The sequence below is a fragment of the Hetaerina americana genome, unplaced genomic scaffold, assembly GCF_022747635.1.
Source record: "Hetaerina americana unplaced genomic scaffold, ioHetAmer1.1.p SCAF_11, whole genome shotgun sequence".
Lineage (NCBI taxonomy): Eukaryota > Metazoa > Arthropoda > Insecta > Odonata > Calopterygidae > Hetaerina > Hetaerina americana.
This window is the reverse complement of record NW_027286181.1, coordinates 8,226,106-8,370,284: the sequence shown is the minus strand read 5'-3', so window position 1 is coordinate 8,370,284 and position 144,179 is coordinate 8,226,106. Positions and strand designations below refer to the sequence as shown.

General features: G+C 39.1%; 1 protein-coding gene across 1 annotated transcript; it reads right to left on the bottom strand.

The window, feature by feature from the left end:
- Positions 1–24,193: 24,193 nt before the first annotated feature.
- On the bottom strand, positions 24,194–70,415 carry LOC139700787 (cuticle protein 6-like). Its single transcript, XM_071599209.1, has 4 exons — positions 70,248–70,415; positions 30,466–30,646; positions 27,112–27,244; positions 24,194–24,496 (listed from the first exon to the last, which is right to left on the bottom strand). Exons 1-4 carry the CDS (start codon positions 70,278–70,280, stop codon positions 24,391–24,393), a joined length of 453 nt encoding a protein of 150 aa, XP_071455310.1. The 5' UTR covers positions 70,281–70,415; the 3' UTR covers positions 24,194–24,390.
- Positions 70,416–144,179: the final 73,764 nt, after the last annotated feature.

Sequence of the window (144,179 nt, the reverse complement as noted above, 5' to 3'; positions counted from 1 at the left end):
CATTTTTTGACGAGTTTTTGTCAATTTGAAGCTATGTCTATCCAACCGATCTAGATCATTCTCTAATTGAACCCTTCTTGTTAGTACTTGACCTCTTTTCTCCTCACCCCACCCATCCTCTTTATCTGATGCATTTAAAACGCCTGCGGCTATGTGACAATTCACCGGGTGACTATGAGGAGAAGTATTCTTGTGTGAAGTATTACAGAGATGGATTTGAAATATTTACGGTAGAGTATGAAGTGAAGTTTGCAAGAGTGAAATAAATATATTAGGTACGGGCCCTCACTAACCGATGTTGACAAGGATATGGATCCCGTACTGGCGAGGTGTGCTATTCACTATGCGTGACTAAACTAAGGAGATTTTCAGTCTTATTATAATAGCTCAGTCCCACATCAATTTTTGGCACAACGTTTTCTTTTCTTTCGACCAGTCTCGTGCGGTATTTTCGTTACTCCCCGAACATTTCAAATTCTTGGATTTTCCCAAAAACGTATTGGTTCCGCTGAGAATACGTTGTAAGTATTAATTATATTTTGCATGGTGCTTACCTGCATCCATCAACCAAGTGTTCGCTGCCCTCTCCAGTTGTTTTTCCCCAGTGGAAATGTACCTCGGAAAATATATAGTCGTCTGTCAAACCAGATCCTGTAATCCTGGGCGTTTCCTTTCTGCTCCAGTTTCCACTCAGGGCAACTGAAGAAAAAATCGTAGAAATTGAAGTAAATGTAGCAAGGATATATTTATGAAGATGAAATTTCTGACACTTTTTCGTGCTCAAGTTAGCTCATCTTGATCTCTGATGGAAATCAGGAGTTCACCAGATGAACGTTTTTTCTGGGTATTGTGAGTTTGGAGTCAGACTATCTTAAAAAGAATGTTTTAGTAGTAAGATCTGGTGCTTTCCTGACCCGGTGGAAGACCAGAGAAAACTTCATCAAGTGTTTTAGTAAGTATCCGTTCTTTAAGTGCGTTAGGTGGTTGGTATTTCCGGATGTTTAGCTTGAATCCGCGCATGGTGGGACACCCTGAACCGCGCCCTCAGATCCTACGATACGTTCTCTCTTGCTCGGATGCCACACGGGCGAGAGAAAATGAAAAACGAAACCCTGCAAGTCACCGATTGGGTGTGTGGCAGGAGGTGATTTCACATCAGCTATTGAGACTCAAAAATGAGGATTCCTTAACCTTTTCTTTAAAGCAGAGATGGGAGGATTATTATATGTGATTTTGCATGCATGGATTATTATTATGTGCATGCGAGTTTGCTTATTATTACTTGTTTTTTTTAATCGTTTTAGGTCAGCTTTGAATAAGGATACAGACTGAACACCGATGAACGAAAAAATTCCTTTTACTCTTATCACAAAACAAAATAAAAATCCGTGAGTACATAATACCCTCAATTCACCGCTAGAGTAAATGGCAGGGAATGAATACAAAAAAGACTACTCTTGGCACAAAACAACTTACCCCCACCTAGCGCGGTCGGAGGACGTTTTTCTATTCCATTACCGTCCTCGAGAAAAATTACATCTTAAAATGAGAGAGGTTATATTCGGGAGAGATAAATTTATTTACATCAACCTTAATGTCTTAATCTCTCGTATTTCAAAGAATGGAATATATTTAATTAGAAATTTAACCTTCATTCCGTGAGTGATCAGTCCTAACAACCTTTAGCATATCAAACTTCCCCTACTATGCACACTATCTAATTCAGCAAAAAATTCAATTTTATGAGGATTCAATATACTAGCAGTATATTCTAAATGGAGCCTAACTAGCGGAAGAAAACACGCCTGTTTAACTTAGTCACATTTCCCCAAAACTCTTCTAATAAGTCCTTCGTGGCATCCGACTCCACAATAAGCCCCTTTTCCAGTTTAGAATACTTCTTTCCTCCCTTCACTCCGTCCAATATCCCCATTATACTCCTGCCCCTTCCTTGCTTGCCTAACATTCTCCCCTCTATCACAGTCTTCAACATCCAACTTCGAATCAAAATACTCTGTATCCATATTTTCTGCCTCCTTTTGATTGCCCCAACAATCCTTACTCCTCTCCGCATAGCACTTCCTCGTTTGTTTTCCTTTCTGTCATGTTTCAACACCATACAAAACCACTCTCCATTTAAAACTTTGAACGAACCTTTCCTTAACATCCCGAATCAATATCCATGCCATCAATTTTCTCCTCTTAGTGAAAACTTCTTTATCTAACGCAATTCTTCTTCTCATGTCTCTGCTACTCCAAGTATTTTATTTTAAACACTTCGGAGGTAGGTTAATTGTTCAACTTCCCATAGTTTTGAACCACTTATTTTGATATTTACCTTATCATCCGTGAATATAACTTTTTTACATAATGCCCCACCGAGTTTTGGGCCTATGTCAAGTCCTTCCCATTCTAATTTTCCCAAAAACGTCCTTTAAAAGTTGAGAAAAATGGAGTAGATATTGTAATCTAAGGTTCCCCATCTAGATTAAAATCTCTTTCCATGTCTAAACATGCTTCCTTAATGTATCTGCTTTAATATAATGACTAAATGATGAAATTTATCCACTAAATGTTGATTTATTACACGATCTATTTCGATATATTACATCATCTTCAGAGTAACCCGAAGATCTTGTATGATTACCATGCGGTCATTATTTTTGTTTCGGATTTCAGCATTTATAGCTTTTCTTTGTATTCCTTCACTGTCTTTTGACTCTGCATAGTTTTTAAAAGATTTTTTAGTCTTGCTTGGTGATACTGCTTTCACCTTGCTGTGCAGATCACCCATATCACGCTTTCTTTGTTAACTTTCCATATGCTTTCACTGCGACTTCAATCAATCTTCTTTTACTCTATTTATTTCTCAATTCATTTCATTATTCAACTCTTTGCACTTTATTTTAACGATCCCTCTGTTTCCCTCTTCCATTTCCTTTTCTCGCCTATCTTGCAAATAATTTCGCACACTATCCAGGATTTCCTTGTCTCTTTTCTACTTTTTCTTCCGTTTGCGACTTTCGTTATCCATATTTAATTAGCTACAACCTTTCTTCTATAGGACCCAGTTAGTTCCATGTCCTCACACATTATTTTCTATACCACAGAAAGAGCGGGTTTACTCGACTGCCTGTACACACCTTTCTTTTACAAAATATTGTCTATCTGTATACATATTTGCATGGAACCCTGCAAGTCACCGATTGGGTGTGTGGCAGGAAGTGATTTCACACCAGCTATGGAGCATCAAAAATGAGGCTTTCTTAACTTTTTCTTTGAAGCAGAGATGGGAGGATTGTTATTTGTGATTGTGCATGCATGGATTATTATTATTTGCATGCGAGTTTGTTTATTATTACTTGTAATTATCGTTTTGGGTCGGCTTTGAACAAGGATAAAGACTGAACACCGACACATGAAAAAAATTCTTAATCCGTGCGTAAATAATGCTCTCATGTTACCGCTAGGGTGTATGCCAGGGAATGACAACAAAATATACTACTTTTGACCCAAACAGTTTAACCCCATCTAGCATGGTTGGAAAACGTTAATCTGATCCCTTATCGCTCTTGAGAAAAATTACACCACAAATTAAAAAGGTTATGTGCGGAAGAGATTTATTTACATGAGCCTTAATCTCTTATTCTCTCGAATTTTAAAGAAGGAAAGGGATTTCATTTGAAATGCAACCTTCACTCCGTGAGTAATTTATCCTAACAACATTTAACATATATATCTCCCCTGAGAGGCACACTATCTAATTCATCAAAAAATCCATTGTTAAGAGGATTCCATATGCTATCAGCATATTCTAAATGGAGCCTAACTAGCCTTTTAACTACGTCACATTTCCCCAAAAGTCTTCTAATAAGTCGTTCCTGGCATCCGACTACACAATGAGCCCCTTTTCCAGTTTAGAATACTTCTTTCCTCCCTTCACTCCGTCCAATATCCCCATTATACTCCTGCCCCTTCCTTGTTTGCCTAACATTCTCCCCTCTATCACAGTCTTCAACATCCAACTACGAATCAAAATACTCTGTATCCATATTTTCTGCCTCCTTTTGATTGCCCCAACAATCCTTACTCCTCTCCGCATAGCACTTCCTCGTTTGTTTTCCTTTCTGTCATGTTTCAACACCATACAAAACCACTCTCCATTTAAAACTTTGAACGAACCTTTCCTTAACATCCCGAATCAATATCCATGCCATCAATTTTCTCCTCTTAGTGAAAACTTCTTTATCTAACGCAATTCTTCTTCTAATGTCTCTGCTACTCCAAGTATTTTATTTTAAACACTTCGGAGGTAGGTTAATTGTTCAACTTCCCATAGTTTTGAACCACTTATTTTGATATTTACCTTATCATCCGTGAATATAACTTTTTTATATAATGCCCCACCGAGTTTTGGGCCTATGTCAAGTCCTTCCCATTCTAATTTTCCCAAAAACGTCCTTTAAAAGTTGAGAAAAATGGAGTAGATATTGTAATCTAAGGTTCCCCATCTACATTAAAATCTCTTTCCATGTCTAAACATGCTTCCTTAATGTATCTGCTTTAATATAATGACTAAATGATGAAATTTAGTCATTAAATTTATATAATCATATAGTCATTATATACTCTCCTCTATCCTCTTCAACATCCAACTACCAATCAAATGCTCTGCAATTATCTCTTCTGCCTCCTTTTGATTGCCCCAACAATCCTTTCTCCTTTCCACATAGCACTTCTTCGTTTGTTTTCCTTTCTTTCATGTTTATATACTCTCCATTTAAAAGTTTTAACGAGCATTTTCTTAACATCCCTACTCAATAAAACCTGTCATCAATTTCCTCCTCCTGATGAAAGCTTCTTTGCCTTACGCAATTCTTCTTCTTATTTCCCTACTAATGCGAATATTTTTTTAAAACTTCGGAGGTGGGTTAATTGTTCCACTTGCCCTAGTTTTGAACATCTTATTTTGATATTTACCTCATTTTTCCACTTTTTTAAAAACCACTCTTCACCAACTTTCTTTTTGTCTATATTGACTCGACGTGAGGCTTGAAACTGATTTACTAGATGGTTAAAGCTTGATCCTCCGTGATTATACCTATTTTTGTACAATGCCCCACCGGCTTTCGCGCCCACCTCAAGTCCTTTCCATCCTTATTTTTTCTGTAGTACCATTATAAGTTGAATACCATTACCATACAGCCATTATTTTTGATTCGGATTCCACCATTCATAGTTTTGTCTTTGTATTCCTCCACTGTCTTTTCCCTCTGTATAGTCTTTTAAAGATTTTTTAGTCTTACGCCGTGATACTGCTTTCACCTTGCTGTACAGATCACCTATTTCCCGCTTTCTTTGTTAACTTTCTATATCCTCGCACTGCGACTTCAATCACGCTTCTTTAACTTCATTCATTTCTCAATTCAATTCATTATTCAACTCTTTGCACTTTATTTTAACGATCCCTTTGTTTCCCTCTTCCATTTCCTTCTCTCGCCTCTCTTGCAAATAATTTCGCACTATATCCATGTTTTCCTTGTCCCTTTCCTATTTTTCTTCCGTTTGCATCTTTCGTTATCCATTTTTAATTTGTTATAATTTTTCTTCTAAAGGTCCCAGCTCTCTGTTCTCACAAACAATTTTCCATGCCACAGGCTGCTGATACCTCTTTCTTGCCGCCCTGGTTAATGCTTCTACATTCCATTTCCCAATAGTTTTCCCTGTTTTATCTTTTTAACGTAAAATCTACATCGATACCATCACTTTCTTGCCGTTACTTTCCAATCAATCATTACCATAAAATACGACCCTCCAATAACACCCGCAATTTTGTCCTCTAGCCGATCGCACTCCGTCGACTTCTTCTTCCCATCTCTACTTGATGGAATGTATATTGGAATTATGACCAAGTTCGTCGGTTCCGCTTTTACTTCTACTTTAAATATTCCATCAATCGCTTGCAGATTGTTTACCATGCTTCTTCCTGCCTTTTTTCATTATTATTATAACCACTCAATGGTTTTCGTCTCCTCCGCAGTATGAGTATACTACTCTATAATTGGTGATGGACAAAATTACTAATTCAACAATTAGTGACCCCCAGCAAAACACAACATCCCACTCTACATCAGGTCCCTCTTCATCTCATATATATATATATATATATATATATATATATATATATATATATATATATATACACATTTACATCAATACCCTGCAAGCCACCAAAAAGGTGTGTGGCAGGGGGTGCAGCACCAGGAGGAAAGGGTAAGGGATGAGGGGATTAGGGTTTTTCAAATGGATGGGGAAAGGTAAGGGGAACCTGCAAAAAAAAAAAAAATATATATATATATATATATATAAAATATAAATATAAGCGTTATATATATACATATATATATATATATATATACATGCATAATATTTGGACGGCACAATGGAACACAAATAAAATAGTAACACTTAAGAGTCTTACTTGAAGAAGGCCTTGGAGAAGGCCGAAAGCTTAAACATTTTACAATGTGAGTGTCCTTTTAAGTGTTACTATTTTATTTGTGTTCTATTGTGACGTCAAAATACTATACTGCTCGTGTGTGTGTTTCCATATAATCTATATATATATATATATATATATATATATATATATATATATATATATATATATATATATATATATATGCATGCAACTATATGTATTAGTGTGTGTATGCATAAGTTTAAATTATAATCATTTTCTAATGTAGGGTATAGGAGCTTCCTATAAATACTTACGTGTATGACGCTTATTTTCAACAGACATCGAATTAGGGCGGACGTCGAAATTCTTAAACGTCAACTCGGCTGCATCACCAAAGATTTCCTCTACCTTATCCATTTCAATGTTTATTGGCGACTGTCTCTTGCCACCGCAGTTTGGGAATTTTTTAGGCCACGTCTTAGGCCCTGGAATAGAGGTTTGTAAATTAATTGGGATTTGATACACACGATGTAACATTTAGATTACACTATAATGAGAGATGTCAAAAATATCAAATCGAAACTCATGAGATTTCAACATACAAAAAATACGTAAATATTTTTTACATGCACTCATTTGTTTATTCAAAATATTTTTTTCTGGCAGTGGTTCCTTAAGAATAGTTCCTTTAATCTTTGGTGATCGGTTTCTTCGTCTTTTCATAATGTTACCTTTATGTAATGTACACATTTCGAGTCGAAGGTATAAGAAATAAATAAACGAGTCTTCGTTAAATGAAGAACATAATTTATTTTACTACTGTTCTTAATTTTGGTACTATTAGTTTCAGTTCTTAGGCGGCTTCATCAGGTTATGAACAAAAAAAAGAGACGTTTCAGGCGTGATATGGTGGAATATCATGATTAATTAAAAATAGCAATTTTCCACAAAAATAAAATTTAATGCGACCGGTTTCAATGTTACTACATCATCATCAGGTCTGATGATGATGTAGTAACATTGAAACCGGTCGCATTAAATTTTATTTTTGTGGAAAATTGCTATTTTTAATTAAAGGTTATGAACAGTTGGAAAATACACTGTTTTCTTCATTTTACGAACATAAACTCCCACAAAGTTGAGCAAGAAACCGTCGAATAAATAACCGAGTTTTCGTTTAAACTACATATATTGCTTTAGAAATTAATTACTTATTAAGATATTTACCATTCTCCTTTCCAAATCCAAAACTAAGATCCTCGGCTGAATTTGATTCTGAGTAAGAGGAAGATGAATCTGTGAGCAAAATAATCAAGATAAATTAGGTTGTTAGAGATTTAGTCTAATTTCTGCTGTTAACTTAGTGTAAATAATTGTTATTCTATAAGCATTTACACGACTTGGAAATGTCCTCGGTTATTTCAGGTGCATATTAATAAACATCTGTGCAGATCTTTTAAGCTGGGTTGGTGGTTTGAGAAAGTATTTGATTTGGCGAAAGGCGGGAGAAAATATACTCATCGAGGTGGTGTTTTGACAGCCAATTAATTATTGGTAATACTTTCATGAGGTTTCCTTGAAGGAGTCCTCAAACTATTGGAACGAGTAGGATATTTACTGTTGAAATAATATTTTGCGTCGTTTCGGTTGATTAAGAAAATTAGGAACCTGGCACATTATCCTCAAATCTGACGGTTTACTTTATTTTAAGGTACCTCTTCTCCCACGGATTATTCGTATGGCGAAAGTTGAAGTTGGAATTTTTAGTAAAACATTCATTTTAGTACACTAATGTCAAGGATGGCAATGTTTATGGGGTTTGTTATCGTGTACATAAATTAACCATAGGGATATGCATTGCTAAAACATCATAAAACACATATCGTTCCTGGGATGTTTGAATAGAATCATTCTGTTCGCGTGAAGGCGAGAGGTCAGTAGCTTGGTTGTTAGGAATAAGCGTGAACACGTGCATAGTAATTAAAAACTTACGGAAAAAGTCAATACAGTAAAAACTATAGCCAAGATCACGGAGTTTAAATTAATCGATGAGCGATTTTACACATTAAATATCAATATCAATAAAATATAAATAATTTATATCAGATTTGCATCAGCTCACGGGACGCAATGTATCATTCGACCACCGAATCCCAGAAAGTGCGAAAAAATCAATCAGGCGTGGTCGCAACTTGCTTAAGTACGACTTTCCTACCAAGTAGAAGACCTAATCACCTGAAGAGTGTGACCGGCGCTCCCTCTCATGGGCAGGGTGTTCCTCTGCCCGCTGCACAACGTCGAAGGCCAGGGCCCCTAGGGTGGCGAAGGTCACCGCCAAGGCGACCGCCCTTGGCAGGAGGATCATGTCGGCTATCGCTCAAGTGTCGGCGGCTGTCGCTCGTGCCTTCTGCGGGTGTGCGTGCCTACGTGGTCCCTTCCTCTTGAACGTTTGGCCGTGGCGATGATGCCGCACTCGTGTATATATATATATATATATATATATATGTGCATGCAATTATGTCCTGAGCTTTCGATTAAGTGAATTGATATGGGGGTAGGACAGCTTTTCGAGACTGGCTTCGCCCCACGACCAGTAAGTAGATTACCTAAGTAAGAAACGTACAACTCCCACCCACCTCCTCACTTCAATGTACTTATTGGAAAGTGGTTACTCCACCTTCTGACTAGGCCCGCGCTCCAAGTATGTGGTGGTTTCTCGGGTGGAGGCTGATTATGAGCTGTGTGAAACCGACTTTCAAACTGGTAATACCATAAGACCAATCTGGAATGAAAAGGAATTAGAGACTGCGAATAACTACTTCTATTGCCTGCTTAACATCGTCGTTTTCTGCTTTTCTTGTTTACACAGGAACCATCCAATTGACCTGGGCATTGTTAAATTTTGGAAAATTGATATTTTCTTTGTTGTTATTCCATGGCGTGACTTTTCAATTTGTGGTCAGTTGAAAGCCTATCTGTAATAGAGGTGATAATGTATCTACGTACAAATTCAATTTTGGTTCGAACCGCTATATGTGTTGAGTCAGTTGACAATACTTGGCGCAAAAATATACTATATATAAAAAAAGTTGTATGCATAATAAAAATATTGTACCAATGCAAATTCATGTATCAATCCCATTCATTGTAGGTCCGCATAGAAAGTTTCGGGAACAGTTTTTTCCTACCGTGACTGTACGTCACAGCGCGCTCGCATCGTACAGGTTGGGTGGTTGGGGGTCTGACCTTCAACACGCGCCAATCGCCTGCGAGCGTTCGTTTAGGCCGGATCGTATATTTAGCGGAATTCTGTCGAGTGTCTCCGTGCAAGCGCAAAATGCAGCGAACGATCGACCAGCGGTATGCCGTATAATTGGTTGTTGCACCGAGGAAATCGGCTACGGAGACATTGAACATGATTCACCAAGTGTTCAAGGATGAAGGCATGTTACAAACTGTTGTTTTTAAGTGGCACAAGCTCTTCAAAGGTAACCGAGAGAGTGTGGAGGACGAGCCCCGCGCCGGATGGCCGTCGACTTTGAGAGCCGATGGCAACGTACAACGTATGTGTGAAGTGCTGAGTTCAGACCATCAGATAAAGTGTGCACATGGTCAATGATCATATTGGCATTAATACGATGATAGTTCACACAATTATCACTGAAAATTAAGAGATCCTAAAGATCTGCAGATTCGAGTGTCTGTTTGCGAAGAGCATCCGCAAATCGTCGAAGATATACGGTCTCAACCCCCTTACAGTCCCGACTTGACGTCATCGGACTATTTCCTATTCCCAAAAGTGAAATCCTCCCTCAAAAGACACCACCATGGAACCCAAAGTACCGTCAAAGAAGCTTGCACATACTACTGCCTTATCCTCCAGAATCCGCCCAACAGGTAGCGTTTGAGTAGCGGAAAAGCCGCTGGCAAAAGTGTTTCGACGCTCAAGGGATGTGCTTTGAAGAATTTTTAGGCATAGTAGCAATATCTGAAATAAATTTATTTTTCCGATACTTTTCTATAGAAGCCTTGTATATATTTAGGAGTAGTATTTGTGTTAAATACCTCATGGTGTAAAAAAATATGTTCTGCTTTAACGTAAAATAAGTTGGAGGAAACATTTATTCGAATTTAAAATGTATGTGCTTTCCTAGCATTCTAAATATACAGGTATTATTATCTTTCTCAAGCACAAAATTTCGACGGTTTTCGGGTTCACCATGATGGGTGAATCGCAAGCTGTTAGTTTTTTCTGTTCAAATCATTGAAAAATTAACTGTGGCCAGCACCAGTCTGAGTTGCTTTTTACCTGAGCTCAATAGAAATGCCATGTTTTTAGCTTATTTATTGAAATCTAATATAATGGAGTAGAACAATTTGCTAATAAATACTAAGCCTAATAAATGTTCCGGGCCCGATGAAATATCCGCTCCTATTTTTAAAATCTAGCTTCGAGCAATCAGAAATCAGATTCAAGAAGTCGTTGGTAGATCACAAGGTTCCCAGAGATTGGAAAACGGCTGACGTGGTAACAGAATTTAAAAACGGAGGCAAGGAGGAACCGAACAATTACAGACCTATTTCCCTCACATCCATTTCGTGTAAGGTTATGGAATATATAGTTGCTAGTTCGATTATGAGACATCTCGATAATCACGAGTTATTAATGAAAAATTAGCACGGTTTCCGAAAAGGTAGATCCTGTGAGACACAACTGGCGCTTTTTGCTCATGATATTCTTATTTCGGGAGAGAGTTATGTTCCAGTAGACTCAATTTTTCTAGATTTTAATGAAGCCTTCGACAAAGTACCTCATGGTAAACTACTCGCTAAGATAGAAGCATATGGTATAGATAAAAATATCCAGGGTTGAATTGAAGACTTTTTTTATGGTCGGATTCAGGGAAGTAATAGATGGAGTTAGCTCAAATGCAGTAGAAGTTACTTCAGGTGTTCCCCAGGGAAGTGTTACCGGACCTCTTTTATTCCTACTTTACGTTAATGACTTTGACTCCGTCGTCACTAGTGAGATACGTTTATTTTCCGACGAGGCGGTGGTTTACCGTGATATCCGTGACCCTTAGGACAGAGAAGCTTTGTCAGATGACCTTAATCCTATACAACACCTGTGCGAGACTTGGAAATTAGAACTAGGCTGGAAAAAATGCGTAGTGTTGGATTTTTGGAAATAGAGGAATTCCCTCCCGGACGCCTACTGCACCGGAAAAACCAAAATCGAATCTGTAGACTTCATTAAATATCTAGACGTTAACCTCAATCGGGACCTCTCCTAGGGGAACACATACAGGGACTATGTTATGCCTTATTTAGAATATACTGCTAGTATAATCCTCAGTTGGATTGATTGCCGAAATTGATCGCGTATAGTTGCTAGATCTGTGAAACGTTGAGATAAACTTAGTTTCGTATCCAAAATATTAAAGCAGTTAGGTCGGGAATCACTCGCCGAGCGAACGTTAAATTACAGATTAAATCTCTTGCATAATTTGGAAGGACGTCACTTTAGCAGTGATGTTGAAAATATCCCAATTAACCCCATCGTACTACGATAGGAGAGAAAAAAACAATAAAATTAGAGGGATTAAATGTAGAACAGATTGATGTAAGCAGTTGTAAATTTTTGCGCGGACGATAAGGGATCAGAATTACATGGTACGACCGCCCATATTCGGGTTTTAATTAGTCTGATATGTATTCATCCCGTGTCACACACCCTAGCGTTAGGTTGCAGGGTACAAAAAAACTAAAGATAACAATTGGGTGTCTCTATAACTGAAGCCATTTTCACCTCGAGATATTCGTTTCACACAGTGTTCAGTGAAATTTCATTAACTCCAAGTATCGTGCTTTTTGAATTATATTTTGACTCTATTGTATATTCAACAGCCATGTTGAAATAGACTGTGTTAAATAGGAATTAAATTTAATCAGCAGAGATAAGAAATTGAATGCACCCGTCAAAGGTAAATAAAAGATAACACATCACAAAGAACTTCGTGAATTCAAGACTTCAGGATGAAGTGTTCATCAAAGATGAAACATTAGGTTCAAGGAAACTAAGGGAGCGGCGAAGTTTCATTTAAAGATTCCCCCGTCGTCTCTCATAAGTGCCATAAGTGAGGGCGTGACCTTTCTGGATGTAGCCATTATGGTCCGTCTGGAGCCAGAAGGTACCCCTTCGAGTAAATCGGGTTTCACGTTGCAGTAGTCATCGAATCAAGGGTAGTAGTTATCAGTTTGAAAATGAGCATGAGGCCAGTGGTATCTAAGAAAATTTCAGTTACTACAATGAGCCTTAGTAAAATCCACCTAAGGGTTGGATAATACCAGTCATTAAAACTCTAACAATTTTAAAGTCTGTTATTATGGAAGAGTTAAACCACATCACACCTTAATCTGTAATGTATGTTATAAGGCTTGGATGTTTTTTATTATTAAATGCGTACCTGTCAATTGTTTTGTTTGGCGAACTTACAATAAGTTAAATAATCCGTCACTACGAGCATCGACACCGGAATTGGTCTCAAATGCCGCCATCCTACAGGACAAGTATCATCCTAATGAACGAATTAATAAGACAGAGAGTAATATAAAAATGTATCAATATTATGAAGTCCGCAAAAACTCGCAGCCGGTGATATGTTGACGCAACAACTGATAACTAAATGGCCAATTGCAGACGGAAGTCGGGCTGGTAAAGTGAGTTTTTTTATGAGCACGTGAACTGTGGGGCATTTTGTGTGTTACTGACTATCAACCCTTGGTTTAGTCTGGTGGGATAAAGTCCCAAACGAGTAATTACCGAAAACATTTTCGAAAAGCAGATGGACATAGCAACCGCTTGAAAAATGAATTGATCATTTCGAGAACTCCTATTGTGCATGTGTTAACTAGTTTATCACTTGTTTTGTTTGCTCTTTTCTCTCATTTCATCGAAGCATGACAGTTTCTTCCCATCCTCACATGCTGAATAGATTGAAAAAAAATATAAGTACATCAAGCAATCCAATGATCGGTTTGGTAGGTTATTGTATGCCCAACTGCTTGTGAATTTCACACATCAGGGTGAGTTCCTTGTTCCTGGATTCGAAAAATCACATCACTTGGACGGGGCTGAAAAGGAATGCACGCGTGCTTGTAGAGCGCGAACATAAACAAATAGCAAAGTTAAGCAACTAGTAAATTAAAGTACAATTCTTAAGTTTCAAAATCATGTATTTATTTTTCAACATAGTCACCGTTAAGGCTAACACATCTCTCCCAATGGGTAACAAGTTCTTTCATTCCGTCACTGAAACACTCTTCCGACTTTTCTCGAATCCAGGACTTCACAGCTGCCTTCGCTTCATCGTCCGAGGTGTTATGACTACCCTTGTGATGTTTCTGTAGTTGACGAAAAAAATCGGGGGAATAAGGAGGGTGTGGAATCGGTCCAAATTTCAAGTTTCGCAGAGCCTCCCGAGTTGAGTGCGAGGTGTGTGGACGAGCGTTGTCATGTTGCAAGATTATTGGCGCCAGGCTGACTTTAGCACGAAAAACTTCTTCCTTTGATATTCAAATATGGTATACGATACTCTTTTGAGCGATTTGCCGGTAATTTTTATCCGAATCTTCGAAGAGTTTGCGATTTTTACGACGATGAACCTCAGTAAGAGTCACTTTTTCAGCAGTTTAAAATTCGATAACTGCACGCTGTTAATCTCGCATCTATGTAATACCAGAACAGGTCTCCATACTTCCGCTCCTCGAAATACATTAGGTGAATGAAACGATCTCAAACCTGCGCATGCATTTCAATGCAACAATTTCAGAGTGTAAAAATCATTCGCCTTGACTGGGATTCGAACCCAGATCCCTCAATATCCGGTCGAGTGCTTTAGCCACTTAAGCTACCGAGGCGTCCTCTTAAACTCTGAAATTTTGGGGCTTTTAAAGGAACAAGATGTTGTGACGAAATACCGTACATACAATGTCACAGGCATTCGTAGTCGTGCGCAAGGCGCCACAGTCCACGAGGTTAAAGCCAACTTTAAACACTTATGGTGTTTTCACTTTGACAAATTCCAAAGAAACGCATGTTGAGGGGAAATGTTACTTCCACATGCCACAAGGAGTGATTCTGAAGGACATTTTGTTTTTGTTCCATACGCATAGTATGTGAATTAGTTTTCAGCCTAGCCTCATAACTTGGGTGGAGCTAAGGGTATTCGGAGAGACTTGACCGGGAATCGATCCCGGGCCCTTCGGTCAGTAGTCCAAAGCTCTACCGCTGTACTACCGCGACCCGCTGGATAGGCTTACCTAGTTTTATTTCGTAAGCAATAATGAAACTCTCTCTTGTTTAATCTCATTGCTAGACGAGCTTAAGCTAGGGTCACTACATGTACATTCATTACTGCGGTAGAATAATTTGTCTGTTTTTTCCGTACTAGGCGCAGTTTTATACGAAAAGAAGATGGAAACTTTGAAAACGAATTTGCCAGCCTACTATGCATGGGGGGGTGGTGGAAATTAATGGGATAATATTTCTCGGTGTTTCGCTGAGGAATTATTTTCCATCCAGCAACGGTATTCGTCATTGTCTGGTGTGTAATTTCCCTGAGTCTGTGCTTATTGCACATATGTTTCACTCCACTACGCCATGTGTACATTGAATTTTATATGCAATGATGTGAAACATTGGTATATTTTTTTCAGTGTCATTTAAATACTCTTGTTCAATTCCATTTTGGAAAAGATACTGGTCTATTTAGATCATTTGTAATCAATCAAGTGTGTATAAATTTTATTGTTAAGAAAAATATCATTTACCCATCTACACTTGTAATACGAAATCTAGCAAAGTAGTGTAAAAAATAACTCTATGAGAAATATGTTATCGGCAGTGTTCCTCCAAGTGGACAGTAGATTTCGTCTTGCCGTGAAACGTCGAGAAAGTATTGCCCGGTTAATTTATTTCCCTTTGCACTTTCGGTTATCGAAAGTGGGGCTGTGGCGCTATCATAAAGCTGCAAAAGTATTTTTAAAGGAAAAAAGTTACTTTGTCGCTGGCTGTTTTTGAAAGAACGGGTTGCCGAAAGATAAAGCTTCTGGTATAGTTCTGGTGAAATTGGCTGAAGGAATAGGTGTGAAATGCACATTGGGTGCCTTGGTGAAGGGCTGGAAGGGAGACCAGGGGGTGGATTTGGTGGAAGGAGTAGGGCAGATGGCTTTCAAGCGAGAGGGCAGCGATTCATCGTAAGCGCTTTTAACAAAACGGTCTACATCACGTTGAACCTCCTCAACTTCCCGAATGAGGCGTTTTTCAGTCGGATCCCATACAATGCATGTTTATTTCAAATGAGGTCATATAAGATCGTGGTAACAACCTTCCTTGATCTTGCAGTCACTTCTGCCAACTCTGGGTCTAATAAATCCCAATTTTTCATTTGCTTTCCCGCAGACTTTACGTTTGTGGGTCAGTCCCCTAAGATAAGTCCTTAGTGATTGAAACACCCAGGAATTTTACCGTATCATCTACTTCTCGGTCAACTCCAGCTAACTTGTAAACAAATCCCGTTGTATCAAAAAGAAATTTACCACCGAACATTTAATAAGGTTTAAAGGCATTCCACATTCGAACAACATTTAATAATGCAGTCTGGATCCCGTTCTTGAATTAATCCATCCTCATCCCCAGATTTCTCCCGATGAATTACCGTGTCATCCGCGAATATTCTAACCTAACTTTTCACTTCGCGGTTCAAATCGTTGACAAAAATAAATAAAAGCTCACGGGTATTAACGTTCCCTTAGAACAAAGAATCTATTATTTAAACCAGTTTTTATGAATGAAACATTAAAAAAATGTGTAGACTCCCTTATTATGGATTGATTTCACTTAAGATAGCCAACCTCTTCCCTAGGGAAGAATTTCGGATAGCTTTTTGCAATGTGAGCATCCTAAAATCATTCATGAATACTACGAAAGACAAAGTGGAACGACAAAATTAAAGTGGCATTTATAAGTCAACTTGTAAGGAGTGTAGTGCCATCTACATCAGTCAAACGGGGAGATCATTAAAAACACGAGCGAAGGAACGTAAACGGTGTTTTCGGAAATGTGACCTCGTGCAATCTCCCATCGCCAAGCATCTGTGGCGAGAAATTTTGGATTGTAAATCACTCACTCACTCAATCACTTATCGTACTTAGCAGTGTAACTAAAATATCAGAGTAGCAAGGCTGAGAATTACTCACGGAGCGAAGTTTAAATTACAGATTAAATCTCATGCATAAATTGGAAGGGTGAAACTTCCTAGCAATTATGTTAAAATTTTATTATTACCCCATACTACTGCTACGGTAGGAGATATCATGCATATAAAATAGGAGAGATTAGGGTTGAAGAGATATATTTAAGATGTCGTATTTTCCACTTACGTTAAGGGATCAGAATAACATTGTCCCACCGCGGTAGGGGTAAAATTATTCTGGTTAAAATTAGTCGGGTGTGTATTCACCACCCTTCCACACACCTTACCGATGGATTGCAGGGTACTAAAAATAAAATAAAAAATGAGAGAATTAAAGTATTTCTGACATGACGAGAAGAATTGCGTTAGTCAAATAAATATAGTATACCCCGGGAGGCGGAAATCAATCACGGGGACGTTGAGTAAAGGTGTTAAGAAACGGCTTTTTTATTTTATTATTCTAACCAGGAATTATACCCAACCCTTCTTCAAGGATGTGTTGATTTTCAATTGACTTTTCACTTCACTCCCACAAAAGTCTAGCTCATGCCAAGAATCATAAGAACGACGTAGATTTTACTGAAACAAACGGATCTGAAATTATGTAGTTAAATGTATTCACAGGTCTCGTATGTTATTCGTATTCAAACATATTAGTAATTGACGAGACGTATCAATGGATTGTAAAATTTGAGAAATAAATCCCAAAATTAACAGATTCAAGGACATCTTCCCACAGTTAATATGAGATACTTATTGTTGGTTTGTAAGCGGCAAGAATGTCACTTGCGTCCCGCAACGTCTAGGGAACAAATATTTTCACCGGTAATGTATAGATTATCAACTGACCACATACGTTTTTTAGGCAAGTGGCTTCCTACATGACCGAGTAGTACTTAACAATACCTACATTTGTACATGTTAGAATACTTTCTAACCGTTCTTCGTCTTGCTGTCAAGCTCCTCCCTTCGTCCCTCTCCACGAGGTGACGCCTCATACTCACTCCATGACCGTAACTAGTGTGCACTTGAGGACTATATCGGAGTGATCTCTCCCTTTGATGAACACCGTTCACGTCCTTTTCTAGGATTTTAAGTGGATTTTTTCCTTTCCGCCACCCCTCTTAACACCCTCCGTAGAATTCGGGGAATTTGTATCGATATAGATTTTGCTATAGAACTCCCTGATCCGATAAGGGTAGGTCAAGGGGTCGCCGATTCCCAGGGAACACAGACTGATGACATAACTCCGAAGATTCATCTGTTCTGCTATGTTTTCTGCTCTCATCTTCAATATTGATTTGATTTAACAAAAAGAAACACCAAAAATCCTACTATCTGTCGGAACGGGATTTATAGCCCAGATGACGCCTTTAACTAACTCCTAATTTTCCGCTTGCGGTCACCTCCCTAGTGGCGACAATTGCAAAAAACGAGATATACCGGAAATATCGGATTTTGCGAATCGTTGGTCACCCGTATTAAACTTAATACAATGCATGTGTACTATTTTCATGTCAATTGAAAATTGTTATGCGGTTTTCCAAAAGAAAGTCTGAGCTATAAGTCAAAATATGAGCGCAAAAACTAGAGCAGGAGGAACAGATTACGTATATTGGAAGTGTTTCGGAATAAAATGGCCTTAGTAGAAGGGAAATAAGGGGAAGAATATACAGAAGCTTTCCGAGCAATAGGAAGTTTACGTTAAATATTAAAATATGAGGGCCAAAAAAAGAACATGTGGAGCAATTTGCGTATATTTTCTTAAGGTAATCTCCCGGTTAAGGTAGGTTTTTGGATGGACACAACTACCAAACAAATATTTTATTACTCCTAACAAAACACAGAATCCATCATCCTACTCTATATCAGGTCCCTCTTCATCTCTGAGTACTTTCTTCCTCCCTTCATCCCGTCCAACATCCCTATCCTGTTCCTTCCCTTTCCTCTTTTGCCCAACATTCTACCCTCTATCACAGTCTTCAACATCCCACTGTCGATCAACACCCCCTTCATCCACTTTTCCTGCCTCCATAGGATTGCTCCCAACAAACCCCTCTCTTCGCCCACCATACCAAGTACTTCCTCATTTGTTTTCTTCTCTGTCCATTTCACCCACTCCATTCTTCTCCACACCCACATTTCAAAAGCCTCCAATCTACGTCTATCCTCCTGCTTTAATGACCACGTTTCCGCACCGTACATAGCTACGCTCCATATCAAAGTTTTTACGAGTCTTCTCTTAACATCCTTACTCAACGTCCACGTCATTAACTCCCTCCTCCTTGTGAAAGCCTCTTTGCCTAGCGCAATTCTTCTCCTTATGTCCCTACTACTTTGACCATTTTGGTCCAAAACACTACCGAGATACGTAAACTGTTCTACCTGCTCTAGTTTTTGCCCTCCTATTTTAATGTTAAGCTTGGCCTTTTTCTTTCTAGAAAATCGCATAACCTTTGTTTTATTAATATTGATTCTCATCCCATACCTGTCGCACTGAATTTCCAATTCACTCAGCAATGCTTGCAGCCCCTTGGCTGACTGACAAACTAAAGCTTGGTCATCAGCAAACCTAACTGATTTTACGAATTCCCCGCCCACTTTCATTCCTACCTCCAGTTCTTCCCATGCCTCTTTGATCATTTCCTCTGCATACAGGTTGAACAGCAACGGTGATAATGGGCAACCCTTCCTTACACCCCTTCCTAACACTGCCCATCCTGATTCCCCGTTTCCCACTCGTACCTGAGCAGTCTGAGACATGTACAGGTTGCGGATTAGCCTCCTTTCCCTCCAATCTATTCCTATTTTCTGCAGAATACTCATTAGTTTTTCCCAATTCACTCTATCAAACGCTTTTTCGAAATCTACGAGACAGGCAAATACCTCCTGGTTGTGTTCTATATTCCTCTGGATTAATAATCTCATTACTGCAATGGCATCACGCGTACCTCTCCCCTTCCTAAACCCAAACTGATCATCCCCTAAGTAATTATTTGCCCTACTCTCTATCCTTTTGTTTATGATCCTGAGAACAACTTTAGCTGCGTGGGATATCAAACTAATTGTCCTATAGTCCTCACATGACGTGGCCTTTACCTTTTTCGGAATAGGAACTAAAACTGATTTCAAAAGTCTTCCGGCCAGATTCCCTCTTCATAAATACTACGGATCAGCCCATATAGCCTCTTCCTCCCACATTTTCCTAAGTATTTTAAAAGTTCCACGGGAATGTTATCTACCCCCACGGCCTCATTTAGTTTCATCTCCCTTAATGCCCTTTCTATCTCATTGTCTAGTATGCCTGGACCTAAGCTATCTTCCTCTACGTCATTTTCTTTTTCAATATCTAACTTTGTTGGTCGAAGTTCTTTACTATACAGTTCTTCTATATACTCATTCCATTTTTGTTGGATCTTTCCTATGTCAATTTTTGCCTTACCCGCCTCATTTCTAACTGTTAGCATAGCTCTTCCTTTCTTACTTCCCGATAACGATTTAACTTTGCTGTACAGCGCACCGATTTCACCCTTCCTCTGGAGACTCTCCATATCCTCGCACTGCGTCTTCCACCATGCTTCTTTTGCTTTATTTGTTGCCCGCCTCAATTTATTGTTCAATTCTTTGTACTTCATTTTGCCTAATTCTGTATTTATATTCTTCCATTTTCGCCGCTCATCCATCTTTGTAATCATCTCATCCGTGATCCATGGTTTCCTAGTCCTTTTAGCGTTAACGGTTCCAATAGTGTATTTTGCGGCTTTAGACAACCCTTTCTTGAAACTTTCCCATTTTTCTTTGATAGTACTTAGCTCTTTACCGTCCTCCATGATTTCCTCTACCGCCTGTTTGTATTCCTTCCTTTTTAACCCATTTAATGCTTCTGTATTCCATTTTCTAACTCGCCGCCCCCGCCTTATCTTTTTGAAACGTACGCTACATTTCATAACAACTAAATTGTGATCTGAGTCCGCATCCGCTCCCGGGAAGCTGTGGGAATTTATCACACTGTTCCTAAATCTGTGTCTAACCAGGATATAATCTAGCTGATACCTTCCTGAGTCACCTGGCATTTTCCATGTATACCTGCGTCTTTTGTGGTGTCTAAACCAAGTATTGGTGATGACTAACCCCTGTCTCCTGCAGAACTCAACTGCTTTCTCCCCGCGGTCATTCCTCGTGCCTAAACCGTAGTCCCCTACCTCATCACCATCTCGTCCTTCGCCTACCGTCGCATTCCAATCCCCCATCACTATCAAATATTTCCCTGCAGGAACACACGCGATCATGTCCTCTAACTGATCGTATATCCTATCGACCTCTTCTTCCTTATGGTTGCTCAGTGGCATGTATACCTGAATAATAACTAAGTTCGTCGGTTCTGCTATTATCTCTACTAGTAGTTTTCTATCCGTTACCTGCTCTATGTTGACTACGCTTCTTCCTACCTCTTCATTTAATACTATGGCAACCCCTCGTTGGCTCTCGTCCCCACCGCTGTATATTATTCTATACTTATCACTCCAGTAATCCCCGCTATCTTTCCATCTCACCTCGCATAGACCTAAAATATCTATATTTCCCCGTTCCATCTCTCGCTTAACATTCTCCAATTTCCCTGTCCTCATCATTGTCCTAACATTCCACGTTCCTATTCTAACTAATGTGGTCTTCTTCTCCTGCGTCTTCTGTCCTGCTGCTGCTGGTTTTCCCTTGCAAGGGTTTCGTGGGATGACGACCGCGGGAGCCTTGCCTCCCCCGCTGCCGGGCACGACACACGGCCGATTGGGCCGAGCCCCGTGTTGCTAGGACTCAAAATATCTCTATCGTCCATCATTTTTTTCTTGGGAGTGATAATTGAGGTGGTTTCCCGTTGCCTTCCTCAATAGTGTTTTTAACGTGACACCATTACTTACTGGCCGCCTCACTGGGGTCAGACGCCATTGCAGCCGCCTCACTGAGGAACAGACGCTGCGTGGACTACCTTTCGTCTGGCTCCTAACCTTCGACCTATCTGGCATGGGTGACCCTACCAGGAGCAATTTTTTATTACTCCCGCCAGCACAGCTCTAGGGGTCATCGGAACGCACAAGCCCTTCCACCACGTCAAGGTTGTAGTCCAGGGAGGGTTTGCGTATATATGGAAGTATTTTAGACGAAGATTGGATAGGTCTTTTCATTCATGATACACTTAGATCGGGAGAAAACAACACACAAGTGGATGCGGTACTCCTTTACTTCAAGAAAGCCGTCGATGAAATCCCACACAGTATACGTATTGTAACACAAACTATAATGTTGTGCTATCAATGAGTAAAAAAACAAATTAGATTAGAGGCTTGTTGTAAAATCGAAAACACATATTATTCATCGATGGGCTGTGCTCAACAGGAATAACTTTGGGCGTCCCCCAGGGAAGTATAATAGGGCCACCAATTCTTAATCAACATTAATGACTTAAGCGCACACGTTAGTAGCAATCTCAGATTATTTACTGATGGCTTGGTGGTATACAGGGAATTAAGGAACAAACTAGGCTACAAGCTACTCTCTCTAGGCTTAGACACAATCTCGGATTGGTGAAAGGAATGGGGATTAATGCTTAATATAAACAAATACGCAGTATTGACATTTTTGAACAAAGGAAGTGGCGAACAGGACATGTGCTAAAAAAAAGAGGGTTCAGAGATAACTACGGCCAATGAAATTGAATATTTGGGGATAGTTCTAACATCATGCCTTTCATGGGGATTACATATCAGGACAATATGAGGATCCACTTTAAAGAAACTCGGCTTCATTAAACGGATGGTGCTGAAATGTAATGAGAAAGTTAAAGAGAGGTGTTATTTTGCTCTAGTTAGACCTCATTTGGAATATGCGGCGAGTATTTGGGAGAAAATTTGGCGAAAAGAATAAGATAAAGTCCAGAAAAATCTGCCAGATTTGTTAAAAATTGTTGTAACAAGTTAGAACCCAAGTGTGACAGGATCCCTTTAAGGATTTAGGGTGGGAGACACTTGAGATACGAAGAGAACAAGCGAGACTTCCACCATGAGCCCTGAGCTCCAACCACTTCTTGATGATTTGGAGAATAACTACAGCTGAGAGTGAAATCAGAGTAATCATTCTGTAGCTTTCACATGTTGCTTCCTTTCCCATTTTTGGAATAGGAACTAAAACTGTTCTGACTAAGTCTTCCGGCCAAATTCCTCCATCATGAATTCTACACATTAGTCCATTAAAACCCATCCATTATTTCCAAACCCATAAATAGTTCTGCTGTGGAATATCGCTGACCCTCACTACCTTATTTGATTTCATTTCCCTGAATGCCCCTTCTATCTCATCATTGAGTAAGCCAGGACCTATGCTGTCTTCATCTACATCTATGTCTAGTCTCTCTGGTCTATTTTTTTTACAATACAGTTCCTCTATGTTCCTTCCACCACTCTTGGATCTTTTCTGATTCCACTATTATTTACCTGCCAAGGAAGCCTTGTCTTACCCACTGCTGGGCATGACATATGGCCACTGGGCCATATATCATGCCAAGCTAATTAGGCTTAGTGTGTTAGGATTGTGTTGAGGACAGGCAAATTAGGAAATATAAAGCAAGAGGTGGAGGGGAAATATAAATATTTGATTGCTGTGCTAGGGGAGGATTACTGGAAAATTATTAATAGAAATGGAAGGTGCAAGAGGATGGGTTTGATTAAATGCAGAATATATTCATAAGTTATCTGAAATCAGCACCATTTTCATTATGAGTAAGGGCCAACTCATCAGTTAATAATTTTTTGTATATTATCCGTGAAATTATAATTCTGCTGTTATTCATTTTCAATGTGTGAATTGTCTCAGGGCAAATCATTCATACAGACTTGGTGTCTAGTCTAAGCGAATGACTTCTGCACTGTGATATCTCTTGTGAATGTATACTCATTGGGAAATGGTATTATAGTGAGCAGAGTTAGATAATGACTAGAGAACCCAAGTTTGTTTCCCAGTGGCTTTGAGCACCTTTAGCTCCACCCTGTGTGATCTGATTGGGAAGCCATAGGGGGTATAGGAAAAGGAACTGCCCCCACTTCCCTGGATGTGTGAGTTTCTAGGTTTTGTGCTTGAGACTGTTATAGATACTCTAGCCAATCAATCCAGCCTGCCATTTACTATTGCAGTTTATTGTGTACACATCAGTGAGTGATTCAACTTAAGTTTCAATACCGTGGCATTTCTCTAAGCTCTTAGAGGCACATGGTTGACTTTCTTAGAACTAAAATTCCTACTAATATTTTGGATTGGGCTAATTCTGAAATCCCCTCAGATCTCCATAATCATGCATCCATACTAAGCTTCCTGAGCTACCTTCAGACCAATCCACTGCATTACCTTCATATTCATTTGTGTGGGAGTGATAGAGAAATCAAAATATTTTATGAGATCGCAATATAAACATTTTATATTTTTTGCAGTGATTTCATGCAGATTTGACTTCATTGTTAGAAAATTGTTGAGGTAACTCCTTCAATTTTGACTGATATTTCATATTTCGTGTTCATTTTTGGTTCACTATTCTGTCCAATGCACTTTTCATTGATGCATTCACACACTTTTGTTTATTTTTGATGGCACAATTACATTTCTTCATCTTGAGCAAGGATTCTGGTATTATTTCAATCCGGCAGCATATATGTGCTTCAGAAGTGGTGTAGGAATTGGTCCAATGAAGGATGGAAGGCTTGGCCTGACTGGAAAATGTGAAATCAGGTTAGACCTGCGAAGTAAAAAGAAGAGCTCAGTTAAAGTCCAAATTACACTGGTTAGAAATAGCATTTGCATAGCTGTAAGTACCAAACATCAAGGAGAGACAAAAAGTGTTAGAGCCAGTATGAGTGACAACCAGATATTCAGTTTTTTTGCTTAGTGGATATGATGAATGCGGAAACAATGATGGCCATAGATTTGATCATGAGTCTTGTCAACTGTTGGGCTAAGCCCCCTGGGCTTTGTAACAGCCCCTGCAGCAAGAGAGGCAAGGTATTTTTTAGGACTATGCAAATTGAGATGCCAAGAATTTTGAGGTGGAGAGATTCACGGGAGTCATGGTGTAATCATGATGAACACTTGGTTGAAAGATGTAGATAAACATAAAATAATGACCAGAGATTCAGGGATTCATATCAAATAGACTACACTATAGCTAGGCACAAATTTGAGAGAGAGTGCAAAATCAATTAACGCAGTTTCTCAGGAGCAGATGTATGTCGATGTTGTTCATAATTTAGTACTATGTGTAATGGTGTGTAACATCGGATTAAGACAGATAAAACAGGGAATATGGTTGAAGACGCTGAATATAGAATGCCAATCTGTAATGAAAGGGAAGGAATACCATTAGGCTGCAAATTTATCTTATCGGCAGGTTTATCTTTTTGAACTGCATACCACACTTTATCAATACTAAATTATAATCTCAATCAGCATCAGCTCTCAGGAAACTGTGAATTAATCTTTTTTTTTATAAAATAAGTACATATAAAAAAATATCTCCCATATTAATGGGTGAATAATTATTTCTCATTGAACGTATGATGACTTTTTCAATACATTAGCAGGGGGTGAACTTGGATTTGAATACATGAATCCAATTTTCTTTATTGTAATATCTATCAACATTCGCTTTTATTTTTTTATAAACTGGTTGAAGCAACAATCAGCTGCTATCTAAATTTCTTTTCTCTGTATCTTTTTATCATAAAGTTTACCAGGTATTAACGAAAATGGTCATCATTGTGGGAGCTATTTCTGATTTATTTTCAAAGTCTTGCTTTTTAAATCAATTTTTTCAAATCTTTAAGAAACTGACACAAATTCTGAATCACAAAACTGAAATTTCTGGTCCAAAGACAGAAGAAGCTGATTAATTTTTTGAATTATTTTTAGAGCAGACAACTGTCACTAGACACAAAAATACAGGGATACTGAGAGAACAAGGGGGAGGAGTTCAGGAGTTGATATTTTTATATGAGAGAAAAGAAAATCGTATTTAATCAAACTTTAAAACTTTTTTTTGCTTATTTGATCTATTTCATCTTTTTGAGCCTATTCTAACTAACTTCGGTTGGATGGTCTTCCCACTAAGTTAAAATTAGATATGAATATCAAAATTAATGTGCACATTTAAGATCCAATGAAAAACTGTTTTGGTTATTTTCTCCTTCAGTAGCAAATATTGTTGGCTCAAGTAGAAGTGGGTGAATATGTATTAAAATCAAATAACTGCCGCTTTAGGTTTAGTATTCTTTCCATGCATCAATGTAATTATCATTGACGAGAGGATGAACAAAGAGACATTGATATTGTAAATATCTGAGAAAATTCAAGAGTTTCAAGTTTCTAAGTCTCATAATATAAGTTTCAAAACAGAGCAAGACTTTTATTTGGAAAAAGTGAGTAAGATGCTGGTTTCATTTAAATAGATTCAAACAAAATTTAAATTGGTGCATCAAGCCTTAAGTTAAATCTATTTTGAGTTTTAATGTAGTGGCAAAAGTAAAATAAGCCAGAATATTATCAAATGAATACTGAAATGTTTACCTTAATGTAAAAGCACCTTCACTGAAAATAGTGTTATTGCTTTTGATATATCAATATTTAGAATTTCATGAAACAAAGAATAAACATGGATGACAGGAGCATTAGGGAAAAAAAGATTAAAACAATACAATTAAGGCAATAAAATGGATAAACAGAGTAAATAAAAAGAGTTAAATCAGAATGGATTAACAGGGATGGACAATGATTTACAACGTTAATGGAGGAAATTTAATGATTAAGGAAGAGGAAACTGAATGAACATATTCTGAGTCATGAGAGCTAACTGAAGGAAACATAGAGGGGGAAAATTACGGAGGGAGGCCAGGATAAATTAAAAGAAGGGGAGAATGCCAGTGAAGGGCAGAATAATTTGAAGAGCAGGCAGAAACCAATCCTTTGACTGATTATCCTTGATGATGATAGGCAACGAATAGTGCTATTAGTTGTTTCAAGGGAGTAGGCACATAGGTGCTACTTCTGAAACAACTGCATATATCTATCCAAAGATTAATATGATGGAATAAGACATTGAGAGCAGAGATGACTTTTAAGTGAGTCTGGCAAACTACCTTTAGAGCAGAAGTGCCAGTCACTTTTTTACTATGCACTACCTCTGTATTTCCAGATAGATCTGATACACAAAAGTAAATGTGCATCTAAGGTTAAGATGTGGCATCACAGACACCATGCATAGAATGAAACTGGTCTCTATTCTGAAAGTGAACTAGGCACCGTTTTTTCACAAGCTGCATTTTCATATAGGATTGTTATAATTTGTAAAAGAAAGCTTACCTGTAGCCATTTTCATCAGCTTCATACTCAATTACTCGTAAGACACCAGATGGATCAACAAATCCATACTTTCCCTTAACTCTTCCTTTTGAATCTCTCTTCTCTTCTCTATACGACTGATGATAGCTCCCTCCTGGTTAAATTAGGCAATGTTATCATATAATTAATTTTCATCATTCTCATTTCTTTATTGAGAAAAAATAGTACTTGTAATAAAATTTAGACTGATTTCTGAGAAGTATTATGAATATGGTATATATTCTTCCTAACATTTCTGAATCACGTAAAATGGTTGAAAGGTTATTTGTAAAATATTTTTCAATTTCAAAAAAGTTAATCTAAAACAATTAATTTTTTGTTAAAAGGATGAGCAGATTTTAAAATTCTCTCATTTGCTTTTGTGAAAATAACTGCTAAGCTAAATTATACCATATTCCTTTTTGCTCTTCCCATGGTATTTGCCTGCCCTGATTTAAGGAGCATGACATTGGTCAATTATTGAGTTTTCGTAATCAAAGTACATTACATGTTGGTTGGTTATTTCAATATGATACCTATGATACTGTCAGTCTTCAAAATAAGCATGTTATTAAAATATTTGGGACAATTTTTGGTGATTAATCATTCAGGTGAAGTTATTGGTCAAATATTAGTCCAAAAATGGTTATTTTTGCAAGCATAAAAGTTTGCGCAATGATTATTTGATCATAAATTACAGTACTTAATAATATAGGGGATGATGGGCACACAGCTCTATTATTATTTGTGAATGGTCACCTAAGTGGGCATGATTATTTCACCTTGATATATTTACAAATTACAATTTTATCCAAAATGTATATTTTAGGTATTATAATAATTTGTCATTAAATATTATGAGTAAAATTTACATTTTTCATGTATAAAGAAAAATTCTATGATGCCTAAGTACAATTTGTGAAACATACAATTTATTGCTAACATAAGATTTTTGCCAAGTTTTATATCATTTGTTGTTTCGATGCAACAGTTTCAGAGTGTAAAAATCATTTGCCTTGACTGGGATTCGAACCCAGATCCCTCAATATCTGGTCGAGTGCTTTAGCCACTTAAGTTACCGAGGCGTCCTCTTAAACTCTGAAATTTTTGGGGCTTTTAAAGGAACAAGATGTTGTGACGAAATACCGTACATACAATGTCACAGGCATTCGTAGTCGTGCGCAAGGCGCCACAGTCCACGAGGTTAAAGCCAACTTTAAACACTTATGGTGTTTTCACTTTGACAAATTCCAAAGAAACTGCGGGAGATGCCGCAACAGTAACTTTTAACGGAGTCATCCACTAATGTGCATTTCAATGCAATTCAATGCAATGCATTGAAATGCACATTAGCGGATGACTCCGTTAAAAGTTACTGTTGCGGCATCTCCCGCAGTTTCTTTGGAATTTATCATTTGTTGTATTCTACTGATGAGCTGGTCAATATAAATAGTTGAATATTCAGGTATTAACTGATGAGCTTGGGTTTGATTCCTGATAACTTTTGATACCCTATGCATTAGTACAAGTTTTCCACCACAATATCAGTCTCAGAAATCATAGGCAGAACAGGGAAAGGATGCGACTCCCTAACTGATAGTTAACTCAACCTAAAGTTGTTTTTTTTTACTTTGTTGTTTATTACCTGGTCAAAGGTAGGTTTTATATTATGCTTTCATATCCATGGAAGTCTACGATACACTGACCGTTTAAGGAAATTTAATGTACCTCTTAAGAACTTGAGGCATGTTTTAGCATTACTCAATGTAATAAGTAATCACGCTGACCTCAACTATGCTCCATCCCAACATACCTTAAACCTCCCTTCATGCCACCTTATGCAACCCTTTCATTCTTCTGCCTTGCTTTTCCCCCTTTTTCCCCTTTATCACACTCTTTAAGAGTGTCGTCAATCTCCAGACAATTTCCATATTTTCTTTTACTTTCTCCAAAAAATCTTCTCTCTTCTAGCCAGGGGCATCTGTGACTATAAAACTCTGTTAGTAGACTCATAGGTGCTATTTCTGAAACTTCTTTTAGGAGATTTGTCATTCTCTCCACTCAAACAAACGCACCTAAACCAAAACCACTTTTATTGTATGTGTAATATTCTACATACTTTTTCAAATAAATGGAAAAAAAATTTAATGATGGAAAACTGTATCTACTAGTATTTTACAAGCATAATAGTCACATTATAAGTTAAAGCCCCATAACAATAGCGATTATTACTGAGTTACATTGATTTAAAGTGTGATACATTATAAATATTACAATTCAACCCACTTCTCCTCAACAAAAGGAATTTTTACCAAATTTCCTTTAATTATAAAGTTTGACTCCATAATTCCTTACACATATTTCTTTAGCTAAGGTAAGATTTTTTTAGTGTATTTACCATTACTCACTTTCATAAATGTATTCCTATTCCTGGGTCCAAAATATCCTTGGCAATCTTGCATTCCTTTATTTACAATTTATTACTGGCCTAATACCTTTTCCATGAGAGTTATCATTATTATTCTGCCAATTTTCCTATACCTCTAATTGCTTAATATATATTTTTAATGTCATATCCCTGAGAGTGTGTGCAAATTTTCCCATTCCAACTTCTAACACCTAATTTGGTTTCTGTAGTGCACATTTTTACAATCTCTGTGGTTTTTCCATCTCCTAAAACCTTTCATTCTACCACATTCCTTTTGCTTAATGAAACTCTTACTGCAATTCATCATTAATTCTTCTCTCTCATTCCATGATCAGATTTTTAGATTTCCTAGTACTGTCTACTTCCTAATCATACCTCTGGTAATCCCTGCCTTCTCGAAATTTTCTCGTTTACCCTTTTTATTATTTCTTTTACAACTATCATTGTCTACTAGTGAAGATCTTCCCATCATTTAACTAGTGTCCCCTTTGTTCTCACTTGGAGTATTATATGCTGAATCCAGGTTTTCTTCTTTTTTTGATCCAGTATATTCCCGTCAATCCTTTCATTTCCACTCTACTTCCATGGCATCTTTTTTTAATTTCTCTAAAAAATATTTCTTATTTGAAGCAATGCAATATGAGGACTTGGTACTGAAGATGAGAGAAGAACATTTTCCCATGTGAGACTTTGCTTGATAACCTTAAGAGGTATTCAACAAAAAAACTTCCATAACATATGGGATAAATATTTTTTTATTGTAAACATTTGACTGATAATTTAGATAGAGTTAAAATTATTGTGATATATAAAATTGAATTAATACTAACTTCATCATATTTTAAGTTTATCAACAATTATTTTTTAATTTCATAGTTCTTATTTCAATTAAGATTAGTTGTTTTCACCTGTATCATATCCGAAGTGATATGTGCCATCGTGAGCATTCCTCACTGCAAAGTGAGCCTCTGATGATGCAGGAATGGGAACTGGAGAGAGATATTTGTTTCTTGTCTTCTGCACTTGGACTTCAGCAGAAAGCACTCTTATCCAGATCAGTCCTATCAGGCACAATACTGGTAGAGACATCTGTTCAAGAGAAATAAATGGAAGAGATTAATGATGATTGATTAAACAGAAAAGAAACAAAACTTCGAATGCAAAAAAATAGTATGTACAAACACACCCTTCCCATGGACTATAACATTGATGCGATGGAAGGACTTGTGCATTCTGATCACACCTAGAGCTGTACTGATGGGAGAAATGATTTTTTCAAGTCGTGGAAAAGCCGCTGACAAAAGTGCATCGAACGCCGACGAACGTTGTTTTGCATTACACGCTACGGATACCGAGTTTTAACTCAAGTTTTACATCAACAAGTGCCGAGGTCATTCCTTAACCCCAAAGCAGTGACAATGTAAAAGCACGCCGTTTGAGTATGGGATTCTGTCACTTTCGTGATGGTTACTCGCCGTGAGTTAATCGTACCCAATTCGTACTCGCGATTTAATTAATTAGGAATTTTATTCCAAAGAATCGTCATCTCTTTCCACTCTCGGTATTCAGAGCTTTAGGGGCAAGACACAAACATACCACAAAATAAATATTTGCGAGAAAATGGCAGACACATTTGTTATATGGGAATTATACAAAAGACTAGGAGGGGAAAGGGGGGTGCGACTGAGAGACGCATTTTTCAAACCAAAAGAGCATGTGAAGGGCGACTCAGAAACGTCTTGAGATCTTGGGGCGCACGAAAAATCAGGGGGTCTCCCTCTGGCGACGGGAGAAGAAAGGGAGAAGCCTTCGCCCACGACGAGAGGAAATAAGGCAACGAAAGGGTCGTTCAGTGCTTCAAATCCTTATCTCGGAGTCATTGTGTACGTCTGAGACTCAGGTCCATTATTTCCCGCTGGAAAGAAAGGGTTTGGCACCAGGAGATAAATGATCCTGATGCCATTCTGTTTTGACGCACCTGTTCTCAGGCTTGATCCTTGACTCCTTGAGCAAGAAAATATGAATTCTGGTGACTGGACGGTTTTTAGATATGACAGGGAACGGCGAACAACTTCAAGCGTATGGCTACAGAGACCATACTTTCTTCAGTCGTGCTTTCTGGATCAAGGACGTTCCTTGGTGGTTGATTTTTTCATCTGTTTTCTATCTGCCGTCCTTTTCGTGTAAAACACAAGTTCAGTCATGTTCAGTAAAATATTTGACGATTATTTTTTATTAAAAAATTGTTAATTAACCCTTTTTTTAAGAAAACTCGAACTCCAAAATTTAAAAATATCGAAAACGAGGGAAATGAGGAATTTCTCTGTGACGCAGTGTAAGAAAATTTACACCGGATAAAATGTTTAAAATATTTTCTTCCTAAAATGGAGAAACAACCTCAAAATATAATAATAATATATTATATAAATACCCAGGGGATACCTAAATAATAATTATATAAATACGGGGTACCCTGAAAAACTACAGAACAGTAAAATCCTCAAACCGTCAACCCAATACACTCCTCTCCCCAAACCAAACCGCCCAAAATGCCCAAATTTTATCACCACTTTCTTCCATGGAACACACAAAATTAAACATTTAATCAATGACCTCTTCCCAATTATTAATAACACTCAGTCCACTTCACTTTTATTCCCACATTGTCCCTCTGTTTCGTTTAAACGCCCGTCGAACTCGCGAGACATCTTCAAGCACCAACCATCAAAACCAACTGCGAGCACCACCGTCTCTCCCCGGCCCCTATCCGCACATGCAACCGCCCACGCTGCAAATGCTGCCATCTTCTAAGACCCTCCCCCTCACTTAGCACTAACTCCCAACCGGTCGCCACCTGCACCTCAAAACATATTATACATCGCCTCTCCTGTAACTTCTGCCCTGCGTTCTACGTGGGCGAATGCACGACCACACTTTCCCTCCGCATGAATAACCACCTATATTCCACCAAATCTCCCACCTTCCTTAATTATCCCATCCCTACTCACACTGCTTCCCACAACCAATCTTTTGATGACTACTTCTCCGTTTCAGATTGAAACCCTTCCCAAATCTGCTAGTATAATAGAGGTGAGAACCCGCGAGATGGCGCATATCTGGGTGACCCAGTCATTTAAACCGTCCGGGCTGAACCAAGCCCACAGAATGCATCATATGGCTGCCAACATATCCCCTCCCCCCCTTGTTAATTTCCTATTGGTCCCTTACCTCTCCTTCCCTCACCTCTTCCCTCACCTCTCCGCTCTTCCCCGAGAACGCCATTCTGATGACGACGGCCGTGCCGTCGAAACGTCAAAACAACATATGCGAGTGTCCTTTCTTTGTTTCTATGGTTTAAAAATCTACAAGTGTGTTTTTATATATTTGTGCGTCGCCGAAGAGAAGATATATTTTTTTTAAGGTAATCTACCGGTTAAGGTAGGTTTTTGGATGGACACAACTACCAAACAAACATTTTATTATTCCTAACAAAAAAAAAATCCATCATCCTACTCTATATCAGGTCCCTCTTCATCTCTGGGTACTTTCTTCCTCCCTTCATCCCGTCCAACATCCCTATCCTGTTCCTTCCCTTTCCTCTTTTGCCCAACATTCTCCCCTCTATCACAGTCTTCAACATCCCACTGCCGGTCAACACCCCCTTCATCCACTTTTCCTGCCTCCATAGGATTTCACCCAACAAACCCCTCTCTTCGCCCACCATGCCAAGTACTTCCTCGTTTGTTTTCTTCTCTGTCCATTTCACTTTCTCCACTCTTCTCCACACCCACATTTCAAAAGCCTCCAGTCTACGTCTATCCTCCTGCTTCAATGACCACGTTTCCGCGCCGTACATAGCTACGCTCCAAATTAAAGTTTTTACGAATTTTTTCTTAACATCCTTACTCAACGTCCCCGTCATTAACTCCCTCCTCCTTGTGAAAGCCTCTTTGCCTAGCGCAATTCTTCGCCTTACGTCCCTACTACTTTGACCGTGTTGGTCCAAAACACTACCGAGATACGTAAACTGTTCCACCTGCTCTAGTTTTTGCCCTCCTATTTTAATGTTAAGCTTAGCCTTTTTATTTCTAGAAAATCGCATAACCTTTGTTTTATTAATGTTGATTCTCATCCCATACCTGTCGCACTGAATTTCCAATTCACTCAGCAATGCTTGCAGCCCCTTGGCTGACTGACAAACTAAAGCTTGGTCATCAGCAAACCTGACTGAATTTACGAATTCCCCGCCCACCTTCATTCCTACCTCCAGTTCTTCCCATGCCTCTTTGATCATTTCCTTGGCATACAGGTTGAACAGCAACGGCGATAATGGGCAACCCTGCCTTACACCTCTTCCTAACACTGCCCATCCGGACCCCCCGTTTCCCAACCGCACCTGAGCAGTCTGAGACATGTACAGGTTGCGGATTAGCCTCCTTTCCCTCCAATCTATTCCTATTTTCTGCAATATACTCATTAGTTTTTCCCAATTCACTCTATCAAACGCTTTTTCGAAATCTACGAAACAGGTAAATACCACCTGGCTGTGTTCTATATTCCTCTCGATTAATAATCTCATTACTGCAATGGCATCACGCGTACCTCTCCCCTTCCTAAACCCAAACTGATCATCCCCTAAGTAATCATTTGCCCTACTCTCTATCCGTTTGTTTATGATCCTGAGAACAACTTTAGCTGCGTGAGATATCAAACTTATTGTCCTATAGTCCTCACATGACGTGGCCTTTACCTTTTTCGGAATAGGAACTAAAACTGATTTCAAAAGTCTTCCGGCCAGATTCCCTCCTCATAAATACTACGTATCAGCCCATATAGCCTCTTCCTCCCACACTTTCCTAAGCATTTTAAAAGTTCCACGGGAATGTTATCTACCCCCACGGCCTTATTTAGTTTCATCTCCCTTAATGCCCTTTCTATCTCATTGTCTAGTATGCCTGGACCTAAGCTGTCTTCCTCTACGTCATTTTCTTTTTCAATGTCTAACTTTGTTGGTCTAAGCTCCTTACTATACAGTTCTTCTATATACTCCTTCCATCTCTCTTGGATCTTTCCTGTGTCAACTATTACCTTACCCGCCTTATCTCTAACTGTTAGCATAGCTCTTCCTTTCTTACTTCCCGATAACGATTTAACTTTGCTGTACAGCGCACCGACTTCACCCTTCCTCTGGAGACTCTCCATATCCTCGCACTGCGTCTTCCACCATGCTTCTTTTGCTTTATTTGTTGCCCGCCTCAATTTATTGTTCAATTCTTTGTACTTCATTTTGCCTAATTCTGTATTTATATTATTCCATTTTCGCCGCTCATCCATCTTTGTAATCATCTCATCCGTGATCCATGGTTTCCTAGTCCTTTTAGCGTTAACGGTTCCAATAGTGTCTTTTGCGGCTTTAGACAACCCGTTTTTGAAACTTTCCCATTTTTCTTTGATAGTACTTAGCTCTTTACCGTCCTCCATGATTTCCTCTACCGCCTCTTTGTATTCCTTCCTTTTCAAACCATTTAATGCTTCTACATTCCATTTTCTAACTCGCCGCCCCTGCCTTATCTTTTTGAAACGGACTCTACATTTCATAACAACTAAATTGTGGTCTGAGTCCGCATCCGCTCCCGGGAAGCTGTGCGAATTTATTACACTGTTCCTAAACCTGTGTCTAACCAGGATATAATCTAGCTGATACCTTCCTGAGTCACCTGGCATTTTCCATTTATACCTGCGTCTTTTGTGGTGTCTAAACCAAGTATTGGTGATGACTAGCCCCTGTCTCCTGCAGAACTCAACTGCTTTCTCCCCGCGGTCATTCTTCGTGCCTAAACCGTAGTTCCCGACCTCGTCACCATCTCTTCCTTCGCCTACCGTCGCATTCCAATCCCCCATCACTATCAAATGTTTCCCTGCAGGAACACACGCGATCATGTCCTCTAACTGGTCGTATATCCTATCGACCTCTTCTTCCTTATGGTTGCTCGGTGTCATGTATACCTGAAAAATAACTAAGTTCATCGGTTCTGCTATTATCTCTACTAGTAGTATTCTACCCGTTACCTGTTCTATGTTGACTACGCTTCTTCCTACCTCTTCATTTAATACTATGGCTACCCCTCGTTAGCTCTCGTCCCCGCCGCTGTATATTATTCTAAACTTATCACTCCAGTAATCCCCGCTATCTCTCCATCTCACCTCGCATAGACCTAAAATATCAATATTTCCCCTTTCCATCTCTCGCTTAACATTCTCCAATTTCCCTGTCCTCATCATTGTCCTAACATTCCACGTTCCTATTCTAACTAATGTGGTCTTCTTCTCCTGCGTCTTCTGTCCTTCTGCTGCTGGTTTTCCCTTGCAAGGGTTTTGTTGGATGACGACGGCGGAAGCCTTGCCTCCCCCGCTGCCGGGCACGACACAAGGCCGATTGGGCCGAGCCCCGTGGTTTCCAGGACTCAAAATATCTGTATAGTCCATCATATTTTTCTTGGGAATGATAATTGAGGTGGTTTCCCGTTGCCTTCCTCAATAGTGTTTTTAACGTGACACCATCACTTACTGGCCGCCCCACTGGGATCAAACGCCATTGCAGCCGCCTCACTGAGGAACAGACGCGGCGTGGACTACCTTTCGTCTGGCTCCTAACCTTCGACCTATCTGGCATGGGTGACCCTACCAGGAGCAATTTTTATTACTCCCGCCAGCACAGCTCTAGGGGTCATCGGAACGCACAAGCCCTTCCACCACGTCAAGGTTGTAGTCCGGGAAGGGAGAAGATATATATACATATATATATATTTATATATATATATATATATATATGTATACATATATATATATATGCGTGTATATATATATATATATATATATATATATATATATATATATATATATATATGTATACATATATATATGCGTATATATATATATATATATATATATATATATATATATAATTAATGGGTCGTGGTATTCCAGTGGGTAGAGCTTTGGACTGCTGACCGGAGGGTCCCGGGTTCGATTCCCGGGCAAGGCACTCTGGGCACCTGCAGCTCCACCCAAGCTAAAGTGATTTTTCGGGTACCAGGTCTTCCTGGGAAACCATAACCGGCGCAGGGAAAGGAACTGGCCTTCCTACCCTGATGTGTGAATTTTTACACGCCGTATAGGGCTTAGTACTGGGTGATCTCTACCATCACCTACTAAACCGACCCTCGGGTTGATTACTTTGTTTATGGTTATGGTATATATATATATATATATATATAATATATAAATATATTATATGTATATATATATAATATATAAATATATTATATATATTATTATATATATATAGGGGTATATATATATATATATATATATATATTTATATTTATATAATGTATAAAATTTAACACTAGTGCACAGACAAAAACACAAAAAAAAGAAACTCACTAGGCTTCGAATTTTCGGTGGTCGCAGTCACCTTCCTCAAGGAAGGAAGAGAGGGATAGAACTGCTCACCACCACCTCCACCACCACCTTCCTCAAGGAAGGAAGAGAGGGATAGAACTGCTCAGTTGTATCCCTCTCTTCGTGCTGAATTAGATCAATGAGTTCATGCGAATAAACTCCTGCTGAACCCCCAACAGAAGGAAATGCATGATACATTAATGAAGGCAATAGCGGATGATGGAAATAGTGTCCTACTGGATGCTCCTGGTAAAACTGGGAAGACATTTCATATTCCAATCCTTTTGAACACTGCTTGTGCGAGATTGGACATTGCAGTAGCAGTTTCTTCTTCTAACATAGGCGGCCACATTGTTGGAAGGATGCCGTACGGCTAATTCAGCCTGTTTTAGTTTTCAAATATTTTGTTAGCGCAACCACATTGCTCAACGGAAGGAAGGAAAGTGAGGGTTCGGTTGGTGAACAGGACGGATGAAGGGAAGTGGGAAGGGAGAAGGAAGGGTTACTGGATGATCCAAAGGGGTAGGGTCGACGAGATGGAGAAGGATGTATCCTCTAGTGGAAAAGGTGCAGGCCGGCACCCGAGCAGGCCCTTAGTAGGCAGATATATGCCGACTCAAAGGTTTTGGATTTTAGTGGTGCGTCTGATTGGAGAAAGGAGGCTATAATAAATACATTAAAACGATCGTCGAATGAAAAATTATGGAGGGAGGCATATTTAAGCCCTGGTAGAGAGGCTAATGTGGAAGAAGGTTGGAAATGAGGCGCGGTGATTGTTGAAGTAGATGGCAAGGGGTGTGGTGCACATTCCAACGTAGGAGGAACCAAGTTTGCAGTTAAGTTGATAGATTTTATTGCGATCTGTGTGTGAAGGAGTATCGTGGGATGGGAGAGAATTGGTAAGTTGAGAAAGGTGGCAAGGATTGATGGAGATAGGATATGGTTTACATTTAGGTCTATTGCAGGGCGCTGGTGTGGATTTGTAGATGGTGGAGGATTTGCATTAAGCCTTGGTGGATTTTCGTATGTTCCATAAATTGGCGTGTTATTAATAAGTAACCGAGGGACATTTACGTAATATGTTTACAGTTGTTTTCCCAATTATATATATATATATATATATATATATATATATATATATATATATATATATATATGTATAATTATTATTATTAGGTAATCTACCGGTTAAGGTAGGTTTTTGGATGGACATAATTACTAATTAAATAATTTGTGACCCCTGGCAAAACACAGCATCCTACTTTACATCAGGTCCCTCTTCAGCTCTGAGTACTTTCTTCCTCCCTTCATCCCGTCCAGCATCCCTATCCTGTTCCTTCCCTTTCCTCGTTTGCCTAACATTCTCCTCTCAATTACAGTCTTCAACATCCCACTGCCGGTTAATACCCCCTTCATCCACTTTTCCTGCCTCCATAGGATTTCTCCCAACAAACCCCTCTATTCGCCCACCATACCAAGTACTTCCTTGTTTGTATTCTTCTCTGTCCATTTCACCTTCTCCATTCTTCTCCACACCCACATTTCAAAAGCCTCCAGTCTACGTCTATCCGCCAGCTTCAATTACCACGTTTCCGCGCCGTACATAGCTACGCTCCATATCAAAGTTTTTACGAGTCTTTTCTTAACATCCTTACTCAACGTCCCCGTCATTAACTCCCTCCTCCTTGCGAAAGCCTCTTTGCCTAGCGCAATGCTTCGCCTTACGTCCCTACTACTTTGACCGTGTTGGTCCAAAACACTACCGAGATACGTAAACTGTTCTACCTGCTCTAGTTTTTGCCATCCTATTTTAATGTTTAGCTTAGCCTTTTTCTTTCTAGAAAATCGCATAACCTTTGTTTTATTAATATTGATTCTCATCCCATACCTGTCGCACTGAATTTCCAATTCACTCAGCAATGCTTGCAGTCCCTTGGCTGACTGACAAACTAAAGCTTGGTCATCAGCAAACCTGACTGAATTTACGAATTCCCCGCCCACCTTCATTCCTACCTCCAGTTCTTCCCATGCCTCTTTAATCATTTCCTCTGCATACAGGTTGAACAGCAACGGTGATAATGGGCAACCCTTCCTTACACCTCTTCCTAACACTGCCCAACCGGACTCCCCGTTCCCCACTTGCACCTGAGCAGTCTGAGACATGTACAGGTTGCGGATTAGCCTCCTTTCCCTCCAATCTATTCCTATTTTCTGTAATACACTCATTAGTTTTTCCCAATTCACTCTATCAAACGCTTTTTCGAAATCTACGAGACAGGCAAATACCTCCTGGTTGTGTTCTATATTCCTCTCGATTAATAATCTCATTACTGCAATGGCATCACGCGTACCTCTCCCCTTCCTTAACCCAAACTGATCATCCCCTAAGTAATCATTTGCCCTACTCTCTATCCTTTTGTTTATGATCCTGAGAACAACTTTAGCTGCGTGGGATATCAAACTTATATATATATATATATATATGTATGTATATATATGTATATATGTATATGTATATATATATATATATAATATATATATATATATATATATATATATATATATATATATATATATATATATATATATATATATATATATATAACACTTTTTTAAAGTCTCACGGACGTGAATAATAATGTATAACACTTAGCACTAGTGGACACAGACAAAAACACAGAAATACACAAAAAAGAGACTCACTAACTTTCGAATTTTCGGTGATCGTAGCCACCTTCATTAAGGAAGAGAGAGATAGAACTGAAGGGAATACGAAGGCTGGAGCGATGGATGGAAGGGGAAGGTGGGGAGAGAATTCGGAAGGGAGGGCTTGGAGGTGCAGCGTTAGAAGGGTGGGGAAATTGTAGAAGGTGATGGGTGGAGGGGGGATGAAAATATGTTTGGAGCAGGGTAATTAATGCCTAATTTTGATTCCTGGCCAATTCCAGGACTCTAAGAGCCAGATGAAGGATTGCAATAATTTGTTGATATCTGTGGAGGATCAGAATGGGGGAGGAGGGTTGCTAAGATGGATACACTATATCATTTATCAAAGGGAGTGTTGTGTTCGGATGCGTGTCTGGGGATAGGGAGCATATCTTGCACAAGGCCCGGTGGTTGTTAATTCTAATATTAAGGGGTGTGGTACACTGTCCAATATAAAAGGCAGGGCAAAGTTGCAAATTTGGGATCATTGCAAATTTTGTGTCCTCTTATGGACAGGGAAAGACCCCGACTACCTTGATAATTTCCTTGCAAATCTACATTGTTCCCTCCTCAAACGAGGTTATCCCAAATCCCTCCTGAACAAAAGGATCCGAAAACATGCCTACATTCCCAAACCTTCCTCCGCCGCGGAACCCCACCCTCTTTCAATTTGCACCACATACTTCCCGGGCTATCACCTATTAAACCGACCTTGGGGTTGATTGCTGTGTTTATGGCTTTTTGTTAATATTGAAAAGTTTGGAGCAGTTAGTAAGATTATCTTTACAAGTTCTGCCTTTGATGCCTCTGACACACAACATTCAATACGTGGAATGTCCTCAGCACAAGCAACTTGTCTGAGTGTGAAAGCTAGCTCCTCTTTTTAAAAACAAAAAGAGGGTGAACATGATGCTTTTGAAACCTTCCCCTTTGGAGCCCTGAATGCGACGATTCATGCGCGATAAGGCTTGCAGATGGAACGATAACGAATAAAGCAACGATATCCTAATCAGCACCACTCGCGATTCGAAGACAGAATGAAGACCGTGAAAACACGTGTCGCACACGCAAAATGTATGCAAAAAACCCTTAAGGAGTTAATCAGTGAAGACCCAGGGCAAACTTTAGACCGGACTCTTGACCAGAAAATCCCGAACGTCGAAATCCTCATGGGCTATAGTAAAAATTTCAGCTTTTAGCTCCCCTGTCACCCCGCCCGCGTTCAACTGGGCAGCAGGGGTGCGGGGGAGAAGGACGTGGATGGTGTTACTAGAGTTCGAGAGATAAGCTTGTATGTAGGGATGTGGTTTAATTGGGAATGCTCAAAGGATTGTGCCAGTCGACGAGGGGAAGAGACAGTATTCCCAGTTGTTGAGGAGGGAATTTCGAGAGAATGATTTTTAAAGATTCGGAGAACACCCAAAGACATAAAAACTTCCCATAATTTGAAACTGCTCAATCCCCGTCTCTAAATTGTATCGATTTTGTTTGGTTCCTTCCCTTTGTTAGCTGTGCCACCTTAAATCTGTGCTCGGGATTAGAGTGAGGGACTTGCTCAGGGCCCAAACGGACCAGGTGGCAGAAGCACGTGGTAATGAGTGGTAATTGGACGGCAGTTCAAAACGGAAAGTTCATGTTCAATGCGAATGAGGCATTGCGTCCCTTTTCTTGTGTATTCGGCTCGACAGAAGGGTGGCATAAGTAAATTATTCCCAGCTTACACCGCTGCTTATGTGTTCCATTCTAGCTGAGTAACTTGTCTTCTTTGCCTTGCTAAACAAGCCAGAAGTAATGTTCAATGATACATCTAACGCAAATTTTTTAATATTAACATATTTTTTTAACGACAGTGAGGGAAATTACGGATTTCCCCATAAATCAGTATAAAACAGCTGGTACCGAATATAATTTCAATTTTTTCTTCCTAAAATGAAGAAACACAGCCTCAAAAATGTTATACACTGCACTAAAATTGTAAACTGTAATTCCAAAAAACGGAGTTACTTCAAGGCTGAGGCCCGCGAGGGGAATGCGAGGGGGGTGGAGGCGCAGGGTATGCTGGGAAGGGATTTAGTGGATATGGTTAAGGCCGGAATTATTTTTTCAAAAGATCGGAAAGGTAATACGATATGCATATGCAGATTCGTGAGTCCTCGCCTCTATATTGGTGGCTGAATCGGGTAGGAATTGTACAATAGTTAGGGATAGTTAGATATGTGAGGGTTAGGGTATACTATTTTACATATCGCAGTGTGCTTGGTTTAGACTGGGTGGTTTGAGAGCCATATGTACCCATATGTATAGAAGCACCTTTCCAATGCATTGAACATGAGAACCAGATGGCCCTCAATGAACCGGAAATGGTATGTGCTCCCCAAGCAGTGGGAATATTTTAAGTGATTTTCTCTTCCTTTTGTATTCCCTACAATCAACGTATCTCCATTCAGTTTCATCCCTCTTGTATTGGCTTTGTCTCAATTGTTCGTGATAAGTAAATTCACACCTAATTTATTAACAATCTACCAATTAACCATCCCAATAAACAACACTTCCTTGAACAACCTTCGCATCGATCGCTTTGGTCGGTTGCAGAAATACGAGCATAAGAGTAAAATCAGCTCAAAGTATTACCACAGGGTGTGTCCCAAAAATGAATAGAATGATTTTATGCCTCCAATGCAGATGGCTGGAGTGTTTTGTGGTGGGAAAGGTAATGGAAAATCTTAGGAAAGAAACGTGGCCCACGTCAGATAACTGTGGGTATTTACAGTGTGCGGATTGATGCTAGACTGGGCTCTTATTCGACTGTCACGTTACGAGTTCCCGATACCACTTTCCATAGAGCAATGATATGCGATAAAAATGTTTTGTTAAGCTTGGTTAATTGGGTGCGGAGACCATGAACATGGTTAAGGATGCTTACGGAGATGGAGAAATGGCCAAAGTGATGGTTTCCTGCTTGCATAGGATGTTCTCGGGGGGTAAGAAGGAGATTGACGATGAGGAATACCCTGGACATCCGCCAATAACAAAGTATGATGAAAACGTGCAAAAAGTGAGACACATGCTCATTTTTTGATTGACTCCCAAGTGTTGGGATGTTAGCAGAAGAATTCAATCTTCATAAACAGTGCTTTGCATTATTACAGAATATTTAGCCATGAGAAAGGTGTGCCAAGATGGGGACCAAGGTGCTGTCAGAGGACTAATTGTGTGACAACATGGGCTTGGACTTCTTGGACCGCGGTGAAAGTGACTCGAATTTTTCAGAATAGGTCATTACTGGTGACGAGATATGGGTATTTGAGTACGAGCCAAGTGTAACCCCTTTGAGTACCATTTTGGACCGCTGGATTATGTCAAAGAGGCCATGACGAGGGGCCTGAACGAGATTCCCGTCAACGCCTTCCAGGAAACATACCAGAAGCCTGAACGAGGGTCCTGCTGATGCCTTACAGGAAGCATACCACAACTGGGGAAGGCACCGGCATTGGTGTTTAGATACATAAGGGTGTACTGATTAAGAATTTAAGTGATCTGGCTTTCATCTCCAATAAATGTTTCCCCTGATTTATTCTACTTATTTTTGAGACATACCTTATTTTAAAGCGTCATGCGTTCCCCTCCATTTTTCTATGGCCAAGCTGAACTCCGGGCTACTTATTTTCTCCAAAATACAAGTATGATCTTCTATTGAATACTCTTAGTTCTACCTTTGCTTCCTGTGAAATTTTACTTTTTCTCGATTGTTTAATTCCTGTTCAAATGCTCTAATTATTTTCGTAATGAGTGTGATTGTAATTTATTAAATGAAGTATTTCTTATGAAGAATTTCAGGAGTTTTTACTTTGATCTGCAATAACTTTCCCCCCCAGATTTATTCTACTTATTTTTGGGACAGTCCTTGTATTACTGACAGTGAAGCAATGGTACCGATTCATCAAAAAAAGGGTACTTTTTTCTGTCAACACCATTCATCTATACGGTTTTCTTTCTTGCATGATTGGCGATATAATTATTGTAAATTAGATGAACGCCCTTAATTGGATTCCTTTCTGAGGAATGGAATAACGTTTTCCTGTGTAATTCGAATGAATGATTTGACTCCCTTCTTGGAATTAAGTTGGCTAATTTTAAATATTTAGACTGGCTCCTCGCCTCGCTCGGAGCCACGCCCCCCGGCAGGGCGGGACGAAGGGGGTGCGGCATGCGAATGAGTGTGGGAAGACGGCTCCGCGAAGAAAATCATATTCCTGGAGCTCCAATCCCATGTGAACCCTCCAGTGAGAATTTGACCTTAGCATTTACGATATAAGGTTTAGTTCGTCGTGGCGTTGGCAATTGAAATTATTGAACGTGTTGAACGGTAAGGCACTTTCGCGTGAGAAAATGACCAAAGTAGTTGGAATTCCTAGACACATATCATTGAAATGACAGATTGATGATGATGCATCAGTTTTGAGCCAGATTAAATTGAATAGACTTTTGACAAGAGTGCCAGGAGATTTCAATTTGCAGTTAAAAGAATAGGGGTAAGAAGTACCATACTAGGGGACATTTTTTTGTTCCCTTCAAAGAGAAATGTTATTAAAAAATAATCACCCCACGCTATGGACCGTTAATATTTATTGTCATGAAACACAGATATTTCATAAGTTCAACAGATTCAGGCTTGAGGTCGTGGAAGTTCATCATAATGAAATAAGGACAATTTGCACTTTTCCACAGTTTATTTAACGTACGACGCGTTTCAACTCACAGAGTCATCATCAGGTACCTGATGATGACTCTGTGAGTTGAAACGTGGTTTTCATAGAGGTATTTGTGAACTTTCTAAGGGCTTAGATACTTCTATTGCTCGACAAGAGAAGTACATATGAAAATTGTATTAGTAACACACTTTAATATTAAAGAAAAGACGTGGTAAAAAATATTAAAGTCTTAAGGTTTTCATTTGACTCGTGACCTCGTACCAAAAGAAAGTATGTTCCCTTTTTAAGGAAATCCTAACTTGCGTCTTTTTGGCGTTTTTCGAATTTTATTCTGGTTCTCTTGGCATAGGTAACAGCTCACACTGTCGTTCTTGCTTCTTTCATCGGAGAAAACCATAATTTTTCAAGCAAAAATAATTCTTTCACTCTCTTATTGCCTGGGTTTTCCATAGGGGTGCCTCAGTCCATATGCCAATATTTATGAATTCAGAATGGCCGAGTGTAAAACCATAAAAAATAATCCAGAGATAAAATTGATTACGTAGACATGAATTTAAGCACACGAATCAACCAACGCAAAACCCTTAAAAGGTACGAATGTGAACTGGGTAATTGAAAAGTCGAGAGTTCCGTCAAATAAATCCCAACATATGTTGAAGAGCGTCATTTATTACTCGCGATTGTGATCTGCTACAGTAGAGGCGCGGCGATAACGAATGAAGCGCGAATGAGATGCATCTCTGAATGTATTTGTTCGGCAGTCGATCTTACCTTGATTCAACCTGGTAATGTTCAACCGCGTCGTTAATCACGGACGGCGAATACGACGGGGGAGGATCGGGATCGCCTCCTCTCTGCGTCAGAGGTGTGTGTGTGTGTGTGTGTTTAGACACATATCACGTGAAGAAGGATATAGGCTACATTTTCAGCTCAGCCTTGGGGAAGAAGAGTAAGCGGTACGGATGGGAGTGGGGAAGGATGACTGAATAGGAAGGAATCCGCGCCTCCTCTCCCGAGGTTATCTCCTCTCTCTCTCCTCCCTCTCGCGATGAGCCCCGCGCGCGCAGCCTTGGGCGGCTCGCTTCACTTTTCTGTTCTGCTGGGTGTTCTCTCTCGCGCTATGCGGGCTGTCCCGTGGAGAGCTAGGAGCAAACCGCGCCGCGACGACGCGTCTGCGGGCCGCACCCAAAGATGAAGGGCGTACGGCATGAGTGAGAGTTCCGGCCCCAGAGCTGTAAGAAATTCGTTTTCCAATACAGTCATCGTCTCGAGGTGACCCTTACGCATCGTTACATCTCGATAATTATCTAGTATATCGAGCGGTTTTATCGAGCAGCAACGGCAATGATCTTCACATGGTCAGAATCGTTTACCTCTCTTATTTACGTACCCTCATGCCTTTCATTTCATCTATTAACTATTTTTCCTATATATAACAATGAAAATGTTACCCATATCGTCTATTTAAGATACGTATGGTCATGTACCAACTCTAGTGGTGGCTTCTCCAATGTCATTACAAGGACTTTTGTCTTGTCACTCAGTTTTATGCATATCAAGAATACCATTTTAATAGTTTGCACGCCTCTTGTTGTCCACATCGTCATATTAAAAATATAGTTGGAGTCGATAGTAATAGACATATTGTTGATTATCGATCCTTGGCATATTTTTACCTCAAAGTTATTCATGTCTTCATCTGCGTGGAAAAATATATCATTCGAAATGTCGCACCACTCTAGTCGGGAGTAATGAATTATACAGAGGCAGATGGTTCATCAGCGATTATCACTCCAAATATCGATATAATATCTGCTTTTTCTCAGCTAGTTTCTTCGTTAAGTATTGATTTGGCACTTCTCTCAGTATGCTTGGCATAATTCATTCAGAGATATCCTTCCTTTAAAATATTTTGTCTTCGTCGATATTTCATTTTCTTATTTAATCAAATGTGAACTCTCTATTCCTCTGGAATGTATCAATAAATTTGTTCTCCCCCTTTTCACCGTTTTTGACAGACTTCTCTCTTTTTCAGCTCTTCACTTGGGTTTGTTCACTTGTGTCCACTTGCCTTTATTGACCTGCTCCCTCTGTGACTTTGATTCCTTTCATTCTACGGCAATTTTCCATTTTCTTCTAGATGGTGGAAAAAAGATATAAAATAATAAAACAGTTTCTGGCATCACTTGATGGAAAATCCTCACTACTGAAATTGAAAATAAACGACTTGGCTTTTCCACATAGATTTTTTTATTTATGACCTAGGCTTCGTTAAGGTATAACACCGTCAGATATAATCTGACTATGCTAAACCATGACGAAACCTAGGTCGTAAATAGAAAAAAATTCAATGTAGATTCTGGTATTAATCAGTGCCAATGTCTTGCATCCGGTTTTTATTTTTATGATCTACGGTAGCCCGTTTCCGTCTTTCCAGGCATACGTCTTCATTATTGGTAGATTTTTTCGAGAGTACACCTAGGTCAACTAATATCCCTCCTTTTCCCCCAACCGTGGGCCCTCCCTCGGACCCCTCCTCCTCCCCCCCACCGCCTTACTGGCATATGGTTTCGTTGTCGTCTCTGGAGCCACGCTCCCTGGGTGGGACGGCGGCGTTCGCTCGTGCGGGCTGCCGCCGCTAGTAACGGTTTCCCGTCACTCCCTCTCGTCTCGAAAGATCACCAGTCCCCGGCCGCGCCCCTCCTTCCCCTATCCCCCCCTCACCCCCCTGCCCTCTCCGCGACCACTTTTACTTTCGAACCGAGGCTAAGAGCATAATGCGACCGACCCTGTTGTGCGCCTTTCTCTCTCTCTTTCTTTCCCCACCTGCTTCTTCATTTTTTTTATTTAATCTCCCTCTCGTGTTTGTGCCTGCCGCTCCCAAGTGACTGACGGAGGCAGATTGATTCGATCTCGCGGGAGGCACCGGTCGGGGAGGAATAATGATGGAATGACGGGGGAGGGTTGCCTTTTAAAAGATCAGACCCTCACCGGTCATATCGCACGATATCTGCGAAATTATATATTCGGAGTTTTGGATAATGGTTCTGCCCTCGTGTCCCTTCGCCGGGTCAAGTATCAAAATTGCGGAAGGGCATGGCGTAATGTCTGGGCATTTGAGCCTCGAGGGGGTTCGCTCTTTCGGAGTCATCTGTCGCTCGCTACGTCCTCGCCTTCCGCGATGTTGAACTTCGAGGTTCGCACGGTGCGGCACGGGGCATGGGATTATTTTGCGCAAGCGAAAACGGTCATAAATGGAAAAGGTAAACGCGGGGGACAATGGATGAGGCGAGGAGAATGGCGAAACGATAAACACTGGAGGAGACGGCAAGAAGGAGACGAAGGTAGACATACCTTCCTACGGTTTTGAACAGTTATCTCGCGGCACTCATTTGTCAAAGGATGTTGTAACAATCTTTAGATTAAAATAATAATAATGATGAGGATTTTATTTCCGCAATTCCGTTTATACTTAACGAAGCTTCCATGTAACGAAGCTTAACGAGCTCTTCATATCTACGTAGTTTCTTCCAAGTGGATACCAAAATTTCAAAGTTTAATAGGACGCCTCGTTAGCTTAACTGGCTAAAACGTTCGGGCGGACATCGAGGGATCCAGGTTCGAATCCCGAATTTAACACTCTGAAATTATTGCATTGAAGTGGACACGGATTCCGTGGTTACTCTGGTGTTTTGGATTTTGTTTTGAAAAGATTTGAGACAGAATTATGTACATTTTTTCTAATGACACTTATTCCTTCAGGAAAAACGACGTCTTAAAGCAGTATCCATTCGCAATACCGTTGAGAGCATAGTGTTAACTACCATAATAATATCACTGATATCTATCTATCACTATCTATCTATCTAACTATCACTGACACTAATATCCAGTTTCTAGATTTGCGGAATACCTACTGACCGTCAAAGCGACCGCTTCCTCTTTTCTGTGGAATATCTTGGTTTCCGTTTTTATCTTATCTCAAGAGTGTCCTCGTTCATCGTCGCAAGGAAGTCGGATGTCGATGGATTTCATCCGGTTGTTTATGTCATGCACGTTGGAAGCTTAGGAGGCCACATAGGGTGCGCATTTCTCGCGACATGATGACGCGTCGTGATTCGCCGACCGTCGCCACCGAGGGCATTTGGAGCGCACAGTTGCACGTTGAGGGGTGGAACCCGTTAAATGAGGTGCGCATTGAGATACTCTTCAAGTGGAGGAATTGGGATTGCATCCTTGATTCCACCGGAAAAATTCGACGATCTTCGAAGGTAAAAATCTCCACTAGAACTGTAAATCAACAAATTTTGGTGGATTTACGCTCAGTACATCTGAATGCCTTTGTTTTACTTTTTCTCTAATCCATTTCGGTGAAATCGCTGAAATCGCGGAGATATCTCGACTATAAAACATCTAACCTCAATGTGCATTCATTACCATTTTATTTTTTCTTGCAGCATTAGAATCCTTCCACTTATTCTTTTGCTGCACTCCTAACTTTGTGAACCCCTAATAATATAATTTTTCATGCTATGTCTATATTCTAATTTTTTAATGACTGAATTTTACGATGTTCATGTAACGATATATATAATGTCAGAATAACGATATATATATATATATATATATATATATATATATATATATATATATATATATATATACAAGTATTATATATATATATATACAAGTATTAGCAGATATATATATATATATATATATATATATATATATATATATATATCTGCTAATACTTACAAGTATTAGCAGATAATAATACAAGTATTAGCAGATATATATATATATATATATATATATATATATATATATATATATATCTGCTAATACTTACAAGTATTAGCAGATAATAATACAAGTATTAGCAGATATATATATATATATATATATATATATATATATATATATATATATCTGCTAATACTTGTCCCTATAGTGGATATAGGGACATACGACTATGATTTAGCATGTTTTTAACTAATGCGTCATTTTATTAAATTACTAGTCAAAAAAGAAATAAGCAGATTTATGTATACGTAAATAAATTTTGTGCACCTTCATTAAATGCTTCCTTAGACAAGAAGAAAATTAGTCTATTTCCTTAATTGGCCTATATATAGAGTATTATCCCACTAAAAACTTTATCCGAATTGATTAGTGACGTGGGAGGGAATAGTGTGCTCAGCAGTTACCTCCAATTCGAGTCACTCCTACTGCATGGGAGATGTGATATTGCGTTGTCAACCATTTCAAATTGAGTTAAAAGAAATCACATTTAAGGCACGCTTGAAATGCCCACGCCGCCATTCACAAGGCCCATGCCGAATCGAATTGCGTGGGTAGGTATTATTTTTAATCCGTTTTCTTTCCAAACACTATGCAACGTACCTGTGTCACATCCAAAATGCAGTTTTGCTCAGTAAGACGAATGCTTTATGCCAAGAAGATTTTGGTGTTTGCTGATGGAATTAATTAAGCTCCGGGATAAATCGAAAATGAGGTAAACACATGAGCAAGACCGTGCCGGTCTCTGCTCGATTATATTCCAATGCAACAATTTCCTGTTGGTGTGGACAAAAGCGATGTCCACTGCACGTTGCTTTGCTCTCTGCAAATGGCCTTTTGATCATCCGAGGTCGCGAGCGGCATATCGAGGGGTACACCCTTTGCTAGGAGGGAAAGGGGAAGGAGATATTCGGGGGTCCTTCCCCTCCCGTGGGAATCTATTCTTTTTCGCTGAGGGGAGACAGTCATGTGGTATGTCGGTGTGGCAGCAGTTGCGTCATGGGGGTCGAAACCTTCCAACTTCGCAGACGTTCACCCTTCCCGGAGAACAATGATTCAGGTGATTTCGTCGGGGGGTGGGGGGAGGGGTAGATATATTCTCATGGATTTTGCGGGACGTGCCTCCGTGAAATATGCTCGACTGGTGGTGGCTACGAACTTTTAATGCTTGTTGGGGCACTGCATCGGACGTAGCCGAGTGAAATATCGATCATTCGTGTCTCAGCTGAAAGATAAATCGCCGGCTGTTTCATTAAAATAAACTCTGAGGCCATCAAGTTGAGAGGAATCGGTCACTTCGCATTTTAGCGAAATGATTATTCAATCGGGCGATCTGTAAATTCAGTTTTATCACTCTTTGGAAATGAGAAGACATTATTTTATACATGACTCGACGGTTCCACTCTTGTTAAACAGGCTCAGATAGTCACAACTCTTACTATTTTTACGTAGTCAGCATTTATGGGTGCTTCTAATTGTCAGTTAGAAAATATGACGCGCTGGGGATTTCACGTGATTGCATTGGAGAGCTGTGGTGGGTATGATGGACGTTCGTGGGAAATGTGGAAACAAATCTTCATATGCACCATGAACCATGCATGCAATCACCATGCATCAAATCACCATGAATATTGAAGACAGGATTTTCATAAATCAATGTGAATTACGTGCAATTTCAAACGTATGTACATTGTGTCTATATTCTATGTCTTTTATTAGATTCAATTACATGAAATACGGTCCAAGAGGCTTTTCAAACTCATTTGACTCCGAAACTCATTTGTGTTATCAAAAATGGAACATTTTCACATGTGATAACAATGAAACATGACGCTCGATTTCATTCGGTATCGAGAAAAAAATAATATTTTTGGAAAAAATATTACCTATGCAGGGTATGGAGAAAGAGGACAGGGTAGTTAGGGTAACCATAGTAATAAATTGGCAGCCAAAATTTTGCATGGCCGTGAATTTCTAAAATAACTTACGTTCTCTATAAACGTCATTTCATGAAACAAATAATAATTTCATGATCTATTCTAGATAACAGAGTACCTACGTCATCGTATTCCAGCAATTAAATTCGTTTGATTTAGATACTGATTCCCAAATAAAAAAGTAATGGTGGCAGGTAATTTACTACCAGTGTAACATAATAGGACGGGTTTTTCTCTACCTGGGGCTTGGGTGTTCGTAATCGTGTCCGTCGTTATCACTATCAACAGTCCGATGTAAAAGGCCAAAAAGCACTGTTTTCGGAATAAGAAACAATAAATGTCAGCATTTTCTATTTTTATAGAGGAATGAGATCACAGAATACGAGCACATGACCAAAACAGTAATTTTCAACTCACGTGATGAATCACGATCCAGCCCAATTGCCGTCTGCTAAGCGGGCGAAAATGAATCGAAATAGTTCTTCTAATTTTAAACTTCCATACTCAATCTCTAAATCTACTTTTCCTCCTACCACTTAATAATTCAGGAGAAATCAATATTCAACCCGATCAAACAAATTCACCCGGGACTGTGGCCGTCGGAATCTGGCAGTATAAGATGGGCGTTCCCACTCGGGCCGTAATGTTTTCTCGATTAACGCTGCTTCAAGTTTTACGCGTCGAGCTGAAATATATTTCTTCATTACGCAACGGTGTTCTTTCTCCTCGCTCTTATTTCCTTAGGATTTTGCCGAGAATTTCGCAATTTCAACCGATGCGCACCATAATTTAATGAGTGAGGTGGCGGATTCGTGTTCGGAGCGAGGAATTGCACGTTTGAGCTCGGTGATAATTTGCTCGGGTGAAATAAAATCGAGGCATTTCTCACGAAGATGGCGAAGTGGTGACCTCCCGCCTCATCCTTTCACTTCGATCCCCTTCCATAGACCGCTTGTCGGCCCCTCGTCCCACGGGACGACCTACACTAACGCGTAAGCATTCGTTACCAATACACAGGTTAGCCATGATGGCGCTCAACATGCTTTGGGAAAACCCAATTAAAGTGGACGAAGTTTAGTAGGGCACGCACGTTACGAGCTCGTTGGCGCAATTCATTTTCATCCAAAAATCCCTCCCTCTCAATTCTCTTCGCCCACGATGCGGCCCAGTACGTGACCCGGTGCCAATCAAAGGTGTCTGAGGAGCGGGTTCCATGCATCGCCGGTGCTCACCAAATTCGATCGATTAAAAACCTCCTGACAGAGTCCCCGGACCCATTTGCTGTGGCTGCAGCTAAGGAAACGAGACCGCAGAAAGTGAAAGGGTGACTTTAATAATCCATGCGGCGAATCTAGAACTAACGAAGTTCTACGGAATGTGGGAGGCAAAGGAATTTTATGAGAAACACTTTGAAGATAAACATAACAGTGCCAGGTTTAAAATTGTGGAATTCCTTCATGATGAGGGTAAAAAAAAGAAACGTTGCACTTCTACATAAAGATTTAATATTTCAAGACCATGGTTTCGATGCTGCGCACCATCATCAGGTGACATACATAAAAAAAATTTCAACTTATAAAGCCTGGCTCCTCTGCATGTGGAAGTGCGAACTTTCCTTTTTTACTCTAATAACTTTGAAAATAGCTGGGCACTCTATTAAAAAAAGACGGCTCATTATAGACTACGTCTAATTTGAACGTAAGTGGGTGGAAAGAACATGCGAAGGTAAAAAGATAGGAATGTATGCATCTGCAAAATATTGGATGATTGGAACGCTAATAATTATAAAGAATGGAGAGGATTCTGGAGACGAGAAGTAAGCGGAGATCTGCATGAAAACTATGTATTGGACCAGTGATCAAAATCGATATCATTGAAAAAATAAAATTAAAATCACTGTTGAATAGTTTTCTTTTTCATTATTATTATTTTAAATTTTAATTACACATTATATCCAGGGGAAATGGTTTGGAAAGTGGCCAGAGGTGTTTATAATACTTAAAGCGAATTAACTTCTCAGAAAATCCGATGAGATAAGTATAGACACTAACCCAGGTTTGTTATTGTAGTAATGAGCTGTAAATATAAAATAAAGTGGTTTGAACAAAGCACAACAACATCCATCGTTTGAGGTGGTTTCTCTGAAGGGTGTGAAAGTACAGCGGAGTGTTTTGAGTGAAGAGACGGATTAGTTGCAATTTGCAGGAAATTTGGGTCACTTTAAATAAAAAAAATATTTATATCATCTCCCTACTCCGTATCAATGATATGAGGTTTCCTTTGTGGTTGAGTGCACTCTATTCCTGCATCTTTACCGATAAAAACAAAAAAAAAATCATTTCAATAGCTTAGAAGGTCCCAATACACGCTCATGATCCACGTATCCGATAATGTCAACCGTTAGTAATTTAAAATTTAACTGCTAAGAAACTGTGCGTACGTATGTATCAGAGATTGTTCTAAGTGGACCTTTAATATATAAGGAGTTATAGGAAAATATAGAGAATTCCTCAACAAAGTCTCAAGACATTTGTCCAGTTCATCCAAATGCTGAAGACATGCTAAGAAAATGAGATGCCTTCGGCGATTAGACATTGGCTTATCTGATTTTTTTTTCTGAACTATGATTTTTCATTATAAATGAGAATTTCGATCCACCGAAAACTTTCGTGATATAGAAAGAGCTGTTAAGTAATAAACTATTTTATAGTGGTATTATAGGTGGTGGCTAGCATGTTAAAATGGTTAAAATAATTTGCATGCTACGATCATCCATTGGAAATTCTAGTAAACAACTGGATTTGAAATGCACATTTATTGCGTGAATATATTAAAAATTTAAATATTATGGTTTTTACTGACTGCGACCAAGAATTAGTATGCTTCCCGTGAAAATTATGACACCTGAATAATTCTTCATAAGTATTGGAGGGGGCTCTATTCACGATATTAATACGCTACACATATGTATAATATCTATCCTATTATCCGTGCTACACCCAAAAGTTGAAGGAGGTGTCGAGAGTAGATTGGCTGAATAAAGAATGCAAACCTCATTAATCAACCTGAAGGCTATATTTGAAAAGAACTAGTCTAATAATACATAGATTTGCAATAAGACTATAATATGGATTGTAATCCACGGTAGAATAGTTGAAAAATGAGCAACTGAACCTTTAATGTTAGCATTTATAGTGTTTTTTAATTTTTTATTCAAAATTGCAGATCAAATGATGCATTTAATTTTATTTTATATTTTACTTTATTTATACAGGTATATATCCTGAAAGCCACCACTAGGGTGTCTGGCAGGGGGTGAACACACACCGTGTCAATTTTGACTTCCATAATGAGTAATTGCTAATGTGATAATTCACTTGACATTTTTGCTACTTGGTTTCTTCCTCAGCCGAAAGTGTTCCTATACATTCAATTACTTGCTCTGAAAAAATAATGGATAACCCTAATGGAAACAAAGTAATCAACCCAAAGTTCGGTTTGTTAGGTAATGGAAGAGTTCACACAACAATCAGCCCAGCGGCTTGTGATATCCACACATTTACTGGGTACTAAGGGCGCCAAGACCCTTTCCCTGTGCCGATTATGGTTTCCCAGGAAGTTCTGGTACCTGAAAATTCACACAGCTCGAATAAAGCTGAGCTCAGACAGCCCGGTAATCGAACCCGGGACCTCCGGTCAGTAGTCCAACGCTCTACTCCTGGACTACTACGTTCTTGTTGAAAAAATAAGGCATATACTAGATAAAAATATTACTGTAAAATTAAACTGTAAAATAACGCGAAAATTACTTAATTAAATAACATTATTCCAAAGTAAACGAAGGACTCAATTTTAAATATTGTAATTGGGGGAGTATGTGTTATATGTTTTTATTGCCTCAAACACCTACTAATTTTACATTCAAATAGCCATTTTACTACTTTGTGTTACTTTCTGACCGCGGAGAGATATGAGAATGGTTAAATCTAAAGATTGCTTAATTCACGAGGCAGTAAATGCGAATTGGTTCATCATTTGGGCCTGGATGGTAATGTAAGCCGCATTAATTTGAGTGAAAGTCTCAGTCGCTGGAGGAAATACAGCCGTAGGGTGACGAGAATTATTTACCGAAGATAAGCGCCCAAATCATACAATCATGCTATTAAATGTCGCTGATAAACTTATAAATTAAATGCCGTTGAATTTAATGAGTTTGCATGCTTACCTCCTTCCTTTTTCGCAACAACATAAACATGTGTGAAAAGGAAACATTTTTACAGCTGTGATGAAGAATAAGTAGGGGTACTCAAATGACAAGGTTAAAGAACTCATGGACTGAAAAACCTACGAGCACTTACGTATTAAGCTACGTTAATGTCTTGGAAGAGGCGTGAGATACACCGGAGCAAATCTATGCTTGAGGGACGGCTTTCAAGAGATCACGTAGGCTGCTCCGACATGTTGATCCCTCCAGTGGTTTCCATGCTGGAGTGACTGACGTTTGGAGACGTATCTATCGAAAGAAGCGCTGCAACTGATCGCGATGCCCTCCATAAAATTGCGGCTCAGATTATGCATCAATTCTACTCTGAATCTTCCATTCCCCCTCTACATGGCGTCATGTTTAAACTGAAATATTCAAATTGATTTTTTTAGAGTTATATAACAGAACGCGGAACTAGAATATTAGTATGTATTTAATAAGACGCCATGCTCATCACTTATAATTAAACAAAGTGAATGGTTGTGCAGTCTGATGTTTCATTATCTATTGCGAATGGAGAAACATTTCAGTGATATTATTTGGTGTAAACATGACGATGGCCTGACTTCGATAGCATTGGCATTTCAAATTATTTTCAATTGTTCTTGAAATAAGACATAGGGTTATAAAAGAAACGGGTGGACCAAATTCAACATGATATTGGATAGTGAAATTGAATATATATATATATATATAAATAAAATATATATATATATATATTATATATATATAAATAAAATATATATATTATATATATATAAATAAAATATATATATTATATATATATATATATTTTATATATATATATATATATATATATATATATATATATATATATATATATATATATATATATATATATATAATAGCAATAGGGAATTCTGAGGTAATTGTTGTAGGTAGATGCTCATATAATTCAAATTTAGTCATCGAGATTTTATTTGTATGGAGGAGAATTCCCAAAATCTTTCAAACTGTACGTATTTCTGAGATTATCAGTAGTAAAAGTGCGGGATGGGTTCCACTAATCCAGGGTGTGGCTGGCCCAAGGTTTTTATTGGTCTCATTAATGCCAGAAAACATCGAACTCAGCACTTACTCCAGAGGTATTGAATTACTTTTCAATATTTTCATTATTGTAAAAGGTGAAGTGGACCGAAAGGAAAACAATCGAGGAAGTGCTAGGCATGGTGAGAGGGGAGGAGAGAGAGGGGATTGTTGGGAGATATAAGAAAGAGGTAGGAAACATGGATGAAGGGAATATTAATCGGCAGTGGGATGTTGAAGACTGTAATAGAGGAGAGAATGTTAGGCAAGTGGGGAAAGGGCAGGAACAGGATAGGGATATTGGGCGGGATTTGGGGAGGAAGGAAGTATACAGAGATGAAGGGGGTAGTATGTTGTAGATTAGGATGTTGGATTGTGTTTTGCCAGGAGAGACAAGAGAATTTTTTAGTAGCTAATTTCCATCCAAAAACCTAAATTAACTGATAGATTACTGATAGTAATAATATTTTTTTAGCATTTGGTTAACTGGCGCCTTAGGCATATTATGTATACAAATACTCGTTCACGAATGAGTTCAGCGACCAATACACTCTCCTCGTGTCTCTTTGCTCCTCGTTTCTCTTTGCTCCTCGTTTCTCCTCGCCGTTCGTATTGATTTGAGGGAGTACGGGGGGAGGGGTTCGGTTTTCCCGCAATTTAGGCACTTCGACTCTTGGCAGCCGTCGTAATTTTATTAAGATGCGCCGAAGGTCGGGTGACAAAGTGAAGGTTTCGCAGCCCGGATGCGATTATAAAATGAAAGTTTGGTCCGGAGCTTATTCATCCCATACATAAAGATTTAAGTGTTCGGGGAAGGAGGCGTACTTTGTCTCGACGCTAGATTAAACGATCCCGGAGAATCGCGCGGGAGCAGCGTGTCTTCTCGGAAATAAAAACATAAAACACGATCGTCACTGCGACACCATTCTTCCGCTTAGGAGATTAGTTCCCTAAAAATCTAGTTGCTTTGTATTCGACGACGCACCCCGGCCTCGCGTGTTCCCCGAATGGCATGCCTCACTTCCCCATTCCACCCCCCCACCTCGCCCCCTCCCCGAACCGACTCGTCGCAACGACCCGGCATTCCCGTCTTCCAATTCCCCCCTTCAAATGCGCCTTTCCCTTCCGTCCCACGCCGCAAAGCCAGTCTTCCGCAAGATTGCATGAATGACAAAAGGCATGCCGATGATTCATTCCTGTGGTTGTTTTGGTACCAGCGTTTCACCGTTCTCACATCCATATAATATGTGGATGCTTGAGGCCATTATATTCGCAGCATGATATGCGGACTGCTATTCTCCGGAATGGAAATGGACTACGCTCTCGGAATGACTGATGCGCATCCGTCGCTTGACGCCAAAGAACTAGGATGGTAAACCAACAACAGGTTTATTAGCAATGAAAGTGAACTCAAATCACTTATTTTTTCCAGAATTAGGGAGACAAATCGTTTGAGTTCATGCTTATAAAGCGAAACATAGCGCGGAGGGAATGTTCTTGTGCGACGGGTACAAATGTGTAAAATACTTGCGAAAGTTAAAAAGTTGGCAACTTTTCGCACACATCGTCATTTATGGTTTCCTTTCCGTTGCACTAGAGGTATAGATAATAATATGAAGGGAAATTCAACGGCATAAAAACATGGAACATGACTTCCTTTTTTGATAGCGTTTAACAATTGAAAAAAGAAATTTATATTGCCGCACCCTGTATAAGGAAACCATGCATTTCCCGAAATAAGTCATGGATGATCTGATAAAGTGATAAATGTGATAATTTAATAAGATTAACAGAAATTTGACGAAGTTATTCAAACAAATTTAGGTAAATGTGATCAAAAAGTCAAAGAGAAATGTAATCTGTCGCTGGTTAGGCCTAATTCAGAATATGCTATAAATATATGGGATACTCACGAAATTGGATTAATTGCCGAATTGGATCGCGTGCAGCGTAGTGGAGCTAGATTTGTGAAGCTTTGGTCATGATAAACTTAGTCGCGCATCCAAAATATTCAGGTTGGGAATCACTAACGGAGCGAAGGTTAAATTACAGATTGAAGCTCTTGCATAAATTGGAAGGGAGTCTCGTTGGCAGTGATTTAGAAAATGTATTATTACCCCCATCTTACTACGGTTGGAGAGACCATGTCAGTAAAAGTAGAGAGATTAAGTGTAGAACAGTTGAATTTAAAATGTCATTTTTTCCACGAACGATAGGGGATCATAATAATATACTCCGACCGCGGTAGGGCATTATTCGGGTCAAAATTATTCTGTTGAGTATGCACCCCCTACCACACATCCTAGCGGTGGCTTGCAGGGTTCATAAATAAATAACTTAAAATGTGCATATATATATATATATATTAATATATGTAAATTTATTTATATATCGTGTATGAATACATATTTACACCTGTGTGTGTACCTGTATATATATGGGTCGCGGTAGTCCAGTGGGTAGAGCGTCGGACTGCTGACCGAAGGGTCCCGGGTTCGATTCCCGGGCAAGGCACTCTGGGCACCTGCAGCTCCACCCAAGCTAAAGTGATTATTCGGGTACTAGGTCTTCCTGGGAAACCATAACCGGCAGAGGGAAAGGAACTGGCCCCCCTACCCCGATGTGTGAATTTCACACGCCGTTTAGGGCTTAGTACTGGGTGATCTCTACCATCACCTACTAAACCGACCTTCGGGTTGATTACTGTGTTTATGGTTAATATATATATTTTATTTTAGTTTATATGTATATTTTCTGTATATATATATATATATACATATATATATACATATATATATATATACATATATATATATACATATATATATATATTATATATATATTATATATATATACATATACATATATATATATAATATATTATATATATACATATATATATATATATATTATATATATATATATATACATATACATATATATATATATATATATATATATATATATATATATATATATATATATAATATATTATATATATACATATATATATATATAATATATATTATATATATATATATATAAATATATATATATATAAATAAATATAAATATATATATATTTAAAAAAGAACTGAAGAGCGCACATGTAAATTAGCGGAGTGAGAGTAGTGTTGTTAGCTATGAAAATAACGCTATTTATATTAATTACCATGCAGGGGTCTGGTAAGCATTGAGACTTAGTCGTAGAAACGTTCTTTAAAAACAATTAGAGCGTGGTGGCGACGCAGAGGGCTTTTCGTAGGCGGTTTGGTTTGACTCGTCATGACAGGGTTCCTGATGCTGAAACCATTAGTAAATGGATAAAAAGTGTACGAGCGACAGGTTCGGCACTTCATAGAAAACCAGCTGGGTGACCTTGGAGTATGCGGACACCTGAAAACATCGTGGCAGTGAGAGCGTCCATTGAACAGTCTCCATCACGCTCTGCGCGGAAACATGCTGCTGCTCTTGGAATACCCCCCAGAACGGTAAGGCGAATTCACACTCTGACCTTCTTTTATACCGCTACAAGATGATGTTTGTTCAAGAATTGAGTTCAGAGGACTGGGTGAAACGTACAGATGCTTGCAAGGCAATCTTAACCTTTGTGCAATACGACACTATTCTGTGGTCTAGCGATGAAGCGAATTTTCACCTCTTCGGCTCAGTAAATGAGCAACATTTACGTTACTGCTCGACTGACAACCCTCGTGAACTTCACCCAAGACCCAAAGTGACAGGTTGGTGCGCTGTGTCCTCCATAGGAATTATAGGGGCTTACTTTTTCGAATCTCGAAAATTAACTGTTTCTGTGAACTCTGTGCGCTTTTGTGAGATGCTGGAGAACCTTTTACTCCCCAATATGAGAGAGTTTGATGAGGAATATGATACGCAAGCCTTTTGGTTCCAACAGGATGGTGCCACGGCTCAACCCGCCCGCCGTTCACGGCTAAATCCTGCAAGAACATTTTAGAAGCAGCTATCTGGAGCAGACGCCGTGGACTCTTGGCAAAAGGAGTCGTTTTGCTGCAGGACAAACCTCGCTCTCAAACGGCCCAGCTGACCCGTGATAAGCTCAAAAATTGGGTTTGGGAGATCTATTCTCATCCCGCGCACAGTCCAGGCATTGCTTTATCTTATTTTTGCCTCTATGGACCACACAAAGACGCCTTAGGTGAAACAAGATTTGCCAAACCCGAGGAAGTCAAGGAAGCGGTGCAAAAGTGGCTTTGGGCCCAATCAAAAGAATTCTTTGCCAAAGGAATTAGGAAAATACAAGAAAGATGGGTTAAGTGCAGGAACTTTGAGCGCAATTATGTAGAAAAATACCCCAAATTTTGTAAGAATACAATAAATATTTTTTGAGAACAGTAATTTGTCTCTACTTATTGAATGATCCTCGTATATGTAATTATATATATATATATATATATATATATATATATATATATATATATATATATAAACACAGATGTAGATTTTTAGAATATAGAGACACAGAGAAAGGACACTCACAATTTGTTATTTGACGTTTCGACAGCTTGGCTGTCGTCTTCAGAATCAGAAGAATATATATATATATATATATATATATATATATATATATATATATATATATATATATATTGCGTTACAATTTGTACATACTTGGACATTTACTCCAAACCTTTTCAAATATCCTTAGCTTAACTTTGTGTATGCTCAAGCACGCCGAAAACTCAGCGTTTTCAAACTCCAAGAAACTGCGGGAGATGCCGCACCAGTTACTTTTAAAGGAGTCATCCGCTTATATGCCTGATTTCACTCTGAAAACGGAACTGATTCAATAAATTAAATAAACATGATCAAAATTTAGTGCATTTGATGACATTTACCTGCATGGAAAACTTTATGACCTGTAATTAATTCACGACTAACGATCAATCATCGTTGGATGAAAATAAAAATGTTAGTTTTTTTTCGGTAATACGAGCTGCTAAAAATAAGGACGATAAACTACGTTAAGTTAGGCGATATAATGAAAAAATACTTGGCTAATTAGAGTAAAAAAGATACATAAAATTTAACCTTAACGCGTCGTTCTTTGTTAATTATGTTCCCCTATTGTTCATGGTAAATATCACATCTTAGATATATCTTTTTTACCCATATTATCTCTTCATAGTGTTACTGTTATGATCTATCCTACGATAGATCATAACAGTACACAGTACATAACATAGTAGTGGCGTATAATAAATTTTAACATCATTACTCAAGACACATCATCCTAGTTAATGCAGGAACTTTCATGTGTTATTTGACGTTCGCTCCCTGAGATATTCCAAAACTAGCTCATCTAATAATCAGGTACTCTTCTCAGTCTTCCATAAAAACGTTTTACAAATCTACGCAGCACGCGGTCTAAATTCGGCAATCAATCCTGCTTCATAAGGATCCTATCTACTTGCAGCATATTCTAAATTAGGCCTAGCCAGTGAAATATAAAGTTTTTCTTTAACCTTTCTATCTTATTTCCCTAATACTCTCCTGATAAATCATAATTTTTTTCTCGTTTGAATAATGTTTCGCATGCTTCAATACGGTTAGTTTTTATCCCACACAGTTTTGTCAAGCGTTCCCAGTTGTATTCATTGATAAATGTGTATTTTTTTATAGATATTAATTAAAAATTGATTTACAAACAGTGTTCTCTGAAACGAGTGGAACCAACGTGTTATCTTTTCTAAGTTGTCGCATTTTCATTAGATTCCTGATATTACGACCTGCTCTACGTGGATTTTATTCAATTCGAGTGTATCCGCATAACGATGCACCTCTTTGCTCCAGAACAGATTCGTACAAATGTATCATGATAATCATGCTTGACTCAAAGTTATATGAATAATCAGGCGTAAAGTTAAAACATTTATTTTTTCACTTTAGTAGTTGCAAAATTTAATTGTTTGACCGATTAAGTTCACTCCCTTGCAATTTGACGGTATTAATTATATTACCATGGAAAAAGATTCTCCTCAAGCACAGAACTAACAATAAAAGTAGACTGGTATTTTTCAGGCCCAAACAAATCTAATTTTCAAGATGGAATGAAGATATTGGAACATTGCTGGACCATGTGCATTAGCGTACAGGGAGACTTTATGGAAAAATGATACATTTTCATTGAAGCTAGTCGTTTATTTTTATCCCATTCCGAGAACTTTTCAAATTACCCTATAACTATTAAATTTATAATTATCATCTCCTCATGTCAACTCATTAACTTCCATGGCAACTAGATAAAAAACGGAGCAAAAAACGAATGCATTGGTCCTGTTAAGACGGGGTGAATGAATTTATGAATGACATTTATGGGACTATTTCCGGGAATTCATAAGTACGAAATCTATATTATTACATCATTCAGTCTTTCATGCCGTGACTGGAATATGATCTGAATTTGATTGGGAGCACAATAGAACCGCTGTGCAAACTCAGCAGCCGCGATTCATGAAGAGTAGGCCTTGTTTACGAATCATCTCGAGCAGGTCCTACGTAGAGAGCATGTTTATTTCTTTCGCCTCGCTACAGTCATGTATCAACCTATATTTCCCGCGTAATCGCTGCCCTACCTCGAGTGCTTCACGTGGCCAATTCCATTGATTTCCATTGGCCCAGAGAGAAAGTGGGAGCGAATAATTCATCATAGCCGCGGGTGGCACACTCTGAAATGATCGAACGAAAGCTTCGGATGTTCCCTTCGCGTTTCACCCCGCGGGTCTCTTTTACGTTTTCGTTTTTTCCGTGTTTTTCTCAGGTAGGGCGGAGTGAAAATATATCGGGCGACTGAAGTTTTTTGGGATAATAGAAATTGTTTAAGAAACGTACATAATTTTAATTTAATTCATGGGATTATTCTTACGAAATTTTTCCCCAAACGAAAATAATTTTTATTACAAGATATATATGTTTTTATATATCGTATATTTGTTTTGAAAAAATAATCCTAATAAAAACCGACATCTCTCTACCCAAAGCAGTTTCCGGCTAAAGTTAAACTTTAGCGAGCGTAATGAAAGCTGATGGGAAATGGGAATTGAAGTAATATTCCTAGAAAGGTAAGAATGCGACAGTCTGAATTAGGTAATACGAAGAAAGATAAGAGGAAGTTCGGTAAACGTATTGGCTGCTATCATTAGAGCATTGTTCCAGTTTTACTTTTAACTTTAGAGATTAAATTCCACTTTTGTTTTCAAATGTGCAACTTAAGATTTTTTCTGTTTTGTACCGCTGATTAAAGAGATTTTATCTACCCAGAATATGATACTCTACAACTACTATGCTTAATCTATTATGTGGGATTAGAATCAGAAACAATCATGCTAATTTGTGTCTGCTGGTATCGGAATGGTATCGTTCATGTCCTTAAAATCAAAATAAATAAAGATTTGAAGTAAATTAAAAAAATCGAGAGAAAAAAACTGCTAATTTTAACAAATTTCAGTTAATAATAATAATGCGAAAATTTTTTCGACGAGAATATTTGTTCATTGAGAGGCACCATAGAAATATTAAGATGCAAGAGAATTTTTAATACGCATTATTTACGCGCGTCAACGGGAAGAAAATAATTAAAAAGGTTTTCAATGATTGATAAATATACAATTTTGTCTCTACATGCACATCTACATAATACCCTGCAAACCGCCGCAAGGGCGTGTGGCGGGGCATGGTAGGTCACCAGCCATAAGTGTACAATCACAATTATTACACCTATACACATATATCAGTTCGATCATGCACTCGAAAAAAGTTAATCATATTAATAAAGAAGGTACGAGGGTCATCCGGAAGGTAGTACCCGTTCGTGCCGCATGAAGTGCTGACGACGCAAGTAGCCGCTGGACGAGGTCAGATAGCTTCAGTGGCTTGTCTGCCTTCTCTGAGCCAAGTTGCGTGACGCTAGCATTGCCTGTGTTGTTTCTGTGATTGTTTACAATGTTTAAAAAAATTGAGAACGCCGCCAGTTGTGAAGTGAGGGCAGTGATTAAATTCCTCAATGCAAGAAACGTTCGCCCATGTGATATTCATCGCCAATTAAAGGAGGTGTATGGAGACAATGTAATGGACGAGTCGTCTGTTCGGCGGTGGTGTCGCAACTTCAACATGGGGAGGGGGAACACACACGACGATGAGCGTTCGGGGAGACCGTCTGTCATTACAGACCAACTGGTGAGCTCAGTTGACGAATTCGTGAGGAACGATCGGCGCGTCACAATTGATGACATCTGTGAGCATTTTCCCAATGTTTCTCGAACAATTGTTCATGAAATTGTTAAACACCATCTGCATTATGCAAAAATTTGTGCAAGATGGGTCCCTCGCGTATCTCAATGAGCTGGCGGCGAAGGACTATGCAGCAGGAATACAGAAACTTGTCACACGTTATGACAAATGCCTTAATTTGCTTGGAGATTATGTTGAGAAGTAGTTTAAAGTATCCTCTTTCAAATAAAATTTTTTATGTTTGTTAATATTTACTTTTGTGTCTTTATTTCACGAACGGGTACTACTTTCCGGATGACCCTCGTACTTAAACGCAAGAATATTCAATAACAAGATATATTAAAATCATACGGATACAATGTTATAAAGATGGAAATAATTAAAAGTCATGCATGATATCGAATAAATATGTACATTGAAAATTATAATTATCTTCTTCGTGCCAGTAAATCATATCTATTTTGCTCTCTAAGAGTTCGAGGAAAAGTGGCATTTTAAATCTATCGGTTCTACTATCTATTTCCGTGATTTAACGTGAGTGGTCTGATCTACTATAGTAGGTTTGGGCCTGTAGTGTCTTTAATATCCTCGGATAAGTGACTTATATTAGATTTGCACAGTCAATATTACCTACATTTCAACCTACGGTTTCAACCTTGTCTTGAATTTCAAATGTGAAAATTTCGCACATTTAATTTGGCCAAAATATACTTGTGACTGGGTTGGCTTATAATTGTGCCATTTATTTTAGATGGAAAAAATGATAAAATTCCGCCATAAAAGATTTTATCTGACGAATCGAATATATTTTCGTCTGTGACAATGATTAGATTCTTTATTTGTGCGCAATTTTGTTTCATACGTTTCACAAAAGTTAAAGTTCCATTTTTTCAAGCAATCTACTGGTTAAGGGAGGTTTTTGGATGAACACAACTACCAAATACATATTTTGTAACTCCTAATAAAACAAAAAATCCAGCAACCTAGTCTACATCAGGTCCCTCTTCATCTCTGAGTACTACCTTCCTTCCTTCATCCCGTCCAACATCCCTACCCTGTTCTTTCCCTTTCCTCGTTTGCCTAACAGTCTCCCCTCTATTACAGTCTTCAATATCCCACTGTCTTCAACACACCCCCTACATCCATGAAGTTGAATTAGAGCAAATATATTTCTGGTGGTGAATAAGATTTATCCAGGAGCCATTGGCAGTGTTCACTTTCTCAAATTGTATACGTGATTAATATATATAAAAAAGAAAAAAACAGAGCTCTCCGTACCAATGTCTTACTTCCTCTCTTCTCAATTCGTGTTCCCCCTCGATCAACACGTAACTCGAGTCTGATGCAGATTCCAAATTTCCGCCTCTCGATCTCTCAACGTCCCCTTTTCCTTCGACTTCCTGCTACATTTAATTCCCTAACCATTCAGCATCCTTCCCTGGACCTCTCTTCCTTACTCACATCTTTCACCTCCTTCATTAAACCCCGGATAGTAACTTAGCCCTCTCTGCTTGAATAAGTGCTCTCCTGATATCTCATAGTTCTTCTTGAAATTTATTTTATTAATTTTTATTATTGCTTAATGCTCTTACCGTTTCTTTTTCTTAATTAATATGATATGCATATGCCTGTCAATCAATTTAAAAGCCTTTGTGCCGTTTTGGGCTGCTCTGTTAAATAAATCAATATAAATATATGAATAAAAATTATATTCGACTTAATTATTTTCCAAATCACTATTATTTCTCATCAAAAACCGTTGTTTTGACAGATATATGCGATTTTCGAAGTTGAAATGGAAATAATCTGATAAAATTATTGCCCCGTCTAATAAATTCTAATACAAAAACTTATTGACTCACCTCGCTAGTTTTTATGCGAAATGAAGAGCATTCGAGTTTTTTCCAGCAGTCCCGATGTTCTGTAAATTATTGCGTGAGCGGGTCGATTTCAATTAATTTGGGATTGCATGCCAGGGAAAAAACTCAAGGCGGAACACATTTTATTAAATCTTCAGGGAAGGTTAGTCCAAAATGTTGCAAAAAGTAAGTCTTTGAGATATCATCTTTCTTTTTGGCAAGCCGCCAGGTCGTAAAAAACTGCCACTTCTCGTTCAGTGTATTTATTAAGCTTTTATTGGCGCATGAGAACCACGTGCGGAGTTATTCGCACACATTTTTCGGAGGACGAAGCGGAAATATTCGGTATCGATAAACGTGAAATACGGACGGTATTTCAAGTTGTTTATCTATAATTTATTTTTAGAGGTTACGTGTCATGCTTTCTGAATGAACTTGCATGTCCATAAGGTAGTGAAATATCCCCCTCTTGCTTTTCAATTCTAATTTCCACGTTATTGGATAGATTTTTACTAAATTTGTATGTACACGTGTATGTTGGTTGATGTTGGTATGCAATTGCATGCGTGTAAGTTAAAAAGGTTTTTGCATGAATATATACGCCTCTGTGGGTGTAGGTTTGCATACATATGTTGGTTTTGCATGTGGCTTTATTCTCTTTTACGGGTGATGACCTATCGTCCCTCGCCATACGCCCTTGCGGTGGCTTGCAGGGTATTATGTAGATTATTATTATTATTATTATAAGGTAATCTACCGGTTAAGGTAGGTTTTGGATGGACACAACTACCAAATAAATATTTTGCGACTCCTAACAAAACACAATTCAGCAACCTACCCTACATCCGGTGCCTCTTCATCTCTGAGTAATATCCTCTAATTTTCCTGTCCTCAACAATGTCCTAACATTCCAAGTTCCTATTCTAACTAAATTGGTCTTATTTTTATGCGCCTTCTGTCCTGCTGCTGTGAGTTTTCCCTTGCAAGGGTTTCGTGGGATGACGACCGCGGGAGCCTTGCCTCCCCCGCTGCCGGGGACGACACACGGCCGATTGGGCCGAGCCCCGTGGTTTCCAGGACTCAAAATCTCTGTATTGTCCATCATATTTATCTTGGGAATGATAATTGAGGTGGTTTCCCGTTGCCTTCCTCAATAGTGTTTTTAACGTGGCATCATCACTTACTGGCCGCTCCACCGTGGTCAGACGCCATTGCAGCCGCTTCACTGAGGAACGGACGCTGCGTGGACTACCTTTCGTCTGGCTCCTAACCTTCGACCTATCTGGCATGGGTGACCCTACCAGGAGCAATTATTATTACTCCCGCCAGCACAGCTCTAGGGGTCATCGAAACGCACAAGCCCTTCCACCACGTCAAGGTTGTAGTCCATGGGAGGGACTATGTAGATATTAATGTTATTTCAAACTTCTTCTTCTGTTCTTCCATCGTCCCTTCTCCCTTCTGCCCGAACTTTTATCAGTGGCATAGCACTTGAACGCAAGGGAACTTATGGGAGTGGAAAAGGTTGTTGTGAAGACTTAACATGATCGAGGACTAACCATGAAAACTAAATAGATTTTAGAAAAAAACGGTTGACACTCTAAGATATGGAACTAAATGAAGGAAGACGAATTCTTCTTGCATATTTTACATCTATTACATTCCTATATGTGGGGGGCAGTTATTGCAATTCCTTAGCTGATGATAATATAAGATATTGGATAACTTTAAATTCGAAATATGCGAATAATTTATAGCAAACTATTGAGAAACATATTACATTAGCTAAAGCAAGATGTGTTCAATAGATTCCTAAATTTTGTATCCAGCAGAAGTTGTGGAAGAAAATCGAAAAGGCAAACAAGAACCCCTACAAAACAGGATTTGGTTGGTTTCACATCTTAAAATGAAAAAATATACATTACACATTGTAAATTATAACAACTACGACAGCGAGTCAAGTTAAAAAAGTCATTAAACTGCGTTACAATTTCAAAACATCGTGCCAGTGCCAATTTTAGTTTCCCACAGCGATAGCCAAGGCTTGATGAGTGGCCTACAACTAGCAGCATGATGCCAGAACCCAACAATAGTGTTAACGTGGCCACTTCACTTTTAGCATACACAACAGAGGAAAAGTGATCTCTCATGCGTTTATTTAGTATTAAGGTTGGGTGAGAAATAAATGAAAATTCATCGACGAATGAAAGTTTAGAATGCTGATTCACCAATTTCACTGAAGTAATTAAGTCTGGACTATAAGATCTTTCATTGTTTTTACGGACCATTTTATTTCCGTATCAGACGCTCGTCGACCAGATCAGGCATCGTGTTTCTGACGGCGGAAACTCATAGTGCAGTTACAGTAATGGTTTTTCTATAGTTATACGGGGTATTTGGAAAAGGTAAAATACTTCTATTGTACGCGAAGAAGACTACATATTAAAACTGTATGAGTGAGAAACTTTACCTAATATTCAACAAACTACGAGGCAAAACATATTTAAATTTTAAGGTTTTCATTCCACTCACCCTCGTATGATGGATGGCAAATGAAATAATGGCGACAAAGAGGTGCATCAAAGAAATAATTTACTTTTAACTGGTGAGTGGCCTGGTAAATGAAATCAATTATCTTTGCCACCTGGCGCGGTTACGTTCAAGAAAATTAGCGCGGTGGGCAAGGTCACCGGTCCGAAATTCGATGAATGAATGGAAGTGAGAGGCGCGAGCCAGTCAAATCGTCAACTCACTAAGCCAATATGTTAAAAGGACAAATGACATGCGTAAAAAGATCGCGATTGCCAAATCTTGGCACACAATAACCGAACCTCGTTGTGCTAAATCCATGACCGATTAACCACATACATGTTAAGTATAGGTTACAGTATTTACCCGTTTCGTAATTTTCTCTTACTATATGATAAATGACTTACGTTAAGCAAAGTGAAACGTAAGAAAGGAACCTGCGATAAACACAGCAGAAAGTTATTTATACTCAGAATGGATGCAGCTTGACGAAGACAAATATGAGGGGAATATTTTAAGGAAAACTGAAATGAGAATGGGGCGAATGGAATTGAATACATTGCATCACTTTAACTATTTTGATTTAATTTTAAAACTTGTTTAAGAGAATTTAAAACATGAAGACGTTAGAATAAATATGTGGATATTAAAATTGAGTAAACCATAGTTACTTGCAAAAATTTTTACCGTCGCAATAGAAGCTGTCAATTAAAAAAATCAATATCAAACATCATTACAAAACGCGCTAAACAAACAGATTTTTGGTTCTTTTTTAAAACCTGAATGCACTCCTGCCTAAACTTACGTTGCGCTACACGCGGACAATAGGAGTTTCTATCATGAACAGTGCTGTTTTGGGTTTTTTTTGGGAGGATATATTTGTGATACAGAATCTAACTAATTTAAAGTTGTAGACCATTTTGTTCACTTTAGAATCGCATACACACCGATTGAACAGCGGTTTCTCGACCCTGCTTAAAATCACGGTAAAAGTGGCATGGACTGGACGGTGGTGTCGCGGAGTGAGTAATACCCTAATCTGCGTCTTCCACTTGGCATACATCTCGGGCATCCACGCACGGGAGATCCTCTCTCACTGACCTTAAAGCCCAAAGACGGCGGCGGCGGCGGCATGGTCACCCGGCGACTCCCACCGGCTCGTCCTCGGTCGGCGAGTACCTCTCAGCACCCTGTGGTCGTAGTCGTCTCCCTCTCTCCGTGTCTCCGCATGCAGAGCGATTGCCGTGCCGCGTCGTCCTCCCACGAGCGCTTTCCCGAACGGACTGACTCTTCGCACGGCCGCGAAAGAAGGGATCGGGAGGGAGGAGGAGGAGTCGGGAGGAAGAGAGGATTTATTCGCGAGGGAGAGAAATCTTCTGTTTTCCCTCTCCTTCCTCACCGCCGCCGTTTCCCGTTCGGGGGGCGGGGGGCGAAGGGGAGTTGGGCCCCACACGATTCCGCTCGATGCCTCTGCTCCCAGGGGTAGGAGAGAAAGGGGTGTGGCTGAGGTGAGCGGTGGGGTACATTTGTCGGGAGACGGTGCGAGAGGGTAGTCGGAGTGTGGAAAAGGGGATATACTCCCATTCCCCTTGTGCCCTTCCTGAAAATCACGGTGTGACCGTGTTGGGCACAAAAAAATTTAGAAAAAGCTCGCGAAATATCTACCTCATTCCTTGACTAATGAAGCCGGTGGATCGTATATTAGCATTGGCACAAGATGACAGCGCACACTATTATCACAGAAAATTTGGCAATGCGAAATATCTGCGCTAAACTCGTTCCGAAGGTCTCAACGGACGACCAAGAGCAGAGTTGAATGCAAAAAGACCTTCTGCAAAGCGTTGAAGAAGACCCCGGCTTTTCGGACAGTACCGACTTGACACCAGGAGACTATTTACTATTCTTAAAAGTGAAATCCTCCCTCAAATGACCCTAGCATGGGGACCTAAGAAGATCCTGTCAAAGAAGATTGCACGCGTACCCTTAAGGACCTTCCGGAATCCGCCTACCTTCGGGTCGTGGAAAAACCGCTGGCAAAAATGTGTCGAAGCTCCCAAGGGATGCCCTTTAAAGATATTTGAGGTATTGCAGCAACATTAAAAATAAATCAATTTTTCCAAAACTTTTACCTTTTGTACAAATTATTTAGAATGCAACCACATGCAAACAAGCAAAAAAACATGTCAATGCACACTTACAGAAACAAATATATTCATGCAAAATCCATTTTAACTTACACATATGCAAAAAATATATTAGCGACTAAAAACATACATACACCTACGAATTCTGTCTACACAGCGTTTAACCTTGCCCTCTTTTGTAAGTCAAACATATTCACTATTTCTATAATGACTTTGATTTTTTACTTTTATGATTCCTAATTGACTGAGAAAAGTACGAATATCCGTATATATCTATATTGGAGTCCCTTTTATCTCATCTTTTTGGTCCAACCTGCCCGAGTAGGGTGGGGCCATTATACTAATTCCCTTTGTGTCATAGTGAAATTCGTGTGCCCTGAACGTTGCTTAAAGTCTGAGTCTCAGTTGTTCTCTTCGCGTTTCCTGGGGTTCACTAGGAAAAATTCCTCTTGAAGGTTCGAAGGGCTTTTAGAGGAATTAGGTTGGGAGGGAATAACTAGCCAGGGAACGATGACACTCCAGGTATCTTTTCCAGTTCCAGTCCCGTGCGATCATAAATTTATGACAAAGAGAGTAATTGGGAATTAGAGAATTTGCAAATTATTCCCAAACTCTCCGAGGTATTAAGTACTGAGAACAAATATTTTGGATTTGATGTCTTCTTTTGCTCTCAATGAACTATTAATTTTTTAACGTGACGAGAATATAATCGTTTCCTAATTCAAGAATAGTACGTTGACATCTGCGTTACTTATTCCATGGCTTTCCCAACCTCGCCTAATCATGTTTTTCAACAGAGAATCATTGTGGAGTAATAAATGGAATAATAAAATCTATTACTAAGACTAACGTAGGCTAGATTTTTTCTTTTTTAAATACCATGTTGACGAACGACTTTCTCAAGCATCTTGTGTGCGCAGAATGAACATATTTGGTAATTTGAAAGAAGTTTTCATGAAAAAACTGCATTTCTATGCATATTTCTGAAGCAAGTTCATCCGCCATAAGCCTTTAAATTCAGCAAGGAACGAATATAGCCTACTAATGAACGTCAGTTCTAGTTACCACCTTTGAATGTTTCTTCTTTTTGTTATTCTGCATTCACTCCTAGGAAGGAGAAACGAGGTAAATGCGAAGATAGCTGAACGATGCAAACATACTTATTGCCATGGTAATGTCTAAAGTTTCATTAAAATCTAAATTAAAGGGTTATAAACAAGACTTTCACCGTGTTCAAACAGTAATTGTAAGTCAGTTTATCATTAAGTAAGGGAACTCAATGGTCTTATTTTCTAATCCCATTTCCAGCAGTAATGATATTGATTTTCAGCCTGTAATTTGGTGCACATGGGCGATAGATACTTCCAATTCGGTTTACCAATAATTTAGACTATCCAAAAGGATTTAAAATTTAGACTATCCAAAAGGATTTAAAATTTAGACTATCAAAAAGGATTTTGTGGGAAAGCAAGTTTTTATTGTGAGTGATTTCTATAATTATCAAATCCAATGGCCGTAATACAGTATAAAAATTGACATCCCGACTACGATTTGGAAATCAATAAAAAAAGTTATTTTTACAAATATATTTTAGTGATATTGGCAATTGATTCTCTGTCAAGATATTTACATAGCAAGATGCAGCGATAGTAAGTAAAAGCAACATTTAATTTCCTAAGCATTCGGTGAAAATAGGTACATATTGGACTATGGTAATTTTCTATTTGACCCTAAGTTTTTATGATAAGTTGGTGGGTTTTTGTTACAACTGTTAGTCTAATTATATTTGGTCAATCTAAATATTTATCTAAATAATGTTCAGGAAATCATCAGGTAATTTAACCCATTGCGTCAACCGTTTCATCTCAGGAATAACCGTACCACACGGAAACATAATAAGATATGTGAAATTGGCATAAAATCCATCAGTTCCATTTACCCGGTTGACCTTCTTACTCCTATTAAAAAGCGATCTTAAAATGTAAAATGTGTGAAAATTAGTGCGTGTTACATCCTACATGTGTGCAGGTTATCGACATGCTTGAATAAATTTCTATGACATTCTAAAAACAACTTTAAATTTGTCGCACTTTTTTACAGTTTATGATTAATATTAACGTTTACTTATTAGTATCTATAATTTTGTTTATTAGTTTCCTCCCAGGGACCCAACTGTAGCATGCACAAAAATATATTTATTGAAAAAAGATTTCCAAATTTTAGGCCGTTTGGGCAATTAAGTCCATAAAAATCAGCGCCTTTGTTGAAACGGCCATGGAATTTGAAGCTACCTTTCCCTATAACTATTTGACCTTGTCCGCGTTTGAAGTTCACTAAAAAAAAGTCCAATTAAGTTTTTGTAGGCCAGTCTGTTAACTAGACTGACATTTATTGGCAATCAGTGAGGTCATAGGTTGGCCACCCATGAAATTTTTCGTAAGCGTGGAAAACGTTCCAAAAATTGTTTTTTTTCTTAGTTGTCTTACCCAAGATTACTTATCTCGGCTGTTTAGCAAACTCTTGGGTAATTTTCTTAACTTGGGCAAGGGGACAAAATTTAAAATGCCATAATTACGTACTTAAAACTTTTTAGAGCAATATATGCGCAAGCATTTGGTAAGACCGAGGTCATTGTTAGTGCATTCGCATGGCGACGTTCTTTTTTTTGCGTCGGAGAGGCATTTTTCTGTGTTGTGGAATAAAAATGCCAAGAAACCGGGCATGGCCAACTTTCCAATTCCATCCTCTCCCTGGACTGACCTCTCCTTACTCCGCCAGACCTACGACCTCCACGTAAACGATACTGTCTATCAAAATGCCCCTCACCTTTGATGAAATGACCACCACAGTAGGTGGGCTGCTAGATTCCCTCGATTAACATTTGGTGTTTGTCCAGGAGGAATCGCCCTAGTTTAAGATCACTGCTTGGGGGGAGTTTATTCATATGCGGCAGCCTTGTCGTAATGGCCGTAACAGCCGTACAAGCACAAATATGAGAGTTACAAATTAATAACACTTACGGTCTCCGAGGGTATCTCAAAGTTTCAAGTTCTCTCCCTCTCAATTTCAGCGAATTTCCCATTCTTTAGGGTAAAGAACCGGTGTCATCTCCGATCGGCAGCCCGGCGTGGAAATTTCTCGTTTGGTAAGTGTCCCCAAAAACCATCTGGAAGGCCGTTGGTAAGCGTATGATCAACGCCTTCAGATCATCCATTCGATTTCTTGTTTTGCGAATCGCAAGCTTGCTTTGGTGGATAGGACCTTTGGTGGCAATTAATGCTTCACTTTCACTACTCTCCAGGCCTTTTTACCTCAGGCCTCCCTTTAAACTTTAAGCTTTCTCTCTCTCTCAAAACCATCGTAGAAATGCGTTTCATTGGAAACGGCACTCAAAGGAAACATTTAAAGACACTGGAATTTATCTTTTTAACGTGCACAAGGGTGTTGAATGTAATATTATCGGTTTGGAATCGTAGTGTGGAATGGATGTTTGATTTTGAGCAAAACAAACCAAATACATTAGCTTGGTTGAGAAATTATCGCTGTCTCAAAAGCGATTTTCTTGTGCTAAAATTATACAAATTCATGTTTACACTTTATAAAAAAGATGATCAGGCATTAATAGTTCTCATAAGCGTCTCACAATAAAAAAATTCTCGCAAATTGAGAGGAATGAGGGGGATTACAGATCAGGAGGGATGAAGTAATTATAATGTAGTATTAATATCCATATTCTTGCCAGTCTATTTTGTACTACTTGCATAATTTTAAGAATGTTCACCTACTACTTTTATCAAGGCTGAAGAATTTACACACTGAACTGCTTCCTGAATGAATCTTACTTAGTCCTTTAAGTTTGACCCGTGGTGCCCAGTTATTTTGCTGAATGAAATTCGAAGCGATAATTACAAGCCATTGCCTTTCAGAGGAAAATTTATCAGGTTTTACCACGTTGTGCCTGTCATTATTTTGGGATTCTTTTTTTTGTGCTGAGAACTTACGGACACGGGGTATATTTTAATTAATATAATAATTAATATTATAATTAATATATAATTATAATATTTTAATAATAATAATAATATCGGAAAAATGGAGTGGTGTTGGGGTCAAAAAAATTACTCAAATGGCTTGAAACGGCGGAGGTCTTCTTTAGACCGCCCGTAAATGAGCTATAAAAAGTTGAAATGGAATTTCAAACGTCTGCGTATATCTTAGGTTGTCGTTAAAATATTATGGACACATTTTAAATAGCAAGGTCTTTCCCTGCTTGTTTCTTGTATCACTTGGTTAAAAGCCTCTTAACCCCAAATTGAACATCTCGCTTGCTTTCTTACGTAAAACATCAAAATCAATCCACCCAGTTAAGGTAGAATTTTGGAATGGTACGTAAAAATATAACGCATGAGCCATATACCACGTAAATCTCCTCATTTGCTCCCTTCAAGAGTTACTTCTACTTGTCTTCAAACTGTTCAAAAATAAAACGATTCTCTTCCTTCCCCGACCACTCTTGCCCTCTCCCTTCAAACATTGCACTGCTACTTTTCAATTTTCATTTACATACACATTTCCTTCCTTCCTTCTTATTTCACTCAGCAACTTTCCCTCTTCCCTCGCTTTACTTAAAATACTTGTTAGACCTCCTCCTTCTCCCACTTACGTTCAAAATTCTTTTGTTCACCCACATCTCCAAATCCTTCAAGTCCAAGCCGATTCTCTTGCACTCAAGACCAGGTTTTGTAAGTGGGACTATAGGTAGGACTAAGTGTGAGTGTAACACTTTGGCTTTCTCAAAATATAACCATTGGATCATCAATGGACCAAGTGCATTAGTGTAACTTAGAAAGTCTAAAAGATGACGTTCGTTGAATCGGGAATGGTTTGCTTTTATTGAGTCTTATCTCTCACTTGACTGCTGTTTAATTTTCATATATATCCATCGCTTGGTTTCGTTTCATAGTTGAATGAAGCAATAAAATTTTGTTTATATAGCTAAATGGAAAAAAATGAGTTTCAATATGGTGGTTGAACACTTTTATTTAAAAGGCTTAACACGGATAGAAATTAAACCCGTGTTGGATAAGGTTCATAGCACTAGCATCTGCTCTTGTATTTGCGACTGTTTAAAATTAAGTACAAAAGTTTAGACACGACTGTATATCCACAAATGATGAGCATCGTTCGGGACGTCGAGTCGAAGTGACTTCCAAAGAAATTATTGAAAAAATCCAAGATTTATATTTGAGTGATCGATGGATAAAAGTTTACGAAGTAGTTGATGCCAAAAGCATATTAAAAGGTAAAGTGCTTTCCAATTTGCCCGAAAAATTGGTTGCTAAAACATTTCGGCATGCTGGATGCCATGGTTGTTCTCTGAGGAGAATAAATGCAATCGTTTGGTCAATTCGTAGGCTAGTTTGATGCTCTTCCGTTGCAATCCTGACAAGTTTCTGCGTCGAAACATAACTGTGGACGAAACATGGATATACTAATACACTCTAGAATCAAAGGAATAGTTTGAGCGGTGTTTTTTTTAAAGAGTATCCAGCTGCGAAGAAGGCGAGGATGGCGTAGATGGCCGACAAGGTGATGGCCACGCCATTTTTTGCCATTTTTTTTGGGTTGCACGAGGAATCATCAGTATAGGTTACTTGCAACAAGGCCCAGCAATAAATGAAGAGTATTATGCAACAGTATTGCCCCCATTGAGCGAAAAAATAAAGAAAAAGTCTTTATATATCAAAGGAAACATATCTCTTCCATCAAGACAATGCAATGGTGCTCACATGCACAATTTTAATGGCAAAAGTTATGTAATTAAAGTGTGCATTATGACAACATCCAATTCATTAACTTGATTCAACCCACAGTTAATGTTTTTTTGATTTCTAACTAAAAAAACCACTAGATGGAAAACGATTCTCGAGAAATGAGTAGGTCATCGCCATCATAGATGCCTATTTTGAAGGCCTTCCACATTTTTACTTTTCGGACGGCTTACGCGGGTGGTCTCAAAAGTTTCCGACCTAAAAATTTCAGAATATGTCATACAAAATGTCTTGTATCTTTGTTAGGTTGGCAAATTTTCAGACCGCCCATGTAAAAACGTAATGAGTAACGCTGGGAAAAGCGTATTGAGCTAAAAGAAGATTACGTTAAAAAAAATACCCTTAATAATTTGTTTTCCCATTTTTTTAACAACCTATTGAACAACTCACACATAATGTAATTCATGAGGCTATATTTCTATTTCTAAAACTCTCTTGAATAAATAATAATCTAGCTGAACTAAGTGTAACGCCATATTTTACATGACTGGTCTGAAGAATTTCCGGCTTAGAAAATTTCAGAAAAAAGTCTTGTATCTTTGTTAGGTCGGAAACCTTTCAGACCACCCTCGATTATATATATATATATATAATATATTATTATTAGGTAATCTACCGGTTAAGGTAGGTTTTGGATGGACACAGCTACTAGATAAATATTGTATGCTTCCTAACAAGATACAAAATCCAGTATCCTACTCAACATCAGAACCCTCTTCATCTCTGAGTACTTTCTTCCTCCCTTAATCCCGTCCAACATCCCTATCCCGTTCCTTCCCTTTCCTCGTTTGCCTAACATTTTCTCCTCTATTACAGTCTTCAACATCCCACTGCCGGTCAATACACCCTTCATCCACTTTTCCTGCCTCCATAGGATTTCTCCCAACAAACCCCTTTCCTCGCCCACCATACCAAGTACTTCCTTGTTTGTATTCTTCTCTGTCCATTTCACCTTCTCCATTCTTCTCCATACCCACATTTCAAAAGCCTCCAGTCTACGTCTATCCTCCTGCTTCAATGAACACGTTTCCACGCCGTACATAGCTACGCTCCATATCAAAGTTTTTACGAGCCTTTTCTTAACATCCTTACTCAACGTCCCTGTCATCAACTCCCTCCTCCTTGTGAAAGCCTTTTTGCCTAGCGCAATTCTTCTCCTTACGTCCCTACTACTTTGACCGTATTGGTCCAAAACACTACCGAGATACGTAAACTGTTCTACCTGCTCTAGTTTTTGCCGTCCTATTTTAATGTTTAGCTTAGCATTTCTCTTTCAGGAAAACCGATTAACTTTACCTTTATTTACATTTATTTTCATCCCATATCCATCGCACTGAATTTCCAATTCACTCAGCAATGCTTGCAACCCCTTGGGTGGTTGACAAACTAGAGCTTGGTTATCAGCAAATCAACCTGAATTTACGAATTCCCCGCCAACTTTCATTCCTACTTCCAGTTCTTCCCATGCCTCTTGAATCATTTCCTTTATATCTATGTTGAATAGAGCAGGTGATAATGGGCAATCCTGCCTTACTAGCCTGCCACCTCCTAGTACGGTCCATCGAGACTCTCCATCCCCCAATCGCTCCGTGTCAGAGTAATCTGATATTTGTACCCAACACACACACACATACACACACATAATTCCAGTTGGTAGAGCGTTGGACTGCTGACCGGAGGGCCCCAGGTTCGATTCTCGAGCAAGAAAATCGAACTCAGAGGAAATTAAATTGAACTCAGAGGAAGTAGTTTCATAAACTCAAAACAATAATCTGTATTGTCACATAAATGAATAATATATTTGTAAATACAAAGTGTATTCTTTTGTGTCACAGATCACTTTTACGTAGAAAATCTGTAACTTTTACTATTATGGCAGACTGGCAAAACTGTACGATTTATGGCAAAAAATGTGGCTGCTATGGCACCAGGGAGAAATCTTTTCCTGCTACTGAGGATATTATTGAATCGAGAGCCGAACATTTTTGTACGATTTTTTGTATCCACTTTAGTATTTCGCAGTAGTTTTCCTAAAGGTGGAGATGAAACAGAAAGATGGAGAAGTTTGAAGTTTATTCATGCCAAGAGATCCCTGCTTTTGATGAGTGACCGCGGATCGGATTGTACCCATCGGTGTGGTCAGTCATACTCTAGGTCAGAGAAAGCAGACATGTCCATACCTGAATTACTTACCGCGCAGGGTTAAGGAAAAAATGCCGCGGGCGGCAACCATTTAAACGCAGTTTCAGAGCTGTCGAGAATGAGAAGCAAAGCTCGGGGAAAACACTGGGAAGATGGAGTAATCGATTAGAAGAGATATGAATTAAAAATAAATCAGTTTTCCAGCCAGCATTTCGAAATTTCGGTTGACATCCGGCTTATCCGACAGTCCAGCCAAAATATAGACGTGTGATTTTCAGGGCACTAATTCTTCCGGGGTTGTCGCTGGCGGCACAGAGAAAGGAACTCCCCCCTCCCCCGGCCCTGCCCCTCTCTCTGGCCCAAATGTGCGAATTTCACACGCCGCGAGGCTTTTTACGAGGTGTGTTCTAACCTCACCTATGAAAAACAACCTTCAAGTTTTTTACTGCGGGTTTCTCAATCTCCTATCTGAGATAATTCATTAATTTTTTCTCATATTTAACGAGAATATCATGAAATCTACCATTTATGGGATGACCATATGCATAGTGTTAGCACATGAGTTACGTGTATCAAAGTTAGCAGTATAAATAAAATGAAAGTAAAAGGCTAGCAATATACACGTTTTGAGGATTAAAAGGTAAGTTGCAATGTTTAAAAATTATTAACTAGTTTGAAAAGTATTGGATTAGTTGTAAATCATCTTCATGGAATTATTGTTTTCTTCTATTTTTATCTTCAACAATTATAACCACATAACAGGTTTACCCGAAATCATATAACCATAGATATATTTATATATAATATATATATATATAATATATATATATATACGTACATATATGTGTATAAATATATATATATATATATACATTCGCATGGATTTTATATATATATATATATATATATATATATATATATATATATATATATATCACCGAGCAACCATAAGGAAGAAGAGGTCGATAGGATATACGATCAGTTAGAGGACATAATCGCGTGTGTTCCTGCAGGGAAATATTTGATAGTGATGGGGGATTGGAAAGCGACGGTAGGCGAAGGAAGAGATGGTGACGAGGTCGGGGACTATGGTTTAGGCACGAGGAATGACCGCGGGGAGAAAGCAGTTGAGTTCTGCAGGAGACAGGGGTTAGTCATCACCAACACTTGGTTTAGACATTACAAAAGACGCAGGTATACATGGAAAATGCCAGGTGACTCAGGAAGATATCAGCTAGATTATATCCTGGTTAGACACAGGTTTAGGAACAGTGTGATAAATTCCCACAGCTTCCCGGGAGCGGATGCGGACTCAGACCACAATTTAGTTGTTATGAAATGTAGCGTCCGTTTCAAAAAGATAAGGCAAGGGCGGCGAGTTAGAAAATGGAATGTAGAAGCATTAAATGGGTTGAAAAGGAAGGAATACAAACAGGCGGTAGAGAAAATCATGGAGGATGGTAAAGGGCTTAGTACTATCAAAGAAAAATGGGAAAGTTTCAAAAACGGGTTGTCTAAAGCCGCAAAAGACACTATTGGAACCGTTAACGCTAAAAGGACTAGGAAACCATGGATCACGAATGGGATGATTACAAAGATGGATGAGCGGCGAAAATGGGAGAATGTAAATACAGAATTAGGCAAAATGAAGTACAAAGAATTAAACAATAAATTGAGGCGGGCAACAAATAAAGCAAAAGAAGCATGGTGGAAGACGCAGTGCGAGGATATGGAAAGTCTGCAGAGGAAGAGTGAAATCGGTGCGCTGTACAGTAAAGTTAAATCTTTATCGGGAAGTAAGAAAGGGAGATCAACGATAGCAGTTAGAGATAAGGCGGATAAGGTAATAGTTGACGCAGGAAAGATCCAAGAGAGACGGAAGGAATATATAGAAGAACTGTATAGTAAAGAGCTTAGACAAACAAAGTTAGTCATAGAAAAGGAACATGACGTAGAGGAATATAGCTTAGGTCCAGGCATACTAGACAACGAGATAGAAAGGGCATTAAAGGAGATGAAACTAAATAAGGCCGTGGGGGTGGATAATATTCCCGCGGAACTTTTAAAAGGCTTAGGAAAATGTGGGAGGAAGAGGCTGTATGGGCTGATCCGTAGTATTTATGAGGAAGGAATCTGGCCGGAAGACTTGAGATCAGTTTTAGTTCCTATTCCGAAAAAAGTAAAGGCTACAGCATGTGAGGACTACAGGACGATAAGTTTGATATCCCACGCAGCTAAAGTTTTTTTCAGGATCATAAACAAAAGGATAGAGAGTAGGGCAAATGATTAGTTTGGGGATGATCATTTTGGGTTTAGGAAGGGGAGAGGTACGCGTGATGCCATTGCAGTAATGAGATTATTAATCGAGAGGAATATAGAACACAACCAGGAGGTGTTTGCCTGTTTCGTAGATTTCGTAAAAGCGTTTGATAGAGTGAATTGGGAAAAACTAATGAGTATTCTGCAGAAAATAGGAATAGATTGGAGGGAAAGGAGGCTAATCCGCAACCTGTACATGTCTCAGACTGCTCAGGTGCGGGTGGGAAACGGGGAGTCAGGATGGGCAGTGTTAGGAAGGGGTGTAAGGCAGGGTAGCCCATTATCACTGTTGCTGTTCAACCTGTATGCAGAGGAAATGATCAAAGAGGTATGGGAAGAACTGGAGGTAGGAATGAAAGTGGGCGGGGAATTCGTAAAATCAGTTAGGTTTGCTGAAGACCAAGCTTTAGTTTGTCAGTCAGCCAAGGGGCTGCAAGCATTGCTGAGTGAATTGGAAATTCAGTGCGACAGGTATGGGATGAGAATCAATATTAATAAAACAAAGGTTATGCGATTTTCTAGAAAGAAAAAGGCCAAGCTTAACATTAAAATAGGAGGGCAAAAACTAGAGCAGGTAGAACAGTTTACGTATCTCGGTAGTGTTTTGGACCAACACGGTCAAAGTAGTAGGGACGTAAGGAGAAGAATTGCGCTAGGCAAAGAGGCCTTCACGAGGAGGAGGGAGTTGATGACGGGGACTTTGAGTAAGGATGTTAAGAATAGGCTCGTAAAAACTTTGATATGGAGCGTAGCTATGTACGGCGCGGAAACGTGGTCATTGAAGCAGGAGGATAGACGTAGATTGGAGGCTTTTGTAAGGTGGGTGTGGAGAAGAATGGAGAAGGTGAAATGGACAGAGATGAAAACAAATGAGGAAGTACTTGGTATGGTGGGCGAAGAGAGGGGTTTGTTGGGAGCAATCCTATGGAGGCAGGAAAAGTGGATGAAGGGGGTTTTGACCGGCAGTGGGATGTTGAAGACTGTGATAGAGGGTAGAATGTTGGGCAAAAGAGGAAAGGGAAGGAACAGGATAGGGATGTTGGACGGGATGAAGGGAGGAAGAAAGTACTCAGAGATGAAGAGGGACCTGATATAGAGTAGGATGATGGATTTTGTGTTTTGTTAGGAGTAATAAACTATTTGTTTGGTGGTTGTGTCCATCCAAAAACCTTCCTTAACCGGTAGATTACCTTAAAAAAAATATATACATATATATATATATATTTATTCCCTTATTAGGTAATCTACTTATTGGGGTGGGTTTTGGATGGGCACGGCCACCAAATAGGTGTTTTTTTCTCTTTACAAAACATAATACTGTAGGCTTCATTAAATATTGGAATTGTAGAAATCAAGGCAGCACATTACGATATTATACTGTTCCTATGTAATTCATTCAATTTTGTGTAGAACTGTAGAACTATTTGTTATTTGATGTTTTCATTCTTTGCCGTGAGCATGGTGATGAGGGACATTTGACCAAACATTGCCGATATGTCCCACACAGCAATATTATACTTAAACTTAGCACCCATTCTATTGATGGGAAGTATACATATATGTATAAATAAAATATATATATATTTCTCAATTTATTTCTGTATGTATACATTTATTTGGAAACTGTGTCCATCCAAAAACCTACTATAACCGGTAGATTACCAAATAATATATATATATATATATATATATATATATATATATATATATATATATATATATATATATATATATATATATATATATATATATACATAAATACAAGGAATAGGGAAAGGAAGGGATAGACCCCGAAGATCTCAGTGTAGATTACGTTTAATTGAAACTTACAAACACTTTTGGGGTTTACAAGGTTTTCTTCCGTAAAGTGACCCGTAAATCACACAGAAAATACAAATACGAAAAATATAGGAATTACGTTTACGCTCAATCACTCAGGTGCGTTAGACCTTGCGAATCGCACTCACTTACTCGTTGGCAATTTTGTCTCTCAATTTAAATTTACCTCTCATGTTTCACGATCTTTCTATGCATATACCATGTGTATATGCATGGAAAGATCGTGAAACATGTTGTTTGTTGTCAATGTTTACTCTCATTAATTTAAAAAAATAACCTGCCTATTAGAATTCCATTTGGGTTCTATTTACCAACTGATATATGATATCTTTTTTATGGACTGGTGAATGAATGTTACAAGGCATGAGTTCTGTGTTTGCTCCATCCGCAAAGCCGGGTCCGACTTGCACAATGATCAATAATCAGAGACTCAGTGAATCGCTGCCGAAGACGATGCCCACGGCCTGATGTGAACTTCTCTTATCTAACAGCTGCACAGATGAGGCTACTGCCAATCAACTCAATTCAATAGTATGCAATATATTCCTGGCTATAAATGTGAAAAATGATTTCATTCACGAGTTCTGATGCAATTTCAGTAGAATATAGCATTCATCACCACCCTCTTCATGCCTATATTGTACATTAATGACTCTTTCATGTCACCGCTACGTCCAATCGTTGAATTGGGCTCATAAATTGACTTAAAGTAGCTGTTTATTCATTCTCAGAGAATATTGAACGTAAATAGACCTCTTGATAAAAACTTATTTTTTGCAATATTATGTGAAAATCTAAGAAAAAATATTTAGCACACCTCAATGAAACAGCGTCCGTTTTTTCGAAAATAGGTTCTACAGTAATCAAGATCGTACGCAGGGACAGTTATATTAACTCATTCCGACAATTAATCCATTTTAAAGCCAAGTACGTATAACCATTATTAATTGGCAGAAAAGTATAACCTATTACAATCAAGAAACTAGCCTCAGTTAGGTCGGTTTTTGATTCTATTAAATTTTACCGTTTACTATGTTAAGACAGCTAGGTCCACGGTGAAGTTTAAAAAACTAAGACATAGCTAACATCTCACTAAAAAATTAAGATCAATAGAAAAGTGTACCGAACCCAATCGGGTAAGCGCTCCCTTTATCTCCTCTACATTACTTTCACTATACATATTTGAAGACTTTTCCCTAGTCTCATATCGTGGCAACCTGTCGGGAGGTTTATGGTACTAGTTCTGCCAATTAGTAAGGCTACTATCTGCTTGTTTACGTTGCTATGAAACCTTAATGAAACTGCTCATGGTCATTCAATGAAACAGCTTGATTCAGACACCCTGCCAACTGTGTGCAGGGAGCTTTGAAGTTGCAACGTGCAATTTTGAAGTATTCCAGAGGTTTTTTACTCATTCTGAGTCATACTATCTTTATTTAATTGTATCCCCAGTGGATATGAATTAAAATTATCTTGGTCGATTCACGCAGTTTTGATCTGCGCTATGAAATCCCAACATTTCATTGTTTCGTGACATTTCTCAGTTGAATTAGAGAGTGGAAATATCATTTGAAGACGGGAGTGTTACCAATTTATTGCGTTTACGATACCTTTTTTGTCGTTACGATAGATTTTTCAACTCTCCCTGACAACTAAAACACAACCTATTAATCTAAAGGCATTTTTATGAATGATATACCTATAAATACTTCGTATCTCACCTATATCCACAACAACAATTTCATATAAATAAAAAAATTAGATATTAGGAGTTTTAGAAGAGCAAGTATAACAAACAGATTACAAGAGATTGACTCAGTCAAAATGTGATTGCACAGGCAGTAAGCACGGTTGAAATGACCAAGTAAAAGAAATTAAAAGGTCAACTGAAATAAAATCAGGCTTATGACACTGCCTATTGCGGAACGGGACGGTGAAAAAGTTACCTCTGTGAATATGTCTGAACGCAAGTATGTTGTAACATTTTATGTTTTAACGTTTTATGACACATTTCATTCTCCGAAGCCAAAACTTAAGGTGGCTGAACTCGAATGCGCTCACGAAATACAGAGCAATTTTGAGTATCTCAGGCGTTGTTCAGCAAATCATGTGGACGCTCTCAAACTCGTTGGAACAGGTGATGTGCGCCCATGTGTAAAATCTGGAGGCGGCAAGGGTAGTCGCCTTTTCATCTTTCACTCGCGTTTGTCGCTGCCGCAACGAGAGTGAGGGTGCCCAAGGCCCCCTTCCACCCCCCCCCCCCCGGTCGCACTCTCTCTTTTCCACCAACCCCCCCCCCCACTCCCTCCCGCCACCCAAGCTGCTCTGGAAGCGGGAGGGAGTTCGCACAGTGCGTAATACTACTTACCATTCTTTTGCCCTCGCCAAGAACACATACGCAAACAGACACACACACACACACACGCTGCTGGCGGATGACGTGGCCCGTGAGACTTCTTTTCTCCTCTTTCGACGGAGGGCGAGCGTCGACTGTTTTGTTGCCCCCCCCTGCAAATCGAGCGAAAGTGAAAGGGGAGCGCTGCTGCCGCTCTCCGGGAGGATGGTGGGCGATGGTGTGAGGGCGGGGGGAAGGGGGGCGGAAAAGGGGGGGGGAGTGTGAGGGTGGTTAGGAGTCCCAATGGGGGGGAGGGGAAGAACGATTTGGAATGGAAATATGAAAATCCCCAACTCTGTGAGAGGCGTAGTCGAAACTTTGCGGATATTCGGAGTCGTTTGATTTTTTTATTACACGCCCAGCGTGTCCTCCGAGTCAGAACGTAAACATTTTTCGTCTTCGTTGAGGACGTCTCATGATTCGGTCATTCTCACGACTCCTTCTCCCGTGCGGCACGCGTTTTCCCGATGAGATAGATGGATGTCCTCTTCAATGAATTCAACAGATGGATATTTACTTTGCACTTCACGAGAAGATTAACCTTTCCGTGGTCTATTTTGAATCCATGTCATCAATCATAGCCGGGGGGTCATTTTACTATCTAAATAACTTTTCTTCTACATATTTTTTCAAATAATTATACTACTTAAGTCCCAAATTTGCTTTTCTCCATTCAAGTCCAAATTTCAATTGGTTCCAATTTTATTTGGACCTCTGAGATCGTTTTATGATTTTTTGGCTTTAAGTTTTAATTTTTTAAATTAATTCCGGAGGGTTGGTTCTAATGTAATCCATTTTCATATGTGTTTACTCATAACGCGAACTTGTATTTTAAAAAATAAGGAAAATGTTGAACATCATACAGTTATGTTAATAACCTTTAGTATACCCGATCAAAAACGTCCACTCTGAAGATAAAAATCATCAGGAACAGCCAACCAAACAGAAACATACTTTTGGCAAGATTTACATAAACCAATTTGCAAAATATATTATGACTATACATTTGCATTGCGATTTGCATAGTCCAAAATTGGAGCAATTATTGACCAAGTGTTAAATATTTTTTACGGTAAACAATGCCATAATAATCCTGTTTATAAATTTTCACTTCTACACTCAACAATACAATATTTTTCCTTCGCTGGAATGTGTTTGCTTGCATTTATTTTCCATTTATACAAATGATTGCGCTTATAGCTTACTAAGCTGCATACTAATAATCCTGAAATATCTTATCTCATTTTTTGAATGGATAATTTTTATAAGTTTTCTAATATAGGCCCAATATCCCCTGGCAGGAGCTATTTTTCATCGAAATGCAGAGATGAAATTTTTTACTGAAAATACACGCAGATGCTCGTACGGAGACCGCCCTCTTACGATGAACAGGGTGGGCTTTGTTTTTCTTCTGATTTCTGGAACAAATTATTAGCTTTTCATTCGTCTGCCATTAAATGATCTTTTTGTTATTCTTGATTATCTCAAGTCTTATTTCATTTCATTTCATAGTTCAATGCCATCTCACATACGTTACTAAACGTAGCGTCGTGGGAGGCTGAAGAAAGGAGCTCTATTCAGCAGGGATATCGAAAACTGCAGGACAATATAAATTTGTCGATATTGTACGAACTGCGGCTCGGGTGAATTGCTTTCAACCCTGGTAGTTCTTCGTAATTCGGTCGCCTAAGTCCAGTGTGAGCTCTCCTGCAGGCATTAACTTTTGACACGGAGAGGATCAAGCTCTGCCTTATTCTAACTGTGTGGATGACTTAGCCTTGAAAGTGCTTCCACCATATCATTTAGGTAATTGGGTGGTTACTTGGCTTCAAACTGCTACTAATTAAGCTTTCAGACGACTCGAAAACCTGAGAGTTTGCGGGAGCAAAGATGTTATTACATCCAGTAGGAAAAGTTTTATTTCCACGCAAGATACAGGTACGTCAATCTTGTCACAAATCAAAAAAAATTGGGTGCAAGTCGGATCTGAAGGCTCCGTATCCGGCTGCTAATGACCTTTGCCGCCAACTTGGAAGAGTACCTACTTGCGAACTCATCGCGCCTTTATTCGGTTTTCCTTACCTCTCCCCCCTCACCATTCCCCTAACATTCCCCGCGCAGCCGTAGAGCAAGAGCCGGATGCCAGGACGCGTGCGAGACGTTGTGACGGTAATATAGCGTAGCTGTGAAGTGGACAGGAATCCGTGCCACGAACTCTTTTTAAATACAAAATTGACGAATGAATATGGAGTCTATGTATCACAAGGGTCTAAACCGCTACGCTCTTGTTTAAAACTGATTTATATATTATGCCCAAATTCATGGTCTGTCCCAAAAAATAAAGAGAAAAAAATCGGAGAGGAAACATTATCGCGGATGAAAGTAAAAATTACTAAAACTCTTCAAAACGGCATCTCTGTGCATCAACACACCGATGTCAGCGCCTCTAACACGCTTCTGGTACGCTTTCTGGAAGGCGTTGATGGGAATCTCGTTCAGGCACCTCGTCATGGCAACATTGACTTAATCCAGTGGTCCAAAATGGTACTCAAAAGGGTTGTACTTGGGTCGCACTCAAAGGCCCATGTTTTGTCACCACCTGTTCTAAAAAATTCGTGTCGCTCTCACCGTGGTCCAAGAAGTCCAAGGCGAGGTTGTCACATAAACGTTCTTCCGACAGCACCTTGGGAACCATCTTGGCACAACTTTCTCATGGCTAAATCTTCTGTAATAATGCAATACGCTGTGGTTTTCTGAATATTATATCTCTTCTGCTGTCACATCCTGACACTTGGGGGGTCAATCAGAAAATGAGCATGTGTCTCACTTTTTGCACGTTTTCATCACACTGTGTTGTTGATGGATGTCCAGGGCATTCCTCATCGTCAACCTCCTTGTTACCCCCCCCCTCCCAGAGCATCTTGCAAAAGCAGAAAACCATCACTTGGGCCATTTCTCCATCTTCATAAGAATCCTTAACCACGGTCATGGTCTCTGAACCCGATTTTCCGAGTTGAACACAAAAGTTCATCGCATATCATAACTCCATAGAGAGATTTCGTACAAAGATATTGAATTCTCTTTGCCCTTGTTTTATTTTTTTAGAATGCATTTCCTATGCATCTGCGTGGAATTATCCTCTGTCGGTCAAAGGAAGCTTGCAGGATACCCTGCTTTACGGGACGGAAACAGGTGTTTGCAAAGGTACGACGTGCCTCTTTATGGTAAAACCCAAAGAAACAGCAATGATCAATCATGTTATGTGTACCTAAATATTTTTCGTTCATTCGCATCGCTATGATCCATTGTCAAATTCTGCAAAATAAAAGTTCATGATAGAAAGCAAGAGAAAGAAATATGAAGACATGAGTAGAGCACATCAGTAAAAAAATATATTTTTGTCGATGTCCATGGAGATATGGAGTTAAATGTTTATCACCTCCAAGTTTTGCATTAATTTTCTTCTCTTTCTTACCTTCATACGAATTGAGCCTCCTAATTATTTCCCCTCGCATAATGTGTGTAGATAAATTTGAAGATTTGTCTGTTTTAATGGCTAAAAAATATTAAAATGGGAGTTTTTTTCACCCAAAAGTATGTGGTGAATCTTAGCCAAACTGCACTACTTGACCCGCCTACACGAAAAGACGATGAAGTGAACTGTATCGGTACTTATTTTACTTATTTCAAAATCATCCATTATAACTTCCGCAGTCCAGAGTGGCTTAGGTGAAGCGTGGAAACCGCTATTCGCAGATGGTAATCGCAAAACGTTTCAGGTCTTCCTGCCATGAATTCCTTGAATATGGGATACGACTGTATAGGTCCCCTCACATCAGTCATGTCAGTCGAGAACTTAACAAAGTTCCGCTTCCCATGTGCTTCTCTGAAAGTGCTAAGGAACGCGAGTGGAAGGAGTGGAAGGCGAAAATCGTATCGCCTTTGAATATCTAGTTCGTGGTACAAGTTCCGTCCGGAGGAACCTGCCCGGACAATACGTGAATGTGTGCATGAGAATGCGTCAATCAAAAATCAGCGACCCTCATCTGACTTCCACTCTTGTTTCCAGCACCGTACGTGCTCCCGCGTTTGCGGGCGCGATGCGCATCTGTCAGCGTCGGCAAGCTTTTGATGGAACACGCGAAGGAAGCCGCTCGCCACATCCCGTTTCCCATCATCGCGACTGTAAGGGAAACACCTTTGCTAAAATGAGCTTGCCGATTCAATATTTTTCCATTTTTCTCTATTCATGCCGGTTTATATTTCCTCCAATGCCAATAAATATATTTAATTCAGTATAGCTCAGAGGTTAAAATGATGTATTTTTAATATTCTTAACCCCCCTTTTCCATGACATATTTTGCATTTTGAACTCATTATTACGCCTATCAACCCAACTTTTACCCCCAGGGTATGTAAAAATCTTTACATTTATTATTGTTATCATCATCAGTAATCTATCATTTATGGGCAGACATTGGATGTACAACAGCTATCGAACAATGAGGCGAATATTCCCTTTCCTCTCTCAGCAAAACACGACCCAACGTCCAGCAAATATGCCTATCTTAAAATTCCCTTTGCTTTTTGAAATGTGATGTCTCTGGCTTAACTTTATGGAATTTACACAGAATGCTAAAATAAAAGTGTTGGAATTACAAAGGTACTTATTTCATTTCAATAAACTCACCATACTTCCTTACTCCTTTCATTCCGTTCAACATCCTTATTCTATTCCCGCCCCTTCCTCGATTGCCTAACATTCTCCCCTCTATCACAGTCTTGAACAACCTACTGTCAATCAAAAGGCCATGTATTCATCTTCATTGCCTCTATTCGTTTACTCACAACGATTCCCTCTCCTGTCCCACCATATCTAGCGATTCCCCGTTTGTTTTTCGTTACCTTTGTCTCTGTTCCACACGAAAGTTTAAACGAGCCTTTTCTCATCATCCTTACTCAACGTCCCTGCCATCAATTCTCTCCTCCTTGTAGAAGCTTCTTTGCCTAATGCAATTCTTCTCCTTATGTCACAACTACCTTGACCATTTTCATCCAAAACACTTTCGAGATACGTTAACTGTGCCACCTGTTCCTTTAATTTATGATATACTGTAGTAATTAGATAGATACGAATGTTTACGAACGGACACTTACTGCTAACCACCTAGATTGCTGCCTTCCCCATTTGGTAAGAGCATCAAATAAAAAAAACGGTTAGACTATATGTGCATTTTTTTAAGAAAATCTCTGTGAATTGTGTTCAAAACAAAAGTTAATGGTTAATAATGGTTCAGTAGGAATATCACAATATTAAATTCTCTATTTTACTGTATCATTGATCCAAAAAATGAGGATTATTATATTCAATCATAATTATTAATCATACTATCATAATTAATCATACTATCATAATTAAAAATTGCCAATTTTTAATTAATCATGATATTCCACTATATTACGCCAGAAACGACTCTTTTTATTCATAAATATCTATTAAAATCTGCAGTTTAAAAAAATACATTCTTTGTGCAATGGCTAGGCACGGCGCAACAAAAGGTTTCCTTTTTGCCTAGCAAAAGCATCAAGTTTTTTTTTCAATACATTTGCCTACATTTTGCAATCCCTGCGTTAATTCAAAACCAATATTATGATACTATCAGTATAGAATTTCATCCCATTTATCTAACATTGTAAAGGACTAAATTGCAAAAAACCCAAGTTCAAGATATATATATATATATATATATATATATATATATATATATAATGGGCTGACACAATATAACACAAATAGAAAAGAATAGACACATTTAAAAGAACACTCACACGGTAAATTGTTCGAGCTTTCGGCCCTCTCAGAGGCCTTCTTCAAGAGAGACTATTTCCAGTCTCTCTTGAAGAAGGCCTCTGAGAGGGCCGAAAGCTCGAACAATTTACCGTGTGAGTGTTCTTTTAAATGTGTCTATTCTTTTATATTTGTGTTATATTGTGTCAGCCCATTAGTGCCGCTCGTGTGTGAGTTTTTCCGTACAATCGTTATATATATATATATTTATTACATTATTATTTATTATTATTTAATACATGTATATATACATTATATATACACTCATTATATAAAAATATATAGATATGTAGTGTAAAAATATTCCGAGACTTAATATTCAGTGAGGAAAATTGTAAAATAACTTTAGAAAGCATAGGTAAATTAATGCGTACAGCGCATGATGCTGGCACTGGTGCATGTGATTTATGCCTAAGTTAGATGGAAATGTTAAATGTGAACACCATGGAAACATTCGCGTGTGTCAGCCATTTGATGTAGTGGATTCTGGTGTGCGTGGGAGGGGAGTGGCGCTCATCCACAGGTGTCCGCGGGCCTGAGCTTCTTCAATGCCGTTCGGAGGCCAAATGTGCCATTCTAATTTGGGCGAGTGGTTTTGAGCCACGATCCGGGTCTCTGACGTACCCACGTATTGATATTCTGCGCGCCAACCGATGAATATTACTGATTTTGTTACGGAGTTGCGGTGTAACAGAGAAGAGATTTATTTGAAAAGAATAGTGGGAAATTTGTCATCCTCTCCAGTTGTACAAGGTGGTAAATGGAAATAGGAGTTTCCCAAGTTCAATTGACATTATAAATGGTGGACCTGTGCTCTTTATGTTTATGTCTAGGTGTGTAATACCACGTGTAGGCAAGACTGAATGACTCAAATATGTAAAGACTTTTGGGGTGTTGTAGAATGTTTAAATACACGGGTGGTCTGAAAATTTTCCGACCAAACAAAGATACAGGCATGACATTTTTTCTGAAATATTCTGAAATTGTTGAGTTCGGAAACTTTTCAGACCACCCTCGGACAGTAATAAAATCCCCTGATACTATGGTACATATAATAGGTCACCTAGATAACATAATAAACAAATACATATATTTTGATGAATTTACGTACTTCTCAATAGCAAAATTTTCGATTATAATAACAATATTAAGGATCAAGTTCATGGCACCGAAATTAACAGTGTCTGTTGTGACACATAATTTCATCTCCTATAGAAATTTTTCATGAGACACGCTATTATATTGTTAAAAAAATTGGTTTTATTAGCTAAATAATTCATGACGTTCAGTAAAAAATGCCTTAGCAATTTAACACAAGCTTTGGATTCTGAGAGTAGTGTTGCATAAATCAGCTATTATCCTTCGCATGCTACGTAATTTGCGTTAGTGGGATTCTCGTTTTGTGGTCGGATAGGTAATATAAATGTCGTGTTTGGGGAATACCTTAAGAAGAGCAGCATCCTCTTATTTGGTTAAAAAAAGTGATAATCTTTGAATCTTAAAAACTTGTGGAACTAGTTCTTCATCCATTCTAGAGGTCTAAGAGGCAGAAACGAGCCATTCGAAGTCATAATTGAATCCATCGTTCAGTGATCCACACAAAGTCAGAGTGAATGCGCCAAGTACCTGAGGAGTTTCTCCGGATAGAAGTCATGAAAATGTCACCAGTGTTAATTTGAGATGCCCTTACAGATGTTCCGGAATCCCTACCAAGTGCGAGATTCAGCGTGTTTTGGAAAGCGGGAAATGCGGCCCTCCGTATGTCGGGCCGCATGGAATACCTATCCCCTCCTCCAATGCCCTACTGAGTTGTTTACTATTTATACGCACGAAAATATAGCATGGTGGTGGAAAATGTGTTTGAGTAAGTATCTCTCGATGGACATTTATTCTCAACCCTCTTCTTGGGATCGTAAGCTGTTAGTTGAGGACTCTTCGTAATGTGACAGAGAGAGAATGCTATGATAGGTCAATCTTGGTGTCTCATAAGCCTACTTAAATATTCTTCTCCAAATGAATGTAATATTGAGTGAAATCTTAATACTATTCACGATAATCAGGCTACTGTCAAAGATTTTCGAATGACAGCAATCGTTCAAGGCAGAAAGAATAAAAAATGTAAGAATGAAGTAATTGACTATCTTCATTACAATAAACTTTCCTGGGGTTAGTTATAATAGTTGAGAGCAACCCTCACCCTAAATAAAGAATATTGATGTGATGTTAATAAATAATTTGTTGAAAGTATTTATTAGTTTGTAAATAATTTTTTTCTTTTTACTTCCATTTTCATTCCTTTTCTAATTTCACGGATATGCGTACGGTTAGCTTTTTATGCAAAAATTACTTGGGATAGGGATTTCGCCATAGTAGATGATCCTCCTATTTACCCTTCACTGACTATCATCCTCCACCTAATGATGGAAAATTATACCCCAGACGAACTAATTTTTAAATCCACCTTACAATGGGAATTACCTTGTCATTCATAAATTGCAATTCTTCTTTTTCGTCGTGAAATATTTGGTTTAGTGAACGACTTTTTGTGGATTCAAGAGACGAGAGTTGGAATGTCGACATCCCACCCACATGAAAAAAATGAAGGGGCATCCTCTCTCGTAGGGACGCCGTAAAAGAGCGATCACTGAACTGCTACCGTCCCGGTCAGAACCGGTTAGTACGGTCACCTTAGACCGCCGAGGGACTGCGGGGGTAAGAAGATCCAGCATTCGCGGAGGGAGAGCGCGGTGACGGCGGCCGGCATCCGCCCTCGTCGGCGAGGCCGGCCTCTTCGTGTCCCGCCCCGGGCGGCGGGCTCCGTCCGGAGTCTCCTCTCCCTTCCCTCCTTCCAACTCCAAGGACCCCCCTCGCAATCCCACGGAGGCCCTCCTGTTCCAGCGCATCTCGGCCGAGGGGTCGGAGATGGGCAAAATCCATCGGGACGGACAAAGCGGGTAAGGACGAAAGGAGAAGATGGGGGAGGAGGGTGGGTGAGAGATGGGGTGAGTGGAAGATGGGAGGTTTATCCGATGAATTACCTCGGAGGACGGATTCCAAAAACGACCGAAACAGCCGGATATCTTAGTAGATGCGTGCACGCGCCGGGCGAGCCGTGGGATTTCCCCCTCAGCCATGCGCGGGCGGCGGCGGGGGGGGTGGAGGGTAGGGGTTTAACGGGGGGGCGGAGTGGGTGGTCGGGAGGGGAGTAAGGAGAGACGGGCGGCCAATTTTCGAGGCCGAATTCCCCCTCCCATCACCCGGCGAATGTGTGTCTTTGAGGAAGTGGATGGCATGCGCGTACTATAGAAAAGAGGGCAGGCGATGGGAAACCATTACTCACTTCTGTTTCATCGATGGATTTGTCTTCATTTTTACCGTTAGAGATGATAGACACATATAAGTATTTAGATTTTGATATATTTCGATTTTAATCGGCCATTATTGGTTGACCACCGATTAAAGGAAAGTCTTTGGCGGTCACTGAAAGGTTTATGCTATCCTAATCTCAGAGTAAGAGAGCAACTCTGGGTAATTTTGTGGTCCTGAATTGTGACCTATATTGTGACCTCATTCGGTTCCTCATTGTTTTCTGGCCCCCATTTATCCTTCCGAAATGTTTATTTCGTCCTCCGTCTCATCTCGACCGCTCTCTCTCTCTCCTTCCCTTCACCACAGCATCCCGTTGCCCCTCAAATATCTCATCCATTTTCCTTTTTTTTTGCTTCCCACTAATTTTAACCAGCGACTTTCCCTTTTGCCTATATTTACAAACTTTTTCATTTTCCCCCTTTCTATTCAGTTTAATTTCTTCATCCTTCTACGCACCAGCATCACGAAAGCCTAAACTATTCACAACCCTTAAATACCCCGTTTCTTTGGCGGACTTGAGTGTTACGTTTAAAATCAATATATTTATTATTATTTTCATGGATTAAATATTAGGTGCTGGAGAGAAACACAAAAACACAATCCAAGGAGAACAAGAACCGTACAAAGGATGGCCCTTTGGAGAGTTGGCAATCGGCTTTTGGAGGAGAATGTGAGAAAAAAAGGTTGTATCAATGAAGAGAGTTATTTTACTAGTCTTCTGGAGCATTAAAAAATATTAAGAGACATTATAGCAGAGGCGTTTTCACTGGTCATGATGAAACTCCCTCAATTATTTACTAACGGGAATGCAACGTTATTTAACATACGTTTTATTGAGCCCGCATAACCTAAATGTTTAATTTTTTTTCTCTTATTTTTTATTAATTATTACATTTATAATAACAGAGACAAAGACTATTATAATATTCCACTTATTAGGTGGAACATTGTAACAATCTTCGTCTCCGTTATTATGGAACAGTTCCACTACATCACACCTGACTCTGTTCTTTATATTACATTTATATTACCCATTAATTCGACTTTTTTTAAAGATATTGTTAAATTAAAAAAACACCAAAGAACTGATTATCTCAAAGCTGTCTCTGGTGATCCTATTTATTACTTTGTTTGTAGAGCTCAAAGACGATTATTCTTTCCAATTCTTCGTACTTCACGTAGGCCAATCTAATTGAATATTTATTAAATCTTGATAAATTGCGACAGGGAAATAAGACACCCGAGAATCGGCTGGGGGTTAATTAAGAAAGGTCAATACGGTTAGAAAAAAACCCACCCTACAGCTTGGTGGCAATTTACAAATTACTCAGTCTCTATTAAATTAAAATCCTCAGAAAAAATTACGCATCTGAACTGTTTATTTGAAGCTAAAGTTTCATGTTTAAAGTTTTCACTGAAGGGAAAATCATTATAGCCATTTTGACCATCAGGCGTACAAAGTTGAACACTGGGAAAGCAGAATGAATTATTTGATTGGCCGTGGCTGCCACGCGCATTTTATATCTAAGTATATTAATTTGATAGGCAGAGAGGAAAATTGTAGCAAAATACAAAGGAATAGACAAAAAAATCAATATGGAAAATTAATGAAATTACGACGGAGTGAAAGAATAACAAATGAATCATTTTCGGTCCTACCGATATTCACTTGTATATTATTTGCATAAATTTGTATAGAAAAATCATGCAACCTTGAAACCTAATTCATTTCACCCCGTTGAGTTGCATATTTTTTTCCGTCGTAAATGACAGGAAAATACGCGGCGTCGCTTATGGACCCGGATCTAAAACGTATTCACGCCTATATATAGTTGGTCGTTTGGGTATACCCTTACCTGTTTCAGGAGGAACTTGAAGTGATTGAAGTTATTTTTATCCCCGAGTTGCTCTCTCCCTCTCTGCCTTCAAATTAACTGATTTAAAGGCACCGCAGGGCAGAGTTTATTTATGGATTGTGTGTGATTAGGAACATAAGTATATGGGAATGAGATGAGCGAAAAATGATCATAATAAGTTATTTCCGCACAAGGCTCCGTATTCTGGATTTCATTATTGAAATCACCACCAATAATTGCATTATTTGCGAAATTTTTTATATGAATATCTTACTTAGATACGAAAAATTCCATAAATCTTTCTGGGTATTACTAACACTACGTTGTTGAAGATTGAACTCCTAATGTATCAGTCCTAAAGATATATAAAATGAGCAATTGATAATTGGTAACAAATTAAATTCAATAATAAGAACTAATTAATGGCATTAAGAAGATAAAAATATGTATGTCAAATGTAAAAACGGTTTAAGTTTGGATTGAAAATACGTCGAAACAATGAAATCATTAAGAAAGACTTGGAAGTCGGAAAAAACCTTGTGCTACGAGAATATTCATCATTACATTTTATCCAACTCATTTATCTTCTAATCATTAAACCTCCTTAGATGGAATACTTCAACCAAGTCTTGAGACTCCCCGAAATCATGATTCATGGAGACATGAAAACAGCACACATCGTGGTGATTAATACGTTTATTAAGAACTAAAATCAATCTGGCTTATATTGGGGATGCAAATCAACTGGATACATTTATGGCATTGGGACTGTAAGAAGGGCAACTATAATTTAAAAAAAAATCTGATTTCATGCCAGATATGGAATACACTTAGAGAGAGAGAGAGAGTTAAATAAAGTGGGAGATATCTGAGTTTGAGAAGATGGCATGCAAAATAGTCGTGAAGAAAACAAAGACCGCTAGAGACGAGGTGCATTAAATGGAGTGTCTGTTCTAAAGACTTAAAGTACTAAGCACGTATTTACAGCTGAAGCAATGAAAGAAAACCGGTCGGAAAACGAATTCGGATAGAGGGAGAATAAATTCATGCCTCACCGAGGCGGTTGGGGGAGAAATGTATGCACGTAAGAAAGCCAAGAAAGCGTAGGCGGGAATCAATTCCCATGAATATAATTTCAAGCGGGAAGATTAATGGAAGATGAAATAACTAAAGGAGGTGGACAAAGATGCAATACCTAAAAGGCTTTGTACAACATTAACCTGGGAGTAAAAACATATATACTTTCTAAAAAAATACATACTTTCTAATGCATGACCGAGTAAAGTAAATTGAATTAAAAAACATATCTCTCTTTTCTTTAAAGACGATTTTTTTCATGATCCCATGATTATGTTGCCACCAGTACTCAGTTGCGAAAACATTACCCTATAAATGAAATAGATGGGGACGCGATAGTCCAGGTGTAGAGCATTGGACTTCTGACAGGAGGGCCCTAGTTCGATTCTCGGGCATACCTCTGGGTACCATCAGTTTCGTCTACAGCTACAGAATACCCCGAAGCCCGGCGTGTGGTGAGGGATGATACGGTCATCTGCCACCATACTTTTCCATACAGGAAAGACAAAACATTTAGCATTAAATTAGCCATTTTAATTTTAGAATATTGCCAAAGTAGGCCGTTAATTCAACCAGAGAAATAAGCTGTGTGATCTTTGGAGTACCAGAAACCATGGAAAACCAGAGACGGCACAGGACATGAATTGGCCCCACTAATTAGTCTGTTAATGCGTGAATTTGACACACCGTTGTACCGCCTTAGTACTAGGTGAACTCTATCCAAATAAATAATCCAAATAGTCCGTACAGATGCATGAATTTTGTTGATTTTTGCAAACAGGCTACTATGTAGAGAAAAATATTGGTTAAATTTTTAATGAGAAAATTCACTCAAATATCTAGATCATGGATTAAATTTACTTTTAATTACCGCTATACCTCTAGCACATCATAATTCAGGGGTGATATAAGTTACGTATAGATAAAAAAAGGGTAAGTAAGAGAGAAGATATATGCATTTAGAAAATTTACTTAATTGTTACTATTATTTTGAGTGTAATATGATCGTTCGTCTTCTGAATACCCGTTTATTTGTGGGATCGGGTTAGTGCGGTGGCTATTGTACCGGTTTCCCACGTACAGGCGGCAGGTATTTTTTAGTGGTGTCCCAATCCTTACTTGAAGTGATATGTGGAGAGAAATTTAAATGATCACACAGTACGCCGGATGGGACATCAAGCTGTGAACCCCTTGGGGCCTTTCGTTAAGAGTAGGCTAATGCCGACGCCGGGTTTATCTGCAATCTTCCTCCCTTCCCATCCAACCCTAATGGCGCAAATGACCTCAGCCATAGGTCACCTCTCCCAAAGTTGCTGCTACTACTCCTACCGTTTATTTGCTCAAAACCGAAGGTTAGCGCTCCGTGTTGAGCTCGGTCTTCGATTTTCTCGGCGCCTGGACTTCTGCGAATCCGCGTGAGGCACAGGACAAGGGATTGCTCCCACGACCCCGACCCTGAATGATTGAATTTCACCCGTCGTAGGACATACCATTGTAGGAGAGGTCTATTGCTGCGGTGTCATTGATGATATGTGTTCGGAAGTTCCCTCGTTGTTGTAAAGTTAACGGCACGAGTGTTCCCGTGAAGAAGGCAAGAGATGGGGAGGGTAATCGGATGGAGTCTCGCTGGAACTGACCCAATGAGGTCATTTGGGGATCGTGAAATTACGCCTAGGGAGTTTTATAATATTTAGCGGTCCTATTCTCAACAAACGGAAGAAGAAAAAGGAAGGGGGAAGTATGTATTACTCAAATCTGAGTTTCAGTTGAGTCGAGCTACTAAAAATGTAACATGAAGTATTTTCAGCTGCGCAGGTGATTGAAGTTGCATTTAATGGAATTGGTATGTGTGTGTTTACATATATGTGTGTGTGTATATATATATATTTATATAAGCATAGATTTTATATATTTATATATATACATACATATTTTATATATATATATATATATATATATATATATATATATATATATATATATATATATAAACGAATAGGTCTATGTTGTGTGTGGATGTAAGCATACTTGTATAGTTCAGTGCATATACCTGTATGCAGATAATTTACTTTTTATAGATATTAGCTCATGGTTGCAATCAATTTAAGCATAAAAACTGACTAAATATTCAGTACTTTAATCTCCAAACCTAAAAAGATTATCTCTTCTTAATGAAATAGCGTTCGCGGGGACTTTTGTTAGTGAGTATTTTTTCGTACGTACTTACGTTTCATACGTACTTACGATGTGAAAACTTGCCTTAGCTGCTTCATTAATTGCTGCTACTGCTGCATTTAATTGTTTAAATAATACTACTTAATTCCAACAAAATTATGGGGGGATGATACCGGATCCGTGATTTGATAAATCGATCCTCAAATAAATAATCCTTGGTCTATGATTGTTTTCGCGATCAATACCGGGACTAGATTTCATTTTTGGTTCGGGTATCGCTTGTAAAAAATGCAATGCAACGAAATTTGGTGAGCTTCTTGATTTTAATGAGAGGATTTCCAACCCCATTGGTTTAATTTTGAAGGGGATGGCTTTTATAGGAATGTCATGGGTGAGTCTCATCTGTATGAAAGTAGCATTGCAAACGATGAGTGGTGTTAGACCGCTTGACTGAAAAAGCCGACGGCTGTGGACAACATCGTGATATCCCAAGTTATGTATGCCCTGTGAGTCCCAAAGGGGATTCTTTGAGGGACACGAAGAATTCCTGGCATGCACATGGAACTCTTCCAGAACTGTGAGTCCTTTGGCGAACATATTCTGACTTACGTTCTCACAGGTGGCGAAAAATTTGCTCACCCGTCTGACAAATGGCCAAGTATCAGTGGTGAGCGGCATGGCCTCTGTTAGCGGAAACTCTCAAGGGCGTATGCTAACGTTAATCATTATCCTAAAATTTTACTTAGGAAATATATATATGAAGGCGAGAATCTATAAAGTGTAATTTTTTCGCTTCGGTTTTGCTTACACATATCTCTTTTGATTTAAAGCCGGATCAACTCGCTAAAGATTTTTTATTTAGCGAAAGTATAGTCATATAATTTTTAAAGCAAATATGTATGCATGAACACACACACACACACACATATATATATATATATATATATATATATATATATTTTTTTTTTTTTCATTTATTCATTAAGAAGAGGCAATTGCTATGTTCAAAGAACCTAATACTAGAAACAAGGAAGCAATTCGTCAAAACTATCGTGTTGAGCATGGCGCTCTATGGTTCCCAGACTTGTAACTTTGGAAAAGTGGATCAGCGAAGAATAGAAGCCTTTGAAACATGATACTGGAGGAAAATACTTAAGATTAAATTTCCAAAGTAACGAACGAGGAAGTATATAGAAGAGGATAGGACCATTTGGAGAGCCCCAAGGCAAAGAAGAAATAGATGGATTGGGCACATATAGAGGCACAATGGATTGATTACGAATATAATAGAAGGGAAGATTCCACTAGGAAAACCAAAAGACATATAAATTGGGCAACTTTAGAGCAACGTAAAACAGAGAAGGTACCAAAGATTGAGGGCATTGACAATTAATAGAGTAGAATGGAGGGCTGCAGTAAATCAATCCTAGGATAGAAATACTGATGATGATATTTCATTTGCGTATGCAATATTGTACTTATATATATATATATATATATATATATATATATATATATATATATATAGTTATATACTTATTACATTCAACCAATGAATGCGCTACTACACTCTTCGTGTTAAAAAATTTCGAAGCTCACGTGTAACTATCTACCAAATCTCAGCGAACAATTTTTTCTTTTCTGTTGTAGATTCTTTTCATGCGAAAATACTGCGTCCAGTAATAGCACGCCCATCAAATCATTGATATGGAATTGCTTTGCAAGATATTGCACAAATTCTGCGTAAACTGCCTCATTTCCTCACCATTCCTAACTTATGATGCCTTATATACATGCATGTTACCTATGCATGACAGTTACCTCTTTTCACCATACTGCCTATTTTTAAACCATATAATATTCTATTACCGTGTATACGTACATGCCTGCTGATATTGCGTCGCAAGGTATCCTTGGTAAATAGCTTATTTTTACTATCGGAAAGGTAAGTTCTTCCTTATCTTATTATATTATTACCCGAATCATCGAAGTAAAATATTCGAGAAAAATGGTTAAGAGCCAGAATATTTTGAAAATACGTGGTCACTTGTGATTTTATTATACATGCAATGTTGGTTAAAATGGAATGCTGATCATGAATATCAGTTTTGTAGCTTGTAAAAGTTTCATCTTATTTTGTTCCACGTAGAATATCCTGGCATCTGCTATTAGCAGTGAAATTAATGAGGCCGTGAGAGGCTTCTAAAAATACACCAATTAAATTTCAATTCAACATAAAACAGAAATGGCTAAATGCATGAAATAACAACCTTGATTTTGTCACATGATTAATGAACAAATGGTTAATGAACAAAATATTTATTTATATTCTGGGCAATACCACTAGGCGATTGAAACATATCTATAGTTGCCGATTTATCGTCTCATTAGGGACTGGTAGATCCTCCATGATTTCCAGTAAAAGATGGCATATTTGAAAGTTAAAGGAGAAGGTGTAAGAAAAGATGTGACTTTACTGGAGAGCTTCATGCCAAGAGGAAACATTTTGGACAGAAAGATGAAGGCATTTAACCAGCGGAAAGAGAGAATGTCATGTCCCCTTGGGATTAGTATCTGTTAGATATAATTTGGGGAAAGAACTGTTCATTTATCATATTTGGTTTTATTGACGTTATTTACAATTAATATTTTAGAGCATAGATCCAGAAAACCACATGGAGGCATGATGAAGGCATTTAACTAGCGGAAAGAGAGAATGTCATGTCCCCTTGGGATTAGTATCTGTTAGATATAATTTGGGGAAAGAACTGTTCATTTATCATATTTGGTTTTATTGACGTTATTTACAATTAATATTTTAGAGCATAGATCCAGAAAACCACATGGTTCGTTCTGAACAACTATATATTATTCCAATGCAACAATTTCAGAGTGTAAAAATTATCCGCCTTGACCAGGATACGAACCCGAATCCCTCAATGTCCGTTCGAGTGCTTTAGAGTTTAAGTGGTCACTTCAATAGCTTTACTGCCTAAAGCACTCTAGTGGACATCGAGGGATCCGGTTCAAATGGCGGTCAAGGCGAATGATTTTTACACTCTGAAATTGTTGCATTGAAATGCACATTAGCGGATGACTCCGTTCAAAGTCACTGTGGCGGCATCTCTCGCAGTTTCATTGGAATTATAAATTATATAAATATATGTATGTATGTACATACACACACACACACACACATATATATATATATATATATATATATATATATATATATATATATTTATTTATTTATTTATTTATTTATCTATTGTGTATGTGCGTGCGTGTGTGAGTTGTGTACAGGAAATACGAAAGTATAATGTGACGGTAACTTTTCGGGATTATGATGCGGAAGTTTAAATGGGCAGATAAAGTGGGAAAGGAGGAAGTACATAGACCAGGGAAAGGAATGTGAAGCATGATGAGGAAAAGAAGAGTCAGAGAGTTTGGGCGCCCTATGAGTGGCAAATACTTGGCTGGGAATGCAGCAGAAGGGAATATGTGGTGAGGAAGGCTGAGCAAATCAGGGGGAATCAGGGTTCTCAGGGTGTACCTCGTAAGCGAGATGGCATTCGTGCGGGAAGAGGAGAGGACTCCAGTGCACCTCTCTTCGCATCTAAAATAGTGACGATCATTGCGACGGACTTTGCGGTTCATAAATGACCGTGCCATAATACAATTGAATGCAATGCCGTAAGGTGTCGCACATAAAAAAATATATGATCTCAGCTTAAAACACATTCGGTGAAATAAATTTCAGTTGACCCTTCCGTTTCCGCTGACCCTCTCGTTTAAAGACGACAGCATTGGCTCTAAATCCTTGACCGCACAATGCGATGAAAGATGCCCGCTTTGCAGAACTAAATTATTTGGTTACTTTCCTTGGTTTTCAATTTACCAAATGAATTGGAAGCCGTAGGTCACAACCTAATGGCATTAAAGAGTCGTTGAGACAACAAAGCAAATTTCAGCGTGTGGGTCCTCCTTGTATAGGTTTTCTCCTAAATGCCAACAGACAAACCAAAAAACCAAACCGCATTCTTGACCTCGAAGGTCGGTTTGGTGGGCGATTGTAGTGTTCACCCGCTTCCAAACCCTACGGCGTGTGAAATTCATCGATTCCGGTTACGGGGGCCAGTTCCTTACCTTGCACCGCCTAAAGATTAGCGTTTAGTCTTCGTTATCATCAATACAGGGTACGTTCCGAAAGTATTGCAATTATTTTTTTAACGTACTTTAATGAGCAGAGTTGCAGAAGCACTTAAAATTCTTCAAATTATAGAAGTATAGTTAGTTAGTTATGGTAAAACAAGACTTAACGATGGGATTCTCGAAAAATGGGAAGGCTACTTTAAGTATAAGAACAGGAGGTCATAAATTATAAATTTTAAATATGAATTGGAACATTTTGCGGAATTTGGTAAAATTTTTGAATAGTAGTAGTAGTAGTTTTTAGGGGAGGCGACCGACAGCTAAGGTCATTTGTGCCATTGGGGATGGACAGGAAAGGATGAAGGGTGGAGAGAAACCCGGCGTCGGCATTAGCATACTCTTAACGAAAGGCGCCAAGGGGTCCGCAGTTTAACGTCCCATCTGACGGACGGCGTACTCACTCAAAGTGCCCTCCACAAAGCACCTCAAGTAGGGATTGAGATACCTCTGAAAAATATTCAAAAACGCCGGGATTTGAACCCGCGACCTCAGGGTGGGAAGCCAGTACGTTAGCCCCCGAACCATCTCAATCCCCATTCATGGAATGGACAAAGTGAGTTGGAAGTTCGGAGAAGAATTATGCTAAAGGTAGACCCTTTTAGGCAAAGCATTGATAATAGGAATCATTTGGTGAAGACCAAGATTAAATGCATGTATTTTACACAAAATAGTGTTTATCCACTGTTTTGAACATTACTTATGATTTGAAAGTGATGAACATATTGACAATCCAAAGATAAGGATAAAAAAAAGACAGGGCTGATTTTATAACTTGTTTATTTCCACGAATATCAGCTTAATCGAACTTGTCGCCAAATATGGCATTTAGAACTGCCTGGAGGTGATCTTAGCTTGTTCATCGAGAAAAATTTTCAATGGGGGAAACCAGCAACATAGAAATGTTCATGTTTCTGAACCTGGCTTTGACGAAATCTGTTGAATGCGGAAAAAGAATGGGTTTTTATTATAGAAGAAAATTTGTTAACAACTATGCAGTTTCAGCCGTGATATGGTAGAATTGGAACATATTGAAAACGTAATATCGTTTTTCCAGTTGATAAAAATTTCCGACTTGGTTTTGATTTGTTTCATTATCTAGTGGAAAGGTGATGTTATTTTGTCATAAAAAAATTATATACTCTTCACGGAATTTCAAACCGGCTTGCAGAACATCTTAAAAACATTTTTACATATTCATGCATCTCTGCGTAATTTAGGCAAAATTGAGACCATAAGGTCCCTTCTTCTATTACCTCTCTTCGTCAGTTGTGGAGGAAATGATTAAAGACGCAAGGGAAGACATGGAGATAGGAATGAATTTCGGCGGGGAATCCGTGAAATCAATTAGGTTTGCTGATGACCAAGCTTTAGTTTCTCAGTCAGCCAAGGGACTGCAAGCATTGCTGAGTGAATTGGAAATTCAGTGCGACAGGTATGGGATGAGAATCAATATTAATAAAACAAAGGTTATGCGATTTTCTAGAAAGAAAAAGGCTAAGCTAAACATTAAAATAGGATGGCAAAAACTAGAGCAGGTAGAACAGTTTACGTATCTCGGTAGTGTTTTGGACCAACACGGTCAAAGTAGTAGGGACGTAAGGCGAAGCATTGCGCTAGGCAAAGAGGCTTTCGCAAGGAGGAGGGAGTTAATGACGGGGACGTTGAGTAAGGATGTTAAGAAAAGACTCGTAAAAACTTTGATATGGAGCGTAGCTATGTACGGCGCGGAAACGTGGTAATTGAAGCAGGAGGATAGACGTAGATTGGAGGCTTTTGTAAGGTGGGTGTGGAGAAGAATGGAGAAGGTGAAATGGACAGAGAAGAATACAAACAAGGAAGTACTTGGTATGGTGGGCGAATAGAGGGGTGTGTTGGGAGAAATCCTATGGAGGCAGGAAAAGTGGATGAAGGGGGTATTAACCGGCAGTGGGATCCATTGTTGAAATAGAAAGAAAGACTCGTACTTTTCCACAGATTTTATTATACGGCACGACGCGTTTCACCGATATCAATTACTTCCACGAAGTGAAGCCTGAAACAATAGAATATATTCGGCAGTGGGATGTTGAAGACTGTAATTGAGAGGAGAATGTTAGGCAAACGAGGAAAGGGAAGGAACAGGATAGGGATGCTGGACGGGATGAAGGGAGGAAGAAAGTACTCAGAGATGAAGAGGGACCTGATATAGAGTAGGATGATGGATTTTGAGTTTTGTTGGAAGTAATAAAATGTTAGTTTGGTAGTTGTGTCCATCCAAAAACCTACCTTGACCGGTAGATTACCTAATATTAATAAAAAAGAATATAAAATAATAAATAACCTATAATAAACAATTATTTTACATCCATGGTCGTTGTTACTAATGGTTCGCGGTGGCCGCAAAGTTGCAGAGTTAGCAGATATGACGATTGTGTAAGCTTATTTTTCCTATGATAACAGCATTTTTAATTATTCCTTCGAATTTTTTAGAGTAATACTTTAACATTTCTGAATCTTTATTGATTAAAACTGAACAGTTTAAGCGGTAAAATTCTAAAAGCCTTGAAATCTTGGACGACATATTTTTTTCTTAAATACCTGTCCAAGAAGACAACTTATCCGTGGCGGAACATGTTTGAGGTACCGTGCGATTACACAATTGGAATTATTCACTCAACTTGTGCTCCAACACGTAATGTTTTTCAAATTTAGACAGCTGAATGATTCGTGCGACAAAAAACCCATTTCTGGCGAACCAAGTTCAACTTCAGCGCCCGACCTCGGAGGGTCCTTCCCCGCCGACGCCCCTCGAGCGCCGCGCCGGGTACACACGCCCACGTTCGCTGGCATCTCGGTTACGTGCCATATGGACCGCCCTTCCACGTCCCATGGCCCGGATCTTGCACCCATCCAACGCCTGCCTCCTTGGCCCGCTAAACGGCCGAGGACTCTGAGTGGATGACATTTGAAGAATAGCAACGAGGGAGCCGTCGTGACTGACTCCGGGGTCGATCACTTTTTATGACACGGCTGCATGCAATCTCGCTCGGCGTCTTGAAAGAATTTACTTGAAGATGTCAAGGAGGAGCGGAATAGGGTTTTATTGTACGGGCAATATTCTCGGTGCGATCCGGTATCTAGGGAGAGGGAGAGATGGCGAGTTGGATTCTTTACCAATTGGTTTTTGGAGGAAAATTTTAACTCTCCATCTTTTAAGTCCATACGACGCCGTAGTATTAAATGAGTCCAAGTGCGTCGAAATGGATGAATCAGTACGCCCTGCTGTAGTATTACGCGAGAAATATGATTTAAAATGAAGAAATTAAAAATTAACTTCAGATGGATTATATTTCGATAACGATTTATCACCTCCATATTCTATATTAATTTTATGTTCACGTGAAAATAGTAAAATGGAAAATGAGTGTGGCCGCCTGGTCAAATTAACTATGTACTATCAAGGTGTAACTATCAAGGTGTTTAACGTGGATCATTTGTGATGAGAAAAAAAATTCATTGCATTGATAATGAATTTGAAAAATATTCACGATAGGCATTACTCCACCCTTTCATCCCAGTCAGGGCGAATGATTTTTACACTCTGAAATTGTTGCATTGAAATGCACATTAGCGGATGACTCCGTTAAAAGTTACTGTTGCGGCATCTCCCGCAGTTTCTTTGAATTTCTTAATTCTTTCGTTGGACCAAACTGAATGCTTTCTTTTATTAAGGATGATTTACTCATAGTATAATGTACTCTAGTATATTGTATGTAGTACCTTGCTTTCCGAAGCTTTTAGCAGCTATTTTTTACGGAATGGCTCATGTGAGACGTCTAATCATGAGGAAACAATTCAATAAACGAATTCAAAGTTTCAAGTATAATAGATAAGGGACCATAATGAAAAAAAGTGAAATTACAAGCAAAGGTTTTTGCAAATGTGAACAATATAAAGGTCAGATGCACAATACATGCAAGGGTGAATCAAGGGAAAGCCTTAAACTGCGCTACAATTACGAAACATTGTGCCTGTACCAATTTTATTATCCAACAGTGATAGTCACGGTTTCATGAGTGGCCTAAAATTGACAGTATCATAGCAGAACGAAACAATACGGCGCAGCAATAGTTAAAACATGGCCGCTCCACTTTCATCATACTCCATGGAGAAACAGCGATGCCTTCATTAATTCGTTAATTCAGTAGTAATGGGGGTGAAACATATCTAAATTCATCAACGGATGATAGTTCAGAATAGTGATTCACCTTTTTCACTTTAGCAATTGTCCCTGGGCTAGAATTTCTTCAAGAATGTTATTTTCGTATCAGGCTCCCCTCGGCCAATTTGGGAACACTGCGTGTTGTGACGGCAGAGGCTTTTAGAGCGGTTAAAGCTATATTTTTTCTCGATGTATCCGTGCACTTTCAAAACGCTGAAATACTTCTATTATACGCTAAGAAAACTACATAAGAAATTGGTATGGGTGAGAAACCCATGTATTTAAGGAATTAGGAGATAAAATATACATTATTGTTTAATTTGACTCACCCTCATAACTCTTTATGTTGCTTTTTAAACACCAGCAAAGTAAATACAACGGTTCCTTATGTCTTTCAACTTAATTACAGGTGTTTTGGTGCAAGGCTCCTCATGCAGGTAAAGTTCTCTTCATCTTATCTACCGTTAAGTTTTAATGAGAATGATTAGTTTATTGTTTTATTTTCCAAATTTTTATTTGAATAGACGTTATTATATTTTTGAATGCCTGTAGGTTTACTGTAGGTGTAGGTACTCTAAACAAATTCTCAGGTCCTTTTATTGCATTAATAGGCGTTACATTACCATAAAGGTACATGAAAATTTGGGGAAATTCGTTAAAAGTGAAAGTTTTGTGGTGAAAACTTGTGATTTTTCCCCTTTTCTACCAGAATGAAATTTCAAAAATCTGTATTTTTTGTTTCAAAACAAATGCGTTTATTATTTTTCTATTATTTAATTTTTTTTGTGTTTATTCATTATTAAGATGGCTTTATTCTTCTTTTCCCCTGCCAAGCAACAAAAAGTACCCATTGAAATACACGATTGGATTTTCCTCCTGCGAACGCATGCTGATTCATGCGTACGAGCGGTTTATTAGTTTGCCGCTCATAACGCTTCCGCCACCTGCCCGTCTTTCTCTTTTCTGCATCGTGCTGCTCTCTCTAGGCTTGCGGTGGTAAATGTAACTGTTTGGAATACTGGTCATAAAACCATTTCATCATGCCCGCGAAAATTCAGTTACGCTAAAAGAGAAATTTAGACGTTTCTATGATTTTCATTGTTTTATCTCCATCTTCGGGTGACATATTCACTTTGTTTTAAATGCATAAAGAAAACTCTTGCAGCTACTTCAAGGAAACATTTTCGCTTTTTTCGTATCCCATTTGGCTATTCTGATATTCAAGTTGGTTTTATAGATTTTTCCCAAGAATACAGTTCCGCAGTCATAACTTTACATTCATTTACGGTCAAAAATACGCATCTCACTTCTTGTACTATGGCTTTTATTTGGACAGATATATGTTTTTCTATGCTGATAAAGCCATTTTCCCTTTTTTTCCGTTTATTTTTGTTGTCGGTCGAATATTTTAGAAGCCAATCAACCACAACGATAAACCAGAAGACTTGTTAGATAGTTAACGGTAGAGTTTCCCTTATACTAAGTCTATACGGCGCGTGAAGGTCACACGTCAATGTAGGGGTGCTGGTCACTACCGAATGTGGTATGTATGTGGTTTCCTTAAAAATCAATCACTCAGGTCCGTATCGGCAGGCGTTGTCGAAAAGCATCATCACCTTTTTATGGAACTGCGTGATCTTCCATTTGGAAACCCAAGAGATAACCTAAATCTCCTTCTGCACCACGCCATACACTCTCTAAGTGTTGAAACTGTATTTAATATAGATAGTACATAATGGATCCTATTGGAAACATAAATATCTGATGCAGCTATGATGCAATTATATGAAAAATGAATGTTACGGCATTTGATTAGTTAAGTGAAACAAGGATAATCAATAGGTTAGCATTAGTTTACTGGCTACTCTAAGGGTGCCTGAGAGTTGCCACGGGTGACCTTGGGAAGGGAACAAATGAATGAACCTTATAGGAACGATGACTCTCGCCAGACAAGGAGGAATGGGGAGAGTAAACCTACAAGCATGGGTTAATAGTAGTCTATCTACTGAGGCAGTGTGAAAATGGCCGTAACATAAAATGTGCTTCAGCAATGTTAATCCCTTGCCAAAAGATAATCGTTTAATCAAAATAACATTTAGCGTTACATATTAGTATTTCGTAGTCCAGGGGATAGAGCGTTGGACCACTGACTGAAGGGCCCTGGTTCGATTCCCGGGCAAGCCACTTTGGGCACCAAGTTATGTGATTTTTCGGGTACCAGATCTTCCTGAGAAACTCTAACCGGCACAGGGAAAGGAAGCGGCCCCCTTACCCTGATGTGTATATTTCACACGCCGTCAGGCTTAGTACTGGGTGAACTCTACCATCACCTACCAGACCGACCAAAGGGTTGATTACTGTGTTTAAGGTTTTATGGTTAATTAGTATTTCATTAGTATTTATATCTTTTTCATTAATTTCTTATCAGCTTACTTGATCAATATTTTATATATCTAATTATCTTATTTAAAATAATTTAGTTATATGTTCCTGTAAACTTTATATAGCCGAGCCAAGATTTATGGTTACTAGATAAAAATATAATGAATAATTTTGAAACTGTGTATAATGAATGAGTGATTGAAACTCCTTGTCTGCCTACGCCGAGGGAATCATTAAGAGAGATCCTGGGTGGCGGGGAGATAGGAGAGACAATAAACATGGGCCTGAATAAGTCAATATGGATGCTGCAAGATGGAGTAAATGTATTTAAGTCAATCTGTGATTTAAATTCTTCTTAAATTACTACATTATATTTTATAGACAGGCAAGATAAACCATATGTAAATTGATTTTTTCTGTGCTTCTTCGTGTCAAGAGGTTTTGCTCAGAGTATAAACATTTGTAAACGGAGCGTCTACAAAATCGGTGTAAATGATGACTGGGCTCTTGTGTAGGGGAAAAAAGACAGCATTAATCAAGAATTGGCACCTTGTAATGTAATCCAGAAACTCACTCTTTGACGAAAAGAGGATAGTCGCGAAATAGATTAACGCATTGAGGAGGTCGTGATTAGCTGTAATTCAATGATTTATCAAATAATATGTGCCTATTTTTTATCCTAGTACAATTGCTTTCCGAAGGAGATTGAAAAAGTGATTTTGCAACGGAAGAAAAAAATAAAAACCACCAAAAATTCTAGAAAAAGAGGGGAACCGGGTTGTGAAATTGTGTGAGCTCATACGTTAGTACCAATCGCAGATAATTGACGACACGGTGGTATAAAGGGACATAAGGGCGCCAGCGGATCACGGGATACTCTCCAGAGACTGAGACATAATATCACATTGGTGCAAGGAATGGGGATTAATGCTTAATATAGATAAATACACAGTTTTAAAATTTTGGAGCAAAGAAAGTGGCCAACAGGACAGAAACTATGAAATGGAGGGTTTAGTACTAACTACGGCCGATCAAGTTAAATATTTGGGGGTAGTTCTAAAACCACGCTTTCATAGGGAGCACATATCAGGGCAATATGCGGATCCGCTTCAAAGAAACTCGGCTTCACTAAACGGGTGGTGGGGAAATGCAATGAGAAATTTAAAGAGATGGGTTAATTTGGTCTAGTTAGATCTCATTTGGAAATTTCCGGATATGGAGCATTCCTTATTCTTGGGAGAAAATTTGGCAAAAAGAATTAGATTAAGTCCTGTGTAAATCCGCCGGAATCGTTAAAAATGGTAATGATAAGAACACAAGTGTGACAGGTTTCTTAGGGGATTTAGGCTGGGAGCCACTTGAAGTACGAAGAGAAACAAGCGAGACTTGGACTTTTAGAAAGGTTCAGAACAAACGAGTTCAACGATGACACTAAAGGAATTATAATGGCCCCACACTACTTGGGTAGATCAGACTACAAAGATAAGAGGTAAGGGAGATAAATACAAATTTTCGTTCTTTCCTCGGACACTTAAAAATCATAACGTTAAGAAATCAAAGTCATTATGGAAATAATGAAGATATCCGATTCACAGATATGGACAGGATTAAACGCTACGTAGGTATATTCGTAGGTGCACGTGTATGTTAGTTAATGCGAGTAGTTGCGTGCGTGTGAGTCCAATAGATTTTAGAATGAATGTATATACGCCTCTGTGGGTGTTAATAGACATGGATTTGCTGGTTCTTCATTTGGTTTTATTCTCTTTGACGGGTAGTGACCTAACAAATCCCGCCACACTCCTGTGCGGTAGCTTGTGGGGAATTATGTAGATGTAGATTTTAAAATGATATAAATAAAAAAACGAGTACGAAGTTAGACATTAGGTATATTCGTGACTTTTGTCCGTTGCTAGCATATGTTTGTGTATATGTATCTTAAAATAGATTTTCCATGAATATATACACGTCTCTGTGAGTGCAAATAGGCATGGATTTGTTATTTTTGCATGTGGTTTTGTTCTGTTTTACGGGCGGTGACCTAACACCCCCCGCCATACGCCCTTTTGCCGGTTTGCGGGGTATTGTGTAGATCTACATCGTTGAGATGCGAATGTAGATAAGAGTGTTAAATTGGATGGGGGACATATACAATATGATCCAGAGACCAAAGAGATGAGCAAGGAGGGGAAGTAAAGTGACTCACCTTCCCCCAAGATGGCTAAGGGGCAGAAGTTATGCTGACTGTTTTTTGGAACTGTCGTGAGGTCATCTTGCTAGACTACCTGGAGAAGAGTCAGACTATCACTGATGCCAATTACTGCGCACTACTGAACAAGTTGCGTTTCTAATTCCTGAACCATGCTTTCTTACCCCTATCCTATCCCTCAATTTACCTACCACTTTGCTCCGATAACTATTAAATGCTCCCTTCATTGCACGTTCACAATTATTTCCTGTTATTTATCGTGTAAACTGATCACTTCATCCTTCAGAGACTACATGCTCGCCTGCACAACTGGATTACCTCTTAATTGGCCGGGTTAACTGCGATTTCTACCAATAGTATTACTCTAGCACTTCATAGTTTATATTCACTCTGCCGAAACCATTTGCCCAGTTCTTATCCAGTATTACCGCAACTCCACGTTGACTCTTCTTCCTCCCGCTATTCATTGCTCTGTAACCGTCACTCGAGTAATCCCCGGTCTCTCCAGTTCACCTCACTCAAGCCTGCCGTATGTACGTATATCTGATTTCTCTATTAATTCCTGTATGCTTTCCTGCTTCCGGGTCCTCATTATAATCGTAACTTTATATTCTAGGTTTTCCACTTTTTCAGTTCAGTTGTGAAAGGATTTCGTGTGGTGGACACTCTTTAGCGAATACACCAATATATGTTTAATCCCTGATTTAAAACTTGACTAAACATAGAAATACTAATAAAGGATACTCATGAACAAGATTGAGGTTTAGATGCGCAGGCTGCCATCTTCAGTTGATTCCATACCCTGAAGATGACGACCTGCTCTTCGAAATGCCATGTTTGACAGGCAAATAGTGGGAATAGTACAGTAATTAGTTACAGAATAATGGGACGAAGCAAGTAAGCGGTATCAAAGGGTTTAAGTGGGTTAAACCCTTTACTACCGCATACTTGCTTCGTCCCATTATTCTGTAACAAATTACTGTATTATTCCCTCCATATTCTTGCCTAAAATTCTCCCCTCTATCACATTCTTTAACATTCCATTTTCAATCAAAATGCTTCGAATACATCATTCCTGCCTCCTTTGGACTTCTTCCAACAATCCTCTCTCCTCCATCACCTCCATACTTGCACTTCATTGTTTGTTTTCCTTTCTGTCCATTCAACCTTTTCCAGCTTTCTCTACTCCCACATTTCAAAAGCCTTCAATCTACCACTATCTGCTTATTTCATTTTGCTCAGAAACTATTTCTTAACATCCTTATACACAAACCTAGGGACCTTTATAAAGAGAACTGTGCGTGTGTGGTCACAAACTAAGGGTATAATTTCTTCATAAATATTTAATTTTCTTGAACACCCATGAAGGCAGGTCTCAGGCTCATCCTACTCTTGGATAATGATGCTCAGGAAAAATGTACTCACAAAATCTTGAAAGGGCGTAAACTTCATCATTTTGATTTATGATGAGGTTTTTATGCTTACGAGGACCCATGGACCAGAATGCAAATTTAAAATATTGAAATAAAATTAACTTAAAAAATATTGATTTGAAGTGAGAAGTTATTATCGGTAAACTGGTAATTAATCCTTCACGTGGTGAAGGTCATCAGTCGAACCAAACTAATCAGTACTTTATGTGTCTTATTGGAGAAATATACATTCATACAAATTAAAAAATGTTCAAGGATACCTTCAAGAATTTCATAAACAAGCCAAACATCTATTTCTTGAAATTATTACATAAATCATAAATGGGTATTTTTGCTACCGCTAATAAATTGGTAATTATACATTGATGTTTCGTGTGAAATTGAATATTTTGAAATATTTAAAAGATACGTTTCAAAATCCGTTAAATTTCGTCCGAAACAAATTTGCGAATAAATCTATTTGTCTTAACGATGATCGAATTATGTTTTTACATTTATATACTTATGAGTATTCAAAAGGAAAAATAAAATATCCGGAAAACTATTCCTCGACACCAAAAATGCGATTGAAAATAATATGGAGTTAAATTATCTGGAAAAGTCACAAGTTGTGACAAAATATCTACAATAATAGCGAAACTGGTGATGCTCTTCAATCCATTCACATTTATGCATCAGTGAATGGTGTTAAGCATCATTAGAGTGATTGGTGGCGCTCGACATGGTTTTGAAGAATGGAAATATGTCAATCGATATTTAAATTAAGAAATATCATCTGGCATTCATCAGTTGGTATCCACAAAATATCCGTTACTGTAAGCTCTCTGAAACAAGATATATGCTTTCTGAAAAGTGATAATGGATATTAAACCATGTCTGGTGTTCGGAGGTCGGATGGTGCACCGTTCAGTTTGGTGTTTGAAGGCTTTTTTCCTTTTATCGGAGATGGAACTTCTCCATGATAAAATAGATTTTCAATAAAATATCGTAAAAACCAAACAATTAGTAAAATATGAGAATAGTTGATGGTTTCCAGCGTAACTTGATGGGATCGATTCATATTGGGAATGGAAAATAGTAACTTTGTGATTCCACTGAAATTTTTTTTTATTACGAGACGACCCGGGTTTCGACGTTCAACGTCATCTTCAGGTGACAACTCTGACAGACATCCATCTACAGGATCGCACCCAAAAGTGGTAGGACTGATTTTTTTACAAGAATTTTATTGACGATATACTTACATCGACTTAATAATCTTCAAAGTATTCTCTTTGAGCTGCTACGCACTTAGTATAACGTTGCTCCCATTCCCCGTACGCCCGCTGGAAATTTTCTTTGGGGATGCCGTTGATGACCCTCGTCGAAGCCTCTTGAACGGCCTTTATCGAGTCAAAACGTCGTCCCTTGAGCTGTCTTTTCATCAGGGGGAAGAAGAAGAAGTCCGGTGGTGCCAGATCGAGAGAATAGGGCGGGTGCGGCAACGTGGTAACGCCGTATTTGGCCAGGAGCTGTCTGACGACGAGCGCGTCATGGCACGGCGCGTTGTCATGATGAAGCACCCAGCAGTTTGCGATGGCCGGTCGGACTTTTTTACACGCGTTCTCGGTGGCAGATGAGCACCTGCACGTAAAGGTTCGCATTCACAGTCTCCCCTGTTGGGACAAAATCCTTGTGAACCACTCTATGACGGTCGAAAAACACAATCAACATCGTTTTGATTTTTGATTTGCTCATGCGAGCCTTTTTTGGACGTGGGGACGCGGAAGTGTGCCATTCCGCGGATTGTCTTTTCGTTTCGGGGTCATATTGAAAAACCCATGTTTCATCACCAGTTATCACATTGTCCAAACAATTTTCATCTCGGTGCAAATTGGCTAACACTTCTTCGGAAATGCGCACACGCGTTGCCTGTTGGTCGACACTCAGAATTTTCGGCACCATCTTGGCGCACACCTTGCGCATGGCTAAATCCTGTGAAATAATGCGTTGGACGTTGGATGCAGACAGACCCAACTGGTCTGCAATTTCTTCACTGGTTAAGCGTCGGTCTGTGTTCAGCAGTGTCCTCACTCTGTCCACATTTGTGTCGGTTCTTGCCGTCGACGGCCGTCCGGAGCGATGGTCGTCTTCAACGAACTCCCTACCCCCTTTAAACAACTTGTGCCACTCAAATACTGTGGAACGGCTTAAGGCAGTGTCTTCATAAGCCTGCTTGATCATATCGAGGGTTTCAGTTGCCGTCTTCCCGAGTTTCGCACAAAACTTCACGGAATAACGTTGCTCTAAATTCAGATTCATTTTGTTTTTCGACGCGGACAAAAAACTTGCTTCACTAAAAACGGTGTCCTCACTCAACGGCAGCCCGCAGGCGACTGAAGTTGGTGTCGGTCTGTTGCTAAGAGCCCCCTCCACCTTACCCTGCCAGGCAGACCCCCCTCCACAGCTCCGTTCGCGCCAGAGAAAATCAGTCCTACCACTTTTGGGTGCGGCCCTGTATATCTATTTCAGTCCGGTATGGGCGGGGCGGGGTGATGAGAGGGTCGGAGGGTGGGGGGGGGAGGGGGATTGAGAAATGGTATTTGGAGGGAAGGGTAGAAACATGAGGCATTCGAGGAGGAATTCGATTTTTTAATCGGTCATCGATTCGTGGTAAGGAATATCTATCCATCACCGTGTAAGCATTTAATTCTCGAAAATTTGACACACATTCGACAAGTCCCTTGCTTCTCTCTAACCAGGAGGATGGGACTCAAAAATGGGTATGTACTCTCTCCAAACATACGATTGGAGATCAAGTCATCTGTGATGTTGATTCCCATCAATCCCTCATGACGCAAATAACCTCAGCTGTCGGGGGCCTCCTCTAATAACTACTATTGCTGAAATTTCGTTCTCATTCCTTTTTAACAATTCTTAGTCGCTACTAAGAAGAAAAATCCTTACTCAGAAGGATTACCATCATAAAAACAGGGCGGCGGATGGGAAGTGACACAATCCCTAAGAATGTTTTGGATTGGCACTTAAATGGAAGAACGAGGTGAAATGCCGACCCCGGTGGCGGCGGGGTAACGTCCTCGTCTGCCATTCCAAGGGTCGCGGGTTCGATTCCCGCCTGGATTGGTTTTCCTCCACCTAGGACATAGGTGTTTGTAAATGTGACCATTGTTATCGTTGTTAATAGTTAGATGCAAAGACACAAAATGTGCTTTTTCTGATTAATACTGAATAAATAAATATCCCGAGGAAAACTTCGATAGAATGAAGAAACATGGAGCTGAAAGAGAGAGAAAGAGAGGATTTAAAAGACGGACTTCTTAATGACTGCGAAGCATGTGTCCCGATTGCAGAAGATGGAGTAGAATGCCTTCAAATTTACAACGAAAGGACTTTTTAAATTTTAAGAAACCAGCCCCTTCCATATTAATAGCGACTAAGAAATCAAATTCACCTGTATTTACGTTTTCCATCGTTTGACGAGTAATTCTAAAATAAAGATGAGTAAACCAGAGAATTTGGTTGATCATCAAAGAGAATTTAACACTTGCTCTTAAGGTAATTTGCGTCAACCATATTTTAATCTTACTCAAACTAAATCAAATCTTGTTCGTAATACTCAGATGAAGGATGACAGGGAAATCACACACGGGCTATCTGCAGAGGAGAAGCTGTCATTCATCAAACGTATTCACAGTTGAAAAGTGTAGCGATGAAAAGTGAAGGAGACCTGGTGTTTTTATTTAGAAAGATCCCCATCGATTATGCGGTGAGCACATGGGGTCCATATACGAAAATAAACATGGACCACAGAATTAAATAAGGTACATTAACAGGAATGACAGATTCGTGAAATGTTCGCACGAAAGAACACACACCATCACATATAGAGTTTAAAAAATAGAAGAAAAAGGATAAGGTTAGGCGCGATGTATAGAATTGTTAAAAATGGCAAAGCGTGGGGAGATTTATGGAAAGAGATAGAAAAACCAAAATCTTTTGGAAAAAATTACTTTAGTTTTAAAATGCAAATAAGAAATCAAAAAACAAATAAGAAAAAATACTCTTTTTTAAACAGAACTATTGCTGATTGGAACCATCTGACTGGATGTATGTTTGAGTACTTTCCATCTAATTTTAGCGTTGTGAGAATAAGTGCAAAGCAGCCACTGGGTGATAAACTTCATTGATCAGTGATTATTATACTATTGTGCATATTGAAATATTGTTTGTATCTGATGTGGAAGGCGTTAGAAGTTGTATTGCAAAATTGAATGATGTGTTAATGGTGCGTGTTTTTGAACGATACATGAAATAGAAGAGTGCGTGATTACGGATGGAGTGCGGCGACGGACGGAGCGTTGTAGGTATGGTGTGGACCTAGCCCATACTATATGTGATGGTAGAGGTGCGGTTGGCAATCTTAAAGTGTCATTGTATAGTATAAGAGCATTTTGTCTCGTATCTGTTCTTCTTGTGTATGTATGCATGTGCATTGTAAGAGTGACCGTTGACCAGACTTGACCGTTTCCACCAGGACAATTGTCTAATTGCAACGATATGCATTCTTAAATAAATAAAATATTTACATCAAGATCTGTAATGGGAGACATTAGATATGCGAAGACTCAAATTCAGATTGGACGTATTGCAAATTTACTAATCTTTGCAATAGGTTTTGTGGCTTTGCATCTGAAATTGAAATAATTCAACCCCCCAAATTGCATGGGCAGGGCAGACAATTGTAACGAAATAAGAGAGATCGGCTGTCGAACGTGCAGATTCAAGCATTAATTTTTCCTGCATGCCATTAATGAGAACAACTCAAAGGGATTTATCGGGCGATATCTGGGGATGAGGATCATTTAATGCAAGCAAAGGATTTGGATTGCACTTCGAAATAGTGTACAAAATGAGGATTGCCATTGACCCATTACAAATATTCGGTGGTAAATTTCCTTAAAAGATCAAAGGGATTTATGTTCAAAATATCTGCAGTTGACCTGGAAGTAGGTGATGGGGTGAAAAGCCTAGGTGTTAAAATCACTTAAGACTAAACGTGGGGCACCCAAAAACGTAAAATCTGCGGAAAAGCAAATAAAATATTGGCATTTATTAGGTGTATTTTTGGCAGGAGGGATTAAAAAGTCAATGACCGTCGTTACCACGCTCTTGTAAGGCTTCATATATGTGGAATGTGCATGAATTGTATGGGATCCGCGTGAAAAAGGCCTCATTCGGGATTTTGAAAAGGTTCAACTTTTCCTTAAAAACTGTAACGATAAAACCGCAAGTGTCACTGAAATGCTTCTGGAGTTGGGATTGGAATCATTAAAAGAAAGACGATTAAATGCTGGGTTGAACTTACTAAATAAATTCAGATCCGCATGTTTCAGCGCCGAGGTCTCGCAAATCATTCGCACTCCAACATGCATTGGACGCTTGGATTATGTATATAAAATTCGGGAAATAGATGCCAGAACTAGGAGACTCAAGGACTCCTTCATCCCACGGACGATACGGGATAGTAACTGCCGGGTTATAGATCGCAAAAATCCCACTTGCCACCCACAGAGTCTGGGGAATAATTAGTTTTACTCACTTTCACTAACCTCGTGTGATGTTGTCAAAAGCCTTCCCGCCTGGGCATATGGTACTGCCATTAAAATATGTAGTCCTCTTTACACTATTGTTTACCCTTATTTGTTTGTTTTCAAATTTCACCTTCCATCTCTCGTCTCTCTCTGCGGAGGGACGCTTCCGCTGTCCGCCGCGGCGTGTCGCATTCCCTACCTGTCTGTACCTTTGGGGGTCTGGGACCATAATCTTCATGCCCATATAACCGTGGAATTCCCCATTCTTACTTTTCAATTATCATTTGCACATTATCGGAATGGATTCAACTACAGTCTTAGGTTCATGTGTCCAAGTCTGGCGACCTAACGCCCCCCGCCGTGCGCCTTAGTGCCAGGTGGGGTGTAGGTGAATGTACATAAAGTCTATTGTATTTGTGAATTGTCCGTCCGGAATGCGTAAAATACTAACCGGTAATAAGAGTCTGAATTACATGCGTGCCTGCTCTCTTTTAATACATAATCTTGTCCTTTTTGTGTAGGCATAGGAATAGCTGGTAACCATGAAATACTCGTAATATGTGTCGTCATGTTGCATTAATGGTGTTTTCGTCGCCCCCTTTCCACGTGATTTTTCGTGGATCGCGAGTTTTCAGGTGCATGAGGGAATATAGTATACGTAGAATGGCTGGTGACCTACAACCCCCTGCCACACGTTCTTGCGACGGCTTACGGTGTATTGCGTAGATGTGTAGATAAAGGTATTTATGTATACATCTACATCTACATCTACATAATACCCCGCAAGCCGCCGCAAGGGCGTGTGGCGGGGGGTGTTAGGTCACCAACCGTAAAAAAGAAAAATATATATATACTATATATATTTTGTATACGTACTCTTTACAGTACAAATCTCCCAATCTAGATTGTTCTTCTGTCTCCTTGTCTTTTTTCTCATTTTCGAATATTTTTTCTCCTAGTTTTCTGTGTGCTCGACAATTAGAATCACGGACTGATTTCCCATGGTAATTGTCCCTATCGTTATTGTTCACTTCTATACATGCTGTCAAGCACAGGTAAATTCTTAATTTTTCCAGAACTTGTTTAGCATTCAGAAATTTGTCGAAGAGTTTAGTTGATTTGGTGTTCTACATTAAAGTAACACATTGAATTAATTATCCGAGAATAGATTTAGAATAACTTTTTTTTTGATGAGATGATTCATCATGATTTTCAAGATAAAGTAACAAGATTGAAAGTTCAAAGATGTTTCCTTTTTTTCCAATTTCATTTAAATATGTTCAATTTTATGGAAATTCTAAGGTAGGCGTTTTTGAGCACATTGAAATTCTAAATATATGGGACCTCAACTCTTAAAGAATGGCCTGCTTGTTACATATTCATACTTTTGTTATTTTAATGAGAGATTTCCGCTGCTTACTTAATATTTTACCTTTAAAATCTGCATTAAAGTCATTGTTTTCTCTGCTCTATAGTTAGGAACTGTCGATAAGTACGTAGCAGCTCATCTGGATGCCCGATACGTAAAAGACTGGCTAAATCTTCCGCCCAAGCGATGAGTCATCTAAATGCCGAGCAACTTGGTTCGCATGAGACGCACTAATTTCGGACATGTCTCGTAGTTTTCCGAATGGGATAGTCTGCAAATAGACTCGCCGAGAACGCTTAAGATCTTCCTTTGGCCGCCTAAACTGCCCTCTCGCCTAAGGGATCGTTTACCCTTATGCAAGCAGACAAACCCTTTCATGGCCCACGGTCACTCTCTTCCTTTTATTCTACCCTGTCCATGGGACGAGGATGACGCCGCGAGTTCCCTTTTTATGGACAGAGGTTCCCGCAGTCCGTGGTGCCCTTGTTTTATTTCTGTTGCCTCCAAACCTTCTCGCGGAGACGATAGCTAACGGATCGCCCACATTTTGTTGCCAAGGAGCGAGCGGCCTCCCTTCCTCCCCGCTTCCCCCTCCCCGTTTCGCTCCATCCCTTCTCCTCCTCGGAGAATGGTGGTCGACACAAGAGGAATGATCGACTCTCTCCCCGTCAACTTCTCGTCTTCTTCAAGTGATGAGCACTTTTCCTTTCAGGACTCAACATTTTTTCCATCAATCACGCTACGTTCGTAATATATTCAGTCCCAAGCGAAATACCAATTTATACATCGCTTTAGTCGTCTTCCCGTCTTTTACGGATTTTTCGTTGTGTAACTTAAGCGTTCACTTTTGTTTAATGTGTTAAATTACTGGAGATGGCTAAATCTCGCTTGCCAAAAAATTATGAAGCCATCTTCATTATAGAGCCCAAAAGTAAAAACTTACAATAAGTCGAAGAAGTAAATTTATTGGATGATAAATAATCGATAAATACATAAACGAATGCATAAAACTGTTTCTGGTGTGACTTTAATTTCAACCTTAACGAATAGCAAACCCAGCAGTGCAAGCCCATAAATATGACTTTTGTCTGGGGCAGTCCCCATGCTAAAAGGTTTGGCAATCGCGCTTAAGCTATTAAGATTATAAGCACTAAAGCAATTGAAATCAATTCCCAAAGCTCACAGTCAGCCCCTCGTGCTATCTCTCCTTTATCTCTTCTCATGGATTCTTTATCTCTTCTTCATGGATTGAGGTATTTTCGGAAGAAATTGCAATTGGAGTAAAGCGTTATTCCCCTCTTAATAATACAATCTTCGTTGGATTAATGGACCTTTCAGTAACAAATGACCTCTCTGTGGTTTCGTCACTTACCTTCCGGGTGCATTGCTGGTGATGATAACGTCGCAATAAACTAATTACGATTAGATTTTACTGTATTCTATATGTTGGAAAAAGTTTTTTACTGCCTGAATGGAGATTTGGGTGAAGAATCAATAGCAGTATTGGCCAGTATATATAATAATTTGGCTTTACTTAGACGAGATTGAGATCGTGACAGTCTCATCTTCCATCTAACCCATCGTCAAATATATTAAATGAAAATATAATTACATTTCAGTGCTAAATAATATAAAAATAGTAATTAAAATCGATTTACAATGAATATGCACGAGTATAAAAAGTGTAGAAAGATGTGCAACATTGTGGAAAAAACGTGAGGAATAAGGCTTTTATCTTTGACGAAAAAATACACCACAGGAAAGCACTCACATATGAATGGGAGTGTGAAAAACCTGCGAAGACCCACTGATAGATAATGCAAAGAACTTATAATAATGAACCTCACCCGATTTATTAATTTACATGGTTTCGCTCATAATCTATGTTTTCTTTCATGTGGTGGACCAGAGGTAAACTTTCATTAGACGCAATATTTAATGTTTCAAGGATTGGATGGTCAGCAGGAAAAAAAATGGCCTTCTTATAAATGCTGGTCTGCCTTTGATTCTGAATAATGCTTCTGAACGCCTTCAAATTCAAGCAAGATGGGCGATTTTTCTCCTTTCGTGAAACCGCATAGGATAGAAATTACCCCTCTTCTCTTGTTGCCTCAATTCACACAATTAGTACTGGCATGTGAGCTCTACCCTCAACATTCAATAAAATATTCAGGTTTATTGATCTAATTTTTTGCTTATTTACTCTTATTCTTTGAATAATTATGAAGTTTTCAATAAATAATCACTCATTTTGCAGAAAATCGGAGAATATGCTTCTTTGCATTTACTTTCCTGAAAGACATCCTGGTTCGTAAATGCAATTCAAATTTTTTCAATGGAAAATGTTGTTCCAATGCGTTCCGTTTTTAATAAAGATTCAGTTGAACCAAAATAGAATCGACTAAATATCTTCAAGAACTCAGTTCTCTCATAGTTAACGCTAATATAATCCTAAAACAGCCCCAAAGTTTTTTTATATATTTCTATTTCAATCTCACTTTTTTGCACTTGGCGAAGAAAAAAATGGACTGGGTCCAATAATTAAGGAATTAAGTCTTATCGACAAGTTAAAAGAGTCAAAAAATATTTTGCTCGGTTTCGTTCTTGAATGAAAAACACAGTCATTCCTACATCTCGAAATAATTTATTTCACTGTTGCTACAGAATTTCATTTTGTTTTTCCGAGTTGTTATGCAACAAATGCTGACCATGAGTACTCAAAAACACCGAAAATCTCGATGACTTTTCCAGGGAATGCGGTAAAAATTGAGATGTGTTTACAAGGGATTTTGCGAAGTACCAGAAAGCATTAATCTCGTAAGAATAAGGTTTAATTAATCGTTTCAGGCGTAAATTTTTGGAATTTATTCCATGATAAATGACGTCAAAATAAAACTTTGTAAGTCCAAATGCAAAATAAACTTTCATGAAACCTGGGTCACATAAGAAGTTCACTTTCATTTGAACTCCCAAAGTTTTATTTTGACGTCATTTATCATGGAATAAATTCCAAAAATTTACGCCTGAAACGATTAATTAAACCTTATTCTTACGAGATTAATGCTTTCTGGTACTTCGCAAAATCCCTTGTAAACACATCTCAATTTTTACCGCATTCCCTGGAAAAGTCATCGAGATTTTCGGTGTTTTTGAGTACTCATGGTCAGCATTTGTTGCATAACAACTCGGAAAAACAAAATGAAATTCTGTAGCAACAGTGAAATAAATTATTTCGAGATGTAGGAATGACTGTGTTTTTCATTCAAGAACGAAACCGAGCAAAATATTTTTTGACTCTTTTAACTTGTCGATAAGACTTAATTCCTTAATTATTGGACCCAGTCCATTTTTTTCTTCGCCAAGTGCAAAAAAGTGAGATTGAAATAGAAATATATAAAAAAACTTTGGGGCTGTTTTAGGATTATATTAACGTGAGTTTATCGTACCAACGAATTTCAACCGTTGCTACTGAAAGTGAATTCTCAGGAATACTATCCTTCCGCACGCATTAATCAAAATAATTTCTTCGTTCCTATCAATCATTTCACTCTCCTCATCACTATATATATATATATATATATATATATATATATATATATATATATATATATATATATATATATATATATATATGTGTGGGATGTAAAGGTTTGCCTGAATTATTGCGAATTTTAGCATATCTCCTCCCTACCGAGGGTGCTTTCGCAGCATCATTTGCGGGAAAACCCTCGCAAGAATGACGCTAGAGCTCAATAGTCAAGCAGACGACTTCTCAACGTACGCATAGCATTACTTACTTGGAAACTTAATTCTGTCTCTCCTCCCATCCTTTCGGTCAACTTTCCCTCCCACTATAGCCTACGTGCTTGTTATTTTCCACCTCGATCCCCACTTTTGTTCCGTCGACGAACCGGTATTTCTTACAGAGAGTCACGAGAAGAATCGTGAGACAGATTTCGTTCGATTCTTCAAGAGTCTTGTTGGAAGGGATCAAAACCCGCCACTGGCTGACGGGAGACATGTAGGGTAAGCTTCGAGATCTCGCCTGCGGTTTTAAATCCACATGTGATGTGGAGTGGTAATGGAAGGTGAGGAATGGGAGGGGTGCCGCGTATCGGCAGTGCATTTGATATTAAAAGTACGTCATCGGATGCAAAATAATCACCCACATTATTTTAGTCATACATAACCAAGGAGAGAGGTTTTAGTTGCAGTTCACCATCATCCAATGCCCATGCTCTTGGTGTCCTGCCCCAATTAATCTTTTCACTTGTTCCTTACCCTTATTCTCCATTGGTTCTTTTCTCTGATCAATTATTAGCCTTCCTGGGTATCCCTTTCTTCAATTATTCCAGCATTTAAGCTATTCTGTTAACTGCTGAGCTGTACAGCATGGCTGATCATTCCTTTGAATCTTCTTATTAGCTTTTTTTTAACACTTTCCTTTTACCTAATTTTCCCTCTATTGTCTGGGGATATCAACCATGTCTCTCACCTTCCTGAGGTAAACATTATATAATTGTCCTTTCTCTCTCTCTTTTTTTGTTGTGCTAGAGATTTGTGTTTGGAAGTTTCCTTTTGGTGTATTTTTTTACTCACTGATATAATTTATCTTTTGTGATATTGATTCATGTCATTATATGCCTCGTTATTTATTTCCAAGGCAAGTTTGATTGTAATGCTTGGGACTTATGTGCCACCTGACATTTTCTATCTGCACATATAAGTTTTAATAATTATAATATATGCTTTTATTATTTCTTTCCTGATAAGAACTGGTGTTTTTTCCGTTATTAGTTGTTTCTTCCAATCGAAATGGGATGTTTGAATGTTAATTGACTTCAGCTACAGTCGATCGAATAGGGTAATAGTAAGGTAATATACATTTATATAGTGTTAATATTATGTTTTGCTGCAAGAAACCGTTAGCTGGTTGTACTTAGTGTTCTGCACGAATTATTTTTAACTACTAAAATTAGCACCGTCTGAAAAACCAAAGATGAGACTTTTCATGAATTCTAAATAGAGTCAACATTTAATTGTGCACCTAACTGCACGGGTTGCGCTCTCTCCAACGCATCTATTACGCAACCACGCGATCTAGTTTCTAGCACAGGTATGACGAAGGGTCTCGAATACTAAGAGGGCGTCTCCTTGGGTATTATCTGAAATTGTGTGAAGCATACAGTCTTGAATGATAAACTTATCTATGACAAGACTCTTGCCAATGTTTTTATTCCAAATGGATCTAATACAAAATATTTTGAAGTGATATGAATGGAAGGATAAAGTTACCCTGCGTATTGTGATGAGGTGTCTGTTTTAATTTGATACACTGGGGTGTAATGTGAACCTGTTTACACCTTTTCAGATCGCTTTTGAGAGTAAAACCATAAACACAGTAATCAACCCGAAGGTCGGTTTGGTAGGTGATGGTAGAGTTCACCCAGTACTAAGCTCGACGGCGTGTGAAATTCACACATCAGGGTAGGGGGGCCAGTTCCTTTCCCTGTGCCGGGTATGGTTTCCCAGGAAGACCTGACAGCCGAAAAATCACATGGCTTGGGTGGAGCTGCAGGTACCCAGAGTGCCTTAGCCGGGAATCAAACCCGGGCCCTTTCGGTCAGCAGTCCAACACTCTACCCCCTGAACTGGACTGCTACCACTGAATTATGAATTTTTAATTATTATGGAAAAAACGAAAGTAACACGTTACCGCCACTGCTGAACTATCCAAATTGACGTAAATTTTTCCTGTTGGCATTGTAAAAAGATGTATCGATCGCGGTTTTTTCACGATTTTGATAATCCAAAATTGTCAATGTTGAGGATGACTCAAGGAGCACGTTTAACTGCTAAGAATGTCATATGGTGTCCATCAATGCCACGAACTATTGAAAACTTGCCTTTTCAGTCTAAATAATTATACGATTTTACATCATCAAAGAGAATTCTATACTATTGCGATCAATTTTTCCAAATCTTCATTTTGAGAGAATGGATATGTCTTATAAGGGGCTCTACATCGACGAAAAATAAATCCTGGGTAACTTTGGGGCGCTGCCCTCTTCGAAGAGAGAGAATCACTTCGGAAGCTGCGCACGTGTGCTCCAGGGAGGAAGAAACAAGAGAGAGAGAGTATCATCTTCCCTCCCCGCACTTCAAATGGGCCGGGCTCTCCCGTTTGCCGATCCGCGGCGCAGTCTCCTGCCCCCTCCCCCGGCCAGAGAGAGAGAACCCTCGGACACCACCACGCCACGATGCCCGCGCCCAAGGCCAAGGTCTCCCCCGCCGGAGGAGTTGGCGATTCGAGACCCCGAAACCTGCCCCGCTGCCGCCGCCCCTGCCTCTGAGGGGGGGAAGGGAAGGTGCACTGCCCCTGTCTGTCCCCACCTGCCCACGCCGGACCATTCCACCCTTCCTCCCCCTCGGACTGCTCTCTTCCCCACTGACTGGACCAACCACCCCCTCTCTCGACCATCACCCACCACCACCCCTGGACTGGTTCTAATTCCGAAGGAAGAGTTTCCCCCCCTCTCAAATCACCCCACTTGCCCCTCACACCCCCGGTCTCGCGCCCATCCCCCTCACCCCCATCTCCGCTCAACATCTTTCCCCCCATGCCGTGTCTCTTTAATCCTTTCACGTTCTTTATTGCCGGCGTCGCGAAGTGCTTCGTCTCATTTCTCCGTCCCTCTTTCATAGGAGTCTGATGCGCTGGCGTCTCCCGCCCCCCTACCCTCTCCATCCAAACCGTTCTCTCCCCCATTCCACCCCGCATCCCTTCACACAAAACAGCCCATCGGTGTCGTAGGCAGGTACTTTGGCACGCCTGCCCCTTGCGTTCGCGTTCGGCCGCCAAGTGGATCGTGGGTAACGGTGATCGAAGTATATAGTAGGCTTAAAATGTGTACAGTGCCTGGTTAAGTTTTTTCCGACCCTGCCTATTCGGCGGGAAGCCTGTTCAAAATGGGGAAATGGAAATAAAAAGAATTGTGGGAGTGTCTTGAGGATGCATGTTATGGTGCTAACGATTCCAATTTTCTCCCGTCATTCGTTCAGGAGTTTTGGCGTGATTCATGATCATTAAGATGGAAATAAAATGCATGATAGCTCTTAAATATAATACAGCTATTAAGAGTAGAGAAGGTTCATGCTAAAATTTCAATAATTTATTAGAATAAGCGCTAAACAATATTTGTTCTATGAGCAGGAAAGTGTAAGAACTACACGAATCAATCAATATACGTACCTACGTAATTCCCTCTAAAGGAATACCTACAAGTTCCATTATTTCCTCATTTTGTCTCTAATTTAAGCTTAAAAATGTTAGGATAAAAAAATACTTCCATTTAGAATGCCGCTATGATTAATTTTTACGTAGAACTCATTGAATATTCCTACTTGAAAGAGAAAACGAGTAATTAAATGAATTTCCACGAAGTTGAGCCGGAAACAATTGAATATTTAGAAAACGAGAAATTGTCACGGATATTGGGCGATCTCGGTTAAAACACGGGTGTTACGTTTTTACTTTTGAAATATGTACGCTGGAGATAATTTTTATGATTTCAAAAGAGAACCAGTATATTATTATTCCCAATAATTAATAACAATTAACTTATGGTTAACTGATTTCACATCAAAACGAAATACATAAAAAAGAAAAATTCATGATTAACCTCTTATGCCACTTCTATGGGCTGCATGCACTTTATATCATTATTTGGCTCATTTTCTCGACAAAGTGATTTTAAAAGTTCGTTAAATCTAGAGACACTTGTTACTTATGGTTATTTCAATTGTATATGGTCGTGGTTTTCACAATATATATGTATTCCCCACAATCAACAATGCTTTCCCACTTCTCATTCGTATTCTTCGTATAATTTATTGGTAGGTTTTGTTGGAGCGACAACTATGATATTTTATTTTAGTCTTTTCTAGAACAAGCCACCATTGACATTCTGAACAGTTCTCTTTACCAAATTCCTGAGAAAGTTTCCTTTTATTAAGTCTCTCTTTTTTCCCCGCTGCCTGGCCGAGGGAAAAAAACTACTTCTCTCTGATATATGTAAGCGGTGGCTCATACGCATTAATGTTGAGCGTGGGTGAATTGAAGAGGCAAGGGGAATTTCACCGACGGCTGGAAATTAATGGACACTATCCCCTTGTGCTTCCACCTTCCCCAACAATTCTTTTTCTCGATTTCCATTTTAGAATCAACAGCGTGAAAAATTACGATGCTCCTTCAAGGTCTGCGTATGGCGAAGTCATTACCCGATCACCGACGCCAGCAAGGCGAGTGAAAAAGTACTGTACATGTCCCATTTCCTCCCGCCAATAGCCACGCAGACCCCTTCCGTTCGGTTCGCCTAGCTGTTTCACCGATGCGATGCGACGTTGGGCCGTGTTAGTGGGCGCGTTGCGTCGCTCCGCTAACCTACAACCCACTGGATCTTATCCCGCTATAGCCATGGGCACAATGACTAGTTTCTCAAAATAACGAAAGGATTCATCGGTGAATTTCAACCATCAATCATTAATAACTCAGCAGTGAAAAAGATGCCATAAACCGACTGTAAATAAGCCCGAAATAAATGTTTCCTCGTGACCATGGACACTGCCCGTGAGAAGCAAAATGATTTGATTATTCACCTAAACTGTTCTCTATACTCGTAGGTGGTTGAATTTGGGAGGGAAATAATGTTGACCACTCCACTTTTAGTTTTATCGTGAAACCTCAAAGTAGTTTAAACGGCGTGACCTTTAGCAGTGAAGGATTGCTCCGATGAAATAAAAGAGGCACGTCCAAGTAAAAATAAAATTGCTCGGAGTCATCTGAGTAGCACACCAAGTAATTTTGGTTCAAGAGAAATTCTAAAATGGTGATCATGAAAGATAATCAGCCAGTTTAAACTGTAAGAAAGATGAAGCGAAGGTAAATATACTATCTTAATATGTATTTAATATACTTGGTCACATAGACTTTTATTGTTTTTCGTCTTGAGAGCCTATTCAGCCGCATTTACTGATGACTTTCCCAACCCTCGCCTTCTTTCGCACGCCACCGCCATTTACGGAATGTATTCTGCACGAATTTTATGTAAAAACACATGCATGCATTTATCACCATCTCCAAGTAGTTATAATCAATGCAATGGTAATGAATTTCACACATTCCTCTCTTACATCAGATAACCACTTTTAGTATGCCAGACGAGTAATAAAACGTCGGTTTCCGTCATGTTATTCATAAAATATCCTGTGATCGCGCTTAACTTCATAATCTGTGTAAATGATAATTCAACTCATAATAGTCGCATCCTACAGAGTGTTGTGCAGCTATGGATATAACATTAGGGTCATAAGAATCATTGATCCAGCATCCAATGATCTTTTAAAACATTTTTCATTACTGGTGCTTCAATACGTTGCAAAATGAACTCATTAACAGAGTGTTTTGGGATTTGATCAACTTTCGTGGTGACTTCTATTCAAGCGCCAACCACAATGATTTTTGCTACAATTAGTAAGTTAGCTTGTATTTTGAAATAATTGTGTGATCAGTTCAGTTCAAGTCTTTCGTCAGTTTTATATCTTCTCAATATTGGTGGCATTAATGTGAGTGGAAGATGCACTCACATTTATGTTTTATTGTATCTGGATCATTGTTTGATTGCTGAGTTTTGAGTCAAAGATTAGCCTGTAAAACAGGAATTTTTTTACTTATTCATTCTTGTTATTTTGCAATATGTCTTCCTGAAAAATGAAACCTAAAAAAACTCAAGGAAATTGAAAATGGACAGCAGAAACACGTGCAATATACTAAAGTGATCATGAAATTCCATTTAATGAGTGCACAAAAATGTACATCCTGTCTTCTGTTTATGGGTTAGACGCGCAAAATAGAGCAAGGTTTTATTTAGCCATAAGATGGCCACCAACTTAGATCTGTCAATTTACTAAATGCATTCACAACTTCAAGTTTTTATTATTATATTTTGGATTACGTCACGTGGAAGAAATTAGAGCCAGCAACAAAAATATATTACTAAATGGGGTGATACATGGAAGTGTTTAATTTTGGAGGCATTTAAACCTTTTTTACCAGGATGAAATTTGACTTTATTGTTTTTAGCACAATGGATTGAGTAGCCTTTCCACTTTGATATATCAAAGTGGAAAGACTACTTTTCTTACTCTTACGCCTTACTAAAACGTATTATTTTTAATCAAAAAGGTTCTTCTATGAATCTAAATATAATGTTGAATATGAGAGTTCAATAACCCATTAAGGCAATTGAAGAATGAAAGATTGGAAACCGAACGCAAAACAATTCAATTTTCCTAAATAAATACCGGGGTAGTCCAAGAGTAGAACATTGGACTACTGACCGGAGGATCTGGGTTCGATTCAAGGGCAATCTCTCTGGGTACTCTCAGCACCACCAAAACTATGTGATTTTTTGGGAACCAGATCTTCATGAGAAACCATAACTGGTAGGGGGAAAGGATCTGGCCCCCCCTGCACTGATGCGTGAATTGCAGACGTAGTCGGGCTTAGTTTGTACTGGGTGAGCTCTACCGACACCTACCAAACCGACCTTCGGGTTAGTTGGCCGTGTTTATGGTTCCTATTAATGCCAGAAACGAAAGTCATTTCTGATCTTAATATTCCATTGCAATCATTTATGTATATCCCGTCCAATCGCACTCTTGCTCTGACAATAAGAACGCGTTGAGGTGGGAGGCGACTAGTGATATAAGGTAATTTCGCAAACGCTCGTTCTTTTGTGCTTTTCCTCTCGCATGGGCAAACTCTCACCTCCTCAATAATTTCTTCTTTTAATCTCCTTCCCACCAGAAGCACTCGATGGCATCCAGCTCCCCCTCCGCCTCCTTACTCCTCCCCTACCCATGAGCACCCGGGGTGAGGCATACGCATGCCAATGCGGGGCGACTGGCGCTCTGGAAACGAGGTCACCGTCAAAAAAAAAACAATGCACGCCTCAGACTCCTTTTTATTTGGTACCCTTGAAGCATCTCCAAAGGTCACCGTTGATTTTGAGGGCGAATTTTGGCATTTGATGTTGACTATTCCTCAGAAAAATCATTTAAAGTAATAATGAGTTTATTTGCAGTTTTCCAATGATTTATTTTCTCCATTGTTTCTAGTTTCTATCTCCGTTTCATGAGCAAAGGTGAGGTTTTATGGAAAATATGGAAATATGTGATCTGAAGGAGGCTGAATAGCCAAAGTTGTTTCTACTTCGGCAGATAATATGATAAGAATTTGTTAAATTCTAATGGTATTAGTACCTATTGAAAATAGTCACATCTGAGCCTCACTTTTGCGTGATTTAAGTTGTAGATGAATTTTATCAAAGCTCACCATCGACGAAAACTAGCTGGAACTATTTAAAAACATTACATATGATTTGTCTTTAACTTTATCAACTTGAGAAACTATCATCACCTTTAGAATTTGGAACCGTTTTAGTATAATTTTATTACGAACTCGGGCGGACTTCTACCGAATGAAATACTGTCATCATTCCCGTAAAGCTAGTTTTACTTCTTTTTAAAGAATATTGTCGATGCAAGGTTCTCTCTTATCCCATTCATAGCTCGTACTTGTTTTGTTATTTATATCTTTTCAAAATCTACGTCTACATTTATATGATACCCCGCATACCGCCGCAATTGCATGTGGCAGGGGATGCTAGGTCACCACTCGTAAAATAAAACAAAACCAACAAATCCACACAAATCTAAACCCTACAGAGGCCTATATATTCATGCAATAACCTTTTTGACCCATACGCATGCAAATACATATGTATACTATCAACTAACATACCCATGCACATGCACCGACGAATATACCTGATGTCTACGCAGCGTTTAATCTGGTCCTAACTTGTAAATTAATTGTCTTTTATATTTCTATGTCAACTTTGGTCTCTTACTATTATGATTCCTGATTGTTCGGAGAAAGAGTGAGTGCTTATTTCTATCTGTACTGGAATCTATCTCCCTTATCTAACCTTTATGGTCTGATCTACCTAAGTGGTGTGGGGCCGTTACAATTCCTTTACTGCCATGGTCAAACTCCTGTGTTCTGAACCTTACTAACAGTCTAAGTGTTGCTTTTTCTATTCGCATCTCAAGTGGCTCCCATTCTAATTCCCCTTAAAGGCCTATCACACTCATCTTCTTATCGTAGCAATTTTTCGCGTTTCTGGCGGATTTTCTCTGGACTTAGTCTAATTCTTTTTGCCAAATTTTCTCCAAATGATTCAAAATACTGGCGGCATATTCCAAATATCGCCTACATAGAGTGAAATAACACTTCTATTTTACATTATCATTACATTTACCCACCACCCGTGAAATGAAGTCCAGTTTCTTTGAAACGGATCCGCATATTGTCCTGATATGTGCTCCATATGAAAGGCGCGGGGTCATAACTACCCCCAAATGTTTAACTTGTTCGCCTGTATTAAGCACTGAACCCTCTATTTCATAATACTTGGCCTGCTCGCCGCTGTGTTTGTTCCAAAATTTCAAAATGGCGCATTTATCTATGTTAAGCACTAATCCCCATTTCTTGCCCCAATCCGATATTGTGTCTAAGTCTCCAGAGAGTAGCCTGCATTCTGATAAGCCCCTTATTTCCCTGTATGATAACGTGTAGTCTGAAATTAATCTGAGGTTGCAAATCAGTATATTTAATTTTCAAGCTCATTTATTTCTTTTGTAAATATAATATAGATTTTGAAATTCACGGGGAAGATAATATAAATATTTGTTAAAGAGTTTCCCAGGACGATCTGGTACCCGAATATTCACACAGCTTGGGTAAATTGGGGGTCCCGGAATAGAACCCGGGCCCTTCGGTCAGCAGTCCCGCGTTCCACCCGCTGCACTACCACATGACCCACCACCCCTTAGACTCAGCTTTACATAAATTACTGTACGCAGATAATCTATCAAAGAGACAAAAGTAAAGCTTGGTTGGAATTGAAATACTATGATAACAAAAGATGGGAGAACAGCTCCGAATTGTAGAACCAAATTCCATCCTAAACTGTCCGGAGTTTGGCTGAAAAAAACCATCGAACATTTGTTTCATGCAAATTTATTAAATCCTCGCCAACTTTTACGAACGCTGTGAATTCTTTGTCATCCCTTGGAATTGGCTGAGAACTGTTAATGGAATATTATTTGTAGGTTTAGAGACTCATATTCTGGAAAATACACTTTTATCATGTGGTACAAGTTTACATAATTCGATTGTTGTACATGTGCTGGGTTAGAATTCGATGTATGCGGGGCTTCGTATGGCACAGCGTTTTTCCCGTGTTGTTGTGAGTGGCTTCAGCAGAGGAATTGGAATGGGTAAGTTTAGAAACCGTGAATAACCTATGGATCGCAAAATACTGTACATCTACACCCAAACCTTACCTCCCTGGCCACCAAAAGGGCGTATGGGGGAGTTTGTCTGATTAACATCCTAGAATTTAAAAATGAAGAATACTTATTGTTTGCCGACGACATACTTGGGCTTAGAATTAGAATTAATGAGCGATATATATTAATTTTTTTTCCACATATCACGGCGATAGGGCAGTTAATCTGATACTTAATCCTTTTGTGAGACGGATGCACTTTTATATATGTCTGTTGCTCGCTTGATCTGTCTAAAATCTAACTTTGATGCTCTCTACCAATTTCTCCATGATTGGGACTGGGAATAAATGTCCAAAATCGGCGCTACAAACCTGTTTCCATTTAAGGCCAGGAATTTAAATATGTATTCAAATCGTCGTTTATCAAGTTATTTTAAATGTAGTTGTCCTAATAATAATATAAATTTGCTAATAATTTCATTATTTTTTTAGATACGATTGCTCTTTTTACGCGGCAAGCGGTCTAGTTTGGCAATAAATACACCTTTAGTAGGCAATAATAGCGGAATATTTACAATTCAGCCAATAAGCGAACTTTAACATTGATTATTAACAAAATTATGTGTTAATTAGCGGCTATGCCGGGTTCACTCGAAACATTTATCCCTATATTACATGGGATTCTATAAAGTTGATTTGGGCGAAAGGGAAAGTTTTGATTTTGCCTAATTGCTTACTTAGTCTGAGTCATTAACTCGCGCGTGGAGGATAAATATATATATGTATATATATATATATATATATATATATATATATATATATATATATATATATATAGTATATCTTGTAATGATCGCTCTATAAGTCAAGCTGATTTCGCTTGCCTGCTGATTTGTAATGATTTCATTTCTTGATGGGATACTGCAGATAAATTACCATATGCAAAGGCTCTATGTCCAATGACAGCAGAGAGCTTAAAAAAGGATTTAGAGGACTACAAACTCACCCCCTAAAAATTGAATCAGCAATCAACATACTAATCCCCACTTCGATGCATGTATCAATAAAAAATTCTAAAATCCAACAGCGGTAATAATGTAACAATTTGGAATGGAATATTTTTTTGAGATAATTTGATCACTGAATATTGTAGTTGCTCTCAATAATGTCATATTCGCCCATTTTCTTCGAATTACTTCGCCACCATTTCGCCGTTATCATGTTTATGTACCACCGTAAAGATTCTTTTGCCTCTCAAGTATCTTGTTTTGAGCTTAGAACGGCTTAATCTTATATATAGTTGTCATTTATTCCTCGGGAGCAGTCAAATAGTATTCAATGATATTATCACAAAGAGATTATTAGGATATATTATTTAAGATAGATGTTGTTGAATAGATACATAAGAGTGGGATGAGATAACCAATTCAGCTCATGAAGCTTTTTCAAATGGTGAGATATGCCGAAAAAGGAGCATTTCACACTATCTTTGGAAAAGTTATTTTTAAAATCGAGGGCTCTCCACACGATACCTCTTTGGCAGGCTCAGGTCATCGTTGCGCGGTGTGTGGCCATGGAATCGGCCTCGGATATGTGTTGCTTGGTCACACGTCATCTTCACTCGTCCACTGCTTTGTGCTCCTTACCGTGTGATCGCATTAGGATTGGCCGGAAACATGAGAGTCAGTCGATGGGGGAAACAGTTGCGACCACGCCTCGCGCATGCATACATACATGCCGCGTTGTCGACGTTCGTTATTCCTTTTCTTTTAGTGCCCCTTCATCCTCACCCCCCACCGTAACCCTTTCTCGTCTCCTTATAGCAGCGACCACCTCTCTTTCTCTCTTTCCCTCCCCCCCCCTAAACTAGCCTCCGATTCCCCAGATCAACCCCCACCCCACCGGCAACACGGTCCTGCTTCGCCGCCAACCCAGTCGCCCGCTCCGGCTCAGGAATCAAACCGCCCACTCCTTAGACCCTTTCTCCCCCTCTCGCAGACCCAACCCCTCCGCACCACCTGCTCCTCCCTCCCTTGTTTCCTCCAAAGGAAACCGTTTTCCCATCCAAATGCAGCATTCATTTTCTGCCGATTCCCTTTTATATTGTTTTTTTTGCTCCTATATTTGTGGGATGCAGTCGCGAAGGGCTGTCGCGACGTCTCTCCCCCGCCCACTCCCCCTACTCCCTACCAAACACCCCCTCTCGCGTCTCCACCCTACGCCATCCCTGCCCCAGGTGGGTCCCGCTCTCAGGGTATATATTGGCCAAAGACGGGGTTGATTTTCGAGACGAAGACAGGGACTCAGGAGAAAGGCTTGGAGCCGACGCACGCCCTACGCATCTCAGCCAACATGAAGGTGAGCAGATCGCTTCTTTTGTCCCCTACATCAATCCAATTGTTTAGCTCCTCATTCGTCAATGTACGGCCCCTGATGTCGATTGGTGTAATCTTGTCGGCAATAGAAATAATATCCTTTGATAACAGTGCATTCTCTACTGCGGGAGAGATATCATTGTAGAATAGAAGGGTGGGTTTGTTGTAAACTGTGCATTGTCTATATTGCTGATTAATGTGCGTGCATTGTCTGGCCTTATTGAAGGAAAATGTAACGAGAACGTTTCATTGTGGGTCCTCTCTCTCAGAATCCGCGTGAAGACATTTATTCAGAACTAGTTGTACATTTTCCTTCAGAAAAACTTTGAATTATAATTGTGCCATACATTTTCTCTCCTTTTTCCAATGCAAGTTTGCGTTGAAGTTTCTGTTCTCATGTTTACACAGAGCAGATGCTTTGTTTAGAATTTCTCTGTAAAAAAATAAGTAACGCAATACGTAATATCACGATACTCGATCGGATTAATTTCACTCTATACTCACTCTTTTTTTCTTATTTGAAGTGCATTTTAATTTCCATTGCACTTTTTTAGCAATGAATTTCATGCGTTTTTGGGTTGATACCATTTATGGTTATTTTGTGGTTTTATTTCTTAATTGGTTTATTTTTTCTAATTTTCTTTTTGAAATAAACATCACCCATTTATTTGAACTTGGAACAAATGCAGGCGTCTGCGATTTCAATCTTGCTCAAGGTGTTCGCTAATCTCACTTAATTTCGTCCGCTATAGTCTGCTTAGAGTGTACTTCTAGCTTTTGCGTCCTAGTAGCATGCTTAGATGTCATTTCCTGACTGAATTTAACTATTTTTGGATAAAAATAACCCGGATGGACGTCTTATCCCGGAATGTGGGCCAATGTAAGAACCCAAAGAATAGGTTGCCCTGTTACGTTATATTTATATTATTGTCAATATTTTATAACTAGTGTGGATCTTTTCCGGTAAAATTAAACGCTCTTTGCTTGTTATCTTCATTACCTAACTGATTAATCCCAGTACAATCGAGAAGTGTTAATTTTCATCGGTTAAGAAAAACGTCACATTTTTTCAATCCTTAAGAAGTGAATATTAAATATTATCAATGATGTCTTGGAGTAAATTATTATGTAATTTTTGTCTGGGGGTAATTTAGTACTTGAAGAAAGGTATTAGGCTTACGAGGTCTGTCCAACAAATACCCTAACTGAGGCCATAAAAATTTTATCTTGCTAAATTCAGTCTACACCGATTTTGTCCCCTTCAAAGTACTCTTTAAGATTCATGTGAATTTTTTCAGTCAGTGACACATTCAGCTCTTTTCACCCATGAAATGCCGTCAGCAGCTTGCACACGAATTTTGCACGCATTTTATTTAAACCCAAATGTTTAGTTAAAATAGTGTGCATCTGTTGATTTTCCTAAATTCAGGTCTTCAGCTATCATTCGGACGGTTTTTCGACAATCGGTAAGGCCAAGGGGCCGCACACGATCAATGTTGTCGTCAACACAAGTGGTTGGAGGTCGTTCCGGCCTTGTATCATCCGTGGATTCATATCGGCCATCTTTAAAACGCTTAATCCGCTTGAAAACGGATGTTTTTTCGGAGCATTATCACTGTAAAAAGCTGTCAATATTTCAGTACTTTCTTGAAAACTCTTACCGCACTAAAAACTTGATGTTGATTCGTTGCTCCGTGATCTCGTCAATTTACATTTTGGACAAACAGTAAAACAGTAAAAACAAGGACTACGGAAACCAACATAACTGGCACAATGCGCGCAGCTCGACGATCCGCCAAGCTCAGACGGCTCATTGAGGCAACTAGCGCCGCTAGTGGCCGGGGCTATAGTCCGCGTCCTGCCCGCCAGATTGCACCAGTTTGCGTATTTATTGAATAGACCTCGTAGACTGGAAGCTTTGGACATTTAAGTGAGGTGAAGGATAATAAAATTTGAAATGGACAGAAAGTAAAAGAAAGGAGAAAGGGATAGGAAGGGTGGGGGAGGAGAGGGGAATGTTGGAAGGTATCCAAATAGAAAGGAAATGAGGGCGTGGAGAATTTTAAAAGAAGAGGACATGTTGAAGACATGTTATAGAGGCAGAGGACAGGGGACAGACATGTTGCACGGAATGAAGGGTAGTAGAATGAAAGCGGAATTGAATAAATGTTTTTTCTAGCATTCGATCAGGTTGCCTTTCGGGCGAGGCTAAGAAATGTAGGGGTGCTACGCTTGTGTCCATCAAAACCTTATTAAAGGGTAGAATACCAAATAATAATTACGAACGATCTATTGGAAGCAATTTTTGTGTTGCCCATCGCTGAAAAATATACTTATTAATCTGCACGGGATATCTAACGCAGCCAAAGTATTCCATTAATGTATCAACTGCACATGAACACAAAGGAAATTTGGTTGCATTTCAATTAATTTTGAGATTTTAATTGCTCATGGCTCATTAAACTATGTCGCTCGCTTTTGAAATTATTTAATTGGGGTAAATTAAACACTTAGCTCGGTTGCCTGGTTTTATGTAAGCACAAACCACTATATTGCTTATGAGGATGGAAACTTTTTCATCTGATTTTTTTTCAAAAATCTATCTCGGGTTTTCATTTTCTCTGATGACCGTCAAAATCGCATTTTACTTCCCCATCCGTCGGCCCTAAGGCCTGCTGAGAAAAACCGGATTTGAGAGCATCGAATGATTTGTAGCTGAAGATTACTTGCGTTGCTGAAGTGCTGATATTTCACTAGCTAATATCCTGTCCATTAAATATAGTGAATACGTTGCGTTGCGGTAAAATATTTTATCTTCAAGTGTCTAATTGTTGAAGAAAAATTGTCTGGATGATTGCGAAGGTTCTGGAAAATATCTATTATAACACGCCTCGGAATTTATTACGCGCACGTTTCGTGATTATAGTGGATATTAAGTTGTTGATTGGCTTTTGCTAATGATTAAGATGTCAGAAAGGGTTGCCTGAATGGAAACTATTTCCTCTGTTGTTGTAAATGGAACCTATTTATCCGGAAATACATATTACATTTTGATGTTTTTAATTTATATTTTTTCCTTTTTGCGATTATACCCTTAGATTAGCGAACCTTGACGTTTTGAGCAAATTAATTCGTTTGATATCCCCATTGTTGGCAGAATGACAATGCCACCATTAATTTATGCATTACAACATTTTAATTTCATGTTCTTCATAACTGTTCAACTCATGCGTTTGAATGCATTGACATAGGCCACTTTAGCGTATTGATTTAATAAAATGCATGCTAAACGGCTGACTCATTTACCATCCCGATGTAGGTTCTCTGTGTCGTGTTATGCTGCTTGGTGGCCGCCATGGCTAGACCACAGTTCATCCAGCCGTGGCCCGCGACCATCGCCACCACTCCGGTTTGGCCCCACGGCCACTCCACGCCCGTCGTCATGGCACGCCACGGAATCTGGCCGTACACCACCCAGGCGGCCGCCGCGGTCCCCGTGGTCGTGAGGTATCCCTCCCAGGACACTTCAAGGGGTCTTCCGCAGCCAGTTGAGGACACTCCAGAGGTATGTAATCAGGCGGAGGATGTGAAAGAACACTTTGTGCCCACGATGCCACTTAAGAATCAAAAGTGATTCGAGAAATGTTTCCAGCTCTAAATTATCTAATATATTTTTATAGCTTACTAATGTCACGTGGGGTCTGAATAACCACGATTATCAGGGCTATTATTTATCGGAACGGAAAAAGAAAAGGGTAAATAATAGCACCAGACTTGTTAGGGAAAAATGGGGAAGAAAGTCAACACTTAGGTTATTTTTTTGTAATATGAGAAATTTAAAAATAAATTCAGAAATCATTGGTTATATTTTTTTGTCTTTTAATAAATCATTGTTGTGTATGAAGAAATTGGAAGAGTACATTTTTCAATATATACATTCGAGATAGAATCGAAATGGGAAAGCAGTTTTACTTCGTGATACAGCAGCCCAAAGGAGCCTTGATTGATTGAAGTAGAGAATTGAAAAAAGCTGTTCACATGTTACATAGAAGAATTGGTGAGGTTACACTCATCATCAGTTGGATTGCTCATATCACATTAAAATTTCTGATGGATTATTTTACCACTAAATCCTTTTGTTTATTCATGACTGCTCATTTAATAAAAAAACCAATTATATGCTAAAAATGTAATTTTTATAAAAACTTGATAAAATGAACACATTGTCAAAGTGTTACTTCTGCTGGTTGAATCAAGTTTCACTTGGCGACCTTTGCTGAAATTGGATGAATATTTTTATATACAAAAGGGAGAAAACCATCATAACTATCCTTTTACGAAAAATGTACTAAAATACCGCAATAGAATCAATAATACCTAAATTGTCTCTCAACTGATTTTCCAGTTGATTAACCAGTCATATGCCTTGTAGTAAGTTAATACCAAGATATAAAGAGTTTTCACCGCAATCAATTTATTTTCGTAGTACTATAAATTGAAATTAAATTTAAAATACTTCGCTTTTCCACATGAACCACTTTTATTACGACCTAGGGTTCGTTATGGTATAACATCATCAGGTGTAACATCACCAGGTATAGCATCATCATCAACAGACCTGATGATGTTATACCATAACGAAACCTAGGTCGTAATAAAAGTGGTTTATGTGGAAAGGCGAAGAAATTTAAATTTAATTTCAATATGAAGAATTTCCACCAAGTGACGCCAGAAACTGTTTCATTCAGTAGTACTATAAAGTTTAAAAAAGATTACTATTTATTGGTTAAAAATTTCTCTCGTTTGCCAAGTGCTTCTTTATAAAATCTGGTGAACTAAGTTATTTAATCAATGAACAGTGGATGACTTCTTTTGATACAGACGGCCTCGCCTTGGTAGGATTATTAGGAATAACCCCTTTTCTCTGATCATTCTCTCTCATTTTGTCCCTTGGTTTTCGCAAAAATAGCTTCTTTTCGACAATAATTAGAAAAATTAAATAATGCGTCCGTTACAATTATTTAAAATATCTAATGAATTCAATAACGTTTCAACTTGTTTCTTTAAGTATTTGTTACTTAAGTCTCGAATAGTTAAAGTAAAATAGGGATGAAAGATTTGATAAAACCATTTTTCTTTGAGAGATTATAGGTGAAAAAATATGCATAAAAATTTGGATGAAAACCACCAAAACTCTTGACCCCGGGCAGTAATGTGTTACAATTGTCTTCCCCGTTGTCAAATTCTTACACCTGTTCACCTAGTTGACCGAAATACGGGTATAGAGTTCTTAAAAATCAATATTGGCTATTGGATTGACATCTTAAAAAAAACCCAAAACTCTCCACGTAAGGATGGCTGCTGAACAGTAACGTTGAAAGCATTTATTTGACGGGAGGAGATGCTCATTGTCGTCGTTCTGAATTGATTTTTCATGATATTTTAGAATGTTTATCGCATAATGAAATGCTAACTGATACGGTTCCTTCCAGGTGCGTGCAGCGAAGATGGCTTTCGCGGCAGAGTACGAGAAGGCCGCAGTGGCCGCCGCTCTGAGCCCATCCTCGGAGGAGATCGCAGAGGGCGGTGCGTTGGTCATCATCCCCAGGACGGAGAGCAAGATCGTGCCGGCCGTGGCCGTGCTCAAGTCGGAGCCCAAGGCGGAGATACTAGACTCTGTGATGTCTGCCGACGAGGGCCGAAGCCGCGCCCGCCGGGAGGCCAAGGAACCCATCATGATGGCCGAGAAGAAAATGATGCTCATCACGCCCGCATCCACCACCCGCATGGGTATGGCGCTGGACGTGGCTGACTACGTGGTGCCGCATCACCCAATGATCCCAGTGCCAGTTCCTCTGGCCCCCGTCTCTCCCGTCGGCCCCGTCGTCCCAGTCGTGGCCGTCCCGGGCAAGACGGCCACCACCGCCGAGGGTGCCTTCATCGTGCCCCACGGCCAGCCCATCATCTACACCGGACCCGCCGGACCCATCATCCCCCCCGTCGTGCTCCTGAAGGAGAAGGATGTCACCCACTAAGGAGGCTAGGGATTCGACCGGCGACGCAGGCGTGCCCAAGGGGACGGACGAGGAGGGACCCGACCCCGGAGAGGAGTCCTTCGGCGCTCGAGGCGGGAGGGACAGGAGGAGAGCCGTTTGGGGGGGTCGTGATGCGGCTTGCCCACGACGGGGAATGAAGGGGATTCGACGGGGGCGGCGCCGGGATCCCTCCCCACATCCCTCGGAACGACTGCATCAGTTTCTTACGGCACTGCCTGCTCGACACCCGACAAGACACGACGACGCTTCGGCCTGATATACGTTTGAAAGGCCCACCTCGGTATTATGATAAGCAACCTATCGCTCAACTGGATGCGAATGTATGCTCACTCTGTCAATTTTGTTTTTGTAAATCCCCTTGGAGGTCCTCTTTTGGATCATCGAGGGGATGGGAAGATGAATGTGAATGCCTGTCATAACCCTCCAGCCACTACCCCTAACTCCCATAATCGTTCTCCACTTCCACACTCCTCCTTCTCCCCTTCTCTCACCCTCTCTCTCTGTACCATTCTATTTTTCTCTCTCTATGTCATGAAAAGAAAGGTAAGAAGAGCTTTGTCTCTTGTCATTTTGAACTCTGCGTAATGCATTAAAATATCATCCAACTGCACAACTTACCTTTCATTAAATGATTTCTCAGAAGTGAAAATGTTTTTCATTCATGCAATCTCTCTTAATGGATCCGCTTAAATATGCTGTGGGTAGAAGTCCTGGTAACCTTCCATGATGTACTTTAGCATGTTAAATTACATTTGGCCTCGCTGTCAGTGAAAGCAAATCGATTTGGAAGGTATA

Excerpts from the sequence above, each read along its gene's own strand:
- LOC139700787 (XM_071599209.1), bottom strand. The coding sequence starts at position 70,280 with ATGCCGCCGCCGCCGCCGTCTTTGGGCTTTAAG. Across the intron at positions 27,245-30,465 it reads TCACTTCGGATATGATACAG|GAGGGAGCTATCATCAGTCG; the intron begins GTGAAAACAACT and ends TAATTTAACCAG. Across the intron at positions 24,497-27,111 it reads GCTGATGAAAATGGCTACAG|GTCTAACCTGATTTCACATT; the intron begins GTAAGCTTTCTT and ends TTTACTTCGCAG.